The 144,179-nt window shown below is 34.5% G+C and overlaps 1 long non-coding RNA gene across 1 annotated transcript; it reads right to left on the reverse strand.

Moving 5' to 3' along the window:
- Window positions 1-15,970: 15,970 nt before the first annotated feature.
- On the reverse strand, window positions 15,971-107,436 carry LOC309634832. Its single transcript, XR_014248456.1, has 2 exons — window positions 99,435-107,436; window positions 15,971-36,035 (listed from the first exon to the last, which is right to left on the reverse strand). It is a non-coding gene; the product is annotated as an uncharacterized lncRNA (long non-coding RNA).
- Window positions 107,437-144,179: the final 36,743 nt, after the last annotated feature.

Here is a 144,179-nt window from a genome sequence, read left to right on the forward strand (position 1 = left end):
CAAAGACAATAGACAAAGAGATCAATGAAACAGAATAGACAGCCCAGAAATAGACCCCCTCCCATATACATGCTCAACTGATCTTTGACAAAGGAGCAAAGGCAATAGAGCAAAGATAGTCTTGTCAACAAATGGTACTGAAACAACTGCACGGCACATGCAAAAAAAAATTAATCTAGACAAAGAACTGACACTTTATAAAAATTAACTCAAAATGGGCACTAGACCTAAATGTAAAACACAAAACTATAAAACTTGTAGAAGAAAATCTAGATAACCTTGGACATGGCAACGACTTAACAGACACAACACCAAAGTTGAGGTCTATGAAATAACTGACAAGCAAGACTTCATTAAAATTAAAAACTTCTGCTCAGGAAAGACACCGTCAACAGAGTGAGAAGATAAGCCACATGCTGAAACATAATATTTGCAAAAGACACAAATAATAAAGGGCTGTTATCCAAATATAAAAAGAACACTTAAACAACAAGAAAACAAATAACCTGATTAATAAGTGAACCAAAAAAACCCAAATAGACACCTCACCAAGGAAGATAAACAGCAAATAGGCTTATGAAAAGCTTCTCAATATCACGTCATGAGAAAATTGCAAATTAAAACAAAACAGAGATTCCACTATATACCTATTAGAATGGCAAAAATCCAAAACACTGATAACAGCAAATGTTGGCAAGGACTTGGAGGAACAGGAACTCTCATCCATTGCTGGTGAGAATGCACAATGGTACAGCCATGTTTGAAGACAGTTTGGCAGTTTCTTATAAACCTAAACATACTCTTACCATAAGATCAAGCAATCCTGCGTTTTGGTATTTACTCAAATAAGTTGAAAACTTATGTCCATGCGAAAACCTGCACACAGTTATTTACAGCAGCTTTATTCATAATTGCCAGCTTTATTCACGGTTACTTACAGCAGCAATTATTCATAATTGCTGCCAAAACTTGGAAGCAACCAAGATGTCTTTCACTAAGTGAATGGACAAATAAACTGTGTTACTTTCGTACGGTGGACTACTATTCAGCACTAAAAAGAAATGAGTTATCAAGTCATAAAAAGACATGGAGAAAGTTAAAATGCATTTTACAAAGTGAAAAAAGCCAACCTGAAAAGGCTGCATACTGTATGATTCCAACTATTTGAAACTGTGGAAAAAGCAAAATTATGGAGACAGTAAGAATATCAGTGGTTGCCAGGGGTTGGGAGATGGAGGGATAAACAGGCAGAACACAGAGGACTTTTAGGACAGTCAAACTATTCTGTATAATACTCTAATGGTGCATAGATGTCATTCCACATTTGCCGAAACCCATGGAATATACAATACCAAGAGTGAATCCCAATGTAAATTATAGACTTAACATAATAATGATGGGTCAATGTTTTTATGCCAACTGTAAAAAATGTATCACAGTTAAGGTATGTTGATAGTTGGGTAGGCTGTGTCTGAGAAGCACAGGGTATATGGGAACACTGCAATTTCCACTCAGTTTTGCTGTGAGCCTAAAAGTTCTCTAAAAAAATAAAGTCTAGTATAAAAATCAAAAATAAACAAAATCATTAATACACCTAAATACAGGAATAATGATTCCTTAATATTGTGAAGTATCTAGTCAGTGTTCAAATATTCACTTGTCTCCTATAATTTATATTTTTTTCTTTTTGTATATTGCTTATTGAATAGGATATAATTAAGTCTCTTTTACACTGCAGGTTCTCTCGCTTTCTATCTCTACACCATTTTGTTTTGTTAAAATTGGTAATTGAAGCAATCTGGCTCTTTGCCTACTAGTTTCCCACATTTTGGATTTTGTTGAGTACATCTCAATGGCATTGTTTAATATGTTTTTCTGTCCGTTGTATTTCCTATAAATAGGAAGTAGGATTTAGAGGTTTGGTTAGATTTATGTTCCATATCTGTGTGTTTGTGTTTGTGTGTGTTTTTGATGTTTGTTGTTATTTATTTTGTTTTATTTGGCATGACTACTATACGTGTGGTGTTCTATTTTTCCCACAGGATGCACCTAATATCTGGATGTCTGTATTTATGACAATAGCAGTTGTGTATGATAACTGAATAGATCCACTAATTCAGACCAAAAAAAAAAAAAAAAAGCCATTCTAATTAAATCATCACTAATTTGTCTATTAGATGGAATATTTCTCTAAATAGAAGATTCCTTTGTCTAGTCATCTAGTATTTGGTTACTCAGGGGAAGAGATACTACGGGAAAGATGGGATAAATGCGTAATTCTTTCATTTTTTATCAGTTTCAAAATGATGAAAAACATCCTTTAACTGTAAGCAACTGGTGGATGGTATTTCTTTTTTGTTTTGTTTTTTAGTCTTATTATGAACTCATGGCTTTAAACACATTTTGTATATTTCAGTCTATTGCAGTTAATACTGACACTCAACATTTACAAATTTTGGCCAAGAGAAATCCTTTTTAAGATGCCTCCTGAGTCATTTGACACATCACTCAACATCTTGGAAAGATTCTGTACTCTCTGATATGGCAGAAGCCCTGGTTCCTTCCAATGAGAGAAAAAATATATACATACGCATGTATATATCTACATGTATACATATGAAATATATATTTATTTATATTTATAAGGTATATATATATTTAAGACCAATTTAGATTTATTGCTAATGGTTATTGTTTCTAAGCTTTTTTTCCTTGGAAACATACAGGAAACATATTTATTTTTTCTCAAAGGTATTTTCTTAAAGATATTTTTATTAAAATTTCTCATGAGATCATACTCATGCATTCCATTCAAATTCAGGGCCTCCAGGGTTTTTACTTAATCTCTTTCACATTATATATGTTCCTCTCATATTTGTGCTGAGAATTCCAGTTCTCAATAACTCTGAGACTGTTAGAATTAAAATTAAAAATTATTATTCATTTGCTTTATCCCACATCACACATACAAATATATCAGTATAAAATATGAACACTAAAACTAAAATATGATTGCTTAAATGTTTAAGATTTTCTTTTGCAGTTCTTTTTGTCTTTAAAATATATTCCTCTGGGATATATAGTCAAATCACTATGCTTTAATGTCACTTAATATTTCCTCTCTTTATATCAACAACTGAATACACATCTAGGTTCATTTGTTTCTTTTTTTATTTTCAAAAATTTATTTTAAAATGTAATTCTAAAGGTTAATGTAAAATGTTTATAGATTTCCAAAGTCACATCTACATACAAGGCATATTTAAAGAAGTCTAGGATCTGCGCTTGACCCTCTATGCTATTTCCTCACTCCTCTGAGGGGCAACCACTTTTCCCCCCTTAATGTTTGACTTATTCTTCCACTGTGTATTTCTTCTTCTGTTTTTAACATAAGCAGGTGTCTCTTTTTCAATATTTTGGTGCTTTTGTTCTTGTGGTTGCCTTTATACTCATTACCTTTCCATGGCATCCTAATCCTCCTGTTTTAGTTATAATCTATTGGTTCCTTACTACAAGTAATAATTATGATGAAATTAGTCACTAAATTCTGCTTCCTCCTGTTCTCTCTCTTCCCCAACATCTGATTTGAAGTAATTCAGCTTAATTCACAGCTAATAACTTAAAGGTCATAGCAAGCATATTCCATCCCCTATTCTCTTTAGAGTTTGATAATGTTATTCACATTTGATTTAACCTCAATTTTGAATCAACCCCATCCCCTAAATATTCTCCAATTTTCTTTTCTTCATTTCCTAGAAATCATAAGTTTGGAATATTTCAAAATATTATTTCCTGAATATACCATATGTTCAACTTTAAATCATAGTTATTGAATATATTATCTAATTTTAGTTTCATATTTAATGAAATGAAATGGTTAAATGAATTTTTTAATTTAATATTTTACCCCCATCTTATTTTTCAACTCCCAGAAGATTTGGAATTAGTTGTATAATCTAGGGGTTGATTATTTCTATCAATTGTGTCAAGGAAATAGAGCTCAAAACCTGGTCAAAATAAGATTCACAACAGATGGGAACTGAGCAGTTGTCTAGCATTATGGAAGAATGAACATGCTGGGAACTTGAAGGTCTGATGGATTCTAAAAGTCATTTACTACTCCTAAAACGTTTTCCCAGTTTCCAGACATATTTTTAAAACTCCTGTCTAGCTAAAATCCTGGATGACTTATCTTCACAGTATTACCAATAATTTCATACATGTAAGCAATAGAAAACATTTGCAAAATTTTTCTTATATCAAGGGTATTGTAATTACATAACCTTTAACTCCATATTTGCTTAAATACCTGTATATATGTATATTTTATTATATACTTTATATAGAAAAGATTCATTTATTCATTTAACAAATAGTTATTGAACTCCTTTTTGATAAAGTAGGAATTAACTTATAGCTTAATCTAACTCAGAAGATCAAAACAAGAGCAACAGAGTTTGAAATTACCCTTGAGCTTGAAACACAATGTGTGTAACCTCTGAATGGGTTACAACTACATATGCTACAGAAAGTGGGTTTCCATAACCTAATCCCCACTCTTTCAAATTCTGATAAATTTAAGTCATATGCATATTGTCCTTAAAATTGGTAAAACAGATAATAAATACATGAAATGCAAATAGTTTACCTGTTGGCTACTTGGAACTATAAGGAAAGATATTCTTACCTGCTCCTTTCATTAAGTATTTCATATTATCACTGTTGTTAGTCATGAGTATGAGTGCACATTGGAACTTCATCTTTGTAAACTTTTATATACCACATACCCTTCATTCTGTCAGTTATGTGAGAAAAGGTATTTAATTATAGAGATATTTTTATCATGCACCTCTTATGTACGATTGACTGGTATAGGGACTTGTATTAAAACAATAAGTCAGATAAAATGCAAGCCTTCTGATACTTTATAGTCTAGTAGAAGAGAAATGCAAACAGACCCTTCTAATGCAGAAAGGAATGTGACAAGTGAACCTTTCTTATAGAAGATTTGATTACAAAACAATCAAAGGGATAGGAAGTAAAATTCCAGGCACCTGGCTGGCCTTAAGTATTCCTATAATATAATTTGATTTTACGGCATGGAATCGGCTCTTAAAATCCAAAATACAGGTCACCCTTACTTGGCAATTGTACATCTGTGAGTGTAATATTGTGTTGGCAAGGAGAAAAATAAGATATCTCATTCCACCTTTAACATTATTGTATTTCTGGCCAACAATTTAAAGAGGTTATGGAGCTATTGATCTAGAAATCATAATGCAAACATTACTCTGGCAATCACAAATTCATATACTAGCTTTCAGAAAGTTTAGAGGTTGTGCAAATATGTATTAAATATTCTTCATATTTGCAATGAATTATGAATTAGATTTGTTTGAAATATGCAATGGTGTAGATAGCAGAAAATCTTGTTGTTAAATAAGATTTGTATCACAATATATATGCAATTTTAAAGGAATATTTTAAAAAACTAATGTGGATTGTGATGTACATCACAATTTTACTAAGTCACAAACAATTATGAACTTTGATTTTCCATCTGTACAAGGAACTGACTAAATACCGTTTTATGATCCTGGTGAAGACTTTCAACATCCATGCCCATATTTGTCTAGAATCATTTTTATGCTCAGTCAAATTTATTTAAAAGTATGCTAAAGAAATGCCAAAGATCTTTTCTGGAGAGTAGAATAAAGGGGCATATAAACTGTATATTTTGAAAAATAAAACTTTGAAAAAGAAACCAGTAAGAACAACAACAGCAAAAAGAAATGCCATAGATTTGTGAAGGGGAAATTCCAGTGATTATAATTAGGTAAATTAGTTTATATCAATATTTTTGTATCACATCAGAGCATTTGTCTATGTACTTTTGTGAGATTAAGAGCTACCTAAAGCATTACAGCATAGGTTAGGAACCGTGTCCTATTTTGTATGTACATAAAGACTGATGAAGTCATAAAATAACAAGGTTAGAAGGGGTCTTACATTCAGTTCAATCATCATTTTGTGAGGTATTGTAGGCTATTTGCCATTTGATATATATCTCACAAATGTATAACATTTTCTACATTTGATTAGATCAGAGTAAATTTTGATAGTAAGAGAAAAAGTAATTTGGGGAGGGTGAATATGGTAGCATTAATTTAATGATTTAGTAATAATACAGTAGAACCTAGCACAGAGCAGGCCTGTGATTAAATTTCATTGCTTCATAATGTAGTAATCAGTACTTATATCTGAAACACAGACCTGAAAGTTCTGACATTTTAGAGAAGCTGTAGCTTTACTTCAGGATACAGGGTGGTGCTGTTTCATTTTACAAACAAAACCTGCTGTTACCCAAAGCTAGCAAAGCTAGAATGAGGACATCATATCTTATAAAGAGAGCAAGAATAGAGAAGAAGCCAATTCCATACCTTTACATGCTAGTTATGATTTTGTTTAATGGAAAAATAGATAAGTTATATCTATATACGCTGCACAATGTAAATACAGAGGCAATAACAATATTCAACCAAGGATGAAATGTTCATTTTTTAGTAATTTACAACATTCTGTGGCCTGTAATCTTTGCAGTGGCTGCAAAGGCCCTGGACTTAAGGGAATAAAAATGTGTGCTTTATGAATAATGAGTGAAAGTTAAGGTTTATTTCTAGTTCTTATTGACTTTCTATACTGACAAACAACTTTTTACTGGTTATGTAAATGAAAATCTAAGCTCAACTTTTAATTACAAATCTACTGACCTATAGCATTAATGAAGACCTAAGGCTACACGCCTTCTATCTACTCAAATGCTAAACACCATTGCCAACTTACAATATGAATTTAAGTACTACAAAAAGTGAGGCTTTTTAAAAAATATCAATCTGTCTCTGAACTTATTATTACCTTGCATGGAGAATATAAATGAGAATTTGGCGTCCTATTTCAATATCAGATTTTCTGTGTGACATCAGTCAAATTAAGTAGCCTTTCTAAGTCTAATTTTTAATCTCATTTTAAAAGATGCTTAATAGGAACATTTTCACAGTAGTTCTTGGGGTACTTGTAATGTTTGTAAAACAAATTGAGAGGGTTTTTTTTTTTTAATCACAGACATGTTTGGTTACTGAAAATTGGTACTGTAGAGAAATTTGCTTGTTTCATGCATGTTGATACCCGTGGCAGATTTTTCCAAAAATGACTGACATCTATAACAATTTTATTAGTTGTTTCTTTATATTTCATTCTATTTATCTTATTAGGGGTTTTGGCTACTAAAAAGAAAAATTAACTCAAAACCTCTGTTGAGGATTTGTGAAATGTAATTATATCCTTTACTGATTTTTTTCACTCAGTCTTTTACCCTGACATATCAGTTATTTAAATGTCAGCATTAATGTTAATTTCTTTTATTTTTATCTTTCTGCATTTTCTTTACTAAAAGCTGACTTGTATATTCAAATAATAGGGAGGAAAGATCTGCACTATTCACTTATTTTGGCATAAAAGAGACTAAATAATGCTTTATACTCAGCTTTACTGACAGAGTAAATAGTAAACTCATTTATTGATGATATTATATTACATGGTGCTATTTGTTCTATGGAGTACAGAAATATCATTAACATAACCTTGAAAAGAAGTTTATGCCAGCAGAATTTAAGTCAGTTAGGACAAAGAAGGCAAGTTAGCTCTTTTAGCAACAAAAACCTAATAATAAAAATGTTTAATAGATAGTAACTAACTAGGTTTAAAATGCTGAAAGGAGGTCCCATAACCTCTGATATTTCCCTAAAACTTAATGTCTAGACACCATGGCATGGATATTAGAGATTTTTTCTTTTGAAAATCAACTCTTAGGTGGCATTATTGTGTAGTGATATAAATTATGTCTTTGAATCACTTGGGAGCCTGGATTCGAAAAATAGCTACACCACTTACTATTGTGTGGCCCTGAGCAAAAAAAGCCTCTTTTGGAGTCAGTTCCTTATATATCTATAAAACGGGGACAATTCTTACTTCTCTCATAGTTAGATGGATGATTATATGAGATAATTCATTTACAGTGTTTACCAATAGTAAATGCTCAATAAGAATTAGCTAATTATTATAGTTTGTTTTCCAGGAAATGTATCCTTTAAAAAATACTCCTCAAATATCTTCAAAATACTTAATTATTAAACTTTACTAATTATTTTCTGTCACATATATATGAAAGGGACAAAATGTTTAAAAACTAATTCATTCCTTCCAAAGAGTAGAGTATGGAAAAATGGAGAGAGGGGAACAGAGTCATTTTACAGTGGAGAAACCTAACCCACATTATCTCATCCAGGTGATCAAGGTCAACAGCAACAGTGATGTCATTTTGATAGTAAGAATGCTTAATGTGATATGATGAAATGGCACCTTCCTTCTGTGGTCTTCCTCCCAAAACACATAACTCCAGTCTAATCAGAAGATAAACATCAGACAAATACTAATTGAGGGACAGTTTACAAAATTTCTGATAAGTACTTCCCAAAACTCTCAATATGGTTAAAAATAAGAAAAGCCTGAGAAAATGTCACAGCCAAGAAGAGCCTTAAGGAGGTATGACGACTAATTACACAGAAGTAAAAGTATATGAATCTGAGTCACACTCTAATAAACTCTCTAACTTAAGATGTAGTACTTGGCCATCATAACCGAAACACCCAGAAATAGTAGTCCCTTAACATTAGGTAATGCCATTCCACATCCTCTCTACTTCATGGGAAAATATGGATTAAATATGGGTAAATTGCAGATACAATCTACCCATAGGTTGTTTTATTAAAATGAGGTGATGGTACATAAACTCTATTAGTAAACATTCAACTTCATTTGAATTAAACAAAAGAAACAGAAACAGGAAAATCAAAGGGATTGTTGTTCTTCAGATAGATGTTTCTTCATCATGTTATTTGCAAAAGATCAGGCAAAGGTTAAGGATTTATGAAACACACTATAAGGTTGAGTCATGTTCTTTAAAAAAAATTCTACATGGTTCAGTTTTTCACAGTATCGATTTACTCTGGCTGTAAATGATGACGTGATTAGATGCAGGATAGAGCTTGTTAACAGACCTATAAACATTGCTGCCTGAGACGTGGGTAACTGATACTCATTCTTGCTCCACAGCCCTGAGTTAAGGAATGTATCTACATCAGGCTGTGCAAACCTGGAAAGGGTGATAAATGGGATCAGGGCTGATGCTGTGTACATGGGATCTCACCTTATTATTGTATTTTATATTATGTAAGTTCTAAGATTGATGTGGAGCACTTGGCCAAAAAGAGATGGTCCCTAGTGCATATCAACTAGCTTAAGTTAATATTATCTGAGGCTTAGGTATATAAGCCTATGTACACAGGCAGGGCTAAGAGGGGGATGGGAAACGTCTGAAGTGACTCACACTTAACCAGAAATTACTATTGACAAAACCTTGTGAAGATTCTGAGGTGTAGATTTTTGTTTTTCCATTGACTCTAGAACATGTTGATCTCTCCTTTGTGTTCTCCCATTTTGCTGACTTTCTTCAGTATTCTATAGATGAGTAAACCCTGTATGATTGATGTAGTGGTTTGTGTGCTTGGTCTTTCCATAATTTTGTTCCTACTTTTGACACACGATACTACAGTGGAAATACATTGTCATTTTCGCACTTTCTCCTTTTCTCATAAAGTTGTACAAATCATATTACTATATTTCATTGTTCTGGTTTAAGGCATTTATTTCAGTTCTGTAAGCATAAGAATGCTTACTTTTGATTCCCCTTGTCAGCATCTTCGTTGCGATTTTATATTTTGGTTCATTTGTTGACTGGGTCTGACATTTGGGGATTTATTTTTCACAGGAGATTCACAGGTATTGTGTTACCTGAGTAATTTCATACTTGATAAAATCTCTCTCTTGCTTTTATAATTGAGTAGTATCTGGTCAGTGTCCAGAAAGTCTTGGGCCCCTTTTTATTTCTCTCAGAACTTTGTAGACATGGATTTATTATCTTCTGGCATTGAATGCTGTGAAGGGAAGTCTCAAATAAGTCTTATTTTTTTTCTTCTTGTAAGTGTGTTTATTTTCCAGGATGACTAAAATCCTTTCCTTATCCTGATTTTCAATAACATAATTTGGATATGACTCATTGTTAGCTGTACTAGATCAAGCTTTTCCTGGAAAACGGCATGCCACCCCATCCACAGATGCTGTCTTCCTTCATTTCAGACATTTTTTTCGTATAATTTCTCATTCTATTTGTTGAGTTCTCTACTTCAGGGAGATAAACTATCCTGATGTTGGATTATCTGAATTGTACAACTATTACCTGCTTTCACTGTGTTTATCTCTGGACTTACGTCTGCATCAGAATTTCCATTTCATTATTTCCTCTTGGTTTACTGTTCCTCTGTTTCTGAATCTATTATTTCCCGCCCCCCTTCCCTTTTATTTGGCACCTTACCTTCTATTCCCTTAGCTCCATAGTTTGTTTTTTTTAAATAAAATTCTGTTTTTTATCTCTAATATTTTGTCTTTTTTTAAAAACTGATCTCATGTTCTTACTTAGTGTTCTATTACACCAAGCTCAAAGTTTTCATTTGATCTAATTCAGATTTTACTAGATTCAATAATAAAGAAACCCCTAAAATACAATTGCTTAAACCAGAAAGAAGTTTATTTTCCATTTACCTAACAGGTCAGGGTGGATGTCCCCGGTTGGGGGGTTGTTCTCCATAGAACTAATCGAGGATTTGGGCTAAAGATGACTCTGGATCTTCAACACATAACTTTCAAGGTCATTCTAGTTATTGCCATCCTTATCAGACAGAGGGAGAAAATGCAAATATACAGGGCCAGAGAGCTTCCCTTGAGAAAGAGAGTAGGAATACATTCCAACAGTACTACAGAGTTTCAATCATAACTTCTATTCCTTCTTACATTTTTCTAGATTGAATTGTTATTATATATTTATATATATATATATATTTTAAATTCTTCAGTACATTTGCATATTTCCCATGTCATTTCATTTTCTTTGGATGATATGTAGAGAATTTTGCCCAGATTTTGTCTTTGTACTGATATATTTTGTTTAGCTGTTGCTTGACTTTCTTCAGAGACTGTTTGACTTCTCATCTGAACTAACTCTTGTGGACCACATATATTATATTCTAACTGTATTTCTTAACCACCATATCTTTAAGCAGGGGAGCATAGGGAGTAAGCTAGAAGCAATAACATAATCCCTAAATTTTACCTTTTTTTCCATTTTTCACCATCTTTTGAGGTTCATGGCATCAGATTGTTCCTTTTCATTGTTTGATAACTGCAAATATATTTTTAACTGTTTATTATATGTTCATTTCATGGAGGAAGAATAATACTTATTAGGCTTTCATAAACTGCCATGATCTTTACCAGAAGTACTAGTGTAATTAATTTTTTTTTAACATCTTTATTGGAGTATAATTGCTTTACAATGGTGTGTTAGTTTCTGCTTTATAACAAAGTGAATCAGTTATACATATACATATATCCCCATATCTCTTCTCTCGTGTCTCCCTCCCTCCCACCCTCCCTATCCCACCCCTCTAGGTGGTCACAAAGCACTGAGCTGATCTCCCTGTGCTATGCGGCTGCTTCCCACTAGCTATCTATTTTACATTTGGTAGTGTATATACGTCTATGCCACTCTCTTACTTTGTCCCAGCTTACCCTTCCCCCTCCCCGTGTCCTCAAGTCCATTCTCTATTAGGTCTGCATCTTTATTCCCGTCTTGCCCCTAGGTTGTTCTGACCATTTTCTTTTTTTTTTTTTTTTTTAGATTCCATATATATGTGTTAGCATATGGTATTTGTTTTTCTCTTTCTGACTTACTTCACTGTGTATGACAGTCTCTAGGTCCATCCACCTCACTACAAATAACTCAGTTTCATTCCTTTTTATGGCTGAGTAATATTCCATTGCATATATGTGCCATGTCTTCCTTATCCATTCATCTGTTGATGGACACTTCGCTTGCTTCCATGTCCTGGCTATTGGAAATAGAGCTGCAATGAACATTGTGGTACATGACTCTTTTTGACCTATGGTTTTCTCAGGGTATATGCCCAGTAGTGGGATTGCTGGGTCGTATGGTAGTTCTATTTTTAGTTTTTTAAGGAACCTCCATGCTGTTCTCCATAGTGGCTGTATCAATTTACATTCCCACCAACAGTGCGAGAGTGTTCCCTTTTCTCCACACCCTCTCCAGCCTTTATTGTTTGTAGATTTTTTGATGATGGCCATTCTGACTGGTGTGAGATGATATCTCATTGTAGTTTTGATTTGCATTTCTCTAATGATTAATGATGCTGAGCATTCTTTCATGTGTCTGTTGACAATCTGTATATCTTCTTTGGAGAAATGTCTATTTAGGTCTTCTGCCCATTTTTGGATTGGGTTTTTTGTTTTTTTGATATTGAGCTGCATGAGCTACTTGTACATTTTGGAGATTAATCCTTTGTCAGTTGCTTCATTTGGAAATATTTTCTCCCATTCTGAGGGTTGTCATTTCGTCTGGTTTATGGTTTCCTTTGCTGTGCAAAAGCTTTTAAGTTTCATTAAGTCCCATTTGTTTATTTTTGTAATTAATTTTTACTGAGCTCTTAAAATTATTTTTATTATTTTTTTCTGTTATTTCTAGACTCTAAGAGTTGATACTGTAACTTATTTGCCATTGTGGTATAAGCAATATTTAGAATAGTGTCTGAATTGTTAAGTATCAAATCATTGTTATATATGTCAATCAATGAGTGATATATGAATGGTCATAAACTTGCAGATACAAGTTCCTATTTGGTGTTTTCTTTAGGGAATTAAATGCCCATGCATAAAATGAAGTACACCTGGGTTCTCTCCTCCAAACAGCAATGTAGGGAAATTTTCTACCAATCATCTGGTCTTCTAGTAGAAATTAACACCCTCTACATGAATTCCATTTCCCACATTGGAAAAACAGCTGGAAATAATTTCTAGCTTTTGTGACAATTATTTGTTCTAGAAATGTAGATAAAGATGATTAAAGAGAAATATATTGTTTGTTTTATAATTTTGTGTTCTCAAACTTGTAAAAGCAAAGAAAGTCCTTCATTATATTAGCAAATGAATGAACTGTTCCTTATTCCAAATACAATCGTTCATCAAATGAAAAAACTTACTTAGTTTGCTTTAAAATGTTGATACTATATGTTTCTAAGTATGAGTTTACATTTAAATATCAAAATACTAATCCAATTTTAAAATATTACTATTACAAACACTCATAAGCATCAAAGTAAAAGGAGGCAACTTGTAAAAAGAGTTTCCTTTGGACTGACAGAAAACATGAAATCTATAGTTAATTTAGAAAGTGCAGTCTTTGAGAAAGAACCTATAATGAAACTTCAGCTTCAATTATACATAGAACTGCAATTCTGTGTGTCTGGAATACAAGCCCTGAACTTGGATTTATGATTGCCATGTGCAATGTATTCCTTATACACTATTTTTTTTTCTTTTTGCTCCGGTTTCATTTTTATGGACTGTCATATACTATATATGAACTCATTTTTACACTAAACCCCTTGGCAAACTCATCTCAGTATTTAAGGGATTGCCTGTCTATTTGAGAACTTGGCTTAGAACAACAATGGGGCAAATGGTAGGAAGATGGCACAAATCTGCTTTCGAGATTAACAGCCAATGAGCAGAAAATAGACATGTACACACAAGTTAGACTGAGCATCTAAAATAAGTTATGCTTAATTATAGACTATGTAAATCTCTAATTTGCATTGAACCATAGGTTTGGTTGAGCTTTCACATCTGTGAGGCAAGAGGGACGCTGTGCGTGTCCCGTGCTGGGGAAGGCCTACACCCCAGGACTTCCTTTTCCTTTGGAAACTTTCACGGTGACATTACCCAAGACTTCCCATGCATCCTTGATCATTTTGCTGCTTTTCTGAACTTGACTTTTTCAAATAACATCATTTTTCCCGATGGTTCGCTAAATTGGGTTAAATTCTCTCTGAATTCCTTAGGTTACAATCATACATGTGAGTGTTTACATGATAGCCACATTGCCATCACCTGGAAGCTAGTTTTCATGATAGCATAATGTTCTTGGTAAAAATAGAACGTAAAATATGTAAAACTCGACTTATGGCCCCCCTACAAATATGTTTCTCCCACAGTCTTCTTCATCTCAACTGACAGCAATAGTTCTTTCTCTCCAATATCACATTTAATTCATCCAAAAATTCTGTTGGCTCTACTTTCAAAATACATACAGAATCTGCATACTTAATCATCACCCCAATACCACTATCCTGGGCCAGGCCACCAGGAGATTCTGCCTGGGTTATTACATATCTTCCTAGCAGGTCTCCCTGTTCTCACCCTTGCCCTGAGAGTCTACCCACAGCACAGCACCCTCTCATGTTCAAAAACATGTTACAGGGCTTCCCTGGTGGTGCAGTGGTTGAGAATCCGCCTGCCAGTGCAGGGGACGCGGGTTCGAGCCCTGGTCTGGGAAGATCCCACATGCCGCGGAGCAACTGGACCCGTGAGCCACAATTACTGAGCCTGCGCGTCTGGAGCCTGTGCTCCGCAACAAGAGAGGCCGCGATAGTGAGAGGCTCGCGCACCGCGATGAGGAGTGGCCCCAGCTCGCCGCAACTAGAGAAAGCCCTCGCACAGAAACGAAGACCCAACACAGCCAAGAAAAAAATAAATTAATTAATTAATTAATTAAAAAAAAAACCAAACATGTTACATTTTGTCACTCAGAAGGCCTCTTCACAAGTAAAGGAATACTAGGTCCTTCTAGCTGTATACTGTAATCATTAAAGGCTTTGCTCCAGTAAGGAAAAGTTTAGCTATTTATCTAATGTATATACAAATTACCATACAAAACCCAGGTTCTGTGTTTAAAAACACTGGCTAAAGCAGCAGACCTTTCCGAATTCAAATTCAATTTCCACCAATTATCATCAACTACGATTGAAGAAATTTGATTAATATTTCCAAATATTAATATTTGATATATAAAATGTGACCAAAACAATGCCATCCATACCATTTTATATGACTGTAATAATTTGTAAGTTTGGTATATCAGAGTCTAACCAGGAAAAAAAAAAAAAAACACTTACAACATTTGTAACAAGGCACTTAATTCTGGGAATTAGTTACAAGGGTGATATGGATTTGGGAAAGCCATAAAGGGAGGATGAAATAACCCAGAGATTAGCAACATCAGGATGCTACTGCACCCTTAGATTGGAGGGATGAAAGATGGTACTGCTAGAGAACAGAAGTCATCCTTTCAAAGCTGGAACCACAACAGACCAGTCAGAAACAAGATTGAACCACAGAGAAGCCACAGTTGCATACATTGCCCAGCAAAGATGAAGGCGAGAATAATTGTTTTTCCCTTCCCACCGCCCTCCAAAATCCCACCAGTGTCTTCACTGTTCAACGAAGCCAGAGTTAACTGACAAGGGATCCTGGGAGAGGCCCCAGAAGAGGTGAAATCCTCCATGAAGAATGGAGCAGGGGAAGAGAGAACAGATTGGGGGCAAGTGGGCTCAGGACTGGCACCACCTCTCACCAAAGGTCTTAAAATCAGCTGTGTAGTCTAGAGGATACTTAAGTGTTTATGCAGAGACTTTAAATGGCCATGGAGTAGAATATACACTATCCAGGAGCACAGAGGAAAAGAAAATTGCTATTATGGGCTGGGGATAATAGATGTCAAAATTAACATTGACTTAAATGCTAAGGTAAATATTTCTAGTGGATCACTGATATTGGTCTATGCTTTTTATTACTTGTGTACATTATCTATATTATAAACATTTCGAATGAGAAAAGAGTACATATAACTGCCAACCAACGGAGGGTATCAGGAATCAATTTAAAAAAAAGAAGTACAGTATTATTTGAGGTACTTTATTGATTTACAAATGTGAAGAAGCCATTGAGACATCTGAGTTATAAAAATGGAGACAAAATAAATAAAACAGCCTAAGTCTAGATGCAGAAATGAAGAGCAAAGTTGCTCGTGCTTGTGGATGCAACGTGGTCACTCATTCTAATGCCTTTCATTCATGATCAATGGAGACAATAAGTCCTGCAGGATCTTGAATTGGCATCTATTCTGTTGACTAATATATATTTTCATATGCTAATGAAAATGAACTTGGAATGTAAAAACATATCTTACATTTTTGCTAATTATGAATCTCCTTGCATCATGATAATGTTGCATTTCCATTAAATAAGCTGAAAATTCAAGTACTGCGTTTGAAATGTTTAAAATGTCTAGTTTGGAAGTAAGCTCACCCTTGTAATATTACAATGACTTGGCTTTGCAGGTACCTCAGAGCAAAAAGACCAGTGAACCAGCATTCCTTTTACTGTGGTAACATAAAGCCCAAGAGTCATACACATCTCCCCAGACAATTATGAGGAAAGAAAAAGTCCTACTGCATAGAAACTCAGTGTCAGTGAAATTAGGAACAAAATGCTTGTATGTCTCCAAAGAAATTTTTGCATTGACCCATTTTCTGCCTTTATGGAGACAAGATCAGGTGGATCTCAAATGTTTTAGATTAGTTCGGATAACTTAGTAGACATACCCAGCTATTATAATTAACAGCATTAGTTTAAAGCTTACAGAAGGAAAAATATGAAGCTAATGCTCTAGGTTAGAAATGAAGTTAAGAATAAAAAAGGAAATAAGTGTTAACTTAAGGCAGAACCAAAGCTCCAGCAGTGAGGTGGGGTCCTTTATTATTAAAGATAAAGGTTTTTAAAAGTAAGGCTACACAAAGTATATGAATTTGGTCAAATTTGATTTTGTTAACATGAAGTTAAATTTCTTTGAGATTGCAATAGGGGTCCTGTCTACTATGTTTGCATCCTAAAGGATTAGAAATATGGCTTTATTTCTTCCTACACTAGTTGACTTGAAAGTCCTATGTTTTTGTCAAACAGCTTGCAAATGAACTTTGCAATAGTGTAAAGTGGAAGAGCAATTATCACTGCTCACTTATTTTCAGTGAATACGCCCACATTTGTCTCCTTCAGGATTACATAGAAAGAACATTGACAAGTATATAACTCTTTTAACCTAAACTGCAAGGCATTATTATTGCTGACCTTTCCTTTATTGTTCTTTCTTGAAAATTATAAAAATAGCATTTGAATTTCTCAGTGCATTTAGTATTGCCTAAATGAGAATATATCATTCTATGAAGTGTGAGGAAATTTCCGAAAAGTCAATCAGTTTATAGTTTTCAGGTAAAATGTGTCCCTTTTAAATTCCTTTCTAAACCTGTTTCCTCTGGAATATGTAATGTGAAGTGAAATTGCTTTTTACAAAGTGCCACTAATTATGTCACCATAACTGTATTATTTTACGTTTTATTGTATTCCTTAGATTTAAATGGTCTCTAATGTGTTCAAAGTTAATATTTGATGAAAACTTGTTAATATTTAAATAGTTTGCTTAATGAAGTAGTTTCTACTGAAAATGGGAGTATATCATGTGATCATCTTTGAGTGAATAAAGAGAAAACCTCAAATGATTTTCTGTTTGGCCAGCTGCACTTTGCTATGTTCAGGACTTTAGATTTTTCAGGAGTTCACAAATATGATTGATGTGAATCTGAGTGTGTTTACAGTCTTCACGTTTTCCTTTTTAATGTGATTTTTATTATATTGTGATTATCTTTTAGAGATTTCAATTTATTGTCAGCCTGCATTTTTTTGTAATAGTAGGAAACTACTTCTTCTGAGTTTACCAATAAAATAGAAAAGATAATTTTATATTTTGATTTATATGGATTCCAATTATTTAATTATTAAGGTGGTAATTTATCAGTAACTCATTGGAATAGTCCATGATTTTTAAGGAAGAGTTATGATTTCAACAGGAAAATGCCAGAGAAATTTAAATTGTTTTCCATTGAAAAGGTAGAACATTGTGATTTAGTGCAGTTAAGCATCCTGAGGAGAGAGAACTTTAATTATATAGCTAGGAGTGTGGTCATATGGTTCATAAAAATGATCTGAGCATCATAAAGCATGACTCTCCTTGTACTCTGATTTGTTTACGTTGAGGTTCTTTTAAATCATGCTTCATATTTTGCTGTTAAAAATAAGTTGACTATTTTTTTAGTATCAAATGGCAAAATTTTTTCTCTTCATCCCTTACCTCATACATAGGCTGGGGAGGAAACAGATGACGCTTGCCTTATAAGTCTTTCTTTATTTTTATTTTTTCTTTTGGAGTATTTAATGGTTTCTGAAGAAAAAAAGAATAATCTAAGGGTCACCCCTTGCCTCTTTGTAACTAGTTAGGGCCTGAAATCTGAGGGTAACCATTTCTCGGACTTTCACAGTCGGTCCATTTTCTAGCATCTCCTTAGAATAGGGGCATTCTTCTTCTAAAGTGTAGTGATGCATCAGTAATATATTTACATTTTATATTTCTCAAGAATTTTCACTCAAAAATCCATAACGATATCTTAAATATACATGAAGAGCTTGACAAAAAAAGCCTGCTACTTTGAATAGTAATTTTCAAAGTGCGTTTTTGTACATTATTCCATTTGTTACTAAGAGTTATAGAACTTCTCATGAATATAGATTAGAAAAGATGTACTTTACAGAGAAAGAAATTGAAAACTCAGTGAAGAATGTTTTTCCAAAATAAATGGAGTACTCTTAGAAATGTGTTGTTTTGATTTTGGATTGAGGACACTGCACCAGATACTTTACTAGGCCATAGCTCCCAGAAATCCCAGTGAAACTGACACTGCTTGCCAATAATGGGAATTCCCTCTCCATAGAATATTTCTGTCACCTGTGGAAGCATTAACTTTCCTCTAGAATTCTACTATTGGAAATAATCTCTCCTTTTCCCACTGGATTCTTTCATCATGGAGATTTTTGTCTCCTTTTATAGGAATTAAGAATTATTCATATACGTGCTTCCCCTAGATTGTGAAGTCCAAGACCAGGATTGATTTATCTCTTGTCTTCCACAACATCTAACAAACTGATTTTCATATGGTAGTGCTTAATATGTATTTGTTCATTTAATAAAATATGTCACTATGATTTTGAACATCTCTAAGAAAGGAAACTAACGTGAGACTTTGGATGAAACAAACATAACAAAACATAAAGGAACTACCAAAAATCTAGTAAGAAATGTTTTACTAAGTTCTCTAACAATCTATGCAAATAGATCAGTATCTAAACTGAAAGAAGTTTGTGGGAATATAAGTTAAACAGTTACAATAAGAACCAACGAAAAAGTCTTTAAGGACTTAAATTTAAGTCCTTATTAAAGGCCAGATGGAAAATTTACATTTAACTTGTGCAGTGGGTGATGTGAGGTGTGACATTTTGTGGAAGTTGGGTGACCTTATTTGGACTGCAGAATCTACAGAGAATAGAAATATTCCTGTGATATGTTCATTCCACTAAAAAAAAAAATGGAATGAGTGAAAAATGACTCTACATGACATGCCGAGAGCTCTTAAGGCAAAACAACATGCTAGAACCGGTGTGAAATCCTCCTAATTTAGGTACTTTTGGTGATGGGAGTTTGGAGTGAAGTAGCATATTGTTACATTTACTTATGCCTTGTAAGTCATTTTAAAAAAATTCAGTACCTTTAAAGTAGAAATATTAACTTTTTTGACTCCTAAAATAATAAACAGGTAATCTTCTATCCTTGAGGACTTTTGTCTCTAGCAAGAAGATAAAGGGGCTGATCGTACTGCTTCTGCCATAGTCATACATATTCCTAAGATTTCTTAATCATAACCTTATGGTTTATACAGATTACATATGTGAAAATGTTTCTGAATATTTCACTTTCACCCTGGATGACTGCATAATGACCGAGTTACAGCATTACGTAGTAATCTAGTCTCATTTAAATCAAGGAAATCAGACAAATTATCCATGCCCTAAGCAAAGGCAAACATACATCTAAAAGTCTAAAATAATTTAAAGTTTGGCACTATAGATATTCCACAGTATTAATTCAAAATTTCTTCTAGTGTTTCAAATAGATCCCTTTGTTCCAATGATGCTTAATGGTTAGTATATTTGTTTGGGAAATTTTCAATGAAATCTGGGGATTTAAAAATACTTAGTGTAGTTAAAAAACATACTATCTTTTTATGGAATCTTTATAGTACTTTCTAGCTCAGGAATGTTAAACTTTGCTATTCATTTGATGTCACAAATATCAGTACGTTCAAGAGTTCATATATTTATTATAATCAGAGAGATTAGAAGCCCTTAGGTGCCTTTTTGCAAATGTCTCTCTCTCTCTCTGAAGTTCAGAGGTTTTTAAGACACTTCATTATTCACATGACATTATTACAATAGTTCTTAAATATTCCAAAAAAGAATATTGATAACATTGAGAGGCATCTGGTCATAAGCAGATGTCTTTTAGGTAACTTAATTCACGTGTCGAGAATCCTCAGAGAAGGCCAACATGTGATTCACATCTAAAGGCTTTCCTAAATATCTGGTAGAAATTGACATGAAGATTACCATTTATACGAAACAAGTGTTTACTATTTTAAACATTATAGCTGACACGCTATTTAAAAAGCATGGTAGAACAAAAGCATTTAAAAACCTGTTAGTATTTTAAAACTATTTGGCATTAAATCAAGACAGTCTTTCTAGCAGTTTGGTATTCATTCATGTCAGTTATCTCAAAAGATGTGTAATCTGTAATTTATATACTTTATACATAATTTAAGTTAAATAATTTGAATTAATTTCCAATCACTAGCACTGAACAAAAATAGTTTACATTGACTTAAATATATATTAGTGGTACATAGCTATTTGTATCCACATATAATTATGATTTTAAGTGTTTGATATAGCTCCCTCATCTGATAAATTATTTAATTTATTAATATGCAAAGTGATGAGCATGAAACATGAAATTTTAAACAAGGCATTGAAAAATCATGGATTTTTGAACTTTCTTTAGGGGTTTATTAGTACAAAAAAAAGTAATCCAGAGATCTTTTTAACACATCAGACTGCTGGACAAATACCAGTCTTTGCTGGGATACCAGCAAGTGATAGGGAGCTCACTACCTGCCAAGACATTCTGCTTCATTACTGCATAGCTTTAATATTAGAAAGGTAATCTTATGTTAAATGAAATTGCAAAGATATTTTCATGCAGAGATGACGTGGCTATAAAAATTACAGTTGCATTACTTCTTCTTGATATTATTACAGTTAAGTACCAGGTACCAGGTCAAATAATTATGGATCTTTGATGGGTATGGGCCCTTGAGAATTATTTGCTTTCTTTACTGCACGGCCAAAATTTCTAATGTGCACGTGAAATCTCCCAAAGTGGAAAACGGAATGTGGCATTTATTAGAATTTGTCTGACCCAAAGTCACTGGTAGTAGATCTTCTTCCACAAAAGAGCAGTTGGGGGAATACTAGGAAAGAGGGTCGCTCAGTCCCCGGAGCCCCTTGTTCCTGTCCACTTGTTTCCCCCAAGACTGGAGATGCATTTAGGCCAGTATCAGTATGTCTGGGGTGGGTGGCTGTGTAGGCTATCAGCCAGCATCGTCCCAGTTGGCTGATGCCCATTCTGGCTGGCTGTTTTAAGAAGGCACTGTGATGCCTTACTGGTTCTTAAATATTTTCAGTACTTTGTATGAATATCCTTAGTGTCTTAACCCAAATATGCGAGACAGAAGGAAGGAAGGAGTATAAAAGAGATATTTGGAGGAAGGAAAACAGACTCCTAATGGCTCTCTTCTCTTGCCACATTCAGAAACAAATTAGCCATCTCTTCTTCTGTTTTGATAAGAACATATTCTGTTTGAAAAGGTCTTACTGGTGAGAGCTGTTGCTGAATTAAGACAAAAATGTAAACTATAGAATGAGGATAATGCCATGCATTTTTTTAACTTTAAATTTTATGTGGAATTTCTGGGAAGAAAATATGAAGTGAGCTAAATAGGTTTTACTCAATATTATACGATCCTTACGATTAGTTTATTTAAAGTATTTACTTGCTAAGAGTAATGCTTTAACAGGTTTTATGATAAAACGCTTATTTCATTTTAAAATAGAAACTGAATACTAGCAAGATTATTATTCATCAAAGTAAATATAAACGTACTGACCCTGAAAAGGCTTATTTTGCGAATGTACATTTGTAATTATTTGGTTTAAAAAGTTCATTCCAGCAAGCAAAGTAGGGAGTTAATGGCTCCCATTTGTAAATAGGTGACATAACTTATTGTAGTGCTCAATTATCTCTGGTCCATGAATTGTTCAATTATGCAAGCACTCATCTGCCCTAATAAATACTCATTAAGGTGTGCATCTGTGCCCAAAATACACATTTTCTGTAGTTTTACTATGTATGAACACAGTAAACTCCAGAGAAATGATGGACAGCACCAATAAAACCTCTGGAATCTAGATATAATTTGAAAAAATTAGATGCCCATTAAAGAGCAATAAAATTGGTTTGTTTAGAAAAATGCATAAAATTATCTTGTTAGGTACATTCCCTGATCGGAGAGTAATAAATGAAGTCTCACATTAACATCCAAGCCCTATTTTTTTTTTTTAAAGGAGAAACGGTCAAGGGTGAAAGAAAGAAGAATATCACTCAAAGTCATAAAGTTAGAATAATAAATAGCACACAGGCTCGCCCTATAAGTTCTTCAAACTCTGAAAAAAAGGAGAGTTCATGCATCTCATTCAAACTTCAAAGCTACTTTCTCCTTTTTATGTTTAAACCAAAGCTTTCAAGAATGGAGGCCAGGTTTCCTTTACAATTTAAAATTCAAAGAGGACCACTTTGAAATTTAATAGAGCAGTGTTTGCTAAAGTAAACATTTTAGTCACAGTGACAGCAGATGCCTCCGTGCATCCGCAGCCTTTTCTGTAAGTATTAAAGCGGCGCTTCAAACTATTGGAATGTCTCTTCCCTAACAGCCATTCAAAAAAGATATAGATTTCACGGACTGCAGCATCCGCCTTCTCCAAACAAAATGCACCTTTAGCATAAAGCAATTTTGAGACTTAGAAATTTCTGATGACCCTTTCTAAAGGTGTGCTTTAGAAAAAAGCTAATAGGAACACAGAAAATGGGGATCCCAGGTTCCTGTTAAAGGTTTTTCCTGCCGCCACCCTCATCCGCAACCACATGGGCCTGGCGAAAAAAGGTCTCGGGAAGGAAGACAGAGAAGTGGGTTAGACAAGCATTTATGGTGATCAACACGTGGTGTGAGAAGGCTTTTGTACTACCATAAAGTGGGTTACTAACACCGCTTGGTGCAAGGCGCTGTTTCTTTTACAATGCATACCAAATCCCATTACGGAGAAAGAAGGGTGGAAATTCTCTTCTTATTGAGAGCTAAACCAGCTTACTAAACCATGTAATTTTTTTCCAGTAAGCCTGGAACATAAACATGTATATGTATTAAAAGTCTTTTCTCCATGCATTGACAACTACATGTTATCAAACATCTTTTTTATTCTTGCTAACTATTTACTTGTTGTTTTAAAATGTTCAATTATATGACATTCAGAATATATTTAGATGGATCAAGAAATTGCAAAATTAATGACAGAAGAATCTGGAAATTCAGTGGTCTAGAAAATGCATTCGAAAAATGTTATTGCTCTAATTTCGATTAGTTTGTTTTTCAGGGTCTTTATCCATATACTGTATTAGTCCAAATCAATTTGCTAATTCATAAAACTTAATAGATTTTTTCAAACCATAATTAGAATTAATTTCTCTTATTTTTATTATATCAAGCTAAAATATATTTTGATAATGTCCTGTAAAAATACTATATTTAGAAGTACATGTGTAGTATACTATCCATATTTTTACCGACAGTCTATAAATAGGAATAGGAAAAACCTCTTTTGGATTTAAATTCAATTTTAATAAGACAAATAAAAATAATTTTCATAATTTTTCATGTTAGTTGCATAATCCTAACTTCTCAGTTATAAATATACATTGATCTCTAGAAATGTTAACTCCTTTCAATCCATGGTATGTTTAAATACATTGTATGTAATGACATATGAACTTTTCTTCAATTGAAAGAAAAAAAAAGACAAGAAAGGAGCCATATTTCTAAACATGCAAGAGGCAAATTCAAATGCATTCTTCAGTTTGTTGTGCTATCAGTTGAATATGTTTTTTCCCCTAGCACAATAATTGTAGCATTGCAGTTTTCTGGCAACAAATGGCTGCTGGGGGGTCACCAAATGTCTCTGATTTGCTACAGTGTTTAATCTTCCACAGAAACTGTTTACTGCTTCATATACACTGAACGCCAGGAATGTTATCCTTTAACTCATGCCTAGCTGCTAATTAATGGATGTATAAATGTCTAACAGCCAAGTCTTTAAAGCAGAGCCATGAGAGAGTACAGCAGACATTCTGCACATAACTAAAACAGACTTCTGATGAACCATAAACTCTGATTTTTCTACATAGCTATTGTCATGCTGTGTATCTAACCAGACTGAAGTATATTTGAGAAATTTGCTTTAAAGCCATCTGAAACTGAAAATATATTAGTAGTACCAGAAAGGTTCAGCCGTGCATTATTAGGTTACAGGGCTACATTTCTGTCTCTTCTGTGTTTCTCTTGGATGTCTACATTTTGGAAGCAAAACAAAGGCTCAAGATTCTGAACTGAATGCCCAGATCTGATACCATGTCATTGTGAGATTTTTGTCACCATAATTTCTTATACTTTCTTTTCTAAAAGAAATAGAAATTACTTTCAAAATATCTCTTTTATGTCTTTTTTTTTCTTGATATGTTCAGGCATGATTGGCTATAATACAACAGTCTAACGGAATCACCTAGGAAATTTTTACTGTATTTTGCATTTATTGAGCATACACACTACGTGTCTGGCACCATAGGAAGCACTTTTACATGCATTGTTTCGTGTAGCCTTAAAAACCATGCTCCCTGCTACAGGGAAGTTTTAATTAATCTTGAGTATCCAGATGAGTATCTTGAGTATTAATTAGTCTTGAGTATCCAGTCAGCGGGTTAGGAAATTAGAAATTTGCTCTGGGTTTCCCAGCTTGCTAAGAGCGATCACAACTGTAGGCTAACTAAGCCTTGGCTGACACCAGGTCCCTTAGCTGTGAGGGTCTATGTATCACTCTCCTATTAGTCTTGACTTTACATGTATGTTGATATTTTACCAAGTTTTTACATCACAACCAGAAAAACTGCTAGAATATAAAGAGAAAGTCACTCCAGCCTAGCAAAGGAAGGGACAAAACACGATTAAGCCAACAATAAAGAACGGCAGAAGAAACAAATCCAAGGAGATGACTCCAACTTTCCAAAGTAGTGCCAGAAATCTTGATGACCCTCTTATTTTAGGGATTATCTTCAAATTCAGACAGTGACAGAAAGGTAAATTAAATGTAACAGACAAAATCTAGAGTGCCACTCTCTACCTACTGAAGCGTGAAGGGAGAACAGACTCTGAGATCATTATACAGGGGGTAAAACTCTACCTCTAACATTTCTTAATTATTTGCCTCTAGGAAAGTTCATTTGCCTCTCAGAGCCTTGGTCTCCTTATCCTTCAAACAAAGCTTCTAAAATTATTGTGGAAATTATATAACCATATATCTGCTGAATAAATGAAATGAATGAGTAATCTAGAATCAAAATCTCTGATTTCAGGTCTAGCTCTGCCATGGGTTAGTGATGTGATTTCAAGCAAGTTCCTTAAGTGGTCTTTCTCCAACTGCAGAAAGTCTTACTAATGCCCACTTTATAGGTTGCTGTAAGGATTCAGTGACATAATATTTGTGAAGTATTCCATAAAATGAAAAGACCTTTAACAATTATTGTTACTTGTTTATTGATCTTGTTCCCCCAAGCCATCCCAAGAGCCTTCCTTTTCTTTAAAGTTACCAGGCATCCCACAGCTGCCCTTCCATAAAATGCCCTATTTTCCAAAATTATATATCTTCCATTCTGATAATAATTCTCATCCATTAATATAATGACTGTAACTTAATCATCCAAGGAATTTTTTTTTTTACCTAAAATGTATTTTTATTAGGCAAAATTCAGCCAGGGGTGCAAAATAAAGTTAAAAAAAAAATGAAGATGACTGAGTGATGGTGACTCCAATGAAAACAGGTCTGCTCTGCGAAATGACCTAACTCAGCGGCATGGCTAGGTCAGTGGGAGAGGAAAAAGACAGGCACCCTGTCCCTGGTACCCAGCATCCTCTGTATCTCATTGTGCATCAAACCAAAAAAGGACATCTGAGAAAAGACAGTGAGGAAAATCCCACATCTGAAGACGGCAGTGGTAGCAGCACTTCTAGACGTGAACAATGTGTGAAATGGTATATGTCAATGTGTGTGTTGTGAGTTTGTATTAGGCTGGAATAGGATTAGCTCTGCCCCTGTGAGTTCATTTAGCTTGAGAGCTGCAGTCTTTTTTACATATGCGTAGACAGTTTATAATGGGGTGTTTTATTTGAAATCAATACTCATTAAATTTGAGAAAGAACTTTGAAAGTTTTAGGAAAATATGTAACAAATGACAGCAAACATGTTTGCATTCAAAAAACAGGAACCTTAGGGTGGACGGTAACTTACAGATCATCTAGTGCAATGCTCACCCAGGTAAGGAGAGGTAACCTTCCATGACAGGTGTGCTGAAAATCTTCAGGAATTGGGAATTTGTTATTCCATGGCATGCTTTATTCCAGTGTACAAATCCAACTGAAAATTGTTTATTCTGGACTAAATTTTGCCTCCTCAGAACATGAGTCTGATTCCAGTTATCTGGAATCTCTTCTCCATGACACTGTCTCGCCCATTTGAGGACAGATGCCACTCTCCACTTATTCTTCTCTTCTTTCCAAGCAGTCCTTTCAACAATGTTTCAGGTGATCATTCCCAGACTGTTTGCATGTTCTCTTACCCATGCTCTAGGCCAGTCCTAGTTTATTAATACCCCATCAGGTGGCACAGAATGAACATAACATTTAATATTTGAACACTTCAGTGCAGCTTACAGAGAGACCATTCTAACCTGTGATAGGGGGACCAGATTTTATGAATGCAGGCTCAAATGGCTTTAGCTTTATTACCAGTCAAATAACGTTCTTGAGTCATATTGCATTTGTCATCAGGTAAAAGCTTGTTATTTTTCACATGAACTATTAACTTGATAGAATTCCCACATCTAGTTTTTGAGCAACTGATTTTTAACCTAAATATGTTCCTTGTTATTTATCCATACAAATTTTATTCCAGTGGCTCCAGCCAGCTGAGATAAATTTGAATCCTCTTCTGTCATCTGTTGAATAAATTGTGTCATCTGCCAATCTGATAAAATGCCTTATTTAAATGTAACAAAGAACATCTTGTTGGTGTTTATGACATTGGTTTTCTCTGGTGCATAATGTTCCCCTTTAGAAATGATATCCACAGAGAAGTAGAATGTGTTCAATTAAATGCAGTAAATAGCTATTAAACATCTGCTTTAGACTAGAACCGAAATGGAGATGCCTGCCATCAAGGATTGTCAATATAGTTGGTTAGTCAGAAATACAAATAATGACTTAAAAATGTAGTCAATTTAAAAATAAAACTATGTACAGGAGCAAAGAACAGCTGATTAAGCTGAAGTCAGAAGTGAGTGTTCACAGAGATGGTTCTGGAAGGATGAGTAAGTAACTCATGTGGACAAAAAAGGAAGAAAATAATTGCCAGGCAGAAATAGCCAACTAGGGCAAAAATGTTATGGCATAATACGTTATGCAAACTTTTTCAAATTCCTATCCATAGATCACCTGCACTATATCACTTATACAGTGGAAACTACTAATTCCTGGATTTCTCCCCAAATATCTAAAACAGTACCTCTAGATGGTGACAGAGAAACTACACTTGCATCAAGCTTCCTTGGTGATTATTATGCATGTAAAGATTTGAAAACCTCTGCTTCATGGTAGTAGGAACTGTCCAGTGTCATGGATTCATGGTGTTGGAAAGAGATGCAGTGGTAAATATGCACATGGTCTGACTGTGGAGAATCTCATGTGCCATTCTGAGGAATTTGGGAAGGGAAACCTCTGAACATGTTCTGCAGGGTAGTGAAATGGTCAGATTCATATTTAGGAAAATAAACATTGTCACAGTGTGAAAGATGTAATAGATGGGACAGTGTGTAAAGACAAGGAGATCTCTCCAAGATGCTAGATGTGATGAAAGCTTAATCTAGATCAGGGGCCAAGAGACTAATGGGAAAGACTGATAAAAGGATTGATGAGGATCAATGAGTATTTCAAATTTAAGTATTAGAGAACCTAGGGAACAAATGTGTGTATATTTGAGAGTAGGGAGATAGAGAGGAGCCAATAATAACTTGGAAGCTTCTAGATATATGATGCGGAAAGCTATCAATATTTTTGTATATAAAAATCAGAAGAAGATCTGTGATGTAGAAGGTAAAAATTAATCCAACTTTTGAATCGTTTAGTGTTAAATACTTGAGTTTTGTTTATAGAAAGATATCCAGCAAAAAAAAAAATTGGCAATGTGAATCTGAAGTTTAGGAGATGTCTCAGAACTAGAGAACTGGGTTTGGGACCCATCATCAGATGTTGGGTGACTCCGTGAGATTAGCATCAAGGAGGTTGCCTAACAATAGTAAGACAGGTGAGAAGGAAGAGGACAGTGGGTGGTACACGGTTGATGCCAATGTTGAGAAACAGGGCCAAAAATAAGGCTCTAATGCGGGAGCCTAAGAAGAAGCAACCCAGAGGCACAAGAAGAAACACAAGTAACCATGGTAATGAAAGCTAAGAGTAGGAAGAGTTTAAAAACAGAATGGTCAGAAGGGTCATTTACAGACAATGGAATAAAGACTTAAAATAAACAACTGGTTTTGGCAAGAAGATCACTGGTACTCTGACCGGAAGCAAGACTACAGTTTTACAATGATTTTAACACTGGTTGTGCCCTTAACTAATTTTTATATTAATAAAAGGATCTTAAGATGAAATGATATTTAAGATGAAAAGTCATTTATTTTTTAAAAATAGTTTGCTAATATTTAGTTAATCATTTAATCCACAATCATAGTTTTCAAAAGCTAATCTTTAAGAGATTTTTAAATTTTATTTCAGGAGTGAATCAATAGCATCATCACTTCATAAATGTGTCATCAATAGTAGGATAATTTATGTTCTCACAATTAGGTGAGATCTTATGGTCTCTGCTCAATAAAGTAGAGCATGGAAAACCACTGTTCCTCAACTTTTAAGTAACATTTCAGTTGCTTTTCACTTCACTAAAATATAAAAGATAACAGAAAAGATGTTACTTTCCATTTTAAACTGTGACAACTTTAGGACAGTTTACAGATATTCCCATTCTTTGTCCCAGCACCCTGTAGGATTGCACCTTCTCCTTCCCCTTGAAGTTAGGTATGGTCATGTAACAGGCTTTGGCCAATAAATGTTAATGGAAGTGATAGATTTCACTTCTAGACAGAAGTCTTTAAAAGTCAGTGTGCAATTCACCATATACATTTCCCTACCACAGCATCTAACAAAGCTCTAGATGCCTGATACGTTATCAGCCTGAAGAGTACCAGGCAAGCTAGGAGGGACATGTGGACAAATAAACCTTTATTATTTTATGCCATATTGGTTTTTGGAGTTAACCATTACCTCAGCATGACCTAACCCATCCTGACTAATACAAAAATTGTTACATGCTGAGTACTCTGGTGAGAGTTCTATCTTGCCTACCCTCAGCAGTCCCCACTCTGAGTGGTTCTCACTGCAGAATTCCAGAGATCAGACATGGTGAGAAGGTAGAGAGTTTTGTAAAGATAGTAGGGTCACACTTAAAAATCTCTGCTTGTAGATGATCATAGATAAGTGGAGCATAATTTTTGTTAGTGAGGATCTTCTAGATCAGTTGCAAAGTGAGATCAGAGAAATGACTGTATTTCTAAATGCAATTAGTTCACACATATTAGATTAATCCAAAAAGATTCAATCCAAACAGTGGCGAAACTTTCCTTTCATCTCAGAATTTCTCTGGCATCAAAACTTAGGCCTGAAGACAAGGCTGGAGACATATTTGGCCATGCATTCTGCAGTGAAAATCCTCTGGTATGTTTTTTATTGTAAATTCTGACATCTTCCTTATACATACCAGACAGGGTCTTATTTCAAGTTTATACATCCAAGCAAATTTTGTACAGTTCAGAGTCACATGTCAGTCACTCTGTAAAAACTGTGCTTTGAGTTGTTTTTCCTATTTTGATGATATGTATGCACTGACTAACCCATGTTGGATGGCCTCATTTCTCTTAATCTGGTATAAAATTGCAAGAATAATAAATTTTCCAAGTGGAAAAGTTTTTGGACGGAAGAGACCTATGCTCTCTACTGCCTTAAGATGTAGTCTGTGGATCCTTTTCTAGCAGGAAGAATATTACCATGTTTGTTTTCATGCTTGCTTCTTGTTCATTACATCTGCTGTACTGTAATTTTAGTGCATGACTTTCTTCAACTCTATTTTCTGTATGATTGCTTACTTCTCAGACTTTTCCCAATTTGAAATAAAAGATGTGTCCAGTAAGATGGAAAGCACTTGGCCCAGTTACCAAAAGTTTTGGTTATAAAAATATATATATATGTATATGTGCATATATATGCATTTGTGTATATATATATATAGTATATATATTATGTACATATATTGCATATAAGGGTTGTGTGTGTATATATTCATTTTTAATGAAATCATAAGCCTGGCAAATGTCTAGGTGCAATTTATTTCATAACTGCCACTAACTCTTAACCAACGTACAGAAGGAAATGGAAAGTTTAGGATTATAAGTATGAAAAATTAGTTTGGACAGATTGTTTAATTACCTGTATATCTATTTTTTCTTTCTCTCTCATCTATCCCTCCTTTCAGAAATAAATTAGTCACCATTCATCTAATGGAACATTGATTATTGCATTTGTGGAGCTTTCCTTAATGCTTTACAAATAAAATTCTGAGTGAAGAAAATGGTATATTTAATAAACATATCAGGCTTTCATTTTTTTCTGAAGATTTTAGATGACAAAAATTTTGTTCTAATTCAACTGCGTATTATTTCCCTAATTAATTTGTATAGATAAGATGCCTTTAAAAAAGAGAAAATTCAAATGTAAGATATTTATAGAAATGCCAGAACAATTTTCTGATGAGTCCTGGGCTTTGACAAAACAAGGCTTCCAGTCCGTTGTACAATTCTAGAAGTATGAAGGGGTTTGAGGTTTGATATAAAGAGATTGTATGTCTTTTAACAGATTTCATGATGATACAGAATATAAATGTTTACCAAAATAATACTTTCACTAATTGCATCATTTGATATAAAAATCTCAAACTCTGATCTCAAGTCTAAATATACTGTAAAAAAAAAAAAATGTGTATGCTCTTAAAATGATTAATCATTTCAATTATTCTGTTCACATTGTGGCACCTGAATTCATAGTAAAAATATACCATGTAAATTAGTGTATTCATACTTTTGTAGAATTGATAGAGAATATTTGTTAATACAATTTTTTTATAATAGTTTAACTCAGCAGAAGTTATTCATATAGGAAACTGATCAGTTTCTCCCTCCTTTCTCCTCCTTCTCTGAAACACATGTGCTTAAATCTGAAAACAGGTGAGAGAATATTCATGGATATTAAGTTTCTACACCAGAGAAATCAGATCCAGCTATTTTTTGGTATACACAAAGGACTGCATGTTAATAAACTTGGTAGAGAAATAAATCTTCAGATGCAGATGACTTTAATTTGCTGAACTTACTGAATTTGCTAAAATTTTACAGTATAAAACCTTAATGAAGTTTAGCCAAAGTTTTCCATTTTTGCTGGTCTTTCTCATAGTCAGAAAAGATCTTTAAAGTTGTGTTTCAGATTTCATAGATCTTAACTTCCCTCTCAAAAAGAGCTCCAATAAACCTGCTCAGATTTAATCTCTTGTTGTTATTTGACAAATAACAATGCATATTTTTTATTTCTCTATGATTAATAGAATATTAGCAGACATCATCAATCTTATATGCTTTCTAGTATCTGTGAGATAAAGCTGCAAAAGAATATTATGGCCTTTAAAAGTTAATTTTCCTCTTTGTTCTGGGTATAGTTACTTTATGCAATTAAATCATAGAAAATTTATTGTTAAAGGAAAGCTGACTTGTCAGTTATTTTTAATCTGGGTCATACTTGTTGTCTTGTATTTTTATGTAATAATGGTTACTCATTTATTTATTTTTTTTTTAATTTTAAAAGATCTTATTGTGAACAAGAATCTTATTGAATCTAACCTTCATGTATTTGGTATGTCTGGATTTCTTCACAGAAGGACACATTTTCACCAAAATTTAAAGGTTGATTTTTCTTAAAGGTAAGCTCTATTAAATAAGAGGAAAAACTTATTTAGGCATTGGGTACTGCTACTTATTTCTCTCACAATGGGATATACCTTTAAATAAGACCAAACCTCAGAATACTTCATGTTCCTCAGAGGAGTTATGTTATTTCCTCTTGGAAAGGAGAGAAGGTTATTATATAATTATTTGTTGTTATTGTGTACATTTATGTGGAAAATCATATTTGACTTGGTTATTGCCCTTTCTGAAGGAGGAGGTAATGTTGTCTACTGTGATGGATAGGATTGTGGATGTGAAATGGACAGAGGAGTAAAATCAAAGGATTGGTTTGAGAGAGACATTGGGTAGTAGATGAACTGAAGAAAGCTATCAGGGTATCAAGAAAAACAAATTAGACACAATTTGTACTACTTAAGCGAGTTCAGTTCTTTGCCAGAACATAATATAGGAAGAAAGTCTAGTGTTTTCATAAATAATTTTGTATTAGTCAAAATGAGATTGTCTGAACTTTTGGAAGTCTTAGTAAAGAGTAAGTATCTACAGCAGTGGAAAAGACTGTAACAATTTATGCTCAAAGAGTAGGGTGACACATAGAATACTAATGATAACATTCACTACTTATTGAGTGTCTTCTGTGTGCCAAGCACCAATGGGCACTTTTCACGCTGCCTCGAATCTTCTTAACAACCTTGAAATGACAATTAGCTCTATTTTACAGATGGGGGACATAAATGTAAAGAAGCTAAATAACTGACTATGTGGTCCAGCTGTGATGACTATTAGCATTTAGGTCTATCTAACTCTAAATAACTTTATCCTTTGATGAGAGCAAGCTGGAGAATTACAGACACCTGCCCAGGCTGAAAACAGCAGTTTATGTCTCTATCCACTCACAATCATGGCTATACCTCCTGAGATTACTGAAACAATATTAACTTATCACATTCCTCCATTAGTTCCATATATATTTGTTAAATCATGAGTCTCGATTTTAGGTTTACAATATAATGTAAATTGAATGCTACCAATTCAGTTTCTTTACTACCTACTGAATTACATTGCATCCCAACAGATAATAATGCTCCAGGATCCCAGAAGACCTAAGAACACTCCTTTGATTACCAACTGTGTCAGGTGAAAAATGTCCGCCAACATCCTTTCTCCCTTGGTATGAGAATCCCAACATTTTTGCTGGATGAATATGCAGACACAATTTACTCCCCTAGAGCTGGTAAGGCCATGTCCAGCCAATGGGATGTGGTAAAACAGGATAAGTTCAATTTCTATGTTGTGCTCATTCAAGAAGTAGACTGGTCCTATTCAATTTCCCTTTCTCACCGGCTGGGATGCAATAAGAATGGGCCATTTGGACTACATAGACCTAGACAATACTTTAGCAATGTTCCTACACATCAGTACCTTGCTTGTGGAAAATGGAATGGGTATCAAATAAAAGGCAGGTATATTGGAAATTCTGAATGAATTCAGAAGTGTGCAGATCTAGGGGCTGACCATAAAAGTGAACTTCCAAAGGGGTAGAGGTATCTAGAGTTGAGTATACAGAGAAACTGTTAATTGAAAGTGTTGTAGAGATGCAATCGTTACATAGAACATTTGATGTTGATAGATTTAGAAAGAAGTGAGAACCATAATTAAGATATTAATGTGGATGGAACAGAAAATTATTTGTGTAAGAATGTAAGCATCTCTTAGAAGCAAGCATTTTTACTAAAGATTGGCTGTATTGTACAACAATTTCAAAGTGGCAGTGAAGAACTTAAAAAGGTCATTCCATCTCCCAACATTGTTAAATGTATGCTGTTGAAAATAACTACCTCCCCTTGATGAGGAAGGAGGTCAAATTGCAAGTATATCAAGCCAGGACACTTTGTTGAAGATAAGATTTAATGTAATTGTGAAAGATGAGAGAGTGAGAAAGAAGATGAGTGAGGAGTGGAATGTGCTTAGAATTAAGGAAATACACTCTGGTGAGCCAAAAGTAAATGGTAATGACTCTTAGAAAAAGATAACGTTGAAGTTCAGGATGAAAATTTATAAAAGACTAAAGGTTGTTATGTGACAATGTATGCCTGAATGTGCAGATTAAGAAAATCAACCATTTATTCTTCCCTACCGCTGTGGATTGAATTGTGTCCCCCCAAATTCCTATGTTGAAGTCCTAAATTCCAATGTGATATTTGGAAATGAGATCTTTGGGACACAATTAGGTTAACATGAGGTCATGAGGGTAGGGGCCTCATGATGGGAATATTGCTCTTATAAGAAGAGACACCAGAGAGCACATTTCTTTCCCCACCACGTGAAGACACAGCAAGAAGGTGGCCATCTACAAGCCAGGAAGAGAGACCACCTAGAAACTGATTGCGCTGTCACATTGAATCACTTGGACTTCTAGCCACCAGAACTGTGAGAAAGAAATTTCTGTTGTTTAAGCCACCTAGTCTATGATATTTTGTTACGGCAGCACAAGCAGACTAAGACATTTTTGTATAAATTTTCTACTGCCGTGTAACAAATAATCACAAATTTAGCAGTAGAGAAACAACACAAATATTCTATCTCACAGTTTCACTGGTCAAGGGTTTGCATGGGTCCTGTACTCAAGGTCCTACCTGGCTGAAGTCAAGGTGTTGGTCAAGGCTACAATCTCATCTGAGGCTCAGTTACTTTTCCAAGGTCATCCAGGTTGTAGGCAGAACTCAATTCTTTCTCTTGTAGGACTAAGGTCCTTATTTTGTTACTGAGTGTCAACTTGGAGTCACTTTCAGCTACTAGCTGCTGCCCTCAAGTGCTGGCTGTGTGGCTTCTCCTAACACAGCAGCTTACTTCTTCGAGTCAGCAGAAGAATCTCCAGGCAGCTTCAACAAAATCTTATACAACAACACAATGTAATCACAGGAGGAACTATCATATTACCTTTGCCTTATAATGCAATCTGATCAGGGAAGTGACAGTGCTGTCTTATTCACAAGCCCCACCCACAGTCAAGGAGAGGAGATTATAAAGGGCATGGACACTGGGGGCCAGAATTTGTAGGGTGATCTTGGAATGCTGTCTGCCACCCTGATGAAGCAGGTCTTGGTCAAGTATATCCCCAAAGAGTAACACAACCATCTCCCTCCCATCCCACGAGCTCTTTCTCAATATGACTTCCCTTCACAGAACTAGTCTTTTCCTCCTGCTTTTGAATCTGATGAGAACTGAGGGCCCCAACAGCAGCCCCGGCTGAGCTCCCACCTAGAAGCCAGCACCAAATGCCAACCATGTGAATACAGTTATTTTGGACCTTCCAGTTATCCCAATGCCTCAACCAATGTGATATGAAGCAAAAGCGTGGAGGGCCAATCTATAGAATTTTTTTTTTTTTTTAAAGAAACAGTTGACAGTTTAAGGCAATTTTTGATGTTATTTTGAGTGCTTTGATACCTGGCTGGTGTAATCAAAACATAGGCAAAAGTAGGTAGGAAGAGATTGCGTATATAAAGGGAAGATAGTCTCTCACAGGGTAAGAAAGTAAGAATAAATATATATGAATAACTAGGGTACCCATATAATTTTAGGGTACAAAGTGGGACACTTCTGAGAGAAGAAAGAAGCAGAATGAATATTCTGTCAAGATGACCAGCAGTAAGGTGGCTCATGTTAAATAAAGGGGAAAGGGCATAATCAGGCAGACTGGTTTCATTATCTTAGGGTAAAAAGGAAGTTGATAAGCAATTACACTACAACAAGCTACAGTTTAGTAGTATACTTCTTTTTCAGTATATATAAAGAGCATAAGGTTATTTCACAGGGATTTGAAGGTTATCCAAACGCTGGGTGAAAAGTTTACCAGAATATTCCAATACACCAGCTATCATTAAAACACTGTCTGTTTGAGAATCTGGTAGATTTTCTGAGGCTGCCTAAGAAGGGTTATAACTAGAAACACAGAAAAAACTATTCCTTTTTCCTGTACAACAGAGTAACTCAGAATGGATGCCAGGGGACCACTTATAGCAAAGCTTCAGCGTGTTCCCTTTTCACCAATGGATAAGCACAGAGCTGAGCTTACTTTATGACTTTACTAAGTTATTTTTTTTTAAACGTACAGCTATTTTTAACTTGTGTAAAATAAGATTATGAATGAGAGTTAAAAGTAATGTCCTTGGTTTGACCACAGTGAAAGTAAATGATATGTATGAATTGGTATGTGTACTAAAGATTTCAGATTTTATAGGTAGAAGTGGAGCCTAAGTCTTTTTTAGACATCTTAAAGTAGTTGATAAAGTTTATTAGGGATGTTCCTGAATAATGGATGCTTTATGCTATTCTAAATCTTTTCCTTCTCAACCAGGCTTCATAAACTTCATCAGTTTCAGACTTTCAGGCTATTTAATTATTAGAAAAATTATTGATCCAGTGGTCCAGTTGTCAGTGGTTCAGCTTGATTATATTAGTCTGGTCAAATGATGTAAGTGAAAGGTTACAGAGAGTTGAAGACTAAAGAATGAGGTTCCAGAATCAGACCTTTTACTATCAGTGTTACCTTTACAGGCATTTAGAATACAGACATACAAAGTCCTATTGTGAGCAAGCTTAATGTCCAAAGTGACAAAAAAAAAAAAAAAAAAAAGCTGAAGCTTGGCAACAAATTTCACTGACTTTCTTGATTCCTATGAATTTTAAAATCAGTGCATTTCAGTAATGTCTGCCAAGGCTACTATGAACCTAAGACACCAATGGGAAAATTTCACTTTGAAATCTTAAATTCCGCAGCCAACACTCTATCACCTCTTGTCCTTCTAGGATTTTCAATCCCCTATACTCTCAACACTTGCACTTTGACTTCATTAAAATGTCCAGTCCCTTGACCCTACCTTTTTCACTTGTTACATAAGCTGAGCCTTATTTATTTTTCCTACTGAACTGTGTTTCTTTGATACATTATATCTTAGATTCCTTTTTCTCCACATTCACTTGCCTTTGCCAAATCTTCAGCCAAACCTCCACTTTGCATCAACCCTACCATCTTCATTGGCATTCCTTACTTCTACAACAGGCTTGCTGGTAAAAACAGTAAAACATGGCACTTCTGCCATATAAACTCTTCTCTCAATGCTCCCTCAAACTGGACCATAAATGTCACTGAGCTAACTTTTCACGTATTTGATCCTTTTTCCAATTTTTCAATGGCTACTCCAAAATTTTACTTTTCTCCTTAAGCCCCCTGATTTATCATAGCCACTGGCTCAGGAATAAACTTTTTCAGTTTTACACGCACACACACACATACTCACACACACATTCTTTTAAGCATTTTTTGAGGTTGAGGCAGAAATCATAATGATCCCTCCTTTTTTGGAATGTCTCCTTCTGTTTCCAGGAGTGAAACCTAAAAGCACTGAATCTTTGTAAGAACCAGCAATAGACATCTGGCCGAAATTGGGTCAACCCAATTCTGTCTTCTGGGAATTTGCAATTGGGATAGCAATTCAATCTATGTAGGTGTTTAAAATTATAACAAGTATATCCAGAAACTATATTCTTTTATGTGGACTAAGGAATAGAAAACGCTGATTTGCAATCCAGCATGTATAGAAAAGGAGGGAGATAGAAATTAAAAAGTAAGTTGTTTTCAGTATCTTTTCATTTTTTTGGTCCTATGCTTGATGAGACTATGTTGCACTTCTGTCAATGGACTCCTAGCTTGTTTTCTTAGAAATATTCCCCTTTGTCTATCTAAGTTGGCTAAAAATTAGTTTCTATCATGTGTAAATAAAAGTTCTATTTTTTATTTGATTCATGCATTTATTTTTACTTTTTCACTTTTGTTGAGATATAATTGACAAAATTGAAGATATTTAAAGTATACAACACAATGATTTGATATATGTACACACTGTAAAAGGATTTCTGCCATAATGTAAATAAGCATTCTTAAATAAGACACATGTACCTTATTTACAAATTTGAATATGTGACATTTAGCGGGCACTGACAAGTTCTGATATAGATGTTTAGGTCACTTTCACATTTTCATTTTTACTAATGATGCTCCTCCCATGTCCATTATTTAGGTGGATGGGTGAGTCAATTAATGGGAATATTTTAATTTTTATGAAATTGTCCCCCAAAATTCAACTCCTGGATACACTTTCACTAAGACCATTTGAAAGTATCTACCTGCACACCCTACAAACAAGGAAAAAAGTTCATTTTTAATTATTTGCCAATACCATGGGATAAAATGGTATCTCCTTGTCGTATTTATATGACTATATATTTTTTTACATTATAATTATATATTTATTATATAAATGACTATAATGACAAAGAGATGTCATTTTATCTATTATTTTTCTTTAGCTGGTATTTAGGAACACTATAAATTTAAGTGATTAAATTTGTATTATATAGTTTTCTATTTCATAGTCTCTTACAACTAAATATTATTTATGATATCACTAACAATTTTCATATTTTAATTTTTATGTAAGCTTCTATGCCGTTGCTATTTTGCTTTTATGCTTAGGAGACCTTTTCCTTTTTAAGATAATAATAAGGGAATTCTTATTTTTTCTAATAGTTATCTAGATTATCTCCCATTTAGATATATGAGTAACATATTTGTGGTATTTTAAATAAAATGGTGTGATTAAAAAATCAATTTTAACAATATATTTCCAAATTATCTCAGTGCCATTTTTAAATTGGATTGCCTTTTCCTCACTGATTTGAAATGTCATTGCTACTGTGGATTAAATACTTGTATATACTGGAACTTGTTTCTTGATCTTATTGTTCCCTTTTGATCCTAAGTCAGTACCTCATTGTCTTACTATAGAATTGTTGTGTGCCTTGGTATCTCGTAGTACAAATTTGTTTATTTTTTTTCTTATTTTTTCAAAATTCTCTTGATCCATATCAAGCATTTCACCCTAAAAATACTCTTGGTAGTGTTTTAATTAGGACTGAATTATATTTATATATTTTTGAGATTTATGCTCTTCAGCCTACATACATTCTGAATATCTACATCATCTGGTTAATTTTTTTTATTATTAGAGAGAAACCATTTTTATCCCTAATAATATTTACATTCTCACTTAAAGTTTACTTTGTAGGATTTTATTATAGGTATACTAACTCTTTCTCTCTATATATCTATATCTTGTTATTACCTAAAACTGCCTATACCTTTTTTGTGACTTAGAGTATCTGCAGATAATGCTTTGCTATCCATCTCAGAATTGTCTTCTTTCAATTGGCAAGTTTATTCTCCATTTACATTCATTATTGATACATTTAATTTCATTTCATCCATGATATTTTGATGAATATGCTTCCAAAGTGGTTTTATGTTTTTTGCCAAGGAGTCCAGGTATATTACTGGTCCAAATATATTGGGAGGGGTAACTTTCTTAAGGCATTTCCCTAAGCTTAGGTATTATCAATTCTAAACTCTGATGTTTAGGAGATAAAATGAATTCTCAAGGAAACCTCCCCCTACCCCCCAACCTCCTGGTAATTAGCCAGAGACATATGAATACTTGGGTGCTTAAAGAGAGACACTGCCTTTTCTACCTTTCTACGAAATTGTACTCCTTTCAGGGTGTAGCTTTATGTCAAAGGTCTCAATTCCATATCCCATATTATTGTATACAAAGACTGTACTCTTGTCTGCCTGTGGGAATTACATCTTTTCAATCCACAAATTGCTGAGACAAGCACCCTCTCACACCCCGCAGCTATAAATTATCACTGTCTTTTGACACATGAAGATTTCTCTTTCTTTTCTGTAAATTCAGCTATGTTTTATGTTATTTTAGCAAGAGGGATTTAGAGTATCATGAACTGTCATTCCTAGAATCTGAAGCTTCTTTTGTTTTTGCTTTATAATACTTTTTAAAGTCAAAATGTATATAATACATGACATAAATTATCTCCTGAATGAATGAAACTATCTAAACTTGTATTTTTATATCTGCAATCTAGATGTCTCATTGCTTCCATTCAATTATAAACTCCCTGATTCTGTGGTACAATATTATTTATAAGATGATCAAAAACTAGATTTGCTAGTAGAGAAATGTTTGATGTGACTTTACTTTTTTGAGTTTTGATTAGAGCACTCTTTTAGTCACAACAAAAGAGTTTAGAGGTACAAAATGCTGTATCATAGATATTTGATGCTACTAATAGACAAGCCATGCTTTATGAACTAGATATTTGCTTAGATACTTTTGAAAATCTAGTGATAGCCACTGTTTAAAAGTCCCCAAAGATTTGTTTTCTTCAACAATATTTCTAGTCAGTTAACAGGAATTTTTCACTCTTTACATTAACAATTTTAAAAGCAAAAGAATTGGGATTTCCCTGGTGGCGCAGTGGTTAAGAATCTGCCTGCCAGTGCAGGGGACACGGGTTCGAGCCCTGGTCCTGGAAGATCTCACATGTCGCGGAGCAACTAAGCCCGTGTGCCACAACTACTGAGCCTGCGCTCTAGAGCCGGCGAGCCACAACTACTGAAGCCCATGTGCCTAAAACCCGTGCTCTGCAACAAGAGAAGCCACCGCAATGAGAAGCCCGCGCACCGCAACGAAGAGTAGCCCCCGCTCGCTGCAACTAGAGAAAGCCCACGTGCAGCAGCAAAGACCCGACGCAGCCAAAAGTAAATAAATAAATGCATTAAAAAAAAAAAAAAGCAAAAGAATCAAAACTTTCATCCATTTCTTAATCCATCAAAACTGCCCAGGAGGAAAAAAAGCCTTTTAAAGTAGGACATAATAATTTTCACTCAATCCTGCAATAGGAAAAGAACGCAAATTAGACATAAAAAAATCCCTTTCAACTTTTGAGCACAATTTTAAAATGAAAGTTTTATTCTGAATTTGAAATTTGCCAAGGTCTGAGGCTGAGTTTCAGATACCCACTTCCCTTCTTGGCAGTATATAATTTGGAAATCAGAAGTCTGCACATTCGAGATATTTCCAGGCTCAGAGTGTCAAAAAGACAAGATGGCATATGGTGCAGTAAAAGGGATTTCTCACATTCAGGAACACATTTCAGCTTCCAAAACATAAAAAATAAATAAGTGCTTTTTCAAATTCATAAAAGAAATAATAAGAATTTTGCCCAAATATTATAGACATATCAAAGTTAAGCAGCAAGATGTTTGAGTCTGTCACTTCCTGCAAGCTTTCCACTAAATGGATAAGTTCAAATTTCAGGATTGTTATATTAACTTTGGCATAAAAATGCTTCCTTCTTTGGCAAAGATGACAGTATTCCCCCTCAAAGAAAAATTATAGTCTAATTAAAGTATACAATTTGATGTTTTTATACCAACGTTTTCCTGGGGAGTTTCTTCAGTATTCCACTTGCTAATTTTAAGTTCAGTGGATCAGAGTGTGAAGGGAATTGACTCGGTGGAGACAATCAAGATAATTTATTCTGTTTATTTACCTTGCTCAGTTTTTTTATTCTGATTGATTGTTATAAAGACAGAAGTTGATACATTCTAGAGTCTTACTACTCTAGTTCTTTTATTTATTGGTTTTGTGAGCATGTTGATAAATGCTATCACTTCAAGTGTTGCAGAATAAATAAGTAGTTACAAATTAAATCAATCAACTTTGTTACCTCTTTCTGATCAAATATTTATTAGCAGAGGAAATAATATTTACTAAAGAGTAGAAGATTGAGCATGCTTATCAATTTCCACTACTTATTATTATGTATTATCAATTATTTCATTAGTGTACTTAAAAAATATTTTCTTCCTAATTGCAAAATAACTTATTTGACAACAGTGCTGGACTGATTTGGGGGGATTATGCAGAGGAATCCTGCAACTTTAACAAGAAAGTTTTATGAAGTTGCCCATATGAATCGTTGTTCATTATTTAGATTTATACATGGGATATCTTTGTGCGACAGTTTCTTTAGAATATGAGGGCAAGTCTAAACACATTTGGGGAACGACAAAGTTATCAAAGAAAGTAGTATATTGTAAAAAATCATTTTATAAAGCAGTTTTCCAAACTGTCAGATTATAGAAAGCATCTGTACCTGGGTAGAAGATAATTTTTTCCACATTTATTTGAAGGTAATAAGAAATAAACTGTTAACTTTTAAAATGTCTCACTTTTCTAAGCTATAAAATATGGAATTTGAGTCCCAAAGTGGCTCCTAATCTTAAGGCACTAATACTCTAGATTCTGAATTGTTCATAGGCTTTGTTAAAGACAAAAATCTATTCATCACCACCTCCAAATTTGTGTATGAGGGGAGAGAAAGGTAAAATAAATGTGTAGGTCTGGATAATAAAGCTTTAGTCACTTAATCCATGTGGGCTTCACATTTTATTCGCAAGAATCATTTATTATTGCTATCATAAGCTAAATTTTAACACCCTGAGCTCTGAAAAGATGCTTGCTAACACAAGTTATACATTCTTTTAGAATTAGTATGGCATGTATGTTAGATAATTTTTTTGTAGGAATCACCCCCATTCATTATTTCCCTCAGTTCTGAGTAGACAAAATATGTCTAACTTACATTTGAGATCATAATTTGGCCCATCAACTAGAAATAGAGAAAATCAAATCTTCATTAGTACGTGTAACATTGAGTTACCAAATATCTAACACTACTCTCCAAGCTTACTGTACCCCTTCTATGATGATTTTTATGCCTAACTTTATATTTAAGTTTTCACAAGTAACAGACCAGAAAAATATATGCTTCACTTTTATATTCAGGTTACATGTTATTAATAGACTCTTCCTCATAAAAGCCCACTGTTCCCTGATGATATCTGGCAAAACAGATTGAGGTGTTTGAAAAATCATCCGCCTATGTGAATACTTAACTAGTCTCAATTTCAGAATAACTTACCACTGTTTAAAATTCAGGAGTTTATACCATGAAAATATCTAGAGTTATCCATGGAGTGAGGTATACTTATAGCCCTTATTACCACCCAGGCTATTCAAGATTTTTTTTTTTTTTTTAACTGCAGTTGTTTGTTTTTGTCCACACTCAATGTAATGTCAGTTGCTGAGGGTAGAGGTTTTGTCACTTATGTTCTCACCTGTTTCACCATGTCTAGGACACTTCCTGGAATATCACTGGTGTTCTCTAAATGTTAATTGAGTTAATAAAGAATAAAGTTTTTATGCATATGAGCAACTAGCTATCTGAAAGTTTGATTCAGTTAACTCTATCAATGTTTGAAGGTGCCCTTTCAGTTGTGCCTTAACCAACATTTGGTAATGTACCTCTCTGCCCCCAAACACGTACACATTCTTTGTCTGTCTGTCTGTCTGTCTATCTATCTATCTATCTATCTATCTATCTATCTATCTATCTATCTATCTATCATCCCCACAAAGCTAATAGGAATAAAGTAATGGAATGATATAAGATTAGGACACTTTCATTGCATACTTTGGATTTCATTACAGTACTCTGGATGAGTGGGGCCTTGAGTAAAGAGTTGCTGAAGTCTGAAAGAAAAGAAACACAGGAAGGGAGCAAAGACAAACATAGAAGAGAGAGGTAGAGGACAATAGTGAACAACAATAAAAATTAGATTTGGGGAAGCTATTTTAGCCAAGAACTGAGAAGGACATTGGAATATCACATTTGCCCCACATCACTGATGACATTTTGCACCTTTTCTGCAGTGTGCTCTGAGAACTAGCACAACAAAAGGGAACTTCATTTTCACAACATGTGTCTGGGGGTAGAGAAAGCAGAAGATCACAAATAAGACACCATGATTAAGTCGGGGTAGTGAGATAACAGATTATGGTTTTAAACGAATTATCTCATTCAATTCTCACCAGAACTCTTTGAATTAGCTTCTGTTATTAGTATGTAAGTACCTGTCCTAGGACTCAAAGCTAGAGCCTAAACTTTTAAGTTCTAAGTTATTCTAAATTCATGAAACATCCATTCCTTTTATTTTTAGACTAACATATTCTCTCTCTTCTCTTCCATCCTCTATGTCTCTCTTTTTCTATCCTTATCTATCTATCCATCCATCCATCCATATATACATCCTAAGTGAGTAATTCATGGACTCATGAAGAAAGTGTGCAAAAAAATCAAAAGTTATGCTTACTCTAAATCTCAGCACCTGAGGGAATTCCCTGGCAGTCTAGTGGTTTGCACTCAGTGCTTTCACTGCCGTGGGCCTGGGTTCAATCCCTGGTCAGGGAACTAAGCTCCCACAGCTGGTGTGGTGTGGCAATCAATCAATCAATCAATATAAATAAATAAATAAAAATAAAATAAAATATAAATAAATAAATAAAAATAAATAAATAAATCTGAGCACTTGTGCTTCATTTAAATAAAATGTTATTTGTTTATAGTGGATACTATGATTGATACCCACTATTAATTTGCCCTTAGATGATTAGCCTACGTCAATTATGGTAGCTTAAATCCATCATCTTTACCAGTGATTGATTTCCAGTTTGAGAGAATTTAAACTATTAGGGCCAATAAGAGACCAAGGGAAAAAGAATTCTCCAGGATTTTGGTAAAAGTAAACAAGTAGCTCTCACTCCTACTCCATTAAAACAAAGATACTTCCCTCTTTATTGCTAAAAACTAACATTGGGTGAAGTCAACACTTGTCTAGCAAAGGAAATATACAAGAGATTGAGATACAAATATAGATGTAGCAATAGAGATGAGAGAGACAGAGAGAGAGCTAGCTTGGAACTGGCATTTAAAAGTCACTCAATAAAGGCTAAACATAGTAAATGATGATTAGGATGATCCATTGGGTTAGGGGATAGTCTCTTCCCTGACACAGAATGCTTAGTGAGAGGGGCATGGGTCCCTGTGGAAGCAAAATTTAACTGGGAATAAACCCATTACAAATTTTAGACATTAAGATTGAATTTTAAACTAAAAGTGTTTGAATGACTATTGGGTTATACTGGGATATTATTATTGGCAAGTCTCTCACTATTCAATGCTTTTGAGACTCAATAAAACAACATTGGTAGCAGTTACTACAATAAAATAAAATGAAATAAGTATCTCATATTATACATAACTGAGTTGTGACTACTTACCACATCTTGTAACAATTTCAAATATAAATCATTATTCATATTTCTAATGATATGTACCCTCAGTTATTTATCAGTTGATTTCCATACATCTAAAATTACTACTGGTTGCAGAACAAATTTATATTAAAGGATCACAAACTTAGTGAAATTTTAGGGCAAAGGTTATTTAGTACTGCATTTACAATGCGTAAATTACTGCTAAATTGAATGGTTGAATACTTTTTAATCAAAGGAAGAAGTATTATAAGTCATTTACCTGGTACCACAATGGGCAAAAAATAGATCTAAATGGACTTTGATTAATTTAGTCATAATTTAATCATAGTTTCATTCTTCAACAGAATATCAAGCAAAAAATGAAGTTTAGCTTGTCATACAAGGATCAATGGATCCTGCCTATTGCCTGATCTCACATATTTCCTTCACAAATTCTTTGTTCTAAAAAAGCAAAGTTTCAGAATTATTTTTTTCTTTGGGTTAATTTTCCTTTCTTTCTTTCTTTCTTTTTTTTTTTTTTTCTTACTCTCTTATCGCATCTTCTTATAAACATTTCCTCCTTCCTAGGCTGATTAGGTGCCATTCATATATGTCTCTATAGCATCCAGTGCCTTCCATTATAATAGATTTTATCATGCTGCCCTGTACTACTGTGGTTTTCCCACTAAAATGCAAGCTGCTTGATGACAGAATTCTGTTAAATTCTTCATCCCTAACACATCTCACAGGGCCTAGCATATGGTACAAACTCAGTAAATATTTGTTGAGTGACTGTGTAAATAAAGTTAGACACCAATAAATGCCCTATGTATCAATAAAGAGAACTAAAGCCATAATTTTAATTTTGGTTCCATATATTTTGTTGTTATTAAATAAGCTTCAAAAATATTATTTTGAACTTCCTAAGTAGAATAAACACTATACTTAAACAATTATAGAGTGACAATTATATTCCTAAAGTTTATATTTAAAATAATATTTCATAAAAATATGTCAATGCCTGAAAATGTTAGAGCAGATCTGATTCTCTCATTCCATAATTTTAAAATGGAGAAAAAGACATCATTGTCTACTTAATCAAAGAATATAGCTGAGAAATATACATGGAAAAGCAGACATCTAAAAAGCAATATATAAGCAGAACTGTTGTATACATTAAGGAATTAATCACTGTTTACTTCAACAAACAGAAAAAATTCTTTGTAGCTACCAGGACAGAAGGAAGAACTAAAGGATCAAGCTTATGCACAGTAACCATAAAAGCTGAAATACATGCATCATCTCTCTTAGACATTGCCATTGGATGATTCAATCCAAATTACCTCTGGGTCTGTACTCATGATTAACATTCTTGGGAAAGGAAAGTTGACTTGTCTACCTCTGAAGTTAGGAGAAATGTGGTTTTGTGATTGGCAAACCAAAATCAAGTGGCTTGCTGTGTATGTTTGCTGGGGAGAAGGAATAATTTCCCTAAAGTTCACAGATCAGACCAAAAACAAAAGAGTCAAAACCAAAACCAGACTATATCCACCATATTCATTTAAACTCTTACACTTTGTATATGTCTTTTTTTTTTTTAAATCCTGTAGCAAAAGAAGAAAGCAATTGGTATAAATAGTCCATAGAGTTAACTGTTGGATTGATATTTCAAAGGTAGACTATGCATTGAAGATTTTTACTCATTTTTCAATTAAAATTAGCTAATCTCCAGGAAAGTTATCTTTCTCTTATAACAGTCTACCAGAAGAATCAAAAAAATAGAAACATTATTTCTATTTCAACAGATAGAATTTGCTATTATAAAAGATTGGTTACAAATATGTTTGGAAGATTAAAAACAAAAAAGAATTCTTGAAATAACAAAGTAGTAATAACTGCAGGAAGGGGACAATACCCATTCAGTTGGAGAAACAAAGGGGAGGTTAGAATCCAGAATCTTAGAGGAGGGTGGCCTCCTAGACTCAGATTGGAGGCAGGTTCTACCAGGCAGTGAGAGTTGACTGAAGCTGGTTCTGGGCACACCTGATGAAGCAAGGGTGAAGGGACATTACTGTGCTGGGAAGGCCAATGAGCACAAGGGAAAGTCTCTTCTGTTTCCTTACTATACATTCTCCCTCATATGTCTCTCTTGATGAAAAAAAAACTGAAGCCCCAGCTTACAAAAAAGAGGGTAGAAGAGTGAGAGACGAGAGTGTTGAAGCTGAGAGACAGTAGCTTCATAACCAGTACACATATCATCACATGTTGTGAAACTGCTATGTTTTCTACATTAGGCCTTACTTTAGTGGCATTTTAATTTGATATTGTTAATTACATGTTACTTTGTGTAATACTGTTAGTATACACAGAATGCCAGTAATGTTTATGTGAATTTAGTCTTTGTTTTGGTTAAAAAGTTATCTAGAGCATTCCTAACTTTTTGACTAGGTGATAGTTTCATAACAAATTCATGTTTCTTTGGCTCTAGTAAATAAAGCCAACATTATACATTTTGTTGCCTTTTTAAAAAATCTTCCATTAAGATGGAGGATACTATCTGTAGGCCTGCCATGCCAGATGTGGCCCATTAGTCACAGGAAAAAATAGAAAGAAGTGTGTGGAATGGATCAGCTCAAATTCATCATGACCACTAAAAAACAACACAAAGCAAATATCCTATTAGTGATGTGTCAAGAGCTCGATCATTGTGAGTGAAGGATGGCATCTTAATGAATATATATATATAAAGGCTGTTCTCAAATTCACATATTTCAAATTAACAGCAATCAGTCAATTACATGCATGATGTTGACTTGCTTCACTATTGCCATTGACAAGGCTGGAATCATACAAATGAAACTGAGGCAGATTTATGATGGATTTGGAGTAGATTCCTAATGTAAATCATAGCAAATAATTTATCTTTCTGATACACAGAGCCATGCTTTACTCAAAATAACCAACTCTAAAATAGGCACAAATAATGACTAAGCAGATACAGATGTGAACAAACAAACAAACAACAAGAGCAAAAGCAAAAACCCTAAGCTCAATAAAATGGGAAGGCATTGAACAGGAAATCTTGTCCTTTAACCCATCATTATATAATGGATTTTTCTAAAGTAAGGTGATACATTTTCTGAAGTCAATTGTAAAAAGTGACTCCAAAAAATACAAGAAACAATGGTAGCACTGCTAGAAAAAATAACAGTTACAGGAACTTATACAACCTAAATGCAAAAATGGCAAATAACCTAATCAAAAAATGAGCAAAGGGCTTAAACAGCTTTAAAAAAAAAAAAAAATACATACCAATATCCAACAGGTACATAAAAAGGTGCTCCACATCACTAATCATCAGGCAAATGCAAATGGAAACCACAGTGAGGTATCAATTCATATCTGTTAGGAAGTCTATTCTCATAAAGACAAGAGATACACAGATGCTGGTGAAGATGTTGAAAAAAGTGAAACTTTGTGCACTGTTGGTGGAAACGTAAACTAGTACAGCCATTATGGAAAACAGTATGGAGGTTCCTGGAGAAACTAAAAATAGAACTTCCATATGATCTAGAAATCCCACTTCTGGGTATAAATCCAAGGGAAACAAAACCACTATCTTGAAGATATATCTGTACTCCCATGATTATTGCAGCGCTATTCAGAATAACCAAGGTATGGAAACAACCTAAGTGTCTGTTGATAGATGAACTGGTAAAGAAAATATGATATATATATACACACACATATATATATATGTGTGTGTGTGTATATATATATATATATATATATATATATACACACACACACACACACACTCAATGGAATATTATTCAGCTTTAAAAAAAGAAAGTCTTGCCATTACAGACAAACACGCATGAAACTGGAGGATACTATGCTAAGTGAAATTCACTTACATGTGAATATATGTGAATATAAATACACATATTTTTAATGTGATCAATTCAATAGAGAAGATCAATTTCAAAGTATGTTTTATTTGGTTAAAAAACTATAGTGTTTTAAATATAGTCATGTGCGGATTGCAAATATCCTTATAAAATGTTTAAAGTCTTTGATAAAAGGTAAAATTAATGTTCTAGATATCACTATAGTTACCTCATGTCTTTGAGGTGAGACATAATTAATTATATTAATGATGTCTGTGTTACTATAAAGCAAAATTTAGCAGTTGTGGTTTAGCAGGGATATACTTTATAAATTCTGTTTTTTAACTCCATTCGGCAAAGTAGATATTTAAATTTGTCTACCATTTTGGAAAATCTTTGGAGTGTTCTGATTATGAGAAGCAGAATAAGTGGTTAACTTTCAAAAGATGAAACATACAACTGAATAATCAAGTTGTGCTTCCTCAAGTGGCATAGAATTTTTCACTGTGGGCTTTTTGTACAGCTGGTTTTATGTGTTGCCTATCAGAAGGAAAGAGAGAGATTCCTTTGGGCTTGGATTGTTTGCTTCCAATGGACCACAGTGACCTCTTTTTAATAGTATTATTTAATATTAATTAGTATTTTAACTTAATTAATATTAATTATATTTTTGGTTGGGTTCCTGCATTTTGTGAAGATTATGAGTTTGGAAATGACCTCAGCTCATGATACAGTTGTATGATTTCTAATCCTCACCCTCACCATCTCCTGTAAGTATGGGCTCTGAGTAGACAGCAACCCATCTAATGGCTTCTGAAGGCAGAAAGATGGAGATTTTCTAAACATAGTTTCATTTACTGGCAGTTTTTCAAGCAGCTGTATTTTGTTCAGAAGCTCAATTACAGAATGGTAACTCTAATTTGGTCCAAGTCTCTGCCTTTTGTTCCCACATACACTAAAGACCTCATTCCAACCACTAGATTTTCATTTGACACCCCTCATTCACGGTTCCTGATTGATGGCCTCTGCTCTACCTTGATGTCTCCTCTGTTTTGTTACTTGGAGATTTCACTTTCTTCTTGTGTTTTTTTAAACTTCTGTTAACTGCTTATATTTTTATTATTTTATCTGAGATTTATATTTGGTATTACAAATGGTAGGAAATGGTGATGCATATTCTTACCAGTTTAGTCCACTATATGAAAAAAGATGCTGTACGTTGAAGGCACATATGAAATGGCAGTTGGCGTTACTGAAATAAAAACTCTCAAAGATAAAAGAATGGCCTATTTGTTTCAAAGGCCCAGAACAACCAACACTTTGCCTGCTAATGTTTGTGTGTGCTACTGGGTATTTTGCCACTCTGCAGGAAAGAAAAACAAAACTAAAGTAAACTAATCTATACAAATTTGCTATTTAGAAAACAATTAGTTCTATAATTCATTTAAAAGCCATTTAGTTCAATGCACACATTATTTTGCTTGCCAAAAATCTATCAGGAGTTGTCTAGAAATTTGGGGTATGCAAAAATACAACATAGACACACTGATCTCCTGAAGTTTAAATCATATCAAGGAAACAGATCCAAGCACACCAGCCATATTACTAGGTATAAGATGAAAGAAACTGAAGTACAAATCTGAAACTATCAATCAGATCAAGTGGTGGTCAAAAATGAAATTTCTAAGCCTTTTGATGACCCCATGATTTTTGCGTCTCCTTAGCCCTCGCTATTATAGTGATCACAGGAAATGAGGAAAATGAAAGTGAAATATGTCTAGTGCAATTCTTTAGATATTAATGGGCATGGAAAGTTGGTTGGTTAGGAATAAAAACACATAATCAGAATAGTTAACATTTTGCAGCGTGTTTACTATATGAGAGGTAGTTCCCTAAAAATCATATTTTTGAATTAGTGCATTTTAAATAAGCTATCTATTTGCTATATTGTGCTATGGAATACATGCAACTCTATTTTTTCTGTTTATAAATATAGATGTATCTTTAAATCTGTTTTCTCATAAATATGATTACCAGATTATTTAACCAAAGAAATTTTCATTGAGTTTTAATAGATAAAAGGACCCTAGAAATACAGTGTCAGGAAATTGGTTCAAGATGGTGGAGTAGAAGGATGTGCACTCACACCCTCTTGCAAGAGCACCGTAATCACAGCTAACTGCTGAACAATCACTGACATGAAGACATCGGAACTCACCAAAAATGATACCCCACGTCCAAAGACAAAGGAGAAGCCAAAATGAGACAGGAAGAGAGGTGCAATCACAACAAAATCAAACCCCATAACTGCTAGGTGGGTGATTTACAAACTGGAGAATAATTATACCACAGAAGTCCACCCACTGGAGCGAAGGTTCTGAGCTCCACATCAGGTTTCCCAACCCGGGGGTCTGGCAATGGGAGGAGGAATCCCCAGAGAATCAGACTTTGAAGGCTAGCGGGACATTTGATTGCAGGACTTCAACAGGTCTGGGGGAAACAGAGACTCCACTCTCAGAGGGCACACACAAAGTAGTGTGCACATCAGGACCCAGGGGGAAGGAGCAGTGACCCCATAGAAGACTGAACCAGACCTATCTGCTAGGGTTGGAGGGTCTCGTGCAGAGGTGGGGGGAAGCTGTGGCTCACCGCGGGGACAAGGACACTGGCAACAGAAGTTCTAGGAAGTACTCTATGGCAAACGCCCTCCCAGAGTCCACCATTAGCCCCCACAAAAGGACCTGTAGGCTCCAGTGCTGGGTCACCTAAGGCCAAACAACCAACAGGGAGGGAATTCAGCGCCACCCATCAGCAGACAGGTGAATTAAAGTTTGACTGAACTCTGCCCAACAGAGCAACACCCAGCTCTACCTACCACCAGCTCCTCCCATCAGGAAGCTTGCACAAGCCTCTTAGATAGCCTCATGCACCAGAGGGCATACAGCAGAAGCAAGAAGAACTACAATCCTGCAGCCTGTGGAATGAAAACTACATTCACAGAAACATAGACAAAATGAAAAGGCAGAGAACTACATACCAGATGAAGGAAAAAGATAAAACCCCAGAAAAACAACTAAATGAAGTGGAGATAGGCAACCTTCCAGAAAAAGAATTAAGAATAATGATAATGAAGATGATCCGGGACCTCAGAAAAACAATGGAGGCAAAGATCGACAAGATACAAGAAATGTTTAACAAAGACCTAGGAGAATTAAAGAACAAACAAACAGAGATGAACAATACAATAACTGAAATGAAAAATACACTAGAAGGAATCAATAGCAGAATAACTAAGGCAGAAGAACGGATAAGTGACCTGGAAGACAGAATGGTGGAATTCACTGCTGCAGAACAGAATAAAGGACAAAGAATGAAAAGAAATGAAGACAGTATAAGAGACCTCTGGGACAACACTAAATGTGCAAACATTCTCATTATAGGGGTCCCAGAAAGATAAGAGAGAGAGAGAGGACACAAGAAAATATTTGAAGAGATTATAGTCGAAAACTTCCCTAACATGGGAAAGGAAATAGCCACCAAAGTGCAGGAAGCACAGAGAGTCCCAGGCAGGATAAAACCAAGGAGAAACATAGTAATCAAATTGACAAAAATTAAAGACAAAGAAAAATTATTAAAAGCAACAAGAGAAAAATGACAAACAATATACAAGGGAACTCCCATAAGGTTAACAGCTAATTTCTCAACAGAAACTCCAAAAGCCAGAAGGGAGTGGCAAGATATATTTCAAGTGATGAAAGGGAAGAACCTACAACCAAGATTACTCTAACCAGCAAGGAACTCATTCAGATTAGCCAGAGAAACCAAAAGCTTTACAGTCAAGCAAAACTAAGAGAATTCAGCACCACCAAACCAGCTCTACAACAAATGCTAAAGGATCTTCTCTAAGATCTTCTCACAAGAGAAGAAAAGAACCTACAAAAACAAACCCAAAACAATTCAGAAAATGGTAATAGGAACATACATATCAATAATTACCTTAAATGTGAATGGAATAAATGCTCCAACGAAAAGACACGGACTCGCTGAATGGATACAAAGAAAAGACCCATACATTTGCTGTCTACAAAAGACACACTTCAGACCTAGGGACACATACAGACTGAAAGGGAGGGGATGGAAAAAGATATTCCATGCAAATGGAAATCAAAAGAAAGATGGAGTAGCAATACACATATCAGATAAAATAAACTATAAAATAAAGAATGTTACAAGAGACAAGGAAGGACACTACATAATGATCAAGGCATCAATCCAAGCGGACGATATAACAATTATTAATATCTATGAACCCAACATAGGAGCACCTCAATACATAAGGCAACTGCTAACAGCTCTAAAAGAGGAAATCGACAGTAACACATAATAGTGGGGGACTTTAACATCTCACTTACACCAATGGACAGATGATCCAGACAGAAAATTAATAAGGAAACACAAGCTTTAAATGACACAACAGACCAGATAGATTTAATTGATATTTAGAGGACATTCCATCCAAAAACAGCAGATTTCACTTTCTTCTCAAGTGCACATGGAACGTTCTCCAGGATAGATCACATCTTGGGTCACAATCAAGCCTCAGTAAATTTAAGAAAATTGAAATCATATCAAGCATCTTTTCTGACCACAACACTATGAGATTAGAAATAAATTACAGGGAAAAAAACGTGAAAAACACAAACACATGGAGTCTAAACAATATGTTATTAAATAACCAAGAGATCACTGAAGAAATCAAAGAGGAAATCAAAAAATACCTAGAGACAAATGACAATGAAAACATGAGGATACAAAACCTATGGGATGCAGCAAAAGCAGTTCTAAGAAGGAAGTGTATAGCAATACAATCCTATCTCAAGAAACAAGAAACATCTTAAAGTAACAACCTAACCTTACACCTAAAGGAACTAGAGAAAGAAAAACAAAGAAAACCCAAAGTTGGTAGAAGGAAAGAAATCATAAAGATCAGAGCAGAAATAAATGAAATAGAAACAAAGAAAACAATAGCAAAGATCAATAAAACTAAAAGCTGGTTCTTTGAGAAGATAAACAAAACTGATAAAACTTCACTCAGACTCATCAAGGAAAAGAGGGAGAGGACTCAAACCAATAAACTTAGAAATGAAGAAGGAGAAGTTAAAATGGACACCACAGAAATACATAGCATCATAAGAGACTACTACAAACAACTCTATGCCAGTAAAATGGACAACCTGGAAGAAATGGACAAATTCTTAGAAAAGTATAACCTTCCAAGACTGAACCAGGAAGAAATAGAAAATACGAAGAGACCAATCACAAGTAAAGAAATTGGAGTTGTGATTGAAAATCTTTCAACAAACAAAAGTCTAGGACCAGATGACTTCACAGGTGAATTCTACCAAACATTTAGAGAAGAGCTAACACCAAACCTTCTCAAACTCTCCCAAAAAATTGCAAAGGAACACTCCCAATCTCATTCTACGAGGCCACCCTTATACCAAAGCATACAAAGACACTACAAAAAGAAAGAAAATTACAGACCAATATCACTCATGAATATAGATGCAAAAATCCTCAACAAAATACTGGGAAACTGAATCCAACAACACATTAAAGGGATCATACACCATGATCAAGTGGGATTTATCCCAGGGATGCAAGGATTCTTCAATATATACAAATCAATCAATGTGATACACCATATTAACGAAATGAAGTATAAAAACCATATGATAATCTCAATAGATGCAGAAAAACCTTTGGTCAAAATTCAAAACCCATTTATCATAAAAACTCTCCAGAAAGTGGGCATAGAGGGAACCTACCTCAACATAATAAAGGCCATATACAACAAACCCACAGCAAACATCATTCTCAATGGTGAAAAAATGAAAGCATTTCCTCTAAGATCAGGAAGAAGACAAGGATGTCCACTCTCACCACTATAATTCAACAGAGTTTTGGAAGTCCTAGCCATGGCAATCAGAGAAGAAAAAGAAATAAAAGGGATACAAACTGGAAAAGAAGTAAAACTGTCATTGTTTGCAGATGATATGATACTATACATAGAGAATCCTAAACATGTCACCAGAAAACTACTAGAGCTAATCAATGAATTTGGTAAAGTAGCAGGATACAAAATTAATGCACAGAAATCTCTTGCATTCTTATACACTAACAAGGAAAGATCAGAAAGAGAAATTATGGAAACAATCCCATTCACCATTGCAACAAAAAGAATAAAATACCTAGGAATAAACCTACCTAAGGAGGTCAAAGACCGGTACTCAGAAGACTATAAGACACTGATGAAAGAAATCAAAGATGATACGAACAGATGAAGAGATATACCATGTTCTTGGATTGGAAGAATTAATACTGTGAAAATAACTATATTACCCAAGGCAATCTACAGATTCAATGCAATCCATATCAAATTACCAAAGGCATATTTTACAGAACTAGAACAAAAGATCTTAAAATTTGTATGGAGACACAAAAGACCCCAAATAGCCAAAGCAATCTTGAGGGAAAAAAATGGAGCTGGAGGAATCAGACTCTCTGACTTCAGACTATAACACAAAGCTACAGTATTCAAGACATTATGGGGGGGGGGACCTTCAAGATGGCAGAGGAGTAAGACGTGGAGATCACCTTCTTCCCCACAAATACATTAAAAATAAATCTACATGTGGAACAATTCCTACAGAACACCTACTGAACGCTGTAAGAAGACCTCAGACTTCCCAAAAAGCAAGAAACTCCCAATGTACCTGGGTAAGGCAAAAGAAAAAGGGAAAAACAGAGACAAAAGAATAGGGATGGGACCTGCACCTCTGGGAGGGAGCTGTGAAGGAGGAAAAGTTTCCACACACTAGGAAGCCCCTTCACTGGTGGAGATGGGGGCTGGACAGTTGGGGGAAGCTTCAGAGCCACAGAGGAGAGCGCAGCAACAGGGGTGCAGAGGGCAAAGCAGAGAGATTCCCTCACAGAGGATCAGTGCCGATCAGCACTCACCAGCCTGAGAGGCTTGTCTGCTCACCTGCCGGGTTGGGTGGGGGCTGGGACCTGAGGCTTGGGGGTTGGTGGTCAGATCCCAAGGAGAGGACTGGGGTTGGCTGCGTGAACACAGCCTGAAGGGGTCAGTGCGCCATAGCTAGCTGGGAGAGAGTCTGTGGAAAAGTCTGGAACTGCCTAAGACACAAGACATCATTGTTTCTGGGTGCGCAAGGAGAGGGGATTAGGAGTACCACCTAAACAAGCTCAAGAGACAAGAGCGAGCCAAGGCTATCAGTGCGGACAACAGAGATGGGCATGAAAAGCTAAGGCTGCTGGTACAGCAGCCAAGAAGCCTGTGTGCAAGCACAGGTCACTATCCTACCTCCCATCCCGGGAACATGTGCAGCCTGCCACTGCCAGGGACCTGTGATCCAGGGACAATTTTACTGGGAGAACACATGGCACACCTCAGGCTGTTGCAACATCAGGCCCGCCTCTGCCACCAGAGGCTCACCCCGCATTCCATACCCCTCCCTCCCGCCCGGCCTGAGTGAGCAGGAGCCCCCTAATCAGCTGCTACTTTAACCCCATCCTGTCTGGGAGGGGAACAGACACCCTCAGGCGACCTACACACAGAGGCGAGGCCAAATCCAAAGCTGAACCCCAGGAGCTGTGCAAACACAGAAGAGAAAGGGAAATTTCTCCCAGCAGTCTCAGGAGCAGCGGATTAAATCTCCACAATTAACTTTATGTACCCTGCATCTCTGGAATACCTGAATAGACAACAAATCATCCCAAATAGAGGTGGTGGACTTTGGGAGCAGCTGTAGACCTGGGGGTTTGCTTTCTGCATCTAATTTGTTTCCGGTTTTAAGTTTATCTTAGTTTAGTATTTAGAGCTTATTATCATTGGTAGATTTATTGATTTGGTTGCTCTCTTCATTTTTATATATATATATTTTTTCCTTTTTCTATATTTGTGAGTGTGTACACTCCTTTGTGTGATTTTGTCTGTATAGCTTTGCTTTTATAGTTTGTCTCAGCGTTCTGTCTGTCCGTCTTTGTTTTTTTTTTTTTTTTAGTATAATTTTTAGTGCTTGTTATCATTGATGGATTTATCTTTTGGTTTGGTTGCTCTCTTCTTTCTTTCTTTTTCATTACTTTTTATATTTTTAATAATAATTTTTATTTTTTATTTTAATAACTTTATTTTATTTTATTTTATTTTATTTTATTTACTTTTTCTTTCTTTCTTTCTTATTTTTTCTACCTTTTCTTCTGAGCCATGTGGTTGACAGAGTCTTGGTGCTCTGGCCGGGTGTCAGGCCTGAGCCTCTGAGGAGGGAGAGCGAGTTCAGGACATTGATCCACCAGAGACCTCCCTGCCCCACATAATATCAAACAGTGCAAGGTCTCCCAGAGATCTCCGTCTCAATGCTAAGACCCAGCTCCACTCAACGATCAGCATCTACAGTGCTGGACACCCCATGCCAAACAACTAGCAAGACAGGAACACAACTCCACCCATTAGTAGAGAGGCTGCCTAAAATCATACTAAGTTCACAGACACCTCAAAACACACCACCAGACACGGTCCTGCCCACCAGAAAGACAAGATCCAGCCTCATCCACCAGAACACAGGCACCAGTCCCCTCCACCAGGAAGCCTATACAACCCACTGAACCAAACCTACCCACTGGGGGCAGACAACAAAAACAATGGGAACTACGAACCTGCAGCCTGCAAAAAGGAGACCCCAAACACAGTAAGTTAACCAAAATGAGAAGACAGAGAAATACACAGCAGATGAAGGAGCAAGGTAAAAACCCACCAGACCTAACAAATGAAGAGGAAATAAGCAATCTACCTGAAAAAGAATTCATAGTAATGATAGTAAAGATGATCCAAAATCTTGGAAAAAGAATGGAGAAAACACAAGAAACGTTTAACAAGGACGTAGAAGAACAAAGGATTAAACAAACAATGATGAACAACACAATAAATGAAATTTAAAATTCTCTAGAAGGAATCAATAGCAGAATAACTGAGGCAGAAGAACAGATAAATGACCTGGAAGATGAAATAGTGGAAATAATCACAGAGCAGAATAAAGAAAAAAGAATTAAAAGAATTGAGGACAGACTCAGAGAGCTCTGGGACAACATTAAACACACCAACATTCGAATTATAGGGGTCCCAGAAGAAGAGGAGGAAAAAAGGGGACTGATAAAATATTTGAAGAGATTATAGTTGAAAACTTCCCTAATATGGGAAAGGAAATATTCAATCAAGTCCAGAAAGTGAGGAGAGTCCCATACAGGATAAATCCAAGGAGAAACCCACCAAGACACAAAAATTATAAAAGCAAGGGAAAAACAACAAATAACATACAAGAGAATCCCCATAAGGTTAACAGCTGATCTTTCAGCAGAAACTCTGCTAGCCACAACAAAGTGGCAGAACATATTTAAAGTAGAGAAAGGGAAAAACCTACAACCAAAATTACTCTACCCAGCAAGGATCTCATTCAGATTCGATAGAGAAATTAAAACCTTTACAAACAAGCAAAAGCTAAGAGAACTCAGCACCACCAAACCAGCTTTACAACAAATGCTAAAGGCACTTCTCTAGGCAGGAAACACAAGTGAAGGAGAAGACCTACAATAACAAACCCAAAACAAATAAGAAAATGGTAATAGGAATATACATATTGATAACTACCTTAAATGTAAATGGATTAAATGATCCAACCAAAAGACAGACTGACTGAATGGTATATATGCTGTCTACAAGAGACCCACTTCAGACCTAGGGACACATAGAGACTGAAAGTGAGGGGATGGAAAAAGATATTCCATGCAAATGGAAATCAAAAGAAAGCTGGAGTAGCAATTCTCATATCAGATACAATAGACTTTAAAATAAAGACTATTACAAGAGACAAAGAAGCACACTACATAATGATCAAGGGATCAATCCAAGAAGAAGATATAACAATTGCAAATATTTATGCACCCAACAGAGGAACCCCTCAATACATAAGGCAAATGCTAACAGCCATAAAAGGGGAAATCAACAGTAACACATTAAGAGTAGGGGACTTTAACACCCCATTTTCAACAATGGACAGATCATCCAAATGAAAACAAATAAGGAAACACAAGATTTAAATAATACATTAAACAAGATGGACTTAATTGACATTTATAGGACATTCCATCCAAAAACAACAGAATACACATTCTTCTCAAGTGCTCATGGAACATTCTCCAAGATAGATCATATCTTGGGTCACAAATCAAGCCTTGGTAAATTTTAAAAAACTGAAATTGTATCAAGTATCTTTTCTGACCGCAATGCTATGAGACTAGATATCAATTACAGAAAAAAATACAAACAAATGGAGGCTAAACAATACACTACTAAATAACCAAGAGATCACTGAAGAAATCAAAGAGGAAATCAAAAAATACCTAGAGACAAAAGACAATGAAAACATGACAATACAAAACCTATGGGATGCAGCAAAAGCAGTTCTAAGAGGGAAGTTTATAGCAATACAATCCTGCCTCAAGAAACAAGAAACACCTCAAATAAACAACCTAACCTTACAACTAAAGCAGTTAGGGAAAGAAGAACAAAACCCCCAAAGTTATCAGAAGGAAAGAAATCAAAGATCAGATCACAAATAAATGAAAAAGAAATGAAGGAAACAATGGTAAAGATCAATAAAACTAAAAGCTGGTTCTTTGAGAAGATGAACAAAATTCATAACCCATCAGCCAGATTCATCAAGAAAAAAGGGAAAAGACTCAAATCAACAGAATTAGAAACGAAAAAGGAGAAGTAACAACTGACACTGCAGAAATACAAAGGATCATGAGAGATTACTACAAGCAACTATATGCCAATAAAATGGACAACCTGGAAGAAATGGACAAATTCTTAGAAGAGCACAACCTTCTGAGACTGAACCAGGAAGAAATAGAAAATATAAACAGACCAATCACAAGCACAGTAATTGAAAATGTGATTAAAAATCTTCCAACAAACAAAAGTCCAGGACCAGATGGCTTCACAGGCGAATTCTATCAAACATTTAGAGAAGAGCTTAACACCTACCCTTCTCAAACTCTTCCAAAATATAGCAGAGGGAGGAACGCTCCCAAACTCAATCTACGAGTCCATCATCACCCTGTTACCAAAACCAGACAAAGATGTGACAAAAAAGACAACTACAGGCCAAAATCACTGAAGAACATAGATGCAAAAATCTTCAACAAAATACTAGCAAACAGAATCCAACAGCACATTAACAGGATCATACACCATGATAAAGTGGGGTTTACCCCAGGAGTGCAAGGATTCTTCAATATACGCAAATCAATCAATGTGATACACCATATCAACAAGCTGAAGGATAAAAACCATATGATAATCTCAATAGATGCAGAAAAACCTTTCAAAAAAATTCAACACCCATTTATGATAAAAACTCTCCAGAAAGTAAGCATAGAGGGAACCTACCTCAACATAATAAAGGCCATATATGACCAACTCACAGCAATCATTGTTTTCAATGGTGAAAAATTGAAACCATTTCCTCTAAGAACAGGAACAAGAAAAGGGTGCCCACTCTCACCACTATTATTCAACATAGTTTTGGAAGTTTTAGCCACAGCAATCAGAGAAGAAAATGTAATAAAAGGAATCCAAATCGGAAAAGAAGAAGTAAAACTGTCACTGTTTGCAGATGATATGATATGATACTATAAATAGAGAATCCTAAAGATGCCACCAGAAAACTACTAGAGCTAATCAATGAATTTGGTAAAGTAACAGGATACAAAATTAATGCACAGAAATCTCTTGCATTCCTATGCACTAACGATGAAAAATCTGAAAGAGAAATTAAAGAAACACTCCCATTTACCATTGCAACCCATGAATAAAATATCTAGGAATAAACCGACATAAGGAGAAAGAAGACCTGTATGCAGAAAACAATAAGACACTGATGAAAGAAATTAATGATGATACAAACAGATGGAGAGATATACCACGTTCTTGGATTGGAAGAATCAACATTGTGAAAGTGACTATACTACCCAAAGCAATCTACAGATTCAGTGCAATCCCTATCAAAGTACCAATGGCATTTTTCACAGAACTAGAACGAAAATTTTCACAGTTTGTATGGAAACACAAAAGACCCTGAAGAGCCAAAGCAATCCTGAGAAAGAAAAACAGAGCTGTAGGAATCAGGCTCCTTGACTTCAGACTGTACTACAAAGCTACAGTAATCAAGACCATATGGTACTAGAATAAAAACAGAAATATAGATCAATGGAACAGGATAGAAAGCCCAGAGATAAGCCCACGCACATATGGTCACCTTATCTTTGATAAAGGAGGCAAGAATATACAATGGAGAAAAGACAGCCTCTTCAATAAGTGGTGCTGGGAAAACTAGACAGCTACATGTAAAAGAATGAAATTAGAACACTCCCTAACACCATACACAAAAATAAACTCAAAATGGATTAAAGACTTAAATGTAAGGCCAGACACTATAAAACTCTTAGAGGAAAAGATAGGCAGAACACTCTATGACATAAATCACAGCAAGATCCTTTTTGACCCACCTCCTAGGGAAATGGAAATAAAACCAAAAGTAAACAAATGGGACCTAATGAAACTTAAAAGCTTTTGCTCAGCAAAGGAAACCATAAACAAGACAAAAAAACAACCCCCAGAATTGGAGAAAAATATTTGCAAAAGAAGCAACTGACAAAGGATTTATCTCCAAAATATACAAGCAGCTCATGCAGCTCAATATCAAAATAACAAACAACCCAATCCAAAAATGGGCAGAAGACCTAAACAGACATTTCTTCAAAGAAGATATACAGATTGCCAACAAACACATGAAAGGATGCTCAACATCACTAATCATTAGAGAAATGCAAGTCAAAACTACAATGAGGTATCACCTCACACCAGTCAGAATGGCCATCATCAGATCTACAAACAAGAAATGCTGGAGAGGGTGTGGAGAAAAGGGAACCTTCTTGCACTGTTGGTGGGAATGTAAATTGATACAGCCACTGTGGAGAACAGTATGGAGGTTCCTTAAAAAACTAAAAATAGAACTACCATATGACCCAGCAATTCCACTACTGGGCATATACCCGGAGAAAACCATAATTCAAAATGGCACATGCACCCCAATATTCATTGCAGCACTGTTTACAATAGCCAGGTCATGGAAGCAACCTAAACGCCCATTGACAGACGAATGTATAAAGAAGATGTGGTGCATATATACAATGGAATATTACTCAGCCATAAAAAGGAACGAAATTGGGTCATTTGTAGAGATGTGGATGGACCTAGAGACTGTCATACAGAGTGAAGTAAGTCAGAAAGAGAAAAACAAAGATCATATATTAATGCATATATGTGGAATCTAGAAAAATGGTACAGATGAACTGGTTTGCAAGGCAGAGATAAAAACACAAATGCAGAGAACAAATGTATGGACACCAAGGGGGGAAAGCAGGGGATGGGGTTATCTGGTGGTGGTGGGATGAGTTGGGAGATTGGGATTGACATATATAGAATGATATGTATAAAATAGATAACTAGTAAGAACTTGCTGTATAAAAAAATAAATAAAATAAAATTCAAAAATAAAAAGAAATACAGTGGTGATACATGTTAGCTTTCTCTTAACATGTGGGGATGCTAAAAGCACATAAGAATTTAAAATATGAAATAGAAAGATTGTCTATTTAATATTGACAGAAATAAAGATATGAAAATTTCTAATGCAAGTAAAACCTCATTTGAATTCAACCTTTGAAATAAAAAGAAAGCACTGTGTATATGAAGTTTCACAGATTTTGGCTAATATCCATGAAATAGACTAGTGCTACCCTAACACAACTGGCATGTACTTAGAGCTCTGATACAATGAATAAAACATTGTGCTTGGGTTCAAAGAAAGCACATGCTTATTTAACTTACTGCTATGAAAGATTTTTATTTTGTTTTGTTTTGTTTTATTTTGCTTTTTAACTGAACTTAAATATTTTCCTTAAGTGAGCTGTTCCCAGAGAAGAAAAAGGAAAAATTAATGGGGCCTGGTTGTTGTCTTCTTTTTCTGTATCCCTTCAGTTGTAAGTTAATTGACTAAGTTGTGTAGATTTCTTAATTAATACAAAGAAGGTATAATATTTCTAACGTCAATAAGCTTTCTCCTAAAGGAGTATACTGTAATTACTTGGCAAATTAATCATTGTGAGAATTAAATATTTCTCTTCATTTGTTAAGGAAAGCAATCACAATTTTCATCTAGAAAGCAATTCACCTGGGATTCAGAAAACCTGGATTCCAGAGCTAAAACTGATGTTTAAGCTCATTGATCATTTCATTTATCTACAGTATGGTGAGCTCAACCATATAATCTGTAAAATATGATCTTTAAAGATTGATGTGTATTTTTTCTATAATGCACCAAAGGGAAAATATTAGCATTTTGGGGGAGCAGAGGCAATGGATTCACCCTGATCTCGATGTTTTTGTTTGTTTGCTTAGCTTCCTATTAGTTAGGAATGCACATTTATGACAGTCAGCTGGGGAAAAAAATATCAGTGAAACATGAAAATCTTGAAATAGAAAGGGTAATATGTATATCCAATCTTGACTGAAAATCTTTCTATAAACAATTGGGTTTTCATTTAGGAACTGTTAATGGTAATTTCACTCCCCTTCCTAAGAAGGTCCCTATCCTTTAGATTTAATATCTCTAGGGAAAAAAAAAGCAAAATTAATGTAAGTTTTATATCTGGTTGTTTGTCAGTAGATGCAAAGGAATTATGATTGAATGATATGTGTGATAGATACAGAACTCCAAATAATCCTCTTTGACACAATTTGGATCATATGAAATGTGACAATCCCTCCTGTTTTTGCCACTATCAGTATTTACCTATCCTTTCAAACCACTTCCTCCTGCATTTATCATGACTAGAATAAGAAAAGCATGGTTTTTTAGCACAGGGGGAGTTGAGAAATCGAGTCCAACTTTTTATGTTATGGCAGAGTATAGAGGGTATTAGGCTGTAAGTCAAAAGAACTTGACATTAGTTCTATGGCATGGCTCCACTTATTACCAGCCCGGCAACAATGGGCCATCCACTCTCTCTGAACATATTACCTCTTCTAGAATAGGATTAATATCTATCTTTCTACCTCATTGGACAACTTTTTTTCTAATCAAAGGATATAAAATCACTTTCATCAGCCCACTTTCATGTTTTTTCTCCTCAAAATTCTATAGCACTAGTTCTCAACCAATATGTTGTTTCAGAGGACAAGAGTTCTGGGAGGGGTGGAGTTAGTTAGAAAACCTAACTACTACTCCTAACCTAACCTAACCTAACCCAGCTACTATTACTGGTGGGATTTGTTATGCTTGTGACGGACAGCCAATGACTGTGTCAGTTGGAAAGAAGCTAGAATTTCTTATAACCTTGATTTTCATATCTTTAGGGCCCATGAAGATGGGCCACAGATTGATTTCAAACACAATTCCTTATTTACTTCCTACAGTATGATGATACAATTCTACAGACTTTTATTTCCTGAAAGATGAAGGCTATTTCCTAGTAAAGAGTGAGCATAAATGTTAGTACTCAAAAGCCAAAGTTAGTATTTTACATCCTTAGAGTTTCTGAACTTTCCAATTCTGTGGAAATACAACCTGCCAAGTAGCATTATGCAATATTGTGAACTGTGCTTTGAAATCCCAAGTTTTCAAGAAAAAAAACCTTTTTTTTTTAAGTGCATTAGTGTAGTTTTGAATAAGATATGATGTTTAGCTGCTACTTATCTCATTATCTATTTCTTTGTATCAGCAGCCTGAGGTCATCATTAATTTTTTAAAACAATTTGTCAAAAAAGGAAACACACTTATGGTAATAAAAACACAGTGATTAAAGTTAAAATAAAACCATACCTTTTTGTGTATGGGTTGTGCACATGAATATCACTGTAAAATTCTAAATGAGAAATTAATATAACATGAAACTGCATACTGGAAGGCTACACCATTACCAAAAGTGTGTTCCAACATTAAGAAAAGTAATGATATAATTAATAATATTAGATAGCCAAACATCTTCACTACTCTTTTATGACACTGAGATGTATTGTGTCAGATGGAAATTTAGCAGTAAAGGGGCTTGTGACAATTTCAGTCCAGTAAGGGCTCCCATGTGATAATGAGCCCTATAAATTGGGTCAAATGAATCTGCACCTGGAGGCAAACTTACTTTCAGGTGAAAGAAGAAAATCAAACTGGTCAGAATGCCCTATCTAGAGAATATGCTGATAGCTGAAAATTACGATCACTGCTCAGTAACCAAAACAGATGCATTTCATTGCTTTCAAGGAGCTTACATTCTAGCAGGATATGTAGAAAATATATACCAAAAATAAGAAGTAAGTAAAATGTGTTGTATGCTGGAAGGTGGATAAAAATTTTTAAAAAGTAAAGCAGAGAGAAAGAGAAGAGGGGTGCTGGGGGCGGGAATGGCAAGAGAATGCAGTATTATATTGGGAGGTCATGGTAAGCTTCACGGAAAAGATGACAAAAGGTGTAAAGGACATGAGGGAGGGAAGAGTGAAGAGGTTATTTGGGAGATGTGTGTTCCAGATAAAGGAAACAGAGCAAGATGGGAACATTCTTCTAACATTCATTCTAAAAGAAAGTACACATTCTGGGTGACTGATGTAGGGTGAGTCAGATTCTGAGATATAAGAAACATGGTCACAGAAGAGACTCAGTTAATTTGGACTTTAATGACTTATTCTGAGTAAAGTGTTGGGCTATCACAGGGAGTTAAGTAGAGGAGTGACATTATCTGGTTTACATTTCCAGTGGCTCATTCTGGCCACTGTACTGAGTATAGACTGTGGTAAGGAAGGCATGGGCTGAAAGAGAAAAAATCCACCACGAAATAATCCCAGTATTCCAGGTGAAATACGATGGTGGCTGAAACCAGAGTGGTATTAACAGATGTGGCGAGAAATGATTGGATTGAATATACATTTGGAAGACAGAGCTGGCAGGCCTTCCTCACAGACTAAATGTGTGGCGTAAGAGAAAAAAGACGTTAAAAAGTTCATTTTTTAAAAGATCATTATTATTATCATTTGCCATTAACTGAGATTTGAAAATCAGTAAGTGACACAGAATTGTCAGGGAAAGTCAGGAGCCCTTTTTTAGAGATTTTAAGGTTTTGAAGGTCTATTAGACATCCAGGTAGAGCTGTTAAATAGCCTGTGGGGTGTATAAATAAACCAGAGTTTGGATAGAGCTCTGGGCTTTAGATATACAATTTGAGGTTGTCAGCATACTGATGATATTTTAAAGACATGGGACTTAGTGAGTTCCCTAAGAGAACAAGACTGAGCCCTGAAGCCCTCCAGCACTAAGAGAGGACTATTCTAAGAGTGTTAGGGACCCACGTCTTGATTTAGGCTATATGGCATCAGAGAAAGGAAAAGGCAGATGCTGATTTCTAAAACTTGGCACATGGTTTGCTAAAATAGCAGCAGTTTACTAATGTTATGGATCGACTTAACTACTGTCTCTTAGGTCCCTTTAAGGACATTATTGTTTCCAGTGTTCATTCTTCTTTGTGTGTCTTCAGCAGTGAAAAAGGAAGAGTAGTAGAAGCAGGGAGCCAGGTCAATCAGTTTTATTGAGAAATAAAATACATATTCTTTAGTGTTAGTGCAAGTGTGATGGAAGCAAAGGAATGGGTTGGAAAGGGTAAGGACAGAGATCCCTAGAAGAATAAGACATAAAACATTTAAGAACAACTGGTTTAGGTCTATCAGCAAGAATAAACATCCATTAATTTGCATTCAGTAGTAATTTTAGGCATGAATTAAATAATAGCAAAGTAAGGTAATATATATTAACTTGTTGGTTTTGATAGAAAAATAACTATATTTATCATACCTTTGTTGTTGACACGAAAAGTAAAAATACAATTCCCCCTAATTTAGCAAGAACACTCTTCATGAGGCGTTCATGGAGTCCTTGAACACTGAAATACTATTTAATAAAAATCTAATTCATCTTGCCTAATGCCATTCAGTACAATTGTCATTTGGTAAGGCCATCATTAGTTACTCAACTGGCAGAAATAATTATTTTTAGATACTCTCCTTTTGGCAGCTCAGCAAAAAGAAAGCAAAAATTTCCTCCACAGAATAAGCAACTGGAGGTTTCTTTGTAGTCAGCATTTAAAGGTGACTTCTGATTTGTTGTTAAGACACACTCCTCTGGAAAAAGAGCATATAGCACTTACCCCGCACCCTGTGCTTACTTTACAATTCATTCATGGAAAAATTAGAGGCTCTACAACAGCATAATTCCATCCTTGACGTGTGTTCTTATTTATTTATTTATTTAGTTAAAGAACTACATCAAAAAAGGCACTAGTGCAATGGGATTTTTACTTTCCCCTTACAGAGCAAAGATGTTGCTGATTATACAGATCTGCAAATGAAAACTCCAAGACTACAAATTTTAAGGGTACAGGACTTTAGAAGGAAAGTATACAAGTTGTAAATTGAAATGCCTTAGAATATGTTTCAGGATATGCAAGTCTTAAACTCCTGTGTGGGGCTGAGTTTCAATTTATCGCTAATTTTCTCTTCTTTTTTTTTTTCATCAGTACTTGACTTGGATAGCACATACTTGCAAATGAAAGCTATAAAGTTGCTGGAGCACTGTTGTGTGTCCCCAGTTCAGATGAACTGTCTCCTGATCAGCCTGCCTTGATATTTTCACTTACATAGCTCTAGATACAAAGACTTAAACTAAATTGCTGGCACCCATACTTTCTGTAGTACTTGAGAAGTCTATTCAGTTAATTTTTGGAATGTTGTGCTTCCATTTCAATGAAATTTTAAAATAATTCCCTTAACTCATATCTTAGACCACATTACATCAAATACTGCCAAGTGAGTTTTGTGTTCAAAGCTGCTGTGACATCAAACTTGTAAAATAATGAATAATACATATGTTCACATCAAAGAAAGTTTAAATAGAAAAAAAGAGTGGGGGAATTGAGCCATCTCCTGGACCTAGACAGTATCAATTCACCAAAAACTACCTCTGATGAAGCAGTGAGCATAATATTCACCTTCTGAACAGCAATGTCATTTCAGAATAAAACATCATCTAAAGCATTAAATTATTTTAATTTTGTTGGGTTTGTAGATTTTTTTAAGTTAATTTATAGATTTTGAAGACAGAAATTATTCATGTAATAATTATATACTATTTAGGAAACATAACAAATATAATTTGATAAAATATGGCAGAGTGAAACTGGATTACTGAAGTCCTGAAGCTAATATCCAGTGAAATTGACACACACACACACACACACACACACATACACACAACTAGGATACACATGCAAAATCCACCAACAGCAACCAAAGAAAGGGCTTCAAACTCATGCCACAAACTCTATAGAAACATCAAAGAAAATCTCATACCATTCTGGAAGGCATTATGGAGTGCCTAACCCTGCCATCCAAATCCAAAATAATAGAGGGGAACATGATGAATCAAAAAAAGAAAAATTCCATAAATTATCACTGATGCACCATGGTTTAGGGAGAATGAATATGTAGATAGACTGCAGGGGGGATGAAAGAGGTGGGGAGGGAGAGGGAGAGAAAGAAAGAGAAGGAGAAGGAAGGTGGGGGAAGAGGAGGGAAGGAAGAGGGGGAAGAGAGGGAGAGAGAGAATATGAATACATATAGAAGTCCTTTAACATACAATAAAATCTGAAGAGCCTAGTAGAGGTGGGAAATACTACCATGCCTTCAAAGTTTCAATAGATCCGTGGTAAAATCAGAAGTGATGTAGAACTTGAGGGTTGCCCTACCGCTTGGGAATAGGACACAATCACCTACTAATGAAGTGAAATCTTAATAGTTTTTTTAAAAATCTGCCTACCCAGTAACCAGTAAATATTTCAAGTTCTCTGACAAAAACTGTTCCCAGCCTTAGTTGTATCCATAACTGCATGAAAACTATGAAAACATATTATGAGAGAAAAGAAAGAGGGAAGGAGGGAAGGAAGGGAGGGAGGGAGGGAGGGAGGGAGGGAGGAAGGAAAGAAGGAAAGAAGGAAGGAAGGAAGGAAGGAAGGAAGGAAGGAAGGAAATCCAGCAAAAGAGAAAGAATCATGTCTGTTTATAAACTCCCTAAGAGTACCTCCTATGTGAGAAGAATTTAACAAGGACCTAGTTCAGTAGAGTAAGGATTCAAAAGCACATTAAGAAAATAGAGAATAGATTTTTGAGCTATGGAAACAAATTGAGGAACAAATCAATACCATTAATTGAACAAATAAAAGAATTGGAAAAAACAGGATCAGAAAAGTTGAGGATGAAACTCAAGTAACTGCCACAAGTATGAGTACTGTTGTTGCTCTTGAATATTCAACAAATAGAACAGTAAAAATATATTCACAGAGACAGTAGTAAAAATCTTTCTATGAAATGAAAAACTAACTTTGATATTGTAAAAAGTCATACAGGATCTATAAAAAATTGATACAAAGTGGTATACACTGAGACATGTTCTAGCTTAGTTATTGAATTTCAAAAATAACTGAAGAAATTTTCATGCCCACAGCAAGATAACAAGTTAATAAAAGATGAAAAATCAAGTTTGCCTCAGACTTTCCAAAGTGAGATTTAGTATCAGAAGAAAACAGAGCAATATCTACAAAATTCCAAGGAAAAATATCAAAAATGTAGTCAATTTGTAATTCAAGTTCAAAGGTAATTTATATTTATAAAGGGAGTAGACAGTTATTATCAGGCACAAAAGAACAGAGGGATATCCCTTATATTCCTCTTGAAAAGCAACTTGCTGTCCGAATTCAGCAAACCAGATGATGAGTCAAAATTTAGAAATCAGGAATAGAGCATAGTAATGGAAAAATGGACTGAGAGTAATCAACAATCCCTCACTCAGCTTAAACAACGGAAGGATTTATTCCTACAGAAAAGAATGCAAGTGTTATAAACTTGATAAATCAAAAATAAAGACAGACCATCTTAAAGCAGATAGTGGTGGAAGGAAAGAGAGAAAAACATGTAAGTGCTGATTTCTCATCTTTTGTAGTGGGGAGTCGTTTTGATAACATAAAATTAAAACTTGGAGGGAAAAAAACAGCTCCAGCCCTAAATTGTCTATCACAATCTCTTCTTCTTAATATAAAAGGAATATTTTAGGCATTACAGTCCTTTTTGTTTTTTAAACAAGGAAACATTTATCTGAAACTTCAGTTTCTTTTCAATTCCTTTTTATCCTAACAATTCAAGAAATATTAAATGTAACGTCTTTTAATGAAATACATAGATATGACCTCATTTTAAAATAAAATTTATTGATCTATAAATTACTTAATTTTTCAGTACACATGCTTAGAAAAAAAACTGGAATGATGCTCTGTTTCATTTTCTGTCTTGATGATGTGACACTATTGGATTTTTAAAAAAATATTTATATAGTTTGTATTGATTAACTAAAAATTAAGCATTGCGATTTCATATAAATACTATAAAATCATCATCCAAAATGAAAAGAGGTCTATATAATACTTCTGTCTGTGTAACATGCCTCTAGGTGGTAAAACTGGTAGACATTGGTCTGGGTAATAAAACATGGAGGACATTTTTTTCACAGAATTTTTAGGTTCAGATATCATGGCATGTGCTATTTTATATTTTACCTTAGTCTCATCTGGTGAAAATGTCTGGTAAGCGGTTTTTTCAGATTTTTTAAGGTAGGGCAAAAACAGTCTCTGTGTTTAGATGCCATAACCAGGACCATTTTGATTCTGCCAAGATTTCCAGAGTCTTTGCATCTTACTTATTATATGTAATAAATATCCACATGGTAGATCAGTAGCAAGGGCCATCTTGGTTTATCGCTTGGCTTTATCTAACTAGTACCAGTACCAAAGAGAGTCACTAATAACCTGATAGAAATTAAGAGGACATGGAAGGAAAGCAATATTCATCTTTAAATATATGTGTGTATGGTAAAATAATGATTTTGAGATTGAAAACCTGAAAAGTAGGGCAAATATTCAAATCTCCTTCACCCTAATGGACAAATTCACTGCCTGACAGTGAGCAGTTTTATCTTGTCAGCTGCAGCAGTAACCTTTAGGCTTGATGCTGACATCAATACACCACAACAAGCTCTCTGTTAGAAAGCAAACACACATCCATCTGCCCTTCAAGAATCTTCAGTGAATATTGCATGAAATCATTTACCCCATGATCCTTATCTTTAGAATGTCTAGAAGTCGTACTTCTAAAAACTTCATAATAACTACTCTCTAAACATATTTACTTAAATTTTGTTTTTTTGTTTTTGGTAGAAGAGTGATTTCTGAAAAGTGATTTTAAGAGGACTGCCTTCCTGGAATCTTACTGGATATTTTCTAAATGCCTGAAATATTGTTTCTATTTAAAGTAACATTCTCCAAAATAAATGAATGAAAAGGGTAGCAGAATTCCTGCTTCTGTGTCATTGCATCTTTGAAATTCTCTTCCCATCTTTCATTCCTGAAACAAAATTATCATTTAGGGGGGCAAGTTAGTGTGTGTGCTGGCTGGGCTGGGTGGAGGAGGAAAAAAAAATTATCAATTAAAATAACAATTCAATTTTAGAATATCTAGGGGGCTTCTCTGGTGGCGCAGTGGTTAAGAATCTGCCTGCTAATGCAGGGGACACGGGTTCGAGACCTGGTCTGGGAAGATCCCACATGCCGCAGAGCGGCTGAGCCCGTGAGCCACAATTACTGAGCCTGCGCGTCTGGAGCCTGTGCTCCGCAACAAGAGAGGCCGCGATAGTGAGAGGCCCGCGCACCGCGATGAAGAGTGGCCCCCGCTTGCCACAACTAGAGAAAGCCCTCGCACAGAAACGAAGACCCAACACAGCCAAAAATAAATAAATTAATTAATTAATTAAAAAAAAAAAAGAATATCTAAAACTCCCTGCCTTGAACAATTGCTCTTTCCTTTTTTCCTTCCTTCCTCCCTTCTTTCCTTCCTCTAACCCTCCCTTCTCTTCATTTTTTCTAATTTGTTTTGTAAACAATTACTGGACACAGTGCCCAGACATTGTGCTAAGAGCTGGGAATAAAAAGAGAATCAGCATAGTCCATGCTCTTGTTTATCTCAAATCCAATTCTGTCTAAGTATTGCTGAGAGTCAAAGACTACAGGGCTTGGAGGTCTGTGATTCTGTGTTTTTGAGGTAAAGGAAGACCTTTTACAAATGACTGAAAGGAATTTTTGACATATATATAGATGAAATATATATATATGTGAATATATATATTTCAGATTTTAGTCCTAAGCATCTTTGACTAATAGTAATTGTTTCCATCTTTTGAGCACCTGCAATGTGTTTTGAACATATCGTACTCATTCCCTCCTCTAAGCTTTCAACCTTGCTCTTCTCTGGAATGTACCTTTATACCTTTTCCAGATAGAAAAATCCTTCATTTCCTTCAACGTGCATCTCAATCATGAAAACGTCTTTAAATTCAGGAGGCCACATTAAATCTGTCATCGATAAACAGATCATTTACAGATGGTTGACATAATTTAGCAGTTAACCTATATTGCATTCTTCGCATGTTAGTTTTATGTCCCCTGACTGGATGCGATCACCAGGAGAGAAGATTTTGTGTTCTTATAGTACTGAAGAGAATGCAATACATAGTAGGAGCTTGAGAACTACTTATTCATGGGAGTATTTGCTTTTCTAAATACATTTATAAAGAGGTGTTGGTAGTAGAGTTTTCACATTTAGAAAGAAAAACAGAACATTCAGTTAAATTTGAATTTCAGATAAAGAATGAATTTTTTTTTTTGCATATAAGAAGGTCCCAAATATTGCACAAGGCATACTTATACTACAAGAAATTATTTGCTGTTTATCTTAAATTCAAATTTAGCTGTGCAAACTGTATTTTATCTGGCAAACTTCATTGGAAGGAAGAAAATTTTACACTTGTGTTAGATGCTTCTGTCAGTAGATTAGAAGCATAGTATATAGATATAGTCATAATATTCAAAAGCACAAATACACGGAGTAAGGTTTATTTTTTGGAGGGAGGGACTGTTTTTCTTTTATAGTGTGTGTGTATGCACTTGGGTGTCTATGTATGTGTGCACACACCTGCATATGAGCATGTGCCTGTGTGCAGAGGAAGAAGGGCACCTAGCTCTACTTTCAGGTTGTACAGCACATAGAATGGCAATAGGAAGCAATGATTCATTCACAGAGGCACATGAATATGACCCAGATATAATCAGACGTTAAAAGATTATTGCTTGAAAAGGTTAAGATCCATTATTGTAGAAAAAGACACATAAGCCTTTCATAAGCTACATTTCATTTGAAAATAAAGATCGCTAACTATTTCAGATTAATTTCAGTGTATTTTCTTTAATTATTATTTGACTATTTTGCCAAATCATGGCTAAAAATGTGGGCAATATTTTTATTGCATTTGGACTTTGTCAAAGTGTTGGGTTCAGAGAAATGTTTTCTGCCAAGTTCCTCTATGTTCATGCCAAGTAATTTTCAATTGGTTTATAAGCCCATATGTATTTTAAATGAAAGGAATACATACATTTTAGATTCCTTTACCCTTAACTCACCCAGGTGGTTCAGAAGATGTCAATAAACCTTTGATTCATGTTATAAGAAATAGATTGCTTAAAGGTTTTGGATATCAAGAATCAAGTCACCTCATTTGCAAAAAGTGGACCCAAATGTTCTAACTATATGAATGATGATAGCAAGAGTTGCATTCTCTAGAGGATGGAATGAAGTTTTGGATTGAAACTCACTGAGGTAGACTTAGTGCTTGGTTAAATGTTCAAGGCTAATATTATTATACTCTACATTTAATATCTACATGTCTTGGATCATACTAACTTCATTAACCTAAGTGATATGTATAGCCTACTACTAACCTCAAGTACTAACCATCAACATATGAGGATATTGAAAACGGTATTACATTCTTGCTTAATACTGGATTATTTTAGTGTGTGAAATTGCTTTTATGGTGCATTGGAAGTCAGTGATACAGATGTAACTAGAAAGCACAAGAAACTACTTAACCCTACTGTAAACACCTGAGTCATTTTGCAGAGCATTTCATATCTAGAGTATGATTAACAACATGTAAAATAAAACATTTTTACTTTGTTTTTTATTAATCAAATTCTAGATATGAAACTCTGTGAAAACTCAGTTGTATACAACATATAACAATTTTCTATACCCAAATATATTTCCAATTTTAATCCCTATTAACTACTCAGTGGAAACTCAATCTCAGCCAAGGCAACCCCCATTTTCCCAGGGCTGGGTCAAATATTTGGGGGTGAGGAAGCTTAAAGTGCCAAGGCTTTGTGGGAGGTGCTATTTATCCTTCTTCATCTGGCATCCGGGAAGAGGGCCACTATCTGCTGCTTGGTCTTCTGTCCACAAAGTTTGCTGCTGAGAGATTTCTTGTTCCTGTTCCCATGTCCCTTTGGTTCTAGTGGAGTTCTACGTTATATCTACCACCCTGAAGGATATGGAAATCCTGATTCTTCCATGGCACTTTTGGGCGTGGAAATCTTTCATTCCTGCCCTGCATCCTGAGTTCTTTGTCAATGAATCAGGACACTGGCCCTGCCAACACTTATGTGCTAATATTTCCCGTTACTTTTCTTCTTGTTTCTGCCTAGATTGAGGAAAGTGTGTGTATGTTTGTGTGTGTGTACGTCTGTGCACACGTTTTCTTTCTGTGATGATCTTTGTCAGGAAAATGCAATCTAGCTCTCTTTTGATGTTTTATGATATGCTTTGTCTAAGCCAGAAGATTGCTGCATCTTTAAAGACTAAGGTTTTTGTAAATCCAAGCCAGGAAAAGCACAAACTACCAACTGGCCTAAATATCTGAGTTAGTCTGAGGATTGCACTGTAGTGAGAAAAGAAGTGTTATTCTGAGAAGCAAAATATCTCAACAGCTCTAACCTTCACTTTTAGAAGGAATTCATTCCCATTATTTAGTAATCTATAAAAACTATGTAGAGAAAGCTTTAGCAGTAAAACAGTACTACAACTATGGACTTAGAAATCTATAAATCCAAGGTCATAGAAAAAAGGTTTGAATGATTCTTATTCCAAAATATAAAATAAATTAAAAACATTACTATAGAGTTACTTTGAAATTAGCCTAAGACTTAGTAGATGTTGGTGGTGGCAGGCTGCTCTGGATGAGTGGGGTGGGGATGGTTCAATTTGTCATGCTCAGATTTATACTCCCTAGAATGACTTCTGATTATTCAGGAAGGAAAATAGATTATCCTAATGCCTACCACAAAGATTGGAAATAAATCTGAGAATTAAAGAGAAGATGGGACACATTCAAGATTAAGAAAATTAGGAAAGTATCTGTTTAAAATATATTATGTGGATTTAATGGCCTTTATAAACTCAGGGTCTTTTTAGTTAGGAGAGATTTAGGACTGTTCACTTTTAGGTTCCAAGTTGCATCCATAGATACAAATTCAAATACCTTCAGGATCTAGACAAGTGACTTAAATGTGAATAGGACCTAATTTTAATCCCACAGGAGTTCATGGGCACCAGAAATGTACTTTTTGTTCTGTGAAAAGATTCACTATTCATGCCAAACAAAACATGTCTGCAGGTAACATTGGTGACTTTCAGGTCATTGTCAAAGCAACCATACATCTTGAAAATGATTTGGAAGAATTTGCAAATGAATTATGAAATAATTGGAGTGTTTTATAAATTATAATATCTAGACATGAAATTTTAAGAAGGAAATTCCAAATCTATTAATTTCATTATTATTAAAAAAAAAAAAAAAACTTTCGTGCTCTGCCTCCCCACTTTGAGAGTCTGTAGCTCTTTCCTTACAGTCCTCCATTTATCTTTTCAAAAAAGTCAATAGCACTAGACTGTTATAAATAAGCAAGAATTATTAATTTTTTAAAATGTGATTCTCACTGTGTGAAATTAGTGATGATATTAAGTTGGAGGGTCAACTAGAATAAAGTGGGAAAACTGTTTAAACCTATGTTAATAGATGGTGAGCTACTGAAACACTTATCATAGCTAACATTGCTTGGTTTTCTGACAAATTTGGATGTACAGGTTTCATAGTCACCTTCCTACCATTGCTATTCCTATTGTATATCATTAGAAGTGAGTTTTAAAATGATCAGTCTTATTTCTACGGATCGTTACATTTTCCACATTGCACTTTAATATGTTTTCTCATTTGAGCTACTCAACCATATCTTATCCTTACTTGCACTTTATGTATGAGGAAACTGAGGTTCTTAGGAAGTTAACTGATTTCCTTAAATTTAGCCATCTGATCAAGAGTAGGAAGAAAATACAAATATGAGCTTTTTCTACTTTAGACTCTGGATGTTTTCAAACATGCCTTGTGACTGTAGTGGAAATGTAGTTGTATTATACTGTCTTTCTTAGAAATATTTTTTTCAGCTTTTTTATTTCACTGGTTTTTCACAGATATCTGTAAAAGAGACATGATTTGTCTCATTGGAAAGAGAAATTTAGGAAATTTAAGTTACTAGAAATCAAGCAGTGATTAGGCCAGACTCGACAGAAAATGGTTTCCTGGCTCTTGTCTGGAAGTTTCCTTATCTGTTCTAGCTTGAGCTTGCAAGAAAGCAGGAGCTCTTTATTTAGCTTGATATAATTATTCTGAGTTCTTTCACCCATGGACTAAATGGCTCTGTAGTTTACATGCTCTTTTACTTACAGTTTATGGTTTTAATTATAGCTTTCATCACTTCCTTTGACTTTTTAACCACCTGTCATTCCTTTGCAAGATTCTTTCTTTCTCATTGGCCGTTGATGGCAATGTTGCAGATACTTTAGCTCAGTGTTTTTGTTCCGTTTATGTTAATGATAAATCTTACACTTCTAACATGATATTTAGGGTGGAATTCAGTGGAGTTAATCATATTCCCTGCATAATGTATTTCTGAGCTCCCTGCTATGAAAATAGCATTAGTATTTTCTATAATTTTATGTTTGCTCTCTCATTACTTTTGAGGTTTAAACAGATTTAGTTTAGATGACCTGAAGTTCAAGGTTTTCCTAAGTGAACTGAATGAATTATCTCTGCTCTCCACTTAGCAATGATGTTTATAAACTGACAATGAAGTGCGATGACAGTCTCCGAAGGGTAGGAAACCAGGCAAGATGCTTGTCAACACCATTACACATTCCTTGATTTGTTTGTATTTTTTCACTGGTTCTTTGTTCATGAAAGTCAAATCACAAACTAATCCTATAGGATCTTGAGGTCAACGAGGATTTTATTAGCTTTTCTCACATTTCAAGTTTTTGATGAGAAAACATAAAAAGAAGGAAATACAACTATTTCTTAAGCAAAAATAGTCTTTTTCTTTATGTACCACCTATGTATTCATGTGGAATTGGAAATATTGATTTTTGCAAACAGTGATGGAATTTTTTTTCTAGGCTTCTCTGTGGGTCCATGGTGTAACAGAACAAAGACACCAGAATCAGCCATAGATTTGTCTAGTGGATATACTCCTACCTCGACAAACTACCTAACCTCTCTTAGTTTCATCTGAGAGACTGGGACATTCATACCTGTCTTACAAGTGTTGCTATGAAGATCAAATGTGATAATGTACATTGCAGTTCCTCAGTGAAATTAGTGGTTATTCCTGATAAGATTTGCATTTATACTTGGGAGTGGCTATTTAAACTAACTTATCCAAAATTTACAAAGCCCCAGAATATTCAAGAAGGGAAGTACTCTTAAAGTGTCTAAATTATCTCACATTATTCTCACTCCCGGCCACACCAGCCTGACAATACAGCAAAGTCATAATAACAAAATACCCCACTCTGAGTCTCTGCAAACTGAGCCATTTACATCTTTCCATTCTGGTTCGGGTAGGTCAGCAGAGTTTTGCATGGCCTCCGCAAAGGTCACAATTTACATTTTCTTCTATCACAGCCATGTCTTGTCTGCCACTTCTGGGTGACATTTCATCACCATCATGATAGCCTCTGTCACTCCTGAGGTTGATCTCCAGACTCTCAAACAATCAGGCCATCCAGGTGAATTTCTCTTGTTTCTAATATTGTAGGGATTTTATGTAGATAGATACTGAGCTCAAGTAGTAGAATATATTCTCCCTACATCCAACCCCACCCTAAAGAATTATGCTGTAGTCCATTACTAGTCCACAAAATAGAACTGAATTTTTTTTCTTATTTTCTTAAACTGACATGAAGTGACAAAGTTCTTTCATTTCACCTACTTTTGTTACAGCTTTTTTTCTCTGTAGGACCCCAGAGATAAATCAAAAAAACAACCTGATGTGCATCATTACTAAACTAAACATTCCTCTTTGTGCCAGCCCTCATCTACTGTTCATACTTGTGAAGCCCAACTCTATTTGTCCTCTGTCTAACTTCCTTCTTTATGGGTTAATAATGTCTTGAAAATTGGGCAGCATTAATCTCCAATCAAAATACAGTCAATGATCTCATAAATAGAAGAATGCTCACTGGTCTCCTTCACAATCCATGTCCTTCTCCCCCAACACATTTTCAGAATTGGATAAATTCTCCAAGGTGCAAATTATGGGTTCTCCTTACATTATTGTGGCTACTTAAGATATGTGAGGATGCCAGTCTTTGTCATATAAATGTGGTCAAAACTTATCAGAAGTACCGCAGCTCAATGTAGATTTGCATTATTGACTAAAGTGATAAGCATCCATTATAGCAGACCTATTATTAGTTCCAGCCCTGTTTTTGCAATTCTATTCTTGATTTTACTTTTATCTTTTACTCATCTGGTCTTGAATTACAAATGAATCACATTTCCCAGACTACTAAATTCTTATTCAAAATATTTATCAGCTATCATCAGAAGAGATGGCAGATTAAGCTAATTTTAAATGTACTATTTTTTTTTTTTTTTTTTTAACGTAGGCTGAAAGTATTTTCTAACTTCTGAGGCTCAGCTGGGGAGGTTTTATGTTTGGCTGTTCATATTACACACTTGTAACTATAGCTGTGGAATTTTAATAGTTGGGTCAGACCTACCTGCAGTCTAAGGGATTTTGCATGGACCCATCACTTATTAGAGAACATCAAAGGGTTTCTGAGGAAGCAAAAGCATTTTCTTCCTAAGTAGAATTGAATTGCTGGTCTATTCAGGGGAATCTCTTTGCATTAAAGTAGTTATATTACTTCATAATCACCCATGAATTACTGAAAACATCTTTGAAAGATTTGAAATGTGGGGTTCTTTACTATCATCTGGTTCACTATGTTGAAATTAAAGATAGGATTAGATAAGAGATCTTATTTTCTTTTTAAATAACTGTGCCTTTTCCATTAGATTATTGTCTCTATGGTTGTCCCACTGAGCTGTAAATTATTCCCATTATTTTATCATGTGCTTCATTTCTGTTGTCCTGGTAACAAAGCATAATTGCCTTTTTAATATTTATGTATTTTACTCAAATGATTCTTTTTAACTAAAGGAAAAATAAACTCTAACAGTTGAAGGGCATGCCAATTCTAATCTCTGTAAAACTTCTTTTTCTTTCCTTTGTTTTTTGGCCTTTCTCTTGCATTAGTTCTATAATATGAACTTCAGCACAGACATTAACATAATTTTTAAAATATTTGTATAAAAATTGTACGTTCAACAGTAAAACTATACATATTTATTTACTAAATGTAAATGTGATGATCATATGTTCCAAATTATATTAAATATCATTGCTAGTAAGTTAGTCATTCTCATTAAAGCATACAAATTATTTTGAAGAAAGCTTATTCTGACCCCTTATTATTATCTATTACCCTGCTGCAGTGCTCAAATAATGATCACATTTTTTATAATGGAAAGCTCATTTTAAAGAGGTTTGTCAGTCATTTAAGCTGGGCAAAAAAACTATCAGTTTGCACAAATTTAAAACCAGTTACATTAAGACATCACTTTTTTCTTCAATAATATTTTATTTCAATACCTAAATATAATTTGGGGAATTATATGTAAATATGCTGGGAATATATAGTAAGTGGTGATATGGCACATTTTCATCGTGTTCAATAGCTATCATAATTTGGAAAAAGAAAAAAAATTGCAGGAAATCTAGTACTTAATTTGGAGATAAACAGATTGTGAAAAGAGATTTTAGTTTTCAAGAAGAAGGCAACTATTACATGAGCTAGAGAAATAAAAAACTTTCTAAAATTTTATAAAACAACATCATCCTAATCTCTGACTGCAAACTCAGTGCATATCAATTTATAAATGTTTTGGAGTCAAAGATTATTTTAAAAAAATACTTGTAAACTAGTGCTGCATACAGAGAAAATAAAGAAAATTTAAAAATATATCCTGCCAGAGAAAAAATTAAATAATAACATAGATAAATTGTTACAAGTTTGAAAATGGCCAATTCCTATGGCTTACACATCAATTTTAGGGGGAACATTGGAAGAGTTACTACCATCTTTGATTCTAGTCTACTGCATTGTATAGAAAGCTGGTAAACATGCAACACATCACAAAATTTATGTAATAAAATTTAAGTTTGGCAGTTATTTTTAGGTGGTTTTACAAGATTAAACTACAATTTCTTCAAATTATGGCTTCTATCTTTTAATATAATCTTAGGTGATTTGTAAGTGACTGGAATTTTTGATAGCTTTGAACTAATATGAATTACAAATTCCGGTTCAATTCACAAGTAAAACTGTTACTTTAAGGACCGAAATATTTTTTTTCTAATAGACTGTTTTTTGGAGCAGTTTTAAGTTCACAGCAAAATCGAGAAAGTACAGAGATTTCTTATATAGTATAGCCCCTGCCCCCATCTTATGCATAGCCTTCCTCATTATCAACATCCCCCACCAGAGTGGTCCATTTGTTACAACTGATGAACCTGCACTGACACATCATTATCACCCAGAGTCCATAGTTTACATTACGGTTCACTCTTTGTGTTATACATTCTTTGGGCTTGGACAAACGCATAAAGACATGTAACCACCATTATAGAAGCATACAGAGTATTCTCACTGCTTAAAAATCCTCTGTGCTCTGCCTATTCATCCCTTCCCCCTAATCCCTGGCAACCACTGATTTTTTTTTGCTATCTCCACAGTTTTGCCTTTTCCAGAATGTCATATAGTTGGAATCATACAGTATGTAGCCTTTTTAGATTGACTTCTCTCATTTAGTTATATGCATGTAAGTTTCATCCATGTCTTTTCATGGATTGATAATTCATTTCTTTTTAGTGCTAGATAATGTTCTATTGACTGGATATAGCACAGTTTATTATCCATTTACTACTGAATGGCATCTTGGATACTTCCAAGTTTTGTCAATCATGAATAAAGCTGCTACAAGCTATTCACAGAAGCCAAAATATGGATGCAACCCAAGTTTCCATCAGTAGATGATTGGATCAACAAAATGTGGTGTACATATACAATGGAATACTATTTAGCCTTAAAAAGGAATGAAATTCTGACACAATTTTGAGGACATCATGCCAAGTAAAATAAACCAGTCAGAAAAGACATACACTGTATGATTCCATTTATATGACGTTTCTAGAGTAATCAAACTCACAGACTTATGTGCTTAGAATGTGGAATGGTGGTTTCCATAAGACGGGGGGGAGGGGGGAGGAATGGGGAGTTATTTATTCAGTGGGTACAGATTTTCAGTTTGGGAAGAAGAAAAAAGTTCTGGAGATTGATGGTAGTGATCATCACATTGGTGTGAATGTCCTCATGTCAGTGGACTATACATATGAAAATGGTTAACATGGTGAATATTATGTCACGTATATTTTACCACAATAAACATTTTTAAACCTGTTAAAAAATAATAAAGCTGCTACAAATATCTGTGTACAGGTTTTTGTGTTGATAATACTGTTTCACCTCCTCTGAGTAAATACCAAGGAGTGAAATTGCTGGACCGTGTTGTAAGAGTATGTTTAGTTTTATAGGATACCACCAAACTGTCTTTCAAAGTGGCTGTACCACTTCCATTCCCACCAGCAATATATGAGAATTCGTGTTGCCCCCATATCCTTGTCAGTATTTGGTGCTGTCAATGTTATGGATTTTGGCCATTCTAAAGGTATATAGTGGTATTTCATTGCTTTATTATAATATACATTTTCTTAATGATATATGACTTGTGACATTTTTTTATATATACTTATTTGGGATATCTATATCTTCTTCAGTAAGGAGTCTGTTAAGGTCTTTGGCCCATTTTTTAAATGGGTTTTTTGTGATCTTGCTGAGTTTTCAGAGTTCTTTGTATATTTTGGATACCTCCTTTATCAAAGATAACTTTTGCAGTATTTTCTCCAAGTCTGTGGCTTGTCTTTTTGATTCTCTTGACATTGTCTTACGCAGAAAAGAAATTTCTAATTTTAATGAAGTCCTGCTTATTAATTGTTTCTTTCATGGATTGTGCCTTTGGTATTCCATCTAAAAAGTAATCACCAAATCCAAGGTCATCTAGATTATCTCCTATGTTATCTTCTAGAAGTTATATAATTTTTGTACTCTGTGTTTTATTTATTCATCTTCAGTTAGTTTTTGTGAAGGGTGCAAGGTTTATGCCTATATTCATTATTTTGCATGTGGAAGCCCAGTTATTCCAGCACCACTTTTTGAAGCCTATCTTTTCTCCATTGTATCACCCTTCTCCTTTGTAGACTGCAATTTATTAGAGTAACTTTCTGATATATTCATGTGGCAGAGATAACACTATGTGTCCACAAAACTTGAGCATTTAAGAGAGACAACATATTTGAGTTTTAATCATAGGAATATGGGCACAAGTGATGCTTACCGTTTGTCATCTCCCACAATCTTCCATTTCTTCTCTATCCCAATTCATGCATCTATCTAGCAGCAATAGATCCCTGGTTAGCATTTAGAGAAGGGCTGCCTAGGATAGTTGTCTGACCTGCCTTAGAATATGGTAAAAATGATAATTAAATTTCTATTGTGTTAAACCACTGAAATCATCAAATATGGCAGCTAGTATTACCTATCGTGAAAAATATAGTGCAATATAATACACTAATAATTTCTCTAAGACTCCAAAAAACAGAAATTGCTTTAAAAATCAGGTGTTTCATTGGGTTAATAATGGGTTAAAAATTATAGCTTTTAACAATTACAACTTATTTTTCTTATTTAAATAATAATGGTGTTTTAATAGCACTAAGTATACATCTATAAAATCTAAGTGTCACTGAGAATATCTAGCACTGATTACCTCTAGATTTTTGGACAGTACTCTGCTTTGTTTTTGATACATAATCTTCAGCATTATCATTATGACCATTTCTTCAAACTCTAATCACCTTTACAAACCACTGTTTTGGTAATCAAAGCAAGAATAAAATAGGTCTTTTGCCTGGCTAGAATATCTTTCACTCCACTTAAACTTTTATGTAATACTCACGTAGATATAGGACAAATGATGGTGGAAATACATGTACAAGTAATTAAATACAGAGAATATATTATTCAGGTTAAGTATATCTTCAATGATTTTCTGCCTCATTAAACTATCAATTACTGTAAGAGTAGTGTTGAAGTGTCTAACTGTAATAGTGGAGTTGCCCATTTCCCTTTGCTGTTGTATCTGTGTTTGCCACACATATCTTGACACTGTTTTGATTCATACATGTTTAGATTATTAGATCTTCTTGGAGAATTGACTCTTTTTCATTACATGTTCTTCTTTATGCCTGAATTGCTTTTCTTCTGAAGTCTGCTTTGTCTGAAATTAATATACCTAACTCCAGCTTTTTCTGGTAAGTATCCACATCATATATATTTTTATATCCCCTTACTTTTAATGAGTCTATATTTCAAATGGCTTTCTTGTATACAGCATAGAGTTGGCTCTAGTTTTTATCCATTCTGACAATCTCTGTCTTTGAATTAGTGTATTTAGATCTTTCATATTTTAAGTGATCATTTATATAGTTGGATTAATATCTATCATGTTTGTAACAGTTTTCTGTCTGTTGTATTTATTTTTTTCCATCTCTGTCTCTTCTGGTTTTAATTGATAATTTCATATTCCAGTTATTTCCTCTCTTAGCATATCAGTTATACTTTTCAAAACTTTTAGTGGTTGCTCTACAGTTTCTAATATATATTTTTAATTAATCTAAGTCAATGTTCAAATAACACTATACCGTTTTACATGTAGGCTGTATTTATAATAGAGCACCCCCAATTCCTACTTCTTGTCCCTTAAGGTATTGCTATTATTTATTTCATTTAGATATTACAGTTACTGAATACATGAGTATATTGTTACTATTATTACCTTAAATAGTTACATTTAGATTATTAAAGAATAAGTAAAAGATTTTATTTTACTTCACTTATTCTTCTCCTATGCTCTTTATGTAAATCCTAGTTTCTGACCTATATCATTTTCTTTCTCCTTAATACTGTATTTTAACAGTTCTTTCAGGCAGTTCTCAGGTCAATTAATTCCTCAGATTTTGTTTATCTGAGAAAGTCTTTACTTCTACTTCACTTTTAAGGATGATTTCACTGAATATAGAATTCCAGGTTTTGTTTTGTTTTGTTTTTCTTTTACTTCTTTAAATAGTTCACTTTACTCTCTTTTTATCTTCTACTGTGATGTCTGACCCTATTAATTCTCATCTTTGTTCCTCTATAGGTATGGTGTTTTTCTCCCTCTGGTTTCTTTCAAGATTTTCTCTTTGTCTTTGGCTTTCTGCAGTTTGAATATGACATGCCTAGCTGTCACTTTTGTTTACTTTGTTAAGTATTTAACCTATTTGGTGTTCTCTGAGCCCCCTGGATGTGTGGTTTGGTGTCTCTCATCAATCTGGAAATTTATCAGCCATTTTAACATCAAATATTTCTTCTGCTTCATTCTTTCCTCTCTTATTGGTACTTATGGTACTTATTGGTACTTATTTCTCTCTTATTGGTATTATGTGTGTGATGTACCCTTTGAAATTGCCTCACAGTTCTTAGGTGTTCTTCTCAGTTTTCTTCATAATTTTTTTTCTCTTTACATTTCAGTTCAGGAAGTTTCTGTTGGCATATCTTCAAATTCACTAATTCTTTCCTCAAGCATAGCCAGTTTACTGATGAGTTCATCAAAGGAATTCTTTATTTCCATTACAGTGTTTTTGATTTAGCTTTTCCTTTTGATTCTTAGAGCTTACAGCTCTTTGCTTACATTAACCATCTGTTCTTGCATGTTGTCTACTCTTTTGCATGAGATCCCTTAACTTATTTGTCATGGTTATTTTAATTTCCCTATCTGTTAATTCCAGTATAAGAATCATATATGAGTCTGGTTCTGATGTTTCCTTTTTCTCTTCAGACTGTTTCCTCTTGCTTTTTGGCATGCTTTGTAAATTTCATTGAAAGACAGACAAATCACATTGGGTAGTAAGTTTTATGTTAATCTTGTTAGGAATTGGACTGTGTCTATTTTCTGTAGCTGTAGGTTACAGAGGCTTCAAATTCCTGTAGTGACCTTGGTTTTGTCTCCTCCTTAAATAGAGTCTAAGTCTTGTCACTCTTTCTGTTGTATCGATTTTTATTACGCTAGAGCCCTGTTGTTTTGGTGGTAAGAATTGGGGAAGGATAAACTGTCTATAACCTTATGATTTAATCTCAGTCTTTTAGTGGTCCTGTGCCATAGGTGTGTGAACTTCACAAGTTTTGCTCCAGTGATATAGCTTTTTATTCCCTTAGGTGAGACAGAAAGGGTAGAGGAGGCTGGAGTGGGACAAATGGCCCTCTTTAAGCTGAGATAAAGCTCTGGTAAGTCTTTGCCCTCGGAGAGTAGGCCTTTATTGAGAATGTTCTGGGCATATTTCACAATGATTACTTTTCATCTCCACCTGCTAAGGTTAGAACTTCTTTGTTCTAGAAGGAGTGAGTTCCTAGAAGTAAGTTACATGCAAGTGTGGGGCGTTTATGAAACGTGGCCCCAGGAATGTCTTAGTCTCATGCTAATCTACACTCAGTGTCCAGTAATTCATCAAAATTATTATTTAAGTATTCCTGTAAGTTTATAGCTCCAGCAATTTCAATCTAACAAGGTAGATCTTGCCTGTTACTCTGTGTATTCACCTGTCTCTCAAGATTTCCAGATGACAGTTTTCCCCCAAGACCTCAGATACATCCAGAAGAAGTAGATTTTCAGTTTGTTCAGCTTTTTCTTGTTGTAATAACAGGTATGATAACTTCCAAGTTCTTTATATGTCGAAGCTAAAACTGGAGTTTGCAGGATATATTTTTAAAAATTAATTTATCAGCTTTTCAAGGGCCAGACATTTTTCTTCCAAGTGAGTACATTTCCCTTCTTTTTCTTTGCTCCTTTATTTCTTGCTTCCTTCCCTCTAACTCTTCGCTCCCCACCCTAAACTTCATAGTCTGCAAAGTTTTTAGGACTGAGGATATACAATATTTGTAGAAGCACTATATCAAGCCAGTTTTGATTTCTTTGGCTCAAAATATATTTTTAATTACGTGACAACATTTTAAAAGACATGAGATTTCACATAAAAGTAAATGTTTGCTCCTTTCCTTAAAAATTCAAAGTACTGGCAGTGCAAAGTTCGTAATCGTTCATGGAAAATGTTAGGTTCAGTTGCAGATGTCTCCTTTAAATGACGAGGTATGTGGTATTGCATTTTCCAGATTGAAAAAATATATATCTTTTATTTATGTAAGCTCCTCCCAGCCACACATCGTAGTTTGCCAGTGAAATGCAATTCTGATCCTGACTACCTGGAACTAGGTCACATTTCACAGGTTAATGGAACAGTTTCCAACAAGACTGCCATTACTTCAGACATCAGCCACAAGCTCTAGGTTGCTAGGCCACCTGTGCTCTGACCAACAGGTTACATATTTGGGGTTTCCCTCTAACCTCCTAGGTTCAAAAATTTGCTAGAATGACTCACAGAACTCAGGAAAGTACTATGCTTATGACTACAGTTTTTTTTTGTTTTGTTTTTTGTTTTATAAAGAATACAAATAACAGCCATTCAATAGAAGAAGAGACCCAAAGAGAAAGCTCTGGGAGGGTCCCAAGTGAAAAGCTTCCATGTCCTCAGAACATGTCACTCTCATATCCATGTATATCACCTACCAGGAAGCTCACCTGACCTATGGTGACCAGAGATTTTATTGGGATTTTATTATGTAATATTATTATTATACAGCCATGATTTATTGAATCTTTGGCCATGTGGTTGAATTCAATATCCAGCAACCCTCCGTCCCCATAGGACAGGCTGATATTACATGGCTCAAAGTCCCAATCCTCTAGTCACCTTGGTCTTTCTGGGGTAGTCTGTCCCGATCATGAGTCATCTCATTAACATAGATGATTTAGGAGCCAGTTGTAAGTTACCTCATTAGCATAAACTCAGGTATGGCCCTAGGGTCCCACATGAACAAAGACTCTCCTATCACTCAGGAAATTCCAAGGTTTAGTAGTTGCCACTAGGAACTAGGGACGAAGACCAGCCACTTTCTTTATTATACGTCTGCCATCCATATTCTGAGGCCAAATTCTGGAAACATGTAAAACTGTAAACAAAAAATTCAGTAACTGAGAAAAGACAGAGGTTAGTCTCTCAATCAAGAGGACTAGAGGCTACTGTATGAATACTGATAATTATCAGGAGCTAAATAATCATTTTAGTTGAGTTGTAAATTGAGAAGTTTCATTAAATTTTATACTCAAGCTAATAACTTCACTTATATTACTAAAAATTATAGTAGCTAACATTTACAGATATTTTTTAAATTCCTCAGCTTTTCATTAGCTGAGTCCTTGCCAGGAAAGAAGAATCTTTCTCATTCTTGTTGGCTCTGCTACTTTGCAGAAAGAGGGCATAAGAGCTCCTCTTTCTGGTCTCCCAACTCAATTTAAGTGATGTTTCTGTTTATTAATTTTTTACAACATACATAGTTATATTTCAAAATATATGCATAGCAATCTGTTCCATGCCCTTGTTCATAGTCTTTTGGGTACATTTTACAGAACTTTTTGTTCTATTTTGTGTTACTCAATTTAAACTTCAGGCTGTAGATAAAAACCTTAATTTATAGATGGAAATTCAGTTTCAGAAAACTTTAAATTCATCCCTATACCAATTTCTTGGGAACGCATACTGTTCCTTTTTTTTCAATTGTAAAATAAGTCATAAATAATGTAGTCTGCAAAATCTTGCAAAATGTTATGTTTCTTAATTTTTAATGTATAATCATTAATACATGAAGACTTTCCCCTCCATTGCCCAGCTTCTATGCAATTTTTTATTATTCCTATTATAAAAGGAGTAATAATTATTAAGTAGGTGCTACAAAAGAGGTTCACAGAGAATAGTATAGCAATGCAAAGGATAAAATGTTTTACTGCCACATGAATCAAGTAATATTTGAGCTTTTAAATACAAATATTAAAAATGAATCTGTAACAATAATTTAAGAAAATTTTTAAAGATGAAGGGACATAAGAAAAGTGGTTTGGTATGGTCAAAACATGATTAAAGATAAGGCTAGATCTAGGCAGAAGCTAGATCATAAACAATTTTTTATTCCATGCTCAGATAATTGGGTTTTCAATCTAAAGTCAATAGAAAGGGGACTTCCCTGGTGGCGCATTGGTTAAGAATCTGCCTGCCAATGCAGGGGACATGGGTTCGAGCCCTATCTGGGAAGATCCCACATGCTGCGGAACAACCAAGCCCATGCGCCACAACTACTGAGCCTGCGCTCTAGAGCTCGCGAGCCACAACTGCTGAAGCCCGCGTGCCTAGAGCCTGTGCTCCGCAACAAAAGAAGCCACCACAATGAAAAGCCCGCACACCACATCGAAGAGTAGCCCCTGCTCTCTGCAACTAGAGAAACCCCGCGTGCAGCAACAAAGACCCAGAACAGCTGAAAATAAAAAATAAATAAATAAATAAATTTATTTAAAAAAATAAAGTCAATAGGAAAACGTTGAAGGATTTTATGCAGGACCATGTCATGATTAGATATATTTTAAAAGTTATTCTTGTGATAGTGTGAGGGAGAATTCTATCATTTGTAAAGTGATGTTATTAAATATTTTATGAAATATAAATCATACATAGACGAGTGTACAATACAGCTACCATGTGGTACAGCCATCCCACTCCTGGGCTTATATCCAGAGAAAACCATAATTCAAAAAGATACATGCACCCCAGTGTTCACTGCAGCACTGTTTACAATAGCCAAGACAAGGAAGCAACCTAAATGTCCATCGACAGATGAATGGATAAAACAGATGTGGTATATATATACAATGGAATATTACTCAGCCATAGAAAAGAACAAAATAATGCCATTTTCAGCAAAATGGATGGAACTAGAGATCATCATATTAAGTGCAGTAAGCCAGAGAAAGACAAATATATGATATCGCTTATATGTGGAATCTAAAAAAAATGGCACAAATGAACCTATATACAAAGCAGAAACAGACCCACAGACAGAGAAAACAAACTTGTGGTTACCAATGGGGCAAAGGGGTGAGGGAGGGATAAACTATGAGTTTGGGATTAACATATACACACTACTATGTATAAAACAGATAAACAACAAGGACCTACCATATAGCACAGGGAACTATAGTCAATATTTTGTAATAACCAATAAGGGAAAAGAATCTGAAAAAAATTTCATATATATATGTATAACTGAATCAATCACTTTGCTGTACATCTGAAACTATACTTCAGTTTTAAAAAGTGTACAATTTATAATTATACAGCTTGATCAATTTTCCCCAAGGGGCCATACATATAACCAGAATACAGATCAATACAGAGAACATTGAACATGGTCAGTCCCACAGAAAGCCACTTGTAACTTCTCCCAGCTACCTGTATTCCTCCTCAAAGAGAAACAGTACCCAGACTTCTAACATTTTATTTGTTCACAGTGTTATGCAGTATTCCACTTTATAATTTATTCTAATTAATATACCTATTCTACTGTTGTCTGGGTTTTTCAGTTAGGGTTATTGTAAATAATGATACTATGAACATTCCCATACATGTCTTACAGTGTCCATTTGCATATATGTCTGTGGAGTCTAGACCAGGTTGTGGAATTCTGGGTCAGAGAGCATACCTTTGCTCAGGTTTAATACACACTACCAAACAGATTTCTAAAACATATTGAGTTTGAGATGTCTGTCAGTATTTAGGTGAGAGGTTAAATAGCAAGTAAAAATACAGCTTAGGCTCTTAGGAGAACAATATAGGAGGGGTATACATGTGTTCGTTATCATCACCCAGGTGGTAGTTAAAACCATTAAGAGGGAATGAGATTACTAGGAGGATAAAATAAAGGCCAAGTAGAGAAAGCTACAAGGAAGAAACCTAGGAAAATCTTAATTTACCAAGTGGGTGAAGGAAGAGGAACTCACAGAATCTAAAAAAGGGAAAGTCCCAGTTAAAAGGAAATGATCAAAAACCTGATAATAGGCTGAGTATACATGTCTTTCAGAAATGAGTTAAAAAATACACATTTTGAAAAAAGTTGAAGAAAGAAGGGATTGAAATGTTTTCATTTGAATTGAGTCCCTAGGTGTTCACTGGTAAAATAAATACTGTGTCAGCGGAGGTAGGGGTCATAGAGCAGATAATTACAGGAAACTAGAAAGGATTTCAGGTGAAGAAGTGCGAAGTTACATTTAGATTGCCTTTCTTTAGTGGAAGAGAGGGTACATGAAAGAGAGACCTCTAAGGGAGATTGTGAAAATAGCTTGGAAAAGTACATTTGTTATCTCTTAGACAAGTTTAGTGGTGCATGATTTCTGTTAGTTTATTTTTTCTATCTATGGAATAGCATTCCGCTTGTATTTTTATAATACCTGCTGGCCAGGTATTTGTAGCAATGAATTGTACCATGGGTAACTAGTTTATTAAACAAAGGCAAACTAAACAAAAGAGAAAAAAGGGGTGAGGGGGAACCTTAATTACCAACATCCACAAATTTCTTTAAGATTATCCCCAATAGTGCCAGGACTGCTACTAATGTTGCACCCTGGTCCTGCCACGCAGCACTGTTCAATAGAGCTTGAAATTAGCGAGAGACACAGGGACTCTTTGACAGCCAGTTCGATCGTAGCCGCCAATTCTGAGCAAATAGCGGTAGCTATTTTGCTCACAGGAAAAATAAGGTTAGCGGAAATATTAAAGAAATGTGAATATCACTGCTTTGTAGTAATTGGCTCTTTGCGATTCGTGCTGGCCTGTTTCTGAAACCTACAAATTGAAAGCTTAAAAGCTGTTTTTCACACAATGTCTCTTTTCTTAAATAATGAAAAGAGACCAAATGTCTATTAAAGTAACCAGCGGGCTTTTAGTTTCAGTTATTGTGTGGTTGTACCTAAGGTGTTTAGTACAAGTTTCTCTTCTTAAATAACACACTAAAGCCATTGCTTTCTATAGATTTTTAGTTTAATGGTTAATTTATATGTATATATGTGTTTATATATATATATGGTCTTTAAGTATTTTTATATTATATCTATGAGTATTTTTTTTTTCATGTGTTTATGTGTGTTAAAATAAAGCAGGGAGGGAAAAGGCTGTTTTTTTTTTTTCCCCCTGAGTTAATGGCATTTGAGTTTTTGGATAAACTTACTTCCTTGAATTTATTTTCGTATTGTTAGAGTATATTATTTGTTTGTAAGCAAATTGTAAACATGTCCTATGACTGAACAAAACGTATATATACAGAATTAGCTTTGTGAATCAAAGGAGAGATCTTTTGCTAACAGCCAGAGACTTAGCCTCTATGTAAAGGAGAAACTGAACATTAAGAATACGGGTTGTAAACTGAAAATCAAAGCAATAAGTACAATCATACTAATCTCATTATCATATTAAAACAGTTATAACAAAGCCTCTGGATTTAAAGTGCAATTGATATATTCTAATACTACTGGCATATTTATAATGATATAATCATTTGAGAAAACAGTATGGCAAAATATTTTAAAAAGCTGTAAATATGCTAGGTCCTTTCACTTACTAAATCTATTCCTGGGAATTTATCATATAAAGAAACTCAACGATCTTAATGTATCCTTACTCTGGCACAGTCAATGTAGCATTATCTATTGTATCAAAGGACTTAATAACACTTAAGAGAATCCTAAAATATTGTGGATTAGTCTCCTTGGGCTGCCATAACAAAATGTCACAGACTGTGAGGCTTAAACAACAGAAATTAGTTTCCCACAGTTCTGGAGGCTGAGAAGTCCAAGATCAAGGTGCCAGCCAATTTGGCTCCTGATGAGAACTGTCTTTTGTGTTTGTGATTGGTTGTGTTCTCACTGTGTCCTTACGTGGCAGACGGGGTGGGGTGGGGTGGGGAGAGAACAAGCTCCTCTCTGGTGCCACTTCTCATGAAAACACTAGGCTGATCAAGATCAGAGCCTTCCCTTATAACCTCATTTAACATTAAGTAATTCCTTACCGGCCCCATCTCCAAATACAGCCGCAATGGAGGTTAAGGCTTTAATATATAAATTTGACAGGGGTCACAAACATTCACTCCATAGAAGACTCTTATGACTTCATTAAGGTAATGTTTAGAAAGATTGGGTAGAAATGTGGGAAGATGTTTAGAAGATATGTTAAATGAAAAAGACAAAGATTATGTTTAGTATGATGTGAAACATATTCCAGTAGTACTGATTTGAAAGAGACTTGAAAGGTATAATCAAAATGAATATGAACTCTTTAAGTGCTTTATTTAGAATTATATTATTTTAAGTAAAAGCACTGGTAGCCTGATATATGACAGAATTATAGTTTCAGGTAAAAGGGAAATGGATTTTTTTCCATGAGGAAATATATATAAATCCCTACCTCACACCATACACAAGAATCAATTTCATAAAGTTAAGAGATTTGGTGTAAAAGTCAAACTTACAAACGGTTAGAAGAAAATATTGAAAATTACCTTCATGGCCTCAGGGTAGGAAAAGATTTCCTTTTTCTTTTTTTTTGAAAGATAACCAAAAACATTTGGGTTAAATTTAAGCAAATGATTTTAAGCAATCTTTTCTGATAATAGTTAGCAAGTAGCACTAATTTCCCCTGAGAACCCTGATAATTTGTGACATATTCATGTCATAAGCATGTAGAAAGAACATTCTATTCTCAGTATGGGACATTATTTATGCTGGTCAAACAAATCAATGAAATATGTAAAAAGAAAACGGGAGGAATTGGAACACAGCAGGCTTTTATGTTCTTTAAAATTATTTGATTAGTTAGTAGGCTGAGGAAAGGATTTCTTAAGCAAAACATACAAAGCAGAAAGTATAAAAGAAAAAGAATAATACATTTTACTACATTGAACATAAGAATATAACTACTATTCATAATTCTTTTCTAAATGGATTGAAAAGACAAGTCACACTTGGAACTTGACAAGTCATATTTGGAACATACATTGGATAAAGATATTTGTTATTGCCACACTGTTGACAATGGATTGGCATTCAGAAAGTATAAAGAATTCCTGTAAAGCTAAACAAAGAAAATAAGCAATCTAATGGAAATAAGAGTGGCCAGTAAGGTTAAAAATGTGTTCAGCCTCATTAGTAATTATGAAATACAAATTAAAACCACAATAATTTATATTTTTACCCTGCCAGAGTAGCAAGAATAAAAAGGTCTGATAATATTACCTATAAATTAGATATGAAGCAACCAAACTTTCATAAATGGTTATCTATTACTTTAAAAATGGCTTGGCGTTATATAGTAGAGTTGAAATGCTCAGATCCTAAACTTAGTAATCCATTACTTAGGATATAACATAGAGACGCTCTTGCAGGTGTGTCCTAAAGACGTGGACAAGATTGTGGACAGCAGCACTCTTAAGGGCAGAAGCATGTCAAAATGCCCTTAGGGTCTTCCTAGATTAGGTTAATTATTCTACTTAACATCTCAACACCACTTCTTAGGTTATTATCAATATACCAGAAAGGTCTTTCTTTTGGAAAAAATTATATATTTCAACGGTCTATATTTGTTTTTACAATTGTTTTCCTATAGAATGTGTGTGGAATCCTGTAAGTAATGAATTGAAGGAAAAAAAAGAACTAGAATGGATTGCCTATTATCCCACTCCAGAAATTTAGGTTCAATTTGACTTTCAGAGAATTTTTAACTTGATAATAGTGTACTCAAAAAACTTTCCATATTATTAATTCTGCAGTAATTTATGTCTAAATAAATCCCCACATTTCAAACAGAACTACTGACAGATTTTCAGTGGCATACTTTTTAGGTGACCACAGGACTCTCTTGGGACAGACCAAATTAAAACTGTTCTCCCAATGTTTTGACTGGTTTAGCATTTGCCCAAATTGTTCATTTCTTGATAAAGTAACATACCTAAGAGTGGCAAAGGAGCAGTTGCTTTGAAGTTCCACATGGTCTCAGCTAGCAGGTATGAGACACATGCAGTTAAATTTGAAAGACAACTAGCAATATAATTGGCTCTCTTACCCAAATCCCTCTAGTTACAGTATAACTTACTCTCCCTTTACAAGTAACTTTTATGAATGCCATGCATGGTACTTGGTGATAAAAGAAAGTGCACTAGGACCCAAGTTACTAGGGACAGTGAACTCCTTCTGGTCTTGGGTTGTTCTCATTGTATTGGCCAGTGGTGCTCAGGCCCAAGCAGTGAACTGGCTGCAGAGACCCTGCTACAGACAGAAACAAGAAGACTAGGCTGATCAAAGTATGTGAAAATGTGCCAAAATTCACTATTTGTTATTGCTAAAGCAATACAAATTTTATAGTCTAATGTATATGATTATACATTATTTTTATTTTTAATAATTTATTTTGAAAATAATTTTTGAATTGAAGTATCTTATAGGTGTACCTAAATAAATAACCATTTTTCTATCAGTATATAAATATTTTAAAAATTACATATTTTGATTATTTTAGCACCCCTTTTTTACTCTCTACAGTGACTGCAATTGGACAATACTTAAATGGTGACTCCACTTACTTTCATCTTTGTTATCTGTCCAATCTACATACTTATAAAACATGTTTTCACATTAATTATATGCCAGGTATATTTAATCTTCACAATGATCCTATCAAGTAGAACTATAATTATTCCTGTTTAACAGATTAGCAAACTGAGGCCTAGAGAGATTTAATAGCAATTCTGCATTTTTTTTTTAAAGCAAAGAAGAGGGTTAGAATTTGACTTTGAGAAGTTCACGTCTCATGCTCTAAACCACTCTATTTTCACTCATGAACTTCTCTGTGCTGTCATGAGATCTCTAAGCTCCAGGAAATCTCAGAACATGTGAAAATAAAAGCATACTGCAAAAGGCATGAATTGAACTTAGGCATGAGTTTCGCAAAGCAAAATACATAAGTTTCTTTAATGTTGATCAGACCATGGGAGCTAGGGCAGAGTGTATACCTATTACAGAATGTATTCCTGGTTCTCTTATGCTTTAGAGCAGTGTCTATGTGCGAGGATGGGGGGAGTGGGGGAGTGGGTGTGTGTAATAAATGCTAGACTGTAATAAATGTAAAATCAATAAAACATATCTGGTTAGAGAATACTTCAAATAAACCATGTAAGTAATGAAACAAACACTATAGCTCTGCTCTGTAAAAATGTAAAGAGTGGGTGTTTTTCCCTCAGGGGAGAACACAAAAGGATAACTATAGCCATCATCTTATGTATAGAGCTATGGTCCCATATCAGACTGTGACTCCCATTACAGGTTTCTGAGAGACAATTGTACTGTTCAAAAGAATCCAGAATCGATCTTAAAGTATCTCTGTCTACTTGCCAAAAGTAGTAAAGAAATTATTTTGGAAGAATAGAAGATGTTTCATATAGCATGACATGAAGAAAATGAAATGAAGTAATTAATTCTCAGTAATAATGGTTTAAAAAAAAGAGCATGAACTTAATATCGTATCCCTCTTTTGGAGGTTAGATGTGATAAAAGCATAGCAGCACAGGACAGACAGACCCTAAATAATGAGAGGAGATAACATGAGCAGCTCTAGAGACCAAGCTGCTTCCAAATTGTCACTGCAATGCTTAAGGTGCCACTTTATACTTCAGGCACATATTGAATTGGAGATCAGTCCTTTCTCTTGTCCTCCTCAACAGCTCCACTGGTTCCAGAAGCATCACTCCACCTCCTACGAACCCAAAGCAAGGCAGGTGATGTCTTTTTCTGGGGGTCAAGGCCCCAGTGATTCCCAGTGGGATACTCTTTGGTCTATCAGGTTGTTCTGGATATCATAAGGCTAACACAGATTAAAGACTGAGTCACATCAAGGCCAGCAATTATTTTTTCTTACAAAAGTTATATATTCCTGCCTAAGTAATTGGTTTCTGGAATGAAAATAGTTTCAAGAAATAACTACTAAATATTGCATTTCTCTTCATAGGCAAAACATTCTCTGACATAAATTGTACCAATGTTTCCTTAGGTCAGTCTTCCAAGGCAATAGAAATAAATACAAAAATAAACAAATGGGACCTAACCGAATTTACAAGTTTTGCACAGCAAAGGAAACCATAAACAAAACAAAGACAACCTACAGAATGGGAGAAAATATTTGCAAACGATGAGACTGACAAGGGCTTAATTTCCAAAATATATAAGCAGCTCATACAACTCAACCACAAAAAAACAAACAACCCAGTTGAAAATGGGCAGAAGACCAAAATAGACATTTCTCCAAAGTAGAAATACAGATGGCCAATAGCCACATGAAAAGATGCGCAACATCGTTAATTATTAGAGAAATACAAATCAAAACTACAATGAGGTACCACCTCACACTGGTCAGAATGGCCATCAAAAAATTTTTTAAAAAGTCTATTAATAACAAATGCTGGAGAGGGTATGGAGAAAAGGGAACACTCCTACACTGTTGGTGGGAATGTAAGTTGGTGCAGCTGCTGTGGAAAACAGTATGGAGGTTCCTCAGAAATCTAAAAACAGAATTACCATATGATCCAGCAATACCACTCCTGGGCATATATTCAGACAAAACTATAATTCAAAAAGATACAGGCACCCTTATAGCAGCACTATTCACAATAGCCAAGACATAGAAACAACAGAGGAATGGATAAAGAAGATGTGGTATATATATACAATGGAATATTACTCAGTCATAAAGAAGAATGAAATAATGCCATTTGCAACAGCGTGGATGGACCTAGAAATTGTCATACAGAGTGAAGTTAAGTCAGACAGAGAAATACAAATATCATATGATATCACTTATATGTGGAATCTAAAATATGATACAAATGAACCTATCTATGAAACAGAAACAGAATCAGGACATAGAGAACAGACTGGTGGTTGCCAAAGGGGAGGGAGTTGGGGCAGGGATGATGGCGGTGGGAGGTTGGGGTTAGAAGACGTAAGCTTTTATATATAGAATGGATAAACAACAAGGTCCTACTGTATATCAAAGAGAAATATATTCAATATCCTATAATAATTAATAATGGAAAAGAATATAAAAAAGAATGTATATATATGTATAATTGAATCACTTTACAGCAGGAATTAACACAACATTGTAAGTCAACTATACTTCAATAAAAATATTGATCAATAGTAAAAAAGGGCTTCCCTGGTGGCACAGTGGTTGAGAATCTGCCTGCCAATGCAGAGGACACGGGTTCGAGCCCTGGTCTGGGAGGATCCCACATGCCGCGGAGCAACTAGGCCCGTGAGCCACAACTACTGAGCCTGCGCGTCTGGAGCCTGTGCACCCAACAAGAGAGGCCGCGACAGTGAGAGGCCCGCTCCCCGCAACTAGAGGAAGCCCTCGCACAGAAATGAAGACCCAACACAGCCAAAAATAAATAAATTAATTTTTTTAAAAAAGTAAAAAAAAATTTGATGTCTTAACTTGAAAGAATCACTATACTTTTATTGAAAAAAATTACAAGCTTAAAAAATTCACAAATAAAAGAATTTCTTTTTACTTTATTATTTATCTGATTTCCATTTCCATGGAAACAGAATAGAAATTGCAGGTAGAGGCCAGAAGCAGATTGGAAACACTTTCCTTTTTTTTGACTTTGTTATCTGCTAGACATGATAGACATTTCCAATGTGTTATACTTTAAATAATAATAATAATGAAAAGAATGAAAAAAAAAAAGAAAGACCTCCACAGTTCAATGGGCCAGAGTTTTTCATTGTCAAAAACCTAAGAAAGATACTTCAATAAATAACAATGTACAAAAATATATTCCTTTTTAGTAAATGTCATTGAATATTTTGAATATGTTTCTACCGGAAAAAAACACAGTATATGAAAAAGATTTTTAAGTTAATTTCTGTAACTGTCAATAACCAGCAAAATCATTGGATTTTAATTGAAGTCAAATATGTAGAAATTCAGGAAAATATAGAAAATAACAAAGAAGATAAAAAAGATAATCCCAGAGTTCTCTTTGAGTCTCCTGATGCCTAACCCCAGAACCACACACATAGACAACTTAATCTTCCCTCATTGGGAACTTACCTTCAAAGATTGAAGCCACTGTAATATGCTTTTGATAGTGCTGGAAATCTTTTAGCCTAGGTTCCGTGTAGCCACTTGACAAAAGAAAGTAGAGCATGTCAGTCACACCTGCACAGGGTAATAAGCTTCTGGAAATATCTGATGATATTCTGCTTATTCATGTGTTCACCAACCATCCATTATACCACTGAAAAGGCACCAGAACTCATGCTTACTAATAAACAGTGAACACTGAGCCTATTGGTGAGAGAAAACATTTGGTTAACTAAGGGAAGTATAACAAGATCTTAAGGGCTATGTGTATTTTTTTTTTTAATTTTATTTAAGAAACTATGTCTCTCAATTAGTTAAGATTTAAATATATCACAAGTCTGCCTCTCGGAGTCCTCAATGAGGAGGCCAGGAAAAAACTTCCATGACAATTTTAAATAAAAATTTTGCAAACTGTGTGTACTATAGTATCTGGAATGAATGGAGAATGCATTTGGAAATAAAGTTACAGTTTGTAAACATTTTTATATTTCCTCCTATCATTCAGTGATTAGCTTCTCAAGGCATTAACTTGGTCAATTATGTCTAAAATCTACACATATTTATACAATTCTGTTAAAACAAATAAAGCATGCTCCTTTTCCTCATGAGTATGATTTTTTATTCATCACTCATTATTTTGGGGTTATTCAGCTAAACAAATCTAATCACTAGTGGAAAAATTATTTTTAAAAGTCAAAAATGATGAAACTTTACTAATTTTCTACTCTTCCTCAATTTTCTTTTCTCTTCTGACCCGAAGGTATCAGATGTCTGTTTATTTATGTAATTATTTAACATTTTTATTCTGCAGCTGCTATGTCTTTTCCATATTTAATTTCATGCCTGTGTTTGTCTTGAGGTGTGAGGTTCTAAAGACAGAGACAGTGCCAAAAGAATTCTTTCTCATAGCCCTCTGCAGGGGGTCATGTGAATTTATATCTTGAAGCTATAGTATTTATTATTATACTTTAATGTCTGAGGATATCAAATTTTTGAGTCTTTCTTAGTTTTATGTCTTCATTTTTCTCTCCCTGGTTCAGAAAATCTCTCACTTATTTTTTAACCTGCCTTTAAAAATCTTAGAATCCCATAGTGGGAAGAGAGAGTTACAATAACTAAATTTCAGGAAATTAAGATCAATCATGTATATTGACATAACAAGGAGATTATTAATCCTAGTATATTTTTAAATTGTTAATTCAATACAGAAAATTCTTTATTCTTTATACTTCAGTAGGTACATATAATGGACTACAATCACCTGTACAATTGGGGTGATTGAGTATGCAGGTTAGCATTTGATTACTTCTTCACTATTGGATCCTAAAATGAGATAAAACTATGAATTATTTGAGTTTCAGCTCATAGACACTGCCTTTATATCTCAGCCCAAAAGCCACAGTTCATCAAAATTTAGACTTAAGGATGACCTCACCTGTTACCTACAAAGTTATGCTTTCACGGTATCTATTATAAGTGCTAGGAAAATGCAGTCAAGAATTACCTTTGAAATGTTCCAGTGGTTTTACACTAAGTAGAATTAGACATATAATGCACATATTACAGCTAGCTACAGATTTATTTATGATTTATTTTAAACCCATGTTTTAGAAACCCTAAAAATACGTGCTTTAGACTGTAATAAGTTCCTACTGTGTGTGTGCATATGTGTGTCATATTCGCTTGAATGTATTTTACTACCCTAAACATCTCACTATCAGTGTATTTTTTTTCTTTGGTAAAATCTCTGATATAAATCATATTAGCCATCTTAGTCCTTTCAGGTTACATTACAGGAAGATTGGGAGAGACACATAAGTGATGCTCTGGCATGCTATTATAATTCACATGAATCAGTTTAACCTTATATTTTTAAAACTTCAAAAAGCATTCTGACGGGGATATGTAGTTCCTTTATAAAACAGAAGCTTCTGCAGATTTGGGCACTGAAGTTTTATATTCTGACATGGTAAACTAAAAAAAGTTATGAAAATAATGAACCATAGAAATGTATTTAGAGTAGACAGTTCAGTCTGAAAATCTCTAACATTTTTACAGGTGCTCTGTTCCAAGATGCTCATCTTTTAAAACACAAAAGCTTGGTCTTATTATGATGAATCCCTTTAATGGTACATCTACCCTATATTTTGCCTTAATAAATGGTGCATATTCTCAGTCAAAGGAGATATTGGAGAAAGTGAGAAAGAGATTATTTCCTTAGCTCTTATGACCCTTAGATATTTCATGGAAATTTAACTCCTTGATTTCTCTCTGGTTCTCATTATCATAGTGGCTTTGTGCTTATTCAGTCAAATTAAATTGAGGAAGAAGAATTTACTAAAACTTTTTATATGTCCAGTCTTGGAAACAGGATTGTGATTCATGCACAAATTCTAACTTAAAACTATAGTACTGTGTGTCAGGAAAAGCTAGATTAACATAGATTAAAATATATATATGAATTCATTCCACAAATATTTCTTGATAAGCTATGTGCCAAAAACTGTTCCAGTTAGTGAACCAGACAGATGAGGTTCCTGCCCTCAAAGTGCTTACATTCTAGTGGAAAAGACAATAAACAAACACATATCATAAAGTTTCAAATAATAGTGCTGTCAAAGCTTTAAAAAGGATAATGAAAGGAGAGAAAGGGTAAGGGGGCTGCTAAAAGAATGCAAGTTTAAAAAGTCACAATTTGAAGGAGACCTGAAGCCATGTAAGTATCTGAAGGAAGAACATTCCATTCAAAAGAGCAAATTAAAGGACTTTGAATCAAAAACAAGCTTCTGTCTGAGGATCCTGAGAGTGGAATTGCTGGATCATATGGCAGTTTTATTTTTAATTTTTTAAGAACCTCCATACTGTTTTCCATAGTGGCTGCACACTTTTTATATTCCCACCGAAAGTGTACAAGGGTTTCAATTTCTCCATATCCTCACCAACACTTGCTATCTTTTGTTTTTAGATAATGGCCATCCTAACAGGTTTCAGGTGATTTAAGTTTTGGTTTGCATTTATCTGATAATTAGTGATGTTGAACAACTTTTAATACACCTGTTCTCCATTTGAATGTCTTCTTCGGAGAAATGTCTATTCAAGTCCTTTACCCATTTTGTAACTTTTTTTTTTTTTTTTTTTTTGCTATTGAGTTGCAGGAGTTCCTTATATATTTTTCAAATTAACCCTTTAACAGATACGTGGTTTGCAGATAGGTTCTTTTTTCATTCTGTTGACTATCACCTTTGCTGTGCAGAAGTTTTTTAGGTTAACATTGTCCCACTTATCTATTTTTATTTTTGTTGCCTGTGCCTTTGGTGTCATCATGAAGCTTAAAAAAAAAAAAAAAAGAGCAAGGGGAGAAACCTTTTGGAGGTAATTGATGTGTTTATTACTTTGATGATGGTATCACAGGAATATGCATATGTCAAAACTCATCAAAATACATTAAATATGTGCAATGTTTTTATATTAAGCATATTTCAATAAAGCTGAAAATCTGTATCTCCTATGAGCAAGTCTCTTTAATTATAAACATAAAAACAATAATGTTTTAATATAATTGTAATATAATTACAATTATATTTGGGCAGCGTTCTTAGATTTGCTTGTGGATGGACTGATAGATTAAACTAAAAGACAATTCCAGGGTGGATGTGATAAATGCCATAATAGGAAAAAAAAAAACAGGGAGTGATAGGAATTTTGAGAATGGAGAGACATCTTTTGAGATTTACAAGAGCAAGTGTTATAGAGGAGTTTGCATTTAGTCATATACAATGGGATGGGATTTTAATTGGCTGAGTTATTTAGGCAAAGCATTAGGAGGAAGTAATTGTTTCAGAAAAAACTCAGGACTGTAAGAAAAGCAAAGCCAGTAGTAAGTCCAGTCTGTTTAGAGCAAAGGGCATACATGTATTGACTGATACCTCTAGAGAGATAGACTGAGGTCATAATGTAAATAACCTACAATGCTCATTGAAATTATTAAGTAGACTTAAAAATATGCTTTTGAGTATATTACTCAGCCATAAAAATGTATGAAATATTGCCATTTGCAGCAACATGGATGGACCTAGAGGATATCATGCTAAGTGAGTCAGACAAAGACAAATATCATATGATATTGCTTATATGTGAAATCTAAAAAAAATGATACAGCTGAGTCTATTTGCAAAACAGAAACAGACTCAGGCATAGAAAACAAACACGGTTACCAAAGGGGAGAGGGAGTGGAGGGGATAAATTAGGAGTTTAGGATTAACAGATACACACTATATATAAAATAGATAAGCAACAAGTATTTACTGTATAACACAGGGAACAATATTCCATATCTTGTAATAACTATATAATGGAAAATAATCTGAAAAAATATATACATATAACTGAATCACTTTGCTGTGCACCTGAAATACAATATTGTAAATCAACTATACTTCAATTTTAAAAAAAGGAGTGGTTTTGAAAAGTAAGTAGCCGCATGGAAGTGTTTATTGCATAATGTTACATGAAAAAAATAACACTCAATTTTATCTATATCATGAAGTCAACTACTCAAACATATAAACACATTAGTGGTTTTAGAAAAAAATGTGTTGGGATGATATTACAATCTTATTTTTCATTTCTCTATTTTATACATATTCCATGTCACTAACATCACCTAATACTGTAACATAATATATGATTCTAAAATATGGGATTGAAAAAGAAAAGGAAACAAGGAAAAAAAAATTAGGAAGACTAAGAATAACTAAGAAGTCCTTTCTTCAACATATATATTGAATGCCTACTAAACACCAGGGAATGTGCTAGATACTAGTAATACAAAAATCAAGTAAAAATCTACTGTCAAATAACTTACCTTCCAGTGAAAGGGGCAAACAAGTAAGCCAAGGTTCCTTTTCCTTGTGATAAGAGCTAGCTTGCAGGAAACCCAGTTTGCTCTGGAAGCCCACAGGAGTGGTCAAAAAGCTACGTTAGGAATTAAGCAGTACGTCACAACTGTTAATGTGCATCAGAATCACCTGTGTATCTTGTTAAAGGCTCTGAATCATCCTGATTCAGTACACTTGGGTGTGTGCGCTGAGTCTGCAGTTCCATCAAACTCACAGGTGATACCATTCTGTCATCTATGAGGAGCATTAGGGTAAAGGTAAGCAGTTCTAGAGAATATAACACTTCTGATGAGATTTGAAGAACTAAATAGAATGAGCCAAATAAAAAAGGGGGCTCAAATAAGTCTTTCACTATCCTCATTTCTGAATTTAAAGATTTTTTTATAAATAAACTAGTAAAATCTGGGCATAATGAAATGACCTCTGTCTTCACAGGAGAAACATCTAGAAGCTGTCAATAAATATGTTATCAAAGAGTTTAGAAAACCCCAAATCTATAATCAAGATAACCTAGAAATAGCCCAGGAGGCAGAAATGGCAGGCAATTCTAATTTGGTGCATGAGAATCTGATTTATTTTATTTTACATGTTTGGAGAAGCATTGTGTGAAAGGAAAACATTTTATCCTCTGGTAAAGGACTTCTCAGTCTTACCAATTACTATAATCTGGGGCAATTTTTAACAAGAACAATACCCCAGCCTCACCTTGGATCAATTGAGTTTGACTCTATGGTTGGGCCCAGTCATCAATATGCTTAAATACTCCTCAGAAGATTCAAATGTATAACCAGGGCTGAGCAGCACTGATGAGAGGTGAAAATAATAAAGAGTCAGAGGCTGGCAGTATTGAATAAAAATACTAACCAAGGGAAGGAGGGCCTCAACATGTGAAGTTGCATAAATCAAACTCTCAGCTCTGTAAAAGAAAAATTGCACTTGGATGAGTTAAATAAGCAAGGAAGACTTTATTCAAAACTACTGCAATACAAAAGAGAGACTAAATTCAACTCTGCTGAAACAAAATGTGAGAGTGGTTTTAAGTGCTGGAATGAACTAGTGGAAAAGTACTGAAAGACATTAGTGGGGAGATTGGTCAATGTGATTAGGTCACCTGTGTTTGCTAAATGGCACTTGTTAGGCTCCTACCCTTCCACGGCGGCTAAGAGATAAGGGCCCTGTCTTTATTGATGATTACATTTCATAGAAGTGGCTCCCAGGTTCTTGAAAAAGATATTCCTAGGTTGCAGAAGATTTACATCTCAATTGAGCAGAGAAGGATTTTACGATTGCAACTTTTCTAAAATAAATGTTCCAAGAAAAGGGAGGTCGGGGCCTATTGCCAGGAAGAAATCTGTCAAAAGTTCAGTCAAGCTGATATGTTGCAGCCATCCAGGTCAGCCCTCGCACATTGGAATCAGGCAATGCCCACCCTTCCATGGTCACTACATTTTGGGTTGAAACTTGGCTGCTTGTGGACCCCTGCTTAGAAGGAAATCACTGTCAGTTCAACTGGTCCATTCTAGAATTCCATGCCATAGGACAGTGTTATTTTCTCAATGCAAATTGTAAATTCCTGAAAAAAATGGTCTGATCTCATTGTCTAAAATCATGAAGTTCATACATTTATCACTGTGCAGCACTCTACTTATCAATGTTTCAGCCTTTCCATTTGAGCAATTCACATTAATACCCTTTCTAAGATGCAAGAACAACAACATACTATTATAGCACAGCTTACCAATCAACGTGTTGTAAACTAGTACAAGTTAAATAATCTACAACCTAACAACACGCATACATACATCATGGTAAAGGGATAGACTTCCAGTAGTCAACACTGGCTAGTCTTTTCCTACATGTATTGTAAGACATAATTCAGTTAACAATTAAAAAAGCCATTTGAGATTAGTCAAAGTCATAAGTATCATCTTTATTTAATAAATGAGGAAAATGAGACACACGTGTGTTAAACTTACCCAAGTCACAAGGACTAGGTAAAAGTTGCTCATCTTAAACCCTAGTATTCTACAGTGTTTGCTTATTTTGTTTCAAGGGATCATTCTATTTTCCCATCTTCTTTCGCCTTCAGGCAGCCTTAGAAGCATTTCTTTCTGTCCTACAGAACGAGTGAAGCATGTACCTCCAGTCTACCTTTCAACTGCTGTTTTGTTCCTCCCCGTTATTTATATCATGTTCCCAAGGCACAGTCCATCCTTATTGTTTTTTTGCCTCATAATTTTGTTACTGTTGATTCTAACCCTACATTTCTCTATCTACCCCTTTTAGTCCATATCTGCTATGCTTTGTAGAATTATTGTATCTCTTTATCATTTATTTTGAAGCCCAGATTTCTACACATAATGTACCTGTCAGATGTAGGTAGGCCACTTCTCTCCTGATTGAATGGAAGTAAAAAGAAGGTTACAAATTGCAACCATAGGTCACTCCCTGAATATTGACTTTTAATTCTCACAAAAGTCTCCTCTTTCATAGCCAGCACGGAATTTTTCTGTCTTCACTTTTGTTGTGTACATATGACCAATAAAATTTACCTTCCAGATGGACTTGAGCAACTGGTTCAGGTTTCTTCTCAGATTCTTACTTACACACTTCCCATTCTAAAATAGGTTTTTGACTGGACTAGGGAAAGATTTTCATTGCAAGACGTGACTGGGTTTTTCAGTGCATTTTCTTCCTTGCTCCCTGAAATTCTGGACTGTGGACTCTTGGGAAGAGAAGTGGTTTAGCTATTGGAACTGAAGACATTTAAACAAACATGCTCTAATGTTTTGACCTCCTGGTCCCTGTTTTGAAGTGGATATTACGAACAAGGGACTATATTTACCATTTCTCTAAGAGTAAGTTCTTCTTCCTGTTGACATTAGGATAGGATGCAGTGGTTATACTTCAAGAGAATTATGTTCCCAGTTGCAAAGCCTAAGGGAAACTGAACATTGAGAGATTTTTTGTTGTTGGTGGGATGGATTTATAGGAAAACTGCTCAAATCAAAATCTAGGAGAGTTTAGGATATTGTAAAAAATAGAGATAAATAGATATATTATATATATATATATATTAGCTCTTCATTAAAGCAAATGAATCAAGTCATCTAGAAATCCATATGGCATTCTTTATTTACACATTAAAATATGCTATCATTTTTATACCACAGTTATATGACTGACCTGCCCTCAGCAAACCATGACATTTGAGTTTCCTAGGAGTGAGGATGAGCTGATGAAACCATTCATAGTCTTACCCAGACCCTCTTTTAACCCGCATGAAACTGTAAGCAGATAGGGCTGGCTTGGGCTATTGTCACTGGGGGTGATGTTGGTAGGAAATACATGTAAAGTTAAAAGAGAAATAAAACTGTGAATTAATGAGAATTATATCCTTAGAAGGAACTAAAATGGAAAGTTGAAACCAATAATTAGGCCAATAGAGAGCAAAAAGAAGTAAAAGTAGTCTTCCCCGTGTATCTAGTGCAACCACTTTGTAAGTTAACTGTTTTAAAGCATTATTTAGGATTCCACTGAGAAGAAAGCAGGATTACCATCAGTGGATGACACACAGTGATTTTGTTTGGTTTCTTCACAAAACATGGGAGGTTTTTTTTTCAACACTACTGCAAATTTACGGTGTTAAGTATATATGCCCTTTTTTTCAGCATTAAATAGAATGTAGGCTGGCCTTTAAAATCAGATACAACCGGGTTTAAGTGCTGGTTTTCCTTAATTATTATTAGGCATCATGTTTATTAAATGTACTAAAAGTATTAGACTGTATCGGATGATAAGCCATTCCTGTGACATGTGGCAGATAAACCCTGAAATTATGAGAAAGGGGAGTATATTACCAAGAGCAGTATGATTGAGCTAGTGACAAGAGACACGTGAGGGGGAAGGATATGGCTTGGGAGTGAAATAATTGAAACTTCTTGATCCAAATTAGATTGAACACTGAATCTTGCTCTCAAAGTAACTCGTACCTGAGTTTAAATATGAGCAAGTCGATTTCATTCATGGATAGTCCATGGGCTCTAAGTAGATACATAGCGTTCAAAATATGTACACACGTAGGTGTCACTGTGTTTGCACAACGTCAATATGGCAAGGTTGTTAAGAAAATATTTAGTAAAATAAATGAAATAATGTGTACCTAATTTCAATCATTTTCCTCACAGCCAGCACTTTTGATTGGAAGAACAAGGGAGCAAATTTAAATTTCAAACTGGAAATAACTGGAAGAAGCAAAAAGCTCTAAGACCCTGGGCCAAGAGGGGATTAAAATCAGAGACAGCTGAGAGGATCACAGTGGCCATGTGAAGTGCTCCAGGGAAGAGCAAAAGCCTGGGATTGCCAGAGGGCCAGACAGCTGGTGACTGGGAGAACATGGCAGGAGGTCCATGTGCATAATCAAAGGGGCTTCTTCCCAAAGTCCTTGGCTTCAGCTACAAATCTGGATGCAGCTAAAGTCTCTGGGGAGTGGATGTATGTGCATCTAGGCTTGTGTTTGTGTGTGAGAAAGTGTGTATGTACCAAAAGCAGGAAAATAAGCTACTTATTGGGTCATTTCCATTTGCTTTCCTGTCACACTTTAAGTTACAAAATAAGTATAGGTTTTCCACAGTTAGAAGTAAAGAGCTTGAAAATGATTCATCAACAAACAAGTATTTTTCAGTGAAGACAAACAAAAATTAAGGTTCAAGGTGACATGATCTTTAATCTGTTGGGACATAGAGAGATTGAGTTGGTTGAGGATGGTAGTCTGAAGCATTTTAGACTGCATTATAATGAAGTCATCTATGTAAATCTAGCTCACATCAGAAGAAAGGTGGCTTCCAGAGCATGGAGGTGAGTTATAGGAAGAGGAGTGCATGTAGCTGGGAATAGGGTAGGAGAGGGGGAAAGGGGATAGAGTGTAACTGCGCCTATCTTTGTCTGAATTTGTTTTTTTGCTTAACATAGATATGGAGAGGAGAAAGAGAAAATGACCCCAGCTTCACTTTTAGCAAAGTTTTTCACTGTAGCTCAAAATTTAATGTGGAGAAAAGATAAAATTGGAAGTAACTGACTGTTAAAAATTGGAAAGGTGAGATATGGTTAGAGGACAGGCAATATTATTGGATCAGGTGGATTAAATTCAATGTGATTTCCCTTTTCTCTGTAGTTTCCCTTATGCCATTTTGAAGGTGCATGCCCTTCAGTGCCAAAGAACTGCACAGTAATGATTTTGAATTAGTAGTTTATAATACAAAAAGTGCTCTACAGTGTTTTATAAGAGCCAAGCTTTTGTTTCAAAAATAACAAACAGTGTTATGGTATGACACTGGTAGAATATACCTCTATTTCTTCATCTATAAAATAATGATGATACAGACTTTAAAGAGTTAACGTGAGAATTAAATGAGAATATATATATATACACACATAATTTTGAACCATGTTTGCCTGACCCACATTAAGACTCAGAAGTAAATATCCTGCTAAACTATAAGTCCATGAAGGGGATGGTACCACTATTGCTGACTACTTTGTTGCAAGTGCCAAAGGTTAGTGCTTACTAATTATTGATTAAATATAAATATTAAATTGAGGACAGGTCTAGAAATTATGTGACTGAGGTTTCCAAATGTCTTATTCTACTAATTACTGTAGTGAGATTTTAATTTGAGAAATAAGAATAATACTAACTGTACAACTTCTTATATAATTTAAAAAATTTCAGTCATCATTTGAAGAATTTTTCATATCAAATATTAGCAGGACACGATACTAAAATAATGCAAAAGCATTGTTTATAATAGATATCTATTTTATCAAGTACTCAAATTAAATTTGTCTCTGCACAAAAATAACAAAGAATTAACACTTCTTTTATAATTGGTAAAGAGCAAACTACAAACTTGTTTACAATCTCCTCTTTTGATTACAATGTTGGACACTATAGATATAGTGGAGAATTACTATAGGCATATACAGTGAAACAATTTTAATTATTTAATTTTGTCAGTATTTACATGATTTTTTTTGTTATCACTTACAATTTCAAAAAATTCTGGGTAACATCTATAGCATTTTCTATAAATAAAATTGGTAGAAGTAAGTAAATTCTCTAGTAGAATATTTCAAGTCAAAATGAAATAAATTATTTTATGTTTAAAAGTGAATATTTAACCAACTATTAAAAAGTTATGCTTCCTTTATAGATGTATATATAACTTGAGTATTACATGATTGTTTATTAGTTTACTGTCTATTAGTCTTTTAGTGCTATACAATGAAAAAATTAATAATTTTGAGAAATTAACATGTTTAATGGAAGATTCATCTACCAAACAGTGTAGGATAACAGGTATGAAATTAGCCATTCTATCAATCAATCAATCAATCAATCAATCAATCAATAAGGCAATTGTTTTCAGACATTGAACAATAGGCAACTTGAGACTGGAATTTCCGAAAAAGGGGAAACACAAGCTGAGGCACACAATCCTTGCATCTTTGTACCTTCGCACAACTTTCCAATTTTTTGCAGAGAACTTGAGCCCAAGAAAAGCACTATGATCCCTCTGAGCTGAGAAAGCAGAGACTAAAACTTGTAGTATTTGAAGCAGCTGAAATATATGTGAAGTCAGGGCACCAGATAGAGGGAGTTGAGAGGGTTAGACTGTGAAGAATTTATCTTTGAGTTCTTAACTGAAAGGTAGGCTGCACATGTACTGAGAGAGACTCAGCTATTAAAGAGATGAGAACAGAAGAGAGACACTAAAATTTCAGCATGCTGAAAGATATTGGAGTTCTGTTCCAGAAAGAGAGAGAATGAATACCCCAGTATGCTAAGGCAATAGAAAGATCATCATTAGGACTAAAGAGTACTCCTTAGAGTAAGATCTAATCTAGATCTGCCATTAACAACAACAACAACAAAAAACCCTAAAAGTTAACCTAACAAGATCCATAGGAAAGATGGATCTGAGGACGTGTCCTATAAAGTTAGAGAAGCTTGTTAAACACCTTGTATTTTCTACAGATCCACCCAAACAATGTGTTAAAAGTAAGCCTACACAAGTATAAGATGATCAACCAATAATAGAAACACCTACATGGAGGAAAAAGGCAATACTCTTTAAAGATAGATAAGAAACCATGGTCTATATAACATATTATTGACAATGTCAAGTTTACAGCGCCCCCCACAAATTACTAGATGTCAAAAAAAAAGAACAAAGAAAAGAAAAAAGTGTGAGTGTGACCCATGAACAAGCAAAGAGCAGAAATTGACTTTAAAGCAATCTCAAATCAGATTTAGCAAACAAAACTTTAAAATATATTGAGGGGAAAATATGTTGGAAAACTCAAAGGAAAATATGGACTTAATGAGTAAACAGAGCAATTCAGCAAAGAAATGGGACCTGTAGAAAAGGGCCAAGTGGAAATTTGAGAAAGTGAAATGTACAATAACTGAAATGAAAATTTCATGGACGAGCTTAACAATAGCATAACAATGGAAGAAGGAAAGGTCAATAAATTTAAAGATAATCTAATAGAAACCATTGAATTTGAAAAACACAGAGAAACAAAAATAAAATAAAAATTTAAGGAGTCTGAGGGACCTGTGGAACAAGATTAAAAATTTGACCTTATATGTAATTACTCTCTTCCAAATGTGATGAAAAACATGAACTTACACATTCAAAATGCTCAATAAATGTTGAGCAGAATAAATACAAAGAAACTTGCATCTAGACCCATCATAATCAACTGCTAAAATCAGAAGTTAGAAGAAATTACTGAAAACAGCTACAAAGGAAAAATATTACATTAAAAGAAAAAATGTAATACTTCATCGTATATCAAACTCAATAGAAGACAAATGGATATGGGAGGATATCATTAAAGTACTGAAGAAAAAAAAAACCCTCTCAATACAGAATTATATGTTCAGTAGAAATAAGGGTAAAATAGGAACTTTTTCAGATAAATGAATAAGGAAATGTTTCACTACTATTAGGTCTCCCCTATTTCAAATTACAAAGGATTTTCTTTGTAAGAAAGTGATATTAAAAAAAAATTTAAAAATAAATGGAAACTCAGATTTATAGGACTGGAAATGGCAAATAAGTTTGTAAATATAAAAGTCTATGGTTCTATTATCAAAAAGACAAGAAATAACAAGCGTTGGAGAGGATGTGAAGAAAAGGGAACACTTGTGCAATGTTGGTGGGAATGTGAACTGGTGCAGCCACTATGAAAAACAGTAGAGAGGTTCCTTCTATACTTCAATAGAAAACAAAATAAAAAATAAATAAACGTAAAATCTAAAACATAGAGAAAAACACAAAATTTTACAACCTTAAGGTATGCCCAGATTTGTAGATAATAATCAAAACACAAGGACTATAAAAGAAAAATTAATAAATTGGATTTAATGAATATTTAAATATTTTGTTTTTTAAAAGAAGTCTCTTAAAAATTGAAAGGTAAAACACAGGCTTGGAAAAGTATTTCCAATATGTTTGTCTGACAAGATTTCAGGTTTAAAATATTTTTAGAAATCTTATAGTCCCATAATTAAAAGAAAAACAACCGAAATAAGTAAAAAGATATAATACTTGAATAATACCTTCCAAAAAGAAGATATATTATGACAAATAATTACATGAAAAGATTAGCCATTATGGATATACATACTTAAACCACAATATGACATAAAATAGCATTTCACACACATTAGAATGGTCAGTTAAATGGATTAACAATACCAAGTGTTTCTGAGGATCTAGGGAAACTGCAATTCTCATACATGGCTCATGGAGGTACAAAAATGTTAAGACCACTTTGGAAAACAGTTTGGCAGTTTCTTATAAAATTTAGCATCCACCTACATTCGCTCAGCAATTCCATAAATAAAAAATATATGTCTACAAAGATACTCATGTTCTTAGCAGCTTTATTCATAATAACCAAAAGGGGAAGACAATCCAAATGCCCATCATGAAATGACAATATATTGTGGTATACTCCACACAATGAAATACCACTCATCAATAAAAAGGAACAAAATACTGTTACAGGCATCACCAAGTATTAATCACACACTGAAAAAAAAGCATTTTTATGAGTAAAAAAAATCAGCTTTTAGAGAGTACAGTACATATGGTATGATTGTATTTATATGAAATTTTAGAAGAGTCAAAATAATCTAAAATGATAAAATCAGATCAGTGTTAACTAACTAGGTCAGGGAATGGCGAGTGTTAATTGCAAAAGGTGCATAACAAAACTTTTTAGGCTGAGACCAGTCTTGCATCTTAGATGCGGTGGTGATCTTACGGTTGTAAAAATGTGTCAAACACCCATCAAATTTTGCACATACCATGAGTACATTTTCTTATATGTAAATAAAGCTTGTGTGTAAATCAAGAAATATACATTTGTTTGCATTTGTGAGATACACATCCTACACCCCCCCACACACACACACTTTGATTTTGCTTCTAACAGCAATGTAGTTCAATTTTAAAATTTTATCCTCATTCCAGAAAGCCAACATTCATTTAACATTTTTTTAAATTAAGGACCTGCTAGGCACTCGGCTCTCTTCCAACTGTTCTACTCTTGGCAATGTGTCAAGCAGGAAAAGGTCCGTTCCCTACACTTACCAGTGATCTGTACCATATACAAAAGACATGATATAATGTCAGGCAATGATGAATTTTGAGCAAAAAAGAAACTTATGTTACAGGGATAGAGTGATGGGTGTGCAATTTTCGACAGTGTACTCAGGCAAACACTCTCTGAGGAGGTGACATCAGATCAGAGACCTGATTGTGAGAGGCAGAGCAAGGCGATGTCTGGGGCAAGAGTATTCCAGGTAAAGGGAAGGGCTTGTACTAAAGTCCTCACAGTGCCAAGGCTTTTAGAGTATGTGATGTTACAAATATGGTAAAACAAATAATACATATCAGTTTTCAGGATATTTGTCAGTTTCTATACTCACACTTTACTTATAACAAGACTTTGTGTGTGTGTGTATACACACATATAGATACGTACATATGTACACATAAATAAATATATACACACATATACACATACATATCCACACATGCATATATTTCGTATAAAATGTTATATGCATCTATATTTAAATATTTATACACATATATACATATATTTGATACATGTATATGTACTGCATAAACATTTGATATATATAAAATATGTGTCTATACATGTATATCAAACTTGGTATGTATTTGTCAAATATATGTGTGTATATATATATATCACATACATACATCTATGTATATACACGTACCATATATATTTTATAAATAAGAAAACAGAAACTCAGAGATGTTAAATAATTTGCCTAAGGCCAAGGAAAAGTTGGTTGCAAGGTCTACCTCCAAAATTTAGAATCATTGTATGCCAAGGACATAGATTCTCCTTGTGTACTGAAGACTTATACAAAAATAGGTAAAATATAAGTTAGTGTCTGAATAGTGAGACCACCTGACCACTTACTTCAGGCCTACCCTTTACATGATTAGTTGTAAGTACTATGCCAAGTGTCTGGAGAAAATTTTGAAGAGATTATGTTTTATATGACATTATTTGGTTTATACACATACAAGAACATATGTAGCCTTTGGCATGGAGGAATACATTTAAGTGAATGGGAATATCAAAGGAGGACTTTAGGTATCATTTTAGAAAAATTCAAGCTAGAAAGTCTCTGTGAATTGTACTTGGCCAAAACTCAAACTCTGTAAATCTAAAACTGATAAATCTTCCAAACATAGCCCGACATATAAACAATTTGCTTTATCTGTGCTTCTGATAAATATATTAGAAATATATATAGGTCTTATGTAATTGAACTCCTAAAAATAAGCCAGAGTATTATGCATTTCACTAAGCCATTATATAGAATGAAAATATTTTGCGGTAAGAAATTTAATGTTTTGAAAACTTGACAGAGGGAGTATCTCTCGATTTTCTTTGAGTTAGAGCTAGTATATTACCCAGAGCTATGAAATTTCTAATGGTGGGAATGGAGGGGATTTTGGAGGACTGGAGAGTTTATGAAGCATAAAGATAAAATTCAACTAGAAAGATAATACCAGTAATAAGAGAATCAATATGTATTGGGTAATAATTATGGTCTGGGACATGTGTTAAATTCTTTACATCAATTGACATGACTCTCCTGATTAATGAATTTCCACGGATGTGGAACCTAAATTCAGAGAGGTCAGGTGACTTACTCAAGTTCATAGTAATGGTAGGACTGACTTCAGAGCTTGGGCTTCTAATCAATGTGCTATAGATCATGACTCAAAATTTTACGTAGAGGATAAGATGAAGCTTGTCCTTTCTGAGAACATTGTACATAATGTCCAAACTCCCAAGCTATTCATAAACCAATGCAGTAGAAGCATTGTGGTAAGCCATTATAATAATTTTGCTGAATAGTATATGATATTGATACAGCTGGTAATAATTTAAAAGATAATAATTTGTATAACTTGCAAAAACAAATCTTGGATTCTTTCCAGGGGCATTCACTAGAGGGAAGATAGAAGCAGGGATGTGAGGGACCATATAGCCCCCAAGCGACAGAGAAAAATGGAGTGCAAAGAAATCACTGATGTACACAGAGAGTAACTGCGTGTTCCAAATTTCCAAAGTCCCCATGTGACCCAGGCTATTATATCAGACCCAAGAATGTCTGCGAACTTGCCTGCTGTTCATGTAGGTTTGTACCTATTTACAATAAACTTTCGCTTTACTTGAAAAACAAAACAAACAATATATTGTGTTCAGTCCTGCCTTTACCAATAGCTGGCTGAAGACCTGGGATGTTATTTAATCGATATGGGCTTCAGTGTCATTATTTATATCAATACCTGCTTTACTGGTATCATGGAATTGTTTGACTAACAGATAACATGTTGTCACTAACACTTTGAAATTTTGTGTTCCTTACAGAATGATGAGGAAAGTTTGCTGATATGTTTCTTCAATTTTGAATACAGGCAGGAACAAAAGGCTTGTAAAACTAGCTTTGTGACTAATGCCTAATTGTATTTTACAAAATCTAAAAACAAACCAAAACGTGTGCAATCAGAGAGTCTGACAGGAAGAAAATGAAGGCTTACACACAAGTAAGCCTTGAAGAGAATGGGGGCATTTAGGGTCTATGTAGTTAGACTGAGAACATCCTTTGACAAATAAAGCAATAAGCACAGTCACTTTCAAAGCTTTTGTTGAAACTTTGAATAGCCTCTCTAGGCTATGAATTACTAAAGATATTAATTAAAAAGGGAGTGTTATTTACATTGTTAAAAGTATGTATGAGTTTATAGCATTGGTTTCTTCTTAGTTATAATTTAAAATATTTATTCATGTGTTATATTAAATACAGCCTTTATATCAAAGTATCTGTACTTAATTGCATCTTTTTTTCCTGAAACAGTGTTTCAGATATTTGAACAGATTGTAAGAAACAATGCTGAAAAATTACGGGAAAATTATATTTAGTAATTATATGAATTTCAAAACTATTTCCTTCTTCTCTATGAGTAATCAGGAGACCCCTGTATCTTTTAACATTGTCTCTTCTTACGTCATCTACTGGGTTACCTTGTCATAACTTTCATGCTCATTTTAATGCTTGTGTAACTCACCCTTATCCTTTGTACACCTCATTTACCATTTAAGGTGCCGTATTACAAATGCTTTAAGTTAGTCCAAGCAACCAAGGCTATTCATATTTTTAACACAACTGTCTAATTTTGGTTTTACCAGCAAAGTTATCAGAACTCTTTATAATATACACTTGTAATTTCATAGGTGTATTAGCATTTCATATCACAGGAACAAAGTGTTATCTGCTGAGTCAAGTAAATTTTTGGAGCAGATTATTGCTTTGGGGAAAAAGTATGGATTTATTGCACATATTATATTTATTACATATGTAAGTTAGTTGCCCTGTGAAATTATTGTAGCATAGTGTTCACCCATCATCACAGGTAGCACATCTTCTCAGCCGCCCTAAATAATCTGTGATTGTGAAAGCTGGACATGCCTAACACACTATTTTGTGTTCCACTTGGATACAAGGCTTTGCAGGTGATGAAAAGGAAAATACTTTAATAACGGAGCCACTACTATCCTCTACTTATGGGTGGAAGTAAAACATTTGGTTCAAATCTCCAACTGTCTCTTTCACATATAGCTATTTCTTTCTTTTTATTTTTTTCCAATTTAATTCTACAAGGTTTCATTGAAATGGCATGTTTCTGTATATTGTGTTGCTTCTCCCTGATGTATCTTGAATGACTGCTTAAGTGTGAAATATTTTTTAAAAAAACAAAAACATGTCAATCGATTTGCAAGTTTTTGTTTGCCTATTTGTTTACTGTAATAGGCGGTTATGAGTCTTCTTTTATGGACTATGAAACTCCATGTTTGAGTCTCTTCTCCCTTCTTTAATCACATTCTGTTGTGTCAGTATCTTGTTTTTGTTCAGTGACACACTTCTTAAAAGTAAGGTCATTGTCATATTAAAGGAGTAGGAAAATCATTTTTTCTAATATGCTGGTGATTAAAATGATTACAAAACATTTCTCAAGTTTGTACATTCCTGTATTCAATGGAAATACAACATATTTCCTGTTATACTAAGGAGGAAATGCTCTACAAACCTCCCAGAGCAGTATTTTCTTTCAAGGGAAGCACTTTAAATCCTCAAGTCCAGGGAGAATGTTTGATCAGGGGAAACAAAAAATAATAATAATAAAGGAAAGTGTGGCTATATAAATTTGGGGAACCACTGCCAGGCACCACTCAGACTAAAGTATAAATGGTGTAAGTCATACAGTAGTCACTCAATATAATAATAAGTTGGGAAGCTTATAAAACTTTCTATCATACAGAACAAAGCATATATAGTCAAAAAGCATTTTGTAAAACTATTTTGAAGAAGGCCCTAGGAGAACTTACTTGCATTAAAAAACAGGGAATTCCCTGTTGGTCCAGTGGTTAAGAATCCGTGCTCCCATTGCAGGGGGCCTGGGTTCGATCCCTGGTCGGGGAACTAGATCCTGCATTCATGCCGCAACTAAGAGTTCACATGCCACAACTAAGGAGCTGGCAAGCAGCAACTAAGGAGCCCGTGAGCCGCAACTAAGGAGCCCGCCTGCCACAACTAAGGCCCAGTGCAACCAAATAAATAACTATTAAAAAAAAATAAGCAAGATTCTGATTTTCCAGCATTTGCACAGATTTGTACAATAGCAATGAGGTAGAGAACTAACTAGAACAGTGGTAATAGAGTCAGGAATAGTGTGTTTGAAGCAGCAAATGTTTGTAATTTAAAGACTGAATTCTGAATGAGTTCAAACTGATTGTAAAGACACTGTGATTTGCAGATGAGTCTGGGGCAAGAAAATGCTTGGTGTGACGTGGCCATTTTAGGTGCAACATGGGAACTGGACTTGTAGAATTAGAAGAAAGGACATTGCCTACCCAGGCGAAGTAGTATCCTGGTCACACCTGGGTTTCTTATGCCAAGGACAATAATATCTAACAATTACACCACACTTGACTCAGGGGCAACATGAATAAGGATACTCTTTACCTATAAGTTTCCTCTACACAGAACTCCTCCAAGTAACTACTAGCAAATCAGCGTTGCCTGTGAGTTGAAACCAATTCAACATCTCTGACCTACCTATTCAATAATGAAAATGGATTCAAAGTTAACAATGAAACACACTTGTAGTTATTCCTGTATTTTTGTGATGAGCTGAAGGCTCCTGTGAATGTGCTTCCCTCAGCTTCCTGTGATATAAGGTGCCCAGAGTTCTCACGGACTTAATGAGGGTAGAGAAGGTGGCCTGGGGACTGCCGAAGGGCTCCTTAGAGTAACAACCCCAATGAGAACTGATACAAAAGGGAGGATTATATTGATACTGAGATCCAATAGGGCTGATCTCAGGAGGACCCAGACAGCAAGACAGAAACTGGCCAGTGGTCCCTAGGAGTAGTTTTTTGGAACTTTAAGAAAGTAATTTTAGTTGTTCAATTTTCTATTAGTTCAGTCATATACTTTATGTGTCATATTATCCAGATATCTTTCTTAAAATAAATTTTAATACCAAAATAGCATACTTAATAGCTGAGATATAACTTCAGTGTACAAACAGAAAGAAGAAAAGTCCATGTGCAAAAATGGAGAAGCACCAGTGTGGTGAAGTGTGGCAGAATATGAGTCTTAGCAAGTAAAAGAGCAAATTTGAGGTTAGTAATATATTGTTATTATCATTATCAGATAAGTTATCAATATAATGTTTTTGTTTCTCCCTGGTGAAATTTTACATATTTGAAGAAAAGAATTTCTTAAAGACTCTGTAAATAAAGGGGGTATGGCCAATTATAAGAAATTTCAGAAATGAAACATATATGTTTATTAATGAATAGTTTTAAAATCAGGTCTAGGAGATCACTTCAGACTCCAGATGTAAGAATGAAATAGTTAGGGACTGTTACATGTGAGAAACTAGCTCACCACCAATTCTGAATAAATATAGCACAAGGAAATTGATTTTAAAATTTAAGCAGAATTTATTGAAAATGAATCTAATAAACATTGGGTAAGACATCCTGAAATGTCCTTTTTTGATGGTCTGTAGAATATGATTTAGGCTTTAGCATAGCTAAAGATATGGGGAAAAGCTACAGATATTGTAAAGTAAATTCTTGCATGATTTTTAAAATTTTAAAATACATATCCTTATAGATACTTATTGGATTCCTTGTTTCACATTCATTCCTTCAAAGTTACATGCATACACAAGTCTATTGAACATGGCTAATGATTTTGGTAAAAATTCTCATGCTTAACTTCCTGAATATGGGCTTCTGTAAATTTTGTCTCACACATGTTTAGCCTAGATGTTGTCATTGCTTAGTTGCTTTTTATACAGAAGGCAATACTTGATACGAATTTGTGAATATACTGAATTTTTTCTCACAAGTTATGGCATTATAGAAAATTTGATATTAATTCTTGATATACGCTTGTATTAAAATATAACATCACTATTTTTCTCCACCTGTCTGCGCAGGACAAAAAAAAAACTCATCCATTTTATAAATGCACAAGTTTTTGTTACATCAAATGGTTAGTGATTTTTGATAAGATTTTTAAATAATTGATACAGCCTCTTGGCTGAACAATTTGTGCCTTCAACTGCTGTTATTTTTTTCAAGAACAACAAAGCAATATACAGTCCTTTGTAAGCAAACATTTGAAACAATGTAACTCCTTTGTGACATGCAAAGGTAATAAAACAAGTCTTTATTGCATAAAGGGAGGGAACAAGGCATAGAAAGGTTATATAATTTATTCATAGCTCACAACTAGGCATTGGTAGAGTCAAGAAGTGAGATTATCTGCTTCTTTCAGCATAAACCCATGCTTTCTCATCAAGCAAACTCCACATGGAATAAAGAGGAGCAACAGACTTTCCAGTTTAAAAATTGTGATTTGTTATAAAAAATGCCCCACAGTAAAGCATAATTAAATCTTCAAATTCTTTAATGCAGTTCAATTTCAGAATTTAAGATGAGTTTAACTTTCTAGATAAAAAAATGGACATCTGAATTCACTTCATTATCACTTTGATGTGCAAAAATTATGGAGGAACTCTCTTCTAGGAAGACTTCAAGACACTGCTGTTTTTGAAACAATAATTCTCACTCCTACTCTTCCTTGCAATGAGGCTGTTTTGACAGCCTGAGGGGGTGGAGTGGGAAAATAATGTTTCATGTAGCCATGTGATACTTCAGGTAAAGATAGGACTTATGAAAAATATCCTGTTCGAGAGAAAAGCAGATAAACGCAAAGGAACTGCCATTTTTCAGATATATTTTTCAAATCGTCTTTGTTCTCCTACCTACCCTCCTTTCCTGAAGCAATGCCTGAGCTTTTCTTTGCCAAAGGCTAAACTGGAGTGAGAGAAATTGGAGACAGCGATCCCCTTCTCAGGAGGTCTTGAACTTGAGCCAGTTTGCTTGCATGACTATGCATGAGAGATGGCAGAGGTATGACAGCACTGCTGTCAGAAAGGCAGTGTTCAGGGTCATGATCTAAGTCTGGTCGCTTTCCTTTTCCTTTGGTGTAGGTTGGGGTAACTAAACACGGTGTGAGAGGCAAGGGTGGGGATTAACTTTTAAATGCACACACCTAGGTTTTTTTTTTTTTTTTGAATGTTGTGACTAGTGGAGTTCCTTTAAAAACAATAAAGTCTGTGCTAACTCATATAAAATCATGTTGAGGCCCTTGGGATGGAGTCTCACTAATATATAGGAGAAAGGATTTAGAAGTATAAAATTTGTATTTATAAAGGTGGATTTTTATCTTTATGAAAAAATGCTCCTTTCATAATATAATAATTTATTTCCCTGCTACACTTTCACACTCATAAATGATCTGCCTTTTCCTTTATAAAAGATGAAACAAATCTAAAACATTTATTTTCTTAGAAAAGATATGTGCTCTTACAATCTCTGTTTTATAGATGAGGAAAGTAAGGGTCAGAGAAGTTAAGTGTCTTCCCAGGGTCACACAGCTAATAAATATTGGAGTCAGATTTCAAACCCAGGCTGTCTCCCTGCAGAGTCTACACAATTAACCACTTCACTGTACAAGTTCAATACTTGAGAATTCTGGGAGGGACATGAAGCAAAAAGGAAACTGATACACAGACAGACAAATAACGTTTTTACATTGTTAAAAGATCATGGGGTTGGGGACGAAAAATGAGCTTGGAAAGTTATGGCAAAAGAATGGCTACTAGAGTTTATAGTTTTCAAGCCAGGGAAGCCCCAGGTCTTGGCAATTTAAAGGGTAAAACCATGGACAGGGTTCCTGTAGAGAAGAGTGTTGGAAATTAAGTCTGAGGTTGTTTGATGAATCCCTCATGTGAATTTTGAATTTACACTAAAACAAATACTGGATTTGAATGTGGTCCAAAATGAGGGGATGGGGGCATAGGACAGGGTTAATCATAGGGTTTGACCTAAAATAGAGGTGATATTGTACAAAAGTGAATTGATAATAATTTGGAAGTGACTAAGGGAGACTTGTTTTATGGCAAGTGAATTGCAGCCATCAGAAGTAGCTTTCAATTTAAAGACAGGATATGCAAACAAACTAAAAAAATACTGTTAATTTAGAAACGGTCCAGGACTGTGACGTAAACCTGAACAGATCTTTCTTTGGGGAGAAAACTCATGAAAATTGATATGTAAAACTTCCCCTTCTATTAACCTCATCCCCTAACATATGTCCTTGGTGGTATAGCACTACAGAGATGATGGAATAATACTAACTAGATATTAACTATACTAACTACAAACTCACAGGCCCATGTTTAAATTAATGCTACTTTCCACAGCTCTCCACCTCTATAATCAAGATACACTTATGGAATTGATTGAAATAAACAGTCACGTTCTGAAATGTATCCCCAAATTATCATAAGTGGTAAACGTAACAACAAAGTAGTAAGGAAATCACCTTGTTCAAGAACTCTGTGGTGTTTACCGATAAATCTCTGAAATGCAAGAGATATCCTGAGTTCCGATGAGGTTCTCTTCTTTGTTAACATTATATTTTAAAAAAGAGAAAATGCACATGATTTTTTTTTTAATCTGCTCCAGGGAACTCTCATAGCTTTTACTGTCTATATTTTTAGTGGTGTTCCCCGACTGCTCACACTACTGGAGTGCCTGGCACTGGGGACGGAAAAGCAATGTACCGTGGTCAAGAGTAACTATCATAGCAGTTTCACTTTGAGCAGGCTCTTTGCCCAAAGTCCTAATTCAAGTGATGCTAAAGAGCTCTCCAGAGGTTGTAAAGAAAGGCAATTGCTAATGTGTAGCACACAAAATAACTTTTATTTGCTTTGAAGTATACTTATGGAAGGTTTTTCATTCTCCTCTTCTTTATTGTTAGGTACCCAGTCTCTGCAAAGTGGGCAACGCAAGCAACCTGCTGTATTTGGCCAAGAAGCCAATTGCAAGAATGATAGGTCATTTTATAACTTTTTTGAAAAATGTTCTCCAAGTGCAAGAAATCACAATATACTCCAAAAAAAAATCTTGTTTTCTCATCTAACAGATGGATTATAATTTATACGTGGTCCATGATAAATGGCGAATATTGCACCGGTATTCCTAGATGGAGGTGCTTGAACAGTGAAGGTGATGTCAGTTTTGTTCATACTTTAATTTGCATCTAATTTAATGTTTACTTTTTTAGAAGTACTTGCATTTAAGCTTTCTTTCTTTTAATTGACTGTTTTTTAATTAATCTTTATTGGAGTAGAGTTGGTTAACAATGTTGTGTTAGTTTCTGCTGTACAGCAAAGCGAATCCGTTATACACATACATATATCAAATCTTTTTTAGATTCTTTTCCCACATAGGTCATTACAGAGTATTGAATAGAGTTCCCTGTGCTATACAGTGGGTTTTTATTAGTTATCTATTTTACATGCAGTACTGTGTATATATCAATCCTAAATTGGGAGATTGGGATAAGCCTTTTTGGTTTTACTTCATAATATCATTTTCTTGCAAAAATAAAAGAATTAGAGGGATTCAAAGAGATTCGAGGCAAATTTTTCCATATTTCCATCATCATTCTCCATAATACATTCTATTTCTTGATGACCCTGGTGTGCACATTTTTTCACATAAGTGTAGTAATATTATGGATAGAGTTTACATTTTACCAGGTTTTTCCCCAGTTGCTTATCACCCCACGTTACAGATATCCACTTATGCCAGTATCATTAAGTAAGCCATTCTTTTTCTACTGCTTTAATATATCACTTTGTTGTATATTAAATCTCCCTATATATTTAGATTTATTAACGGACGTTCAGTTCTATTTTGCTTACTGGTCTGACTTTTTAATTTATTTTTAAATATATTTAACACTGGTGACACCAGGATAACTCTTAATATCTCTTTATGTTCTTCACATTTCTTTACTATGAAATATCTCTAACAGACACAAAAATAGAGTAAAGCAAAGCCCATGAACGCTTTGCCATCTTTGTTTTATAGTCTCCATGCTTGTTCTTTGCATATTTTTCTCTCATCCTACTGTCTAGTTGATTCATTATATTTTCTCTATTGCATTTTTCAACTCATTTGCAAGTTATTAACTCATTTATTTTATTTTAACGAGAATTCGGTGTTTACAATTTCATTTATACACTTGACTTGAAATCTGAAGTTCATCAAAATCACCATCCCCTCCTGAACAGTTATGGTCATTAGAAGTCTTCAACTCTGATCTCACTCTTCCATGTTTCATGGGATTTTATTATAGTACTTTTATTCCATCTTGTTTTTAATTCTGTACCCTAAGTTAATCTTTTATTAAAATTGTTATAAACCAAAATGCTCATTAGAGCTTATACATGTTTTCCAAGTTTATCAAAATGTTTTCCTCCCTCCTGGGCTTCATTTCCTTCCTGTTGAAATATACTTTAGACGTTCTGAGGGTAATGACCCAGAAATGGTAAAATCTCTAAACCTTCATCTGAAAACATATTTGTTTTGCCATTAATCTTGAATGCTAGTACGAGTAAGTATGGAGTTTCTTATTCACCATCATTTTCCCTTGGCTCGGACGTATTCTTGATGCAAGACATTGTGCTTTCTGCTCTTCTCTGCCCCCATTCCTCCTTCCACATGGGTGCTCCTGATTTGTCCCCTCAGTTTATTCCTGTCTTGCTCAGTTCTCTCCTCAGAGAGGAATTCTTTGGGGCCACCACCTCCACATTCTTTCTCTTGACCATGTTGTATTATCATTTATTGTGAATATTGCCTGCCTCTCTCACTGGAAAGTAAATGTCATGAGAACAAGCACTTTCTTTCCTTTGTTGCTATACTGCCAGTGCCTGGAACAGTACCTGCCATATGATAAGTCCTCAAAGTATGACTGTGGAGAGAATGTGTAAAATTTATGTATTTATAGTAGATTGTATACTAAAAGACTAGTTATCAATTCTGGTTGCTCATGAAGATCACCGGGGGATCTTTAAAAACATACGTATGCCCCACACCTGACCCTTAGGTTTTGGGTTCATTTGGTCTGGTGTGGTGACAGAGCATCAGTATTTTAAAGTGCTACCCAGCAAATTCTAATATGAAGTTAGAGAGGAGGACCACTGAGGATGCCGCTTCATATCTCTTTCAATTTGCTTCTCTCAACAGGGTACAACACAATTAATTAGATTCCAACTGATCAAATTTAAAACACATTTCATTACTGCTCTTCCAGTTTGTACCAGGTCATATTGACTATAGCTTCAGAATAAAATAATAATCATTTCCAACATCAGGGCACTTTGCGTATTTGCCTTCACCTTTCTTTCACACTAACAAATAAAATTCTTTAGAATTCTCATTTTCCTCTCCCACACACAAATAGACACACTTGAGAATTTTATATGCTGTTACTTTTTTACTCTTCACATCCTTTAAAATGCTTTACTTTTTGGGTGCTTTTTTAAAATTGCTAATTCTATATTATATATAATAGTGTGTATAATATGATAAACATATATACATATGTACATGTATAATAGGACAAACAATGTCCCATGTATAATGGGACAATTTTTTTTTCCTTTTTTAATTGAAGTATAGTTGATTTACAATGTTGTGTTATTTTCTGGTGTATAGCAAAGTGATTCTGTTATACATATATATACATATTCTTTTTCATATTCTTTTCCATTATGGTTTATTACAGGATACTGAATATAATTCCCTGTGTTATAGAGTGGTACCTTGTTGTTTACTTATTTTATATATAGTAGTTTGTATCTGCTAATCCCAAAATCCTATTTTATCCCTCCCCCACTCCCTTTCCCCTTTGATAACCATAAGTTTGTTTTCTATGTCTGTGGGTCTGTTTCTGTTTCATAAATACATTTGTGCCATATTTTAGATTTCACATATAAGTGATATCATGTGGCATTGGACAAATAATTCTGATGGTTTACTTAACAGTCACTTAGTAGTTCTTCCTTGCTCATAGAATTTTATGATCTTTTTGAGGAGTGAAGCATTCCGCTTTAGTGGATGAATCCTTGTTAGCCTAAGACAATCATTATCATATCCCTCTTTGCCATTAATTGTCTTATGAATGTCCATATCAATCTGTTTTGGCCAATGAGTAATTAGAGGAAGGCTGTTTTTGTGCTTATGAGAATGATATTTTTCTCTGAGAAAAGATAAATATGCATTAGGAAAATGACCATTTGGGCTCTTTTTCTGCTTCCTCCTTGTTTTGTGAGAATATGATACTTGGTTTTACAGCAGCCATCTTGTGACCATGAGATGATCATATGCCAATAATGATAAATGGTAGATTAGAAAGAACCAGCAAAAACAAAACGGCAACATCAATAGTAATAACAATCACAGCAAAAGAATAATGGGACCTTAACTTCTGGAGTTCCTATAAAGTAAAAAATAAACACTCTACGTTTATTCTACTGTTATTTAGAACTTCTGTCATTTGCACTGTAAAACAATCAAACTGGACACAAGTTTCACTTCAGTTTCAAAAACTCTTAACACATTTTTTCCCACGCTGTCCATTATACTTATAATCAATTTATATTTAACTATATGTTACAAGATGCACCACCACTGATAATATTTTTTTCCTCTTCCCTCATGTTGAGATTAGAGCATTTTTTTCTGGGCACGTTGTTGAAATACTCCTTGCATATATGTGCATATAACTTCCCTTTGCTTAACAGTATAATATTCTTGTGTCCTAGTCTTTTTGCTTAAGAATCTATACATTAATTGCACTGCTTTCTGGTTTTCAGTGTTGCAGATTTAATGGCCCATGTTAGGTTGCTTTTCTTTTCCTTGCCTTGTCTTTATGTCAGGAAGTGTTTGAAATTTCCTTTATCGTTCAGAAGTTTTAAAGGCACATCCAGAGGCTTTTGTCTTTTTGCTAATTCTGAGTGAATACTTTCAACTCTCATCAGATCAGCAAATATTTCCCCTCTGGAAGCTTGTCTCCATTTGTTTCTTTATCTTCTTTTAGACTGTAAAATAGTTTTATGTTCTCCTCAATCCATCCTCCAATACTTTCAATTTTCTCTTATCTCTGAATTTTTGCTGTCATGAGATAAATTTTTGATCTTCTAGGCCATTGTTTCAGTTCTCAACAGTGTTCATCTTCTCATTAAATTTTTTGATAAAAGCATACTGAAGGTCATTTTTCAGTTAATATTTTAGTGATATACTTGAAAACGTCATTACTGTTGCTGTTGGTAGTTTTTACCTTCTTCCTAAAACACTTACGTTTCTCAGGTGATGCTGATTCCGCTAGTGCAGGGAACCCCACTTGGAACCACTGCTTTAGACAAAGGAATTCTTGATTCACTTTGAAAATGCATTTAAATCCTTGAGAAAGCAATGGCACATTCAATACATTCAATTGTTCACATTTTATTTGCTACTCTTTTATCCTTTTGTTTGTTTTTACCCTTTTTAAGGGAAAAGAAGTGACATTATTTCTCTACTCTGCTTCCTTCTAGAGGTTTTAAACATGAAATGCCCACTGGTGGATTCTTCCATTAGTTATAGGGTGAATGATCAGCCCTGAAGAGCTGAAGCAGTGTGATTCCCTGCCAAAGATGCACCCTAAAGCAATGTCGCCCTTACTCCATGATGGTCTGTGATGAGTGATCTGCAGAACTGATAAAAGCAAAGTAGCTGCTGTGTGGCATTTGCTTTCATTACTGTAAATGATATCATGTGTTTGCATTTACTTTAAAGTTGATCAAATGTAACAGGAGACAGTGTTGACAGATGCTGAAAAAGTGTTAACCTTTCCTTTCATCTTTTTGCTTATGTGTATCTTGTACCATAGGCTTCTCAGATAGTTTTATTAGCTGATATATGAAATGTTGTGCAAAATACCCACACAAGGAATGTCATTGTTGGAAAGAATTGTCTGTAATTTTCTAAATGATATAGTCAAACTGCATGGTTCATGTATAGTAACACCAGACCCTTTAACTTAATAAAATGATTTTGTATAAAAGTGCACTGTTAAAAGAAAATTAATTTGTTTTGAATGCAAATTGAATTTATACTAACTAATTGAGTCCAGGCATGTAGACAACTCGTTTATGCTATATGTGATTTTCAATAAATCTAATTCAGCTGATTCATGTGAATTGAGATGCAGTTATTTCTTAAAACTTGGCATTAAAATTATTATCAAAGATTATATTATCATTTTGTTTCCTATATATTTATTAATCTAAATGGAAATCACAGAGAGCAAGTGTTTGTAGACCTTCCTTCAAGCAGATGGAAAGATTCTGTTTTGTCCTATGAAGTTAGGGTAGGATCACATTGAAAGTATAAAGACACTCTGTCTATAACACTGTACATACACCAAGGTATAAACTTTATTTTGTACTGAATGAAATGGGAAAACATTTTGCAACTATAAACTGGTGCATTTTAATCTTCATCTTTGTTGCCTTGCAATTCCACTTCCAAAACCAGAAATACGTAAGATAGAAAAAGTTGGTTTCTTGGCCTTTTTAACAAGACAAAGTCAAAGAAAGTTCCTAATTGTCCTGATATTATTTTATTTTTACATTGATTTTTCACCTCTTTAGTGTCAGGTTAAGCTGATTGGTCAGCCTTGGGATCCATTGTTGAAGAAGAGAAGCTACTCTCTAACAGAAACTGAGGAGAATCACCTGAAGAAATGGAGAGACAGAAAATGGGACAGGCAGTAAAGAGATATATAGCAACCTCAAGAGCTGAGGGGAGGTCAGATCAGCCAGTAAGGGCTCCTTGCATGGTGAAACCAAACAAAAGAGCAAATAACACAATGAGCAAAACCACATCAAGGATTAAACCTACCACCAAATTTATCATAAAGAGCCAAAAGGATTCCATACCAGAGGGGACAGACTGTATCCAGGACTCTACCATCTCAAGGTCATTTCAGACTCCCTGCTCCAAATCCCCATAACTATTTTTGAGCAAAGAAGAAAAAGGCGGGGTGAGCAATCATCCCAAAAGATTGTTTAAATTATCCAAATGGACTAAAGTTTGAACCAGATTAAACCTAAAGAACAATAGAAAAGATCAATGAAACTAAGAACTGGTTCTTCGAAAAGATAAACAAAATTGATAAACCTGTAGCCAGATTCATCAAGGAAAAAAAAGAGAGGACCCAAATCCATAAAATCAGAAATGAAAAAGTGGAAGTTACAATGGCCACCACAGAAAAACAAAGGAGCATAAGAGATTACTATGAATAATTATACGCCAATAAAATGGACAACCTAGAAAAAACGGACAAATTCCTAGAAAGGTACAGTCTCCCAAGACTGAACCATGAAGAAATAGAAAATATGAACAGACCATTTACCAGCCATCAAATTGAATAAGTAATAAAAACATTTCCCAACAAACAAAAGTCCAGGATCAGATGGTTTCACAGGTGAATTCTCTCAATCATTTAGAGAAGAGTTAACACTTATCTTTCTCAAACTACTCCAAAACATTGCAGAGGAAGGAATACTTCTGAACTTATCCTATGAGGCTAGCATCACCCTGAAACCAACACTAGACAAAAAAAGCAAGTTTAGGCAAATATCACAGATGAACAAACATAGAAACAAAAACCCTCAGCAAAATATTAGCAAACAGAATTCAACAACACATTACTAACATCATATACCATGTTCAAGTGGGATTTATCCCAGGGATGCAAAGATGACACAATAACTGCAAATCAATCAACATGATACACCACATCAACAAATTGAGGATAAAAATTATATGGTCATCTCAATAGATGCAGAAAAAGCTTTTGAAATAATTCCGTAATCATTTATGATAAAAACGCTCAACAAAGTAAGTATAGAGGGAACATACCTCAATATAATTAAGGCCACATATGATAAGGCCACAACTAACATTATACTCAATGGTGAAAAGCTGAAGGCATTTCCTCTAAGATAAGGGACAAGACAAGGATGCCCAATTGCCACTTTTATTCAACAAAGTATTGGTAGTCCTAGCCACAGCAAACACATAAGAAATAGAAATAAAAGGAACCACATTGTAAAGGAAAAAGTAAAAATCTCACTGTTTGTGGATGACATGATACAATACATAGAAAATCCTAAAAATACTACCATAAACCTACTAGAACTCACCAAAAAATTTGGTAAAGTTGCAGGTTACAAAATTAATATACAGAAATCTGTTGCATTTCTATATACTAACAAAAAAATTATCCTAAAGAGAAATTAAGAAAACAATCCCACTTACAATGCATCAAAAAGGATAAAATACCTAGGAATAACTCTAACTAAGGAGGTAAAAGACCACTACTAGGAAAACCATAAGACGGTGATGAAAAAAATGAAGATGACACACAGAAATGGGAAGATATACACTGTTCATGGATTGGAAGAATTAAAATTGTTAAAATGACCATACTACCCAAGGCAATCTACAGATTCAATCCAATCCCTATGAAAATACCAATGGCTTAGTTCACAAAACTAGAATAAATAATTCTAAAATTTGTATGGAAACATAAAAGACCCCAACTAGAAAGATCAATCTTGGGAAAGAAGACCAGAGACTGTATCATGCTCCTTGATGCTAAACTATACTACAAAGCTACAGTAATCAAAACACTATAGTAGTAGCGCGCACACACACACACACACACACACACACACACACACACACACAAAAGACACATAAGTCAATGAAACCGAATAGAGTGCCCAGAAATGAACCTACATTTATATGGGCAACTAATCTATGACAAAGGAGGAAAGAATATACAGTGGGGAAAAGATAGGCTGTTTAATAAATGGTGTTGGGAAAACTAGACAGCTACATGCAAAAGAATCAAACTGGACTACTCTCTCACACCATGCCCCAAAATAAATTCAGAATGGATTAAAGACTTAAGTGTAAGACCTGAAACCATAAAATGTCTACCAGAAAACATAGGCAGCATGGTCTTTAACATCGGTCTTAGTAATATTTTTTTGCGTATGTCTCCTCAGGCAAGGGAAACAAAAGCAAAAATAAACAAGTAGGACTATATCAAACTGAAAAGCTTTTGCACAGTGAAGGAAACTATCAACAAAACAAAAATGCCATCTACTAAATGGGAGAAGGTATTTGGAAACAATATATTTGATAATGAATGATTTCCAAATTGTATGAGTAACTCATGAAATTCAATATCAAAAACACAAAGAACCTAAGTTTTAAGATGGGGAGACTTTTGTGGTGATAACGTGGATTAAAAATTTAGCAGCTCACAGCATCATAGAGAAACACTGTACTTACTAAATTTAAAACATTTATGGAACGTGGTTGCAAATGCACTTGGTGGTGGTGCACATGTAACTCGTAATTGCATGAAAACTGATGCAATATTATACAAATTAAAATAAAATTTGTAATTATTAAAAGTTATACATTTCTTATCAAACTAATGCCAAATAGAAAAAGAAAATCTTTTAACTTGGCAACGTGCACTTTTTTGTCCCTTTGCCTTTCGCCAGTTAAATTTTAGATTTCTAGTTGCTAGACAAGTTATTTTGACAGCAAATTATTTTGCAACAGGATTTTTCCTTATGAAGAAATAATCGCCAAAAATAACAAGATAGCTGAAGGAAGAAAGAGGGGTAAAGGAAAATTCTATATAAGGCCTCTTCTGGAGTTCTGAATTTTGAAATTGTCATTCAGGACATAGGTGTAATATCTTGGAACATAACTGTGAGAAACTGGGTTTTGTGTAAGCCCAGCCAGAAAGAGAGCTTACAGCCAGTCCTGGGGAAGTCAAAGCCAGCTTACTTCATTCCTAGAACCTAGAGATGGAGCCATTCTGGTCTTCCGAACTTGAACTTAATAACCCAAAGTACAGCCACACGTTTATGTTATCATAACCATATACCAAAAAAAAAAAAAAAAAAAAAAAAGGGCCTCTCTCTTTCCCAGGCTTTAGTGTCCTGATGTAAAGGCAAAAGTTCTTAGATATTCATAGCTAGAAAACAGCTTCCTTCTTATCTTAGACTTTTGGAAGGATGGTGAACACACCGCATCACATAAGTTCTAAAGCACATGACTTGCAAAAATGAATGGAGAGCAGAGTAGTTTGAGAGATTTCATAAATCAACTTTGAGGAAGAAATAATTTTACACACTACAGAATTTGGGTAGTAACTTTGTTTTACGGGTGTCGTAAACATAGTTCTAATACCTTTCTATATGTTCATTATAGGTGTTGATGAATAGGTTTTTGGTTTTCTTTGTCAATAGACTAGATGAGTAATAAACTGAATGTAGCTGTCAGCCAAGTTTTTATTATACGTAATATTATTGACTTTTCAATTTTCTAACCATGCAGGATTTGACTCATAAGACACAAAGGAGGGTAAAAGACTCTGAAGATCCTAGGAGGCCTAAGTATGACCATATTGAGTAAATATGAAAACAAAGAGTACAGAAAGTTAAAAGTAATTTGAAATCTTTAAAAAAAATTTTTGAGGCCCAGATTCCATCTATTTTTTTCACCGAAACCTTTTTATGTGAAACTACTTTATATGTAGAACTTCAGAATTTCAGATGTGAAAGGAAACCTCAGATCAAATAATCATATCTGTACCAGTGTATAGGGAAAGAAAAGGCACAGGAGAATTATTTATTTTATATAAGATTATATATTTCTTAGTAATGACAGTTCTAGAATCTGGCTCTTCTGGATCCCTATCCACTATTATTTTTCATATTATTTAATGTTTATTTCTATAATTACTTTTAGTGACAGGGTTGAGGGATAGCAGATCTATTGTTTATAAGGGTAGTCCATGAAAAGGAGAAGTAAACAATGCTTATACACTAGTCCTTAATCAGTGACATCCAGACCACTTATTTTCTTGTTTTCTTTTTCTACTGTTTAACTTCTAGATAACCATAGCTAGAAAATAGCTTCCTTCTCATCTTAGAGTTTTGGAAGAATGATAGACAACTGCATCATGTAATTTCAAAATCACATTACACACAAAAATGATTGGATAGGAAGATAGTTTAACAAATTTTATAAATCATTTTTTGGGGAAAAATAATTTAAAGATGCAATTATATGATACAGAACAATATTAATTCTACCATATGATAAAGAACGGTATTAATTTTCCTTTTCTTTGAACTGCCCCATGTATTACTATACCCAACTGACCCCATACTCCATAATCTTATCTTAAAGTATACCAAATGACATCTATATGCTCGTTTTTTACATTTTACTCTAAGTCCCTCATAATATGATGTTTATTCAACAGTTTTCTTCCAATACCTTGCTCCTTTCCCTAGTAAAATCAGTCCTTTTTGCTTTATCGAGATATTCTCATTACTAGTCCCCTCTTAGACTTCTAGAAAGCATTCTGGTTTTTTTGTGGCTGTAAGTAACTATGAAATCTAAGTGGTACACAGATGATTCAGGGTTGGCAAAACTGTCATTTAGTAACAAAGATCCTCAGGATTTTAGTGATTTAACGCAGCAAACGTTTGTCACCCACTCTGCATTTCCAATGTCAGTTGGAAGAAAGACTTCATGCATAATCACTCATGAGGGAAGCTGACCGACTAAGAGAGGGAAGCTAAGACTGAGGCTGGGAGGCCTCATCTCAACACAAGCTTTCACAATCACTGAGGCAGGAGAAAGGAACCTGGTGAACTGTGTGCTGGTTTTTAAAGCCTTATTGTAGAAGTGACGTGTGCATTTTGACTCTCATTTCATTGCCAAGATTAAACAATAGCTGTCTCTAACTTCAAAGAAGGATCTGCTGGGAAATGGAAACCTACTCTTTGCCTGGAGGGAAAACCAGAACATTTATGATAGCGGGTCATGTTCTATGTACTCAAACCTTAAATTCTAGTCTCACATTTTTGTGGCAGGATTCTGAGGTGACTTCAAGATCATCTGGAGTATAGTCAGTACTATCTTCCTTTTTTATTTTTTAATTTGGGCAGAATCTGTAAATATGATATTACTTTCATGATCAGGCTGAATTAGATGGCAAAGCTGAAAGAATTTTGCAGATGTAATTAAAGTCCCAAACAAGTTGATTTTGAGTCAGCCAAAAGGGATATTATGTTAGGCCTGTCTTAATCAAGTGGTAACTCTTAAAATAAGGACCGGACACTTCCTGAAGAGGGAAACTCTTTCTTTCCAGCTTTGAAGAAGTATGACTGCCGTGTTGTGAGGTGGTCTGAGAGGATTTTGGAGAGGGCCACATGGCAAGGAGCTGAGAGAGGCCTCTAGCTAACAGCTAGCCTAAACTGCAGCCTAGGAAGACACTGAGCTGAGAACCCAGCTAGATATGCCCAGACTCTGGAACCCCAGACCCTGTGAGTAGTAAATACATGCTGTCTTAAGCCTTTGTATTTGTGGTAATTTGTTATACAGTAATAAAAAAAATAATAAACGTTTCCATGCTCATTAACAATCATCTATTTTATACATTTTTTGTAATTTAATAGATTATATATTTGAGTGTGGTTTTAGTATTGATTGCCTATTCCTTCATTTCCCAAACATTAATGTGTGTCTATTATGAGCCAGAAATAGTGATATTGGTAATATTCCAGTAAATACATCAAGGTTTTAAAGTTTTTTAATAGAGATTATAAATAAATACATGATTAGTAAAAAAAAAAAAAAAAAACACAAAAACACTGCATTTTATAAATGCAGTTTTTATAAAGTAGAGAGTGATTCATTCATTCATTTATTCATTCATGCCACTAATAGTTCTGAGTGTCTACAAGGTTCCAGGACATGGGGAGTAGATAAGGTTTTACAAAAAAGGTGACATATGATATAATCTTTAAAAGGGATTTATGTCTGCCCTGTATTAAATAAAAAGATGAAAAGAACATGTCTTGACATGTACACAAATAATGCAAGCCCTTTATGAGGTGAAGGGCAAAGTAAATTCTCTTTGTCCTGAGGATGGAAAATGCTAAAATCTAAGCAGCAAAAGGAATACTGGTCTTGGAGGAGGGGCTCCTTTAAATCTCAATCCCTCAGTGAATTTGATGTTATTCTACCTGGATCTGAGGACAGCAAAGGTTAGTTGAAGGAACTTTTAAAAAATCCCTTTGCAGGATTTGGTCATTCTTCATTCTTCAGAGGATTTTAAATGTAAGAAGGTCTCACTTAGGATGGCCTAGGTCTACAGGCAGCAATGTGGTCTGAAATTTCCCAGTGAATTTCATTCTGGATACTGTAAGGCTCAGAGTAAGGCAGATAAAGAGCATCTGAACAGAAAAATATCAGAGGACAGTATGAATCTTAATTTTCTTGGAATTGTTTCTGGATTTATCATAAGTTTTTAGGAATGTTGCATGGAAGTCAGTGACAGGAATAAGAACAAGAACTCACCACCCTTTTTTCTTTTCCAGCTTCGGTCAATCAAAAGAAAGCATGCTGTCAACAGCCTTCACCGCAGATATCTAGTCAAGCAGGCTCAGCCAGAGATTGATTCACAATTGAACTATGTTTTCACATGATTAACCTACTCATTCACACCTGAGCCACATTATAAGGCTGGCATGGGGAAGCTTTAACTTTTGCAGCTCATGCTCCATCAATCCTGTGAACAGAGGCTCGTGATGACATTGCTCCCAATCTTGTGCTATTTACTAACAGAAAATTAAGTTTAGAGGGGGGAAAAAGAGGTCAACCGCTAATTTTATTGTTTAGCGTTTAGTCTTGTGAAATGAATTTCATCTTTAAACGTCATCTCCAAATTCGATTTTTGATTTGTAACACCTGAAAAATAAATCTATTGTCTCAAATTTAACAAAACCAGTTTAAAATTTGCAAGTGAGGAAGTGATTTGAAATAAATTGAATCTAGGGTTTCTCTTTCTTATTTATATTTTTGGCATTTTTGTAGGGAACGTGCAATATGTGGCGTTCCATAGGAAGAGGGGAGAACAGACAATGCTTCTTTCTAATTTGTTAAAATATCAGCTTCATGGAAAAATCATCCTAATAATGTAATATAAAATTTTAAATTTGATTAATTTTTCTCATCTATTACTCAAAGTTTTAAAAGCTTGAAATAAGGTTTGTTTCTCATCTAAGAGTCTTCACAATGCTTTTGAGCTAAGTTAAAATTGACTGAATTAAAGACATTATACTTTAATTAAAATTGCACCCATATTGTAAGAGTCAGCTGAAGCATTAGCTGCATCTCATAATCATTTCCTTTAGTTTTATTATATTTAAAAATGCAATAGATGCCATATAATTTCTGTTAAAAAGTAGTATGAATTGAAAGTCATTTGTGGGTGTAATATTATTCTTTTTTTAATTTTTAAAAGATATCCTAATCTCTAGATCATAGTTTGAAAACTGCAATCAGTAAGTTTGCCAACATAAACTTTAGTTCCATTACAAAGGAAAGAAAAGATAATCCCCCAAAGGCATGCCATTTAATCCCCAGTGACTGTACAAATCATGATGTCTCACAAAACAAACAAACAAAATGTCTACTTTTCTATTAGATATTGTACCCTGGCAGCCTTTGTGCTAGCACTTCTGTAAAAGTAGCCAATTCCATCCTTTTGACAAAATAAATATATTTTCTTCTTGAGGAGTGAATCTCAGTATTACAGAACTTTTGACTTTCACCATACCTCTAAAATGTGAAAAGATCACAGTTAGCAGTGTCAAAGCGAGTAGAAGAGGGAGGCTGTGTGATGTTCAGTGATTTCCCAAATACATTGTTCAGTATGTAGCTAGTATTTTCCATTTTATAAAAGTTATGCCATTGAGACAGAGACAAGACTTTGAATGCAAAGTTTAGTGATGGGGAAATGGTACTAACATGCTTTAGTGGGTATCATTTAACATAATTTTACAGTGAACCATTGTCATGTTGGAGAATATTTTGGCCAGCAATTAATATGATTCAGTGCATAACTAGCCAGGTTGTAATAGGAGTGTACTCCAGTTCTATTTCATATTATTTTTGCTTCTACTTTGTTCCAGGTTCCTTATGTACATTTTTTTCTTTCTCTAATAATGACACTTCATGTTAGGGATCTTATCCCCCTGTTTATATCGAGGAAAGTAAAGCTTAGAAAGATTAGGTATATTCATATTCATTCATTCATTCATTTATTCATCCATGTATAAATAAATTATCTAGTCATGAATTTTTTGATACTTTGATTACCCAGCTATGTGTAGGGTACTGTCCCAGGTGCTAAAGAATCCTAACAGAATTCTAAATCTAGAAAACAGCAGTCCCAGGATTGTGAACAGACAACTACTGTCTAAAGCTTGTGATTTCAAAACACCTTAATATATTATGAAAAAGAGGCTAAGTTGAAGTTTCACTTTAGAATTAATGTGTTGAAACTGAAATAGTCTTTGGAACCTAAGAAGAATCTCAGTAGCCAGCACATCTCTTTGCTGAACTAACTTGAAGCTGTTATGTACTGTCCAGCGGAGTGCAGTAATTCCTTCTCTGCTCTTGGACTTTTTGATCTTGTTGTTAGAGATTGTGGTGTTTGGGGACTGAGTTGAGCCCAAGGTAGAGTTGCGTCAATAAAAGGCAAATGTAGAGGATTACTTGCCCTCTTATGACACATTGTTACTCCCAAACCTTCAGTGTGATTACTGGGATACAGTAATCAACCTGAAAAATTCACTGAAAGGCAGGAATTCTCTGGACGGAACAGCATCTCCTTTGAATCCACGTCTTTGGCACCATGTAAATGGAGTGCTCCAATGTGGAATTACAGGCCTACTGGGAAATTCACTAAGGATTTTAAATTAAAATCAAATAAATCTTGCATTAAAAAAGGCAATTTCTGTGAATATGATCGCTAAATTAACTCTTATTTCCCAGGTTGAGGAGTTCTGACAAACAACTGATAATGCCTTTGATGGTAAACAATACTGTGAAATGCAGCAAGTCGTATTTTCTAAGTATCATAATAACGCTTTAGTGTAGCACAGATTTTAATGCATCATAAAAGAAATGATGTGCCAATATATTTTATTGAAGAGTTTAGCAGTGGGAGTAAAACTCAATTAAGGCCAAACTCGTTAACACAATTTTATTTGGGCCTTTATTGCTTGTAATTGTACAGTTTCTTAACTTTATCCCTCACTCTCACTCATAATTCTAGTGAGCCTTACATCTATCACGGAAGACAGTACTTCTCTGTGAAAAGCCCGTGGACAAATTTTTCATTTGTGAAAAGACATGCAATTTCTTTTACTGCTGACGTCCCCCTGATTTAAGAGAGCCGGTAGGGAATCAGATCCTTGTAACTGTGAAGATGCTTCCAACTGATCTGAGACAATACAAGGAAAATGCAATTGTGACACATATCAGTAGCTTCATGTACATGGCATAAATAATACCTGCAGTTATGGAATAGGCAGGTACCCCTGGATTTAAGCCAAATCTAGGATTTTTAGACATGTGTAAGTAGTCTGACATTCCTTTGGAACTAGTCATTTCAAAGTTGGAAATTGTGCTATTTATTTGAAAATAAAATAGTATGATAGTTGTGTTGGTTTTCTCAGAAGACATGTATTAGTCTATTACTTCAGTACTTTTATGAAGAAGTGTTAGTGTTCCCGTATTCCATATATAAGTAAAATTATTATTTCAGAATTTTATTATAATTTGTTATTATTATTATATATCTAAGCACAAAGAAAAGTACGAAGCTTAACATTACAAACACCCATGTAACAACTGCCAAAAGTCTAATAAACATTAAAATCTTACCTTGATAACCTCAAAATTATTTATAAATAAATAGTTGTTACAGATAAAGTTGAGGAGATGATGTTCCCTTTGTAACTGTCCTCAATCTTATTCCTCCCCTTTCTTCACAAAAGCAACCATTATCTTGAGATTGATGTGCCTCTGTGTTACAAAATTTTACTAGTGTTACTTGTATCCATAAGTAATATATTGGATTGTTGTGCGTGTATATTTTGAATGGCAAGGACTCTCTAGATAGAAAAAGGTCTTTTGAAGTCTTTTATGATACTATGTCATGATATGCTTGTCATTCAATAGCTTGTTTCTTCATGTTGGTGTTTTTGAGATCTACCAGTTTTGATACATGAAGATAAACAAAGAAGATACATAATTCTATACATATTCTTCTACTTGCTAGCTTTTCCAAATAAATTGTTTTTGTGATCTAGCATTTTATATAAATGTAAATCAAATATTTTATTATTATTATTATTTAGAGTTTTTAATTATGCTTTTCTTTATTTCCTCCCATCTTCTCCTCCTTTGGAATAGATTTTTTAGTCTCCCTTTTGTTTGATTTCTTAGAATACAAAAACATTCCAACTCTATTATTTTAATGGTTACACTTAAATTTTTTAATATAAACACTTAAATTTGCTGAATAGTCTAAAGTGTCTTTTATAAGCACACAACACAACAGACTGTTCTTAATTTCCTCTTATTTTTCAAGTTATTACTGTCAATTACATTATTGTTGTTTAAAACCCCTTAAAATTAGTGGTAGATTGTTTTTTGGAAGTAAATAATAAGATTTTCCAAAATCTTTAACTGTTTATTTGCTTATCATTGTTTATTCCATCTATATCTTTCTTTTTCTTTAGTTTGTTTTCCTTGCTGAAGTATTCCTTTGTTCCTCTGTTCAGTGAAAGTGTGTGAAATGTAAACTTTTGGCTTTTATGTCTGAAAAATATTCATTCAGACTTCACATGTGAATAGTATTTATCTAATTTAGTATTAATATTGTTAACCTAGTATGGATTCCTAGACTGACAACTATTTTCTCTAAATAATTTGAGGATATTATTACTCTGTATATTAACTTCAAAGGTTTTGCTGAGCACTCTGCAATAAAGTTTATTATCATTTCTTTGAAAATAATCATTTTTTTTCTTATTTTTTCCTTTGGTACCTCTCCAAGATTTTTTCCTTATATCTTATACTCTGTATTTTCACTATAATATAAACAGATATGGGCTTATTATTTATACATGTTGATTGGTTTTCTGTGTGCTTTTCATTCTGAGGTCTCATGTATATATATTTTTTTCTTTATAAATTCTGGAATTTTTCATTTATTATGGCTTTGAAAATATCCTCTCACCTTTTAACTCTATTCTCTACTTCTGGAACTCTTTATCAGTTATACGTTGAAACTTCTTAACTTTTCTTTAATGTCTCTTAAGAGCTCCTTTATATTTTCCAAGGTCTTATTTACGTTGTATTTTTTTCTATTTCTTTAAATCTAACTTCCCATTATATAATTCTTTCTTCAGTTTTGTCTATTCTACCCATAGAAACTATTAACAAATTAAAAAAAAAAAAATCAATGCCTTTAAGTTTCATCCTATAAATTTTGTTTGTTCATCCTGTAGTTCCCAGAATGAACTATTTTTTTCCTGTATGGATTATAGTTCTTCTCATCCTTTCTTTGAACATTTTCAAAGTGCTAAAATTCCCCTGGGTGGTTCTATTCTCTGTCATTCTTAAAGTATGAGTTTTTTCTTTTGATCTCTTTGATTATGCTCTTTTTCTTTTTCTCATAGTTGTTTACTCTCTGTTCTGGGCAATTTGCTTCTTGTTATCTTATCCCCAGTGTAAGTCACTTGTTTGCTCTGGTGATTTCCTCTTGCTTTAAGTTGCAGTGGTATTCCAATGGGGCTTCTCCATGTTCATCATGAGTTTTTGAATGCCATCCATCCTGTACCAGTTCTTAGATCAATATTGGGGCTGACTTTTTTGTATGTCTAATTAGATAATATGATTTTAGACTCCATATTTAATGGTAACAGCTTGGAGTCTCGTCTTTCACTGGATGCTTCTTTTATTTCTTCCCATAAAATTAAGAGTAGGAAAAGTATTTTTAAAATGGTTTTACAACCAGGCACCTGTGAGAATTCATGTAACCTTTTGGTGATAACAGTTTCCAGTAACTTATATGATCTATTCGGTTCAGTACCTGATGAAATTTCCAGCCTTGAATTCTTTCCTTATCATTGAGATTGTAGAGATTGTCTTTTCCTCTTTTTAAACTCTACTGTGTATTTGAATTATTTTGGCATTCAACAAGAGACTACTTTTATTAGCTTGGTGGACCATAGTGACCAGAAGTCTCTCTGAAACTTAAACCCCTTATTGGAACTTCGTGTGCTCAACCATCTACTTTTAATACCCCAGTTTTACACATAATTCAAAATACTTCCTCAAAAACTTGTCCTGATCTTTCCAACATCTAATTTATATATTTTCTGTAGAAATAATTAACAAAATATAGTCACAGGGCAATGAAAATCTCAAAAATAACATGAATAAATGTGCACTGGGGATTGTTATAGTTATGATGATATTAGAAAATATTAAAGATGACACCTGGTGTTTCCCTATTCAATTACCATTTTTAAAGCATATTCACAGACATACCTTTTAAAAACTTGATATCAAAATAACATTGTGAGATATACAGGTAAAAATAAAGTCAGGGCTTTGGCATTTAAATATCTGTCCAAGTTCATAATGTTATCAGATTCAGGGCTGGTATTAGAGTCCTTTCCAACATATGATTTGAAATTTAGTATTTTTATAAATTTGTAAATGCTGCTTAAGTAAAATGTTTGATTTTAAACATTGAAAACCAAAATTTTAATTTTATCTTCAAATATAATACTGATCACTCTCAGGAGACAAACTGAACATTTATTCATTAAAAGTCAGATTTTGATACCATAGCCAAGCCTAATTTATGTTCAGGCTCATTTTCCATTTGTCGATTGTAATGCAGATAATCTTGTCTCTTATTGTTATCCTGATTAATTGCTTGCTTATCTGGCAGTTCCTTCTGTTAGCTTGCACCCTTTCCTTTTTCAACTTTCAGGTGTAATTGTTCACACTTTTTCTGCTTAAAGCTCACTGGACAAGGGGAAACAAAAGACTAGCCTTCTGTTTTGTATCAGTTGGAAAGCAAAATTGATTCTCAGGGACAAGGTGAATATGAGTCACGTATTGAAACTAGGTAGTTTCTAATTTCATGTCTTGATGTTTCAAATGTTTGAAAAGGGTCTGAGATTAAGTATAAATATAAGTAAACAACACATCCAAGTTTTTCATATTTTATTTTATTCTTTTTAAAGTCCTTTTTTGTGAATGCCAGTTTGCGTTAGGTTTTTTTTTTTTTTTTTGGCCACGCCGTGTGGCATGCGGGATCTTAGCTCCCCCACCAGGGATAGAAGCCACACCCTCTGCAGTGGAAGTGCGGAGTCTTAACCACTGGACCACCAGGGAAGTCCTTGTATTTTAAATAAATAAATTGGCCTTATCACCATTTTGTTACAGATCACAACAATTAACTGGACTATAACCGTCCACTCTCACAAGTCAGAATAAAAATTAAAATTTTTAATTGCAACTCTGAATAGCAATAATTACCAAAATGGTAACAGTATCAATCAGTTTGGTTTTGGTATGTTAATTATTTATCATATTATTTCATCATTATTTATCGAACACAGTGCATATTAGGCACAGAGTCAGGCACTGAGTGTGAAGAGATGAACAAAGCTTAGCATCTGCCCTTTGCTCAGATTCATGTAGTGTGTCTCAGGGTGTGGCTGGAGAATTACTTGCCTCAGAATCTACTTGGTGTATTCATTTAACATGCAGATTCCAAACCATAATTCGAAAAGATACATACACCCCAATGTTCACTGCAGCACTATTTACAATAGACAGGACCTGGAAGCAACTTAAACGTCCATCAACAGATGAATGGATAAAGAAGATGTGGTACATGTATACAATGGAATATTACTCAGCCATAAAAAAGAACAAAATAATGCCATTTACAGCAACATGGATGGACCTAGAGATTGTCATACTGAGTAAGTCAGACACAGAAAGACAGATATCATATGATATCACTTACATGTGGAATCTAAAAAAAGGGTACAAATGAACTTATTTACAAAACAGAAATAGAGTGAGAGATGTAGAAAACAAACTTATGGTTACCAAGGGGTAAGGGATAAATTGGGAGATTGGGATTGGCATGTACATCTACTATATATAAAATAGATTACTAATAAGGACCTACTGTGTAGCACAGGGAACTCTACTCAATACTCTGTAATGGCCTATATGGGAAAAGAATCTAAAAAAGAGTGGTATATATATATGTATAACTGATTCACTTTGCTGTACACCTGAAACTGACACAAAAGTGTAAATCAGCTATACTCCAATAAGAAATATAAAAAATAAAATGCAGGTACCTACACATCAGCTCAAAATTATGACTGAGAATTTGGGGAGGTTTGGCCATGGAATATTTCTGGTTTGAGATACATTGTTCCACTGGATTCAGAGTAAAAATATTCAGGTTTAATTAGTTCATTTTTATTAAACTGTCCTCTAAAATTCAATATTTGAATTTTTATGACCCATCTGTGCTATTTATTTCTTTCAAATTGAGCAATTTGAAATAAATTAAAAATTTTAAGTAACATGATTGTAATAATTATATTACCATAGTGCCTTTTAGTGTAAAGGAATAATGTCCATTTATACAAGTATCATAGTAATAGCAAGTATGTGTTTTAGGATATAGTAT

This window comes from Balaenoptera borealis, assembly GCF_965194805.1.
Source record: "Balaenoptera borealis genome assembly, chromosome: 9".
Taxonomy (NCBI): Eukaryota; Metazoa; Chordata; class Mammalia; order Artiodactyla; family Balaenopteridae; genus Balaenoptera; species Balaenoptera borealis.